Source organism: Phyllobates terribilis, unplaced genomic scaffold (assembly GCF_046119375.1).
Source record: "Phyllobates terribilis strain yellow unplaced genomic scaffold, ASM4611937v1 Scaffold_482__1_contigs__length_1377538, whole genome shotgun sequence".
Taxonomy (NCBI): domain Eukaryota; kingdom Metazoa; phylum Chordata; class Amphibia; order Anura; family Dendrobatidae; genus Phyllobates; species Phyllobates terribilis.
The window spans coordinates 218,780-362,958 of NW_027363242.1; positions in this window are offsets into that span (position 1 = coordinate 218,780).

The following is a 144,179-nucleotide window of genomic DNA, read 5'->3' on the forward strand; positions in this document are numbered from 1 at the left end:
CCTCCCAGCAGCACTGGCGGGACACCCTTCCTGTCTCCTCGTTCGGCAGAGCTCCGGCGTCCCCACTTTGCTCACATGCGGTCCTGCACTTCCTGGCCGCGCGCAAGCTGCGCCCACTTCCGGTGGAGGCAGGCGCCCGGAAACACGTCATAGGGCCGCCATCACAGGGCCGCGCCTGACACGTTCCCCGCCGGCGCGGCCCAGATCTTTTGGTAGTGTAGCGGGGGGGGTTGCCTGCATGCGGTCCCACACATAGCGGACTATCCAGCTCCACCGAGGGGATGTCACGCTGACCGCAACGCACACGGAGGTGCCCCAATGTGCCCTGCCGTGGCGTCTCCAGAAGAACAGGACCGACTAGGGCAGGAACATCACCGCTCCAGGCACCCTGTCTATCCATCTGGGCAAGAGACCAATCTTCATCCTGCAGGTACCTGATAGGTCTCCCATCAAGGACAGGAAACCTAAACTGAGGCGGGAGAGAGGTGCCGCCCTTTTTAACCTGTAGGTTTCCTGTCCTTGATGGGCGGATCCTCTCTCTCGTGGTGCTGTCATGGGAGTACGAATAAAATTCAAGTTATGGACAGTGGAAAAAATGTACGTGAGGAGAATGAACACTCGTTTCCAGCAGAAACCATCTTGCACCTATCCGTAAACTAAATGCAACTGACAGCAGTACTAATAGGAAATAGAATAGACTTTTTTTTTCCTTTATTTCGGTTGCAGAAACATGGACTATAAGGCAATAATCACTGACTAGATGCCTGCAATATGCTATCCATTGTGCGAGAGCTCACCAAATAGAATAGATTTGAATTGGCCTTAAAAAAAAAAAAAAAAATTTAAAAGAGTGGGTATCCTAGACTGTTAATTTTTGGCAGCCCTTGCACTTACTACATACACATTAAGACCTACTCAAATACACCTTTGAAAAGACGTAGTGAAGGGCCTCAGTAAAAAAAAAATTTTCCCCATTATTAAGGAGTGGGTCTCCTAGACTGGTAAAGCTCATGCACACATGGGCTGAAAAACATTTACCCCTGGGGGTATACATACATATTTTAAAGAATGTTAGAGGTAGGCCTCTAAAAATTCTTCCTATGGGCATCATAAACGCCCTTAAAAATATTATGCGGGGGTTTCATGATGATCACCCTGTCGATATGATGGTGGAGGATGAGGATGAAGAAAAGGAGAAGCATGACATAAAAAAAGACAAAATCCGGAAGCGTATACCCATGTCTGGGTGTGAAGGGGTGCATGGGAATAGACCAGAAAAAAAAAATGGATTTGAGTTTATGTTCCGATGCTGTCATCCGGTGGTGTTGAGAAGTCTGAGCCAATCCAACCCTTGATCATTTTGATAAGTCACCCTGTCAGCATTTTCAGTTGACAGGCAGGTGCACCTATCAGTTAGGCTATGTGCCCACGTTGCAGAAATGAAGCAGAAAATTTCTGCTTCATTTCTGCAATTAAAAACGCATGCGGAATTCCGCACGCGTTTATCGCGCGATTTTCACATGCGGAATTGCCTTGCGTTTTTAATGCATTGCAAAAGGCAGTTCCGCTTGCGGAAACGCAAAATTAATGAACATGCTGCGGATTTTTGAATGCAGCATAAACGCTGCGGAAAAATTGGGGACCATGGGGAGCGGATTACCTAGCGTTTAACAAGCGTTTACGCTGTGGAAATTCCGCAGCATAAACGCTTGAAAAACGCTACGTGGGCACACAGCCTTATAATACTACCAGCTGCACTAAAAACCCGCTCTGACAAAATGCTACTTCAGGGCAGGCCAGGACTAGTTTTGAGTGAATTTGTTTGGCATTTCAAATTCGGGTTCGTAGTTCTGACTTGTTTGTGCCAAAAATCTGCTCCGCCCAAGAACATCCCTGATTTGCCACGCTGTCACGCAGATAACATCAAATTCGCTCAACTCTAGCCAGGACCTCCAAGGCATAGAGAGCCAGTTCATGCCACGTGTCCAGCTTGGAGACCCAGCAGTTTTAAGGCACAGAGGAATCACGGAGGACGCTGGTACAATCAACAAGGTACTCCTTCAGCATCTTCCAAAAATTTTCCTTACTTGACAGAGTAACCCGCGTATCAGGTTCTGGGCGCTGGGCGTTTTTAAGAAAACTGTCCCATACCTTTGAGAGCGTTCCCCTGCCTCTGCTGCATCTGGTATGTGTCTCTCTTGCCTGTACTCCTTGGTTGTCCAAGGAACTGTGACCTCTGCCGCCAGCGTTGTCAGATGGGATTTTTTTTTTAATCTTCAACCAGGTACTGCAACATTTTATTAGACCTCTCCACCACGGGAAGGATAGAAAGTTCTCCTTGTAGTCTTGAAGAGTGACCAACCAGTAATTACTGTTGCCCCAAATTTGTACAACGCAACATACAAAGCGACACCTCCTCGTTTATCAAGTCAGTTTCTTGTATTCCAATCATGTGTATCGTCCCACCAAGTTTCAGTGATTCCAATGACATCATATTTCTTTTCCTGTGTTAGGCTATGTGCCCACGTAGCAGATTTGATACAGAGCTTTTTTGCCTCTCTCTGGCAGAAAAAACGCATGCAGATTTGCATGCGTTTTTTCTGCCAGAGAGAAGCGTTTTTACATGCTTTTTCACATGCATTTTTTCAAGCACTTTTCCAAGCGATTTTGAGCACGACTTGGAAAAGTGCTTGACAAGTTGATCCATGCAACCGGCATGGATTTATAATGTGTGAACAACTTAGATGCTTTAAATGCAGCATCTAGAGTAAAAAAAAAAGAATTAAAACGTCTGCTGTCTGTACTGTCAGGACCTGCGGTGATGTCATTTAGTCACCTGATCGTCACGCGACCGCTGACTTCGCCTGACCATCAGCTGACTAAATGATGTCACCGCAGGTCCTGACAGTACACTGCGGAGAAGACGCGGCCGGGAGCAGACCCGAGGAGACCGGGGGCCGCCGGAGAGGTGAATATACAGGTTTTTTTTTATTTTTAACATTTTATTTCTTTTTTTCACCGCGTGGTTGCCGGGATGAAGAGGAGTTGTAGTCTCCTCTTCATCCCAGGTACTACACGCACCGCGATTACTCTGCAGCATAATCGCGGTAGAAATGGTCATGCTGCGTTTAGCAAACCAATGCGAATTCGGCGCGCAAATTAGCCATCATGTGCACAGCACATCTGAATTTACATTGCTTTGCATGGCAGACTGTTTTACAAGCATTTTCGCAGCCGTAAATACGCCGCAAAAACGCTACGTGGGCACATAGCCTTAGTAGTTCCAATTCTCCTTGTTTGTTGCCCATGCTTTGTGCATTTGTATAAAAACATTTTAATTTGTGATTGGTTTCTCTTCCTCCCATATTTTTATTATTTAGATTTTTTTGTCTTTGTTCTTCTTTTCCACTTCCAGTAGCAGAGATCTCAATAGTATTTGTCAGCTGTATGGCTTTTTCTGGCCTTTTGCTTCCCTTCCCACATTGTTCTAGTTTAAAGCTCTTCTGATGAGTGTAGCAAGGCGACTTCCAAATACACATTTTCCAATCTTCGTAAGGTGCACCCCATCTCTAGCAAGTAGTCCATCGTATAGGTAATTCATTCCGTGATCCAGAAATCTAAATCCTTGTTGACGGCACCATCGACGTAGCCAGTTGTTCACCTGTAGAATCTTATTCCACCTCATTGTTCCATGGCCATCCACTGGGAGGATGGATGAGAAGACCACCTGCGCTCCCAATTCTTCCACTTTCTTGCCTAAGTTAGTCACTGCAGATGGTTTCCAGGTCCTTTCTTGCAGTGTGATTTGTCCCCACATGTATTAGCAGGAATGGGTACTGATCTGTAGGTCTGATTAGTCTTGATATCCTGTCAGACACATCTTTAATTTTTGCTCCTGGAAGACAGCACATTTCTCTTGAGGTTATGTCTGGTCTGCAGATAGCGGCCTCTGTTCCTCCCAACAGGGAATCCCCCATGACCACCACTCTCCGTTTTTTCTTCACAACATTTTTCTTTCTCCAACCAGGAGGATTCTGAGGGCTTACAAGGTTATTCATTGTGGGCAAAGTCTTATCTTGCTGTATTTCTTCATGGTTCTCCTGCGTGAGAGCCTAGTACTGGTTCCTGAGCAGTATGGGTGCTGACTGCCTCTCGATCCTCCTGCTTCTGTGGGTCACATGCTTCCATTCCTCTGTTTCGTCAGGTGCAGTTCGAATTTCTTCTCTTTCTGTATCAAGAAGAGATAAATCTGCTCTGTCTAAGAACTCGTTAATGTGTTCTGAAAACAGTGAAAAACGCTCCAAAATTCGCACGCCGGCAGGCGCGCGGTTTACTGATGTCCTCCTTTCAGCTCCAGCGGCCAAAATCCAGTGTTCTTTGAGCTCGCGGAGACTCTTCACTTATCCCAAAATGCAGTGGTAATATGCAAATTATCTCCTCAGAACTGCTCCCCTTGATGAGATATACCACATAGGTTGAGTCACATGTATAAAATCCTTTAATTGGGGATCGCATGCCAGACCGGGGATGTGTAAATGAATCCCCCTTGGATATTTTGGAGCACTACAGGCACCCCATGCAAAGGAAAGTACCCCTCCGTGGTGTGGCTAGAGTGCGCTGTACAGCTCCCCTGTGTACGGAGCCCACATCAGCCCGAAAAATATGATCTCTGATATTAGGGGGCCGTTTATGCAAAGAAGAGGCTTATAAGAGAATTGTGCTATGTGCGGATATGTGCGTTGTAATGAAGTCCAATGTCGTTGAATACATTGAGTAATAGCGCCACTGAATGGATGATAAGTATTTACAAATGTTATGCGTGCTGGTCTAATACCTGTAGATGTCCGTGGGGTGTCAATTTTCAACAGTTAACACAACTATGATATTGCATTTAACTATGTACTTCTCTGCCACCTCTGTACTTATGCCTCCTCTGCACGCTAGTGACGCGCCCCCAGGACAATGGGGTACTCGGCTGCCGGGCCTATGCATGCTGGTGGGGGATAAGTCACAGTGGCTGGCCCGATCCGTTGCCCAGGGCGGTCAACCAAAAAGGGGGATTGTAACTTGGATGAATATAAATAAATAAGTGCCAACACTAAAATACAAAGCATGTTTGGGCAGTCTCCAGTCGGGCACATGCATAGAGGGGCACAACAGAATGTTACAAGGTTAGAATTAAAAAATTATATTTATGCATGAAAATGGTGGAAATTGTTCCATCCTTTTAGGTATGTGTATGTGATCACATACTAAGATGGTGAGTAAAAAGTTAGGGCATCATACATAGAAGAACAGATACAATCATAAGAGGGAGGACATATAAACCTGGGTATAAGCAGCAGGGATCAGAATAAAATATGGACAAAAGTAATATACTACAAACAATCCATAAATGTAAAAAGAGTGCTGACTCCATACATATAGTTTGCAAGGTGGGTATCCCATGGCAACAAGTCACCCCAAAATGGACACCCATGCTAACATGGTCCCCAGTACGTTAAGAAAATTTTGGTATGGATAATATGAAGAAGAATATAGGTGGAGTATGTAGACAGGGGACGACCATGCCCGCAAGCAAGGTGAGTAATTCATAACTATACGTGTGATATAGTTCTATCAAAACATGCCGATGACAGGACAAAAGTCCTATATCGGCAACTTCATCAAGAGAACCGCCCATGCTAACATGCTGCCCCGTAAGCTATTGAACTTTTCATAAAAATAGACAATGATTAATAGTAGTGTGAATAATAATACATAATATAAATAAGGCAATTAGGTAATGCAAGTCAACCGTGACATGTTGTGTCTGAATCCGAAGTCATTGATGACATGTAAAAAATGTTCAGAAGATAGCAGGATATTGTCATCAGGAGTATGTGGGAATCTCGTATCTTCCCTGATTTGTGCCCACTGGTGACTGTTGTTGGCCAAAAGGAGAAGATAGGGATGAAAAATGCATTGACCTCACAGTATAAACAAATCCTTGAAAAAAGTAGCCTGTTTCCACGCCGATGCAGCACTAAAAAGAGAAGAAAAATCAAACTGGCATGAAAAGGGAAATCCTGTGAAATACTAAGGATGCAGAATAATTGTGCAGAATGAGGTGTTCCGAGAAAAAAGAGGAAACAAGCCCCTCTGAAACAACTGCTGAACTGAACCGCCTCTGAGATCAAGTTTGCTTATAAAACCCAGTGTAGAGGATTTCCTCATTTAAACCCCCTGGGGCCACAGTTTGTAGGTTGTAAATCCACTTAGACTCACGTCTAAGTAGTTCCTGCGACACCGAGACTCCACTGATATTGCTCCTAACCCCCTCAATGACTAGAACACACAGACTACTACTCATCCCACTGTGATGTTCAAGGAAGTGGGATGCCACTGATGTTATGGATTTGCCCATTTTCTTTCCTCGCTGTTCTGATGTCCGAGAGATGCTGTTGTACCCTACGTCGTACCTCTTGTGTGGTCTGACAATGCACAGGTTGAGACAGCCCCACACTAGCGCATAGATGACATTTCTTGATCTACAATTAAAGTATGAATGTGACCTAATCATCTCAGGACCAGTTGGAAGTGAAGTTTTTTCCTCCGCGGCCATAAATGGACATCAACCACCTGGATATGAGCCATAGGCCCTTCTACCTGTGTTGAGCCTCTGGGTAGGTCGTCAGTAGTGGCTAGAGGCGGGTTCGTCTTTTAAATTTCAGACCCTTTTTACCACCATCTTGCTAGCCGGAGAAATAATTGCAGACAGTCTAGGTTTGCTCTGCAAAATTCCAGTTCCTCTCAAGAATATGGTATATATATTCATAAATTGTTGTAGGAAGTGATTGTCTACTTCTTTCGGGCTATAAGTAATTCTTGTCCTTTACTGCCATGGGAATAATACATACGCCCGGGAGATTACTTTGCGTGGGTATCCCCTAGCGCGAAACCTGTTGGTCAGGCAAGTGACTGTGCTCTGAACTCCTCCATCGAGGTACAATTTCTCCTGACCTGCGGGAATTGGGCTTTTGGAATACTGTTGCGTAAATGTGCATGATGAAAACTGGAAAAATGTAAGAGACTATTGGTAGTCTACACTTGCGGTCACAGCATGATCACCATTCTCTGGTGTTGAGGTCTAGCAGTGTGAGATGAGGTGTGTCCACCAGGTGCGGAGGGTGACTTGATGCACACGGTCAATGATTGGAGCAGGAGTCGCAGATGAAACTTAACTTTTGGTCTCCTCTTCAATCACACCACTTGTATTCATGGTGCCGGCTTTCAGGCTTGAGGAGGTACGGAGAGACGCCTCAGGAGACATCACGTTAGTTTTCCAGTCTCCCTGCGACTCACCATACTAAAGTCTGCTACCGGCGCTAACAGTAAAAGCGCTGTGATATAACCATTGAAGACAGCAAGTTTCCGACTTTGTCTCCCTGCGGCACCCCCATTGAAGCATGGCCAATGTCGCCCTGTGTGACCACACCAGTCGCACATAGCTAAAGCTGGCCATGAATACAAATATGATGTATTGCCCTCTGCCTTTATTTGTATGCTGTTTTATATGTTCATCTAGGTATTTGTCCACATTCTCCATGAAACCAAGATAGTTCCCATTGTGAGAAGAACCAATTTTTTTTTTTCCCCTTAAAAAAACCCTATTTAAGCAAGAAAGGTAACTGAAAGGGATATCGAAGACTTTACGCCATTATAATTTTTCACTTTGCATTTCCAACAGTTTCTGACTGTCCACCCCACATGATGTCCGTTGTCTGCTCACTAGTCTGGTGACTAGAGCATCTTGTGGATCTCACTACATTCATGAGTTAATAGTCTGTCCTCCACTTGTTTCCCATCATTAAAACCATGCGGAAATGCACCACGCCTGCTTGAAAGCAGTTTACATGGCAAACATTAACCAAAGGCACTATAGAGAAGGTGGGGTATATTCATAACCCAAACACTGAAAAAAAAACCCTAAAGATTAACTTTTATTAGATACAACTAAAGGTATTCTGATCAATACAACCCACTAAAAATAGGTATATATGTATTGGGGTAGGGTACCAGGGGATAGATAAAGAACAAAAAGCATACAGGCTGGCCATAGAATTCCTTGATGCATTGATGGCCTACCTGACGGCGGAGAACACCCTAGCGGATCGGGTTGGTGCCCCCGCTCCACGTCGGCTTTCCCTCATAGACTCTTATTAACCCCTAAACAAACATATACAATAAAAAATCATCAAACATGATGAGTACAGACAATGATGTGATGAAAGCCACACTGAATGTTTGCATGGAAAACACTACAATTTCCCTTGAGCAGGTGAATAGTGTAGACAATTTCATGTTGAGCTTCTGTTTTGGAGTTTACCTGTGTAAAGTAGTTTTTGTTCCAGTACCGGATAGCTCGCAGTTGTTGGCAGAGTTGTGGAATTCTGACTCAGAGCGTCGAAAAAAAGTCGCTCCTTTTGCAATTCAATATTTATTTATTTATTTTACTCCACAAGTCAATATCTGATGAACACTCTGAGTCTGAGATGGCCTCCACCCTTCCCGAGCCCACGCCATTTCGTCAATTACATTTTTTGGCTCTTCATCAGGTGTTTGGGGCCTTATAATACAAGAATTAGTGACCTCAGAACAGTGAGATGGAGATGTACATTTATCAAAGATTCTTCAGATTTTCTTTTAACCCCTTTACCCCCGAGGGTGGTTTGCACGTTAAGGACCAGGCCAATTTTTACAATTCTGACCACTGTCACTTTGAGGTAATAACTCTGGAACGCTTCAACCGATCCCCCTGATTCTGAGAATGTTTTTTCGTGACATATTGTACTTCATGATAGTGCTAAATTTTGTTCAACATGACTTGCGTTTATTTGTGACAAAATTGGAAATTTGGTGAAAATTTTGCAATTTTCAAACCTTAAATTTTCATGCCCTTAAATCAGAGAGATGTCGTACAAAATAGTTAACATTTCCCACATGTCTACTTTACATCAGCACAATTTTGAAGCCCCAATTTTTTTTTTGTTAAAAAGTTTAAAGGGTTAAAAGTTGACCAGCGATTTTTCATTTTTCCAGCAAAATTTACAAAACCATTTTGTTTAGGGCCCACAACACATTTCAAGTAACTTTGAGTGGTCTATATGATAAAAAATACCCCAAAGTGACACCATTCTAAAAACTGCACGCCTCAAAGTGCTCAAAACCACATTAAAGAAGTTTATTAACCCTTCAGGTGCTTTACAGTAATTAATCGAATGTGAAAGGAAAAAATGAACATTTTAACTTTTTTTTCATAAAAATTTTACCTAAACGTAATTTTTTTTTATTTTCTCAAATATAACGGGAGAAATTTAAGCCCAAAAATTTGATGTGCAATTTCTCCTGAGTATACTCCTTATGTGGGGATCAAACATTGTTTGCACACACGGCAGGGCTCAGAAGGAAAGGAGCACCGTTTGACTTTTTCAATGCAAAACTCGCTAGAATTGAGAGCGGACACCATGTTGCGTTTGGCGAGCCGCTGATGTGCCTAAACAGTGGAAAACCCCCCCCACAAGTGACCCCATTTTGGAAACAAGACCCCTCAAGGAACTTATTTAGATGTGTGGTGAGCACTTTGAACCCCGAAGTGTTTCAGAAAAGTTTATAACGTAGAGCCGTGAATAAAAAAATTACTTTTTCTTCCAAAAAAATGATCTCTTAGCTGCAATTTTCTTTTCACAAGGGAAACAGAAGAAATTGGACCCCAAAGGTTGTTGTGCAATTTCTCCTAAGTATGCTGATACACCATATATGGGGGAAAACCTTTGTTTGGGCGCACGGCAGGGCTCGGAAGGGAAGGAGTGACATTTTGGAATGCAGATTTTATGGAATTGTCTGTGGGCGTCATGTCGCGTTTGCAGAGCCCCTGATGTGCCTAAACAGTGGAAATGCCCAACAAGTGCCCCCTTTTTGGAACTGATCTACTGTTTCTTGGTATGTGAATTTTATAATGTAGTGTCATACGTCAGTTGTGTAGTATTCGGTAGGTTGTTGTGTAAGTCCGAAATGAATTTAGTAGTTCATGGATGTGTGGTAAAGTCTGAAGTATTCTTTTTTTCAGACACAGGCTAGGTTTGTCGGGGCAGGTGTCACATTGATAAATGGTGTCCTTGTGTATTCCCCTTTTATAGCACACTCTGCACTTTTGTGACTTACCTTTTTTTCACCTGTGAGTGACCTCTCCCGGTAAATGCTGGCCTGGTACAATTCGAGGTCCTTCAGTTACGGAAGTACTGGGGCCCGCTTCCTCACTGCTGCCAAATATCAGGGCCTTGATCACTACCTCCTGGTACTGAAGGTACGACGTAGAAGTCTGGCCTGCACATTGTGACAGAAGGAAAGCGTTGTGCATCGCCATCTGTACGATGTGCACGGCCAGATTCTTATACCATACTCTGGCCTTTCTCAAAGCACTGTACGGCTGGAGGACATCATCAGAGAGATCAACCCCCCCCCATGTACTTGTACCCAAGTACAAAGTTTGGTTTGATGACCTGTGTAGTGAACCTCGTACATTGCTGGGGGTGCTACATCACCATGTATGGTGGTCAACAAAAAGACATACCTCTTGTACTTGACCACTCGCTACATTGGGCTCTGCTCTCAACCCTTCTGAGCATCTGCCCAATTACCGTCTTTGTGAGGCCTCTCTGAATTTTGTGGACAGTACCTCTGGCTGCAGTACCTCGCACAGAGAGGGACTTGAAGAGATGGACGCTGGTATAAAAGTTATCCATTTATAGGTGATAACCTTGATCCAGCAGTGGGTGCACCAAATCCCACACAATTTTCCCACTCCCAGTACAGGGGTGAATCCAGGGGGTTCAATCAGAGAGTCCTTCCCTTCTTGAACCCTAAACTTGTGAGTGTACCATAAGGTACTCTCACACAGTTTATACAGCTTGATTCCATACCTGGCCCTCTTACTGGGCAGGTATTGCCAGCATTATTTATTTATTTATTTTCATTTAGGAACGAAACATAAAACATAGCAAGTATATAGATAAAGCCATACACTAAACATATTTTTGGCAGAATAATACAGTAGGAAATCAATGGAAGGAAAAAATCGCGACATAAAGCCCAACACTATAATTCAAAGTATAAAAATACAAAGCTTGCTTACATATATTACAATAAAGATCCATTAAATTACATACGGAGTGTGAAGCACCAATGATCATGTGCAAAATTGAAAAACGGACATATCACCACCAGCACAAATGTCCCAACACTATCAATCATGGTCAATTCCCACATATCCTGGGGTAATTTAGAAGTCATAATTCTACATAGAACAGAGTGTAAAATACACTTAAATACAAGAAGCAAAACATGAGCCAAGCAAAGTATGTAGTTACCTTGGTATAGGATGCAGGGAGTGAGCCAGCGGCTGGAGGGCGTATATCCACCCCAACGCGCGTTTCGGCGAACCTTCTTCAGGGGGTATGTATCCATATGTCTGTGGTCATTTTTATATGTGCCCACGCTAATCGCCGCACGTGTCAAGAATCAGCTGCTTGCAGTATGGCTTGAGGACCTTGAATGACTCTTTCCCCGTCATGGTAGGTGGAGCGGCCCGCAGCGTTGGCATCATGTGACACCCACGGCATCACGTGATGGTCAGCTGACCGCCACGCAGGTCCTCATGATGAGATGCCGAAAGCCGGGGGACGCGCAGACAGCATGACGCACAAGCGTACTCGGTCTCCAAGACAACTATGCAGGAGCCAAGCCAATAAATTGCATTATTCATATTATTCATATTGAGGGACTGCATAAATTGATGTAACGGTTCCTCAGATCCCTGCCAGATCAGCAGTATGTCATCAATGTACCGTATCCAGAGAAGGATGCTGTCCATTGATGACTGCCAATCACGCAGGGCAAGGTCCCTCTCCCACAGCCCCAGGAACAGATTGGCGTAAGAGGGGGCAAAGGATGCCCCCATAGCTGTTCCCTGGAGCGGCAGGTAGAAATACCCCTTAAAAGTAAAAAAATTATGTGTTAAGGAAAACTCAAGGAGTTCCAATACAAATGTCACAATGTTAGCAGGTAAGTTTGAACTTGAAGGAAAAAATCGGTTGGCCCTAATGCCATCAATATGCCTGATGCTGGTGTAGAGGGACTCTATATCACCCACCACCAGCATCATGTCATCGCCTATACTCAGACCATCAACTCTCTTTAAAAGATCCCCAGTATCCAGCAAAAAAGAGGGCAAAGTTTCAACAAGCGGATGTAACTTGGAATCTATCCACTGATTTACGTTTTCCAAAAAGTTACCCGTGCCAGATATGATCGGATGTCCAGGAGGTACCTTCGGATTCCTGTGTATTTTAGGGAGTAGGTAGAGGGTTGCAATCGAGGGCTCCCCGACCTGCAGTGCCGAAGCCAGCTCCCTAGTTATCACTTCGTTATCGACTGCTGTTTTTATAGTCTTAGAGAGTTTCAAAGTGAATGACTGAAGCGGATTGAAAGTAAGGCGTTTATAACAAGACTCATTATTGAGTTGTCGATACACTTCTTTTTCGTATAGCGTAACAGGCCATATGACAATGTTACCGCCTTTATCAGCTGGCTTCAGCACTACATCCGGGAGTCTCCGAAGCAACCGCAACCTCTCCCTTTCGGCTTTGGTCAAGTTGTCATATTCAATATGATGGGGAATTTGATTCAATTCTTGAGTTACCACCTGTACAAACATATCTATACTGGCACATGAGGCAAATGTGGGAAATCTTTTGGACCGAGGTTTGATGGAACTAAGGATCTTACCTCCTTCAGCTATAACACTCTCCTCTGCCAAATCCTCCAAAGATCTTAACGCATTCTGTTCCTCCTCTGTTGGAAAAAGAGCGTATAATTGGTCATCATAGAAATATATTTTAAACATGGGAGTTTTCTTTCAAATATATGCAAATCTTTTGTAACTATAAAACGATCAAATTTGGATTTAGGAGAGAATGTTAGTTAATAGACTTAAATCAGTTGGACTTAATCGGTGATCACTTAGGTTAATTACCTTATTGTCTTTCTTTTCTCCATCTGGGGATTTAAAGTAGCGTCGTTTGTATGGATGGAACTCTAGGTCTCTTGTCTTATTAAGATCACAACCTGATCTGGTTTTCATCGAAGATGAGGATGCAATTGAGGATTCACTGGCAGAGGAAAGTGAAGCATCTGAAGGTAGGCGCGTATTTCTTGGCATCTGGCCAGCATTTTTTCTCTATAAATAAACAGAATTAGTATTAAAGTCTTTCTGATCTCTCAATAATTTTTTTGCCTGCATGTCCTTAATTCTTTGGACGCATATGTCAAGATCTTTTTCAATTTGAATGTTATATACTTCGAGACGTTCAACAGGAAGTTTTTAGCGTAAGTTGTGTTTCATCGATGGATTTATCTAACTCATAATTAATTTAGTATTATGATCGATGAGAAGTTGCATTAAAGTGACCAAGCACCTACTGCAAGCCTCTTCCCATCCTGATATATAATCCCCGTCTTCTACAACAAAAGTGGGGATAGTGCGGACACGTAGTCATCTTGCTATCAATTTACATGTGAGGTATTTTTGTAGGAAAGCCCGATTCCACCAAAGTTTGGTACTTTTAGTCAATGCATGTTGCAATACATTGATTTGTTTATCCCAATTGCGATCACCCTCCTGCAAATCACTCATGCCCTCAACTCCAAATGCTTGATCAATATGGTTGAGCCAACCCTTTTCTTTGGCTCGATAGTCCATTTCTGTAGGGAAAAGAAAACCTGTGTGAACCACAGTAATGCAAATAGTTACAACATACCACAGAAGAGTCCACATCATACAGCTAATATGTTGCCACACTGGGAAGACTTATGGACAATCAGAGAATGGACATCGCAAAGAAAGGCATGGAATCAATGGAAGGAAAAAAATTGCGACATAAAGCCCAACACTATAATACAAAGTATAAAAATACAAAGCTTTATTACATATATTACAATAAAGATCCATTAAATTACATACGGAGTGTGAAGCACCAATGATCATGTGCAAAATTGAAAAACGGACATGTCACCACCAGCACAAATCATGGTCAATTCCCATATATCCTGGGGTAATTTAGAAGTCATAATTTTACATAGAACACAGTGTAATATACACTTAAATACAAGAAGCAAGCTATGAGCATGAGCCAAGCAAAGTATGTAGCTACCTTGGTATAGGATGCAGGGAGTGAGCCAGCAGCTGGAGGGTGTATATCCACCCCAACGCGCGTTTCGGCGAACCTTCTTCTGTGGGTATGTATCCATATGTCTGTGGTCATTTTTATATGTGCCCAAAAGCATAAGTGGTAGAGAGGGGACCCAGCACCACCATATAAATAAACCTATACCTGTGCTAAAAAACAAACAAACAGACAAATTGAGAGCAAGAAAAAAGAGGGCAAACATGGCACCAAGCATACAAAATCATGAGATGTAGAAACAGAGTGTTGAAAAATATTTGAAAATTTTATTATGACTGGGACAAACAACACCGCTAATTAAAAACATGATAAAAAAAACATACGACAAAAGACAAGTGAGAATATGACCCCTTAAAGAGTTTTAAGTATAAATAGCCAATAAATATTAAATAAATAATGAATAAATATTAATTCATATATCCAAAATATTGCACAGGTATCGTATGTAGAAGTTAGATTTTGTTCCTAATAGTATAAATGTACATAAGTGGAGTATACTTTCCAAATGTGTCGCAGGAAAGCCAAAAATATACTGATATTCTCCCTAACATGGACAATGCCCAATAAAGGATAGTAAGAAAGAAAGGGAAGCATATAGATCAATTACAAAAAGGACAAAATATATCAACCATGTGAGAGTCATAAATGGAGCAATGGGGATATCCAAGAAATGCCTGACCCTACGCGTTACGCCATTAGATTCTGGCTTCCTCAGGGGTATAAAGTCAGTGTCCCAAGTGTCCAATATATATATCCCAAAACACACCAACTTCCATTGGTCAAACGAGAGAGCCTGAATATACAACCCGGACCAGGAGGAGGCATTCCTACTGTATAATGGATCTATTCTATGTTAAGTGGAAAGATCAGTGGTATTCCAGATACCAGGTTTTGCACAGTTTCCTCCCAGCCTAAATTTAGCACAAGGTGAAGCATGTGTGTGGTCAGCGTGCGTGTTACCTTGGAGCGTACCGTTAGTGATCCAATTAACACAGTATAATTCACATGTGGAGATGCTTTGTGCGTATCACGCTGGAACGCACCACCGGAAGTGCAGAAAACCGGAAATGGATGTCTAAGGGAGAGAGTTCCCTCCCCAAGTTGCGTGCATGTCAGTGTGGAGCGCACAGCCAGGGAAAACCCCGGAAATGACGTCTCACGTCAACTATTTGAAGGTAACAGCGCACAACTACGCAGACCTGTCAAGGAGTGCAAAGATCCACAGACACATGCCCCACAAAAGCATACAGAGGTCCACTCGGCTAGGGACCCAGAACCGAGGCGGGCAAAGCACCACAGGGAGCAAATCCCATACTGCAAAAAGAGCCACACAGGGAAATTGAGGAGCTCCATAAGGGAATATAAAGAAATTATATTTATACCCCATCTAAGTAAACTCCATTCAGCAAAATTAGTGCACATCGCCCAAGGATAATGACCTATATAATGACCTCAAAAAGAGTATATATACAGTACAGACCAAAAGTTTGGACACACCTCATTTAAAGATTTTTCTGTATTTTCATGACTTTGAAAATTGTACATTCACACTGAAGGCATCAAAACTATGAATTAACACATGTTGAATTATATTTAACAAAGTGTGAAACAACTGAAAATATGTCTTATATTCTAGGTTCTTCAAAGTAGCCACCTTTTGCTTTGATGACTGCTTTGCACACTCTTGGCATTTCCTTGATGAGCTTCAAGAGGTCGTCACCGGAAATGGTCTTCCAACAATCTTGAAGGAGTTCCCAGAGATGCTTAGTACTTGTTGGCCCTTTTGCCTTCACTCTGCGGTCCAGCTCACCCCAAACCATCTCGATTGGGTTCAGGTCTGGTGACTGTGGAGGCCAGGTCATCTGGCGTAGCACCCCATCACTCTCCTTCTTGGTCAAATAGCCCTTACACAGCCTGGAGGTGTGTTTGGGGTCATTGTCCTGTTGAAAAATAAATGATGGTCCAACTAAACGCAAACCGGATGGAATAGCATGCCGCTGCAAGATGCTGTGGTAGCCATGCTGGTTCAATATGCCTTCAATTTTGAATAAATCCCCAACAGTGGCACCAGCAAAGCCCCCCCACACCATCACACCTCCTCCTCCATGCTTCACGGTGTGAACCAGGCATGTAGAGTCCCATCTTTTCTGCGTCACACAAAGACACGGTGGTTGGAACCAAAGATCTCAAATTTGGACTCATCAGACCAAAGCACAGATTTCCACTGGTCTAATGTCCATTCCTTGTGTTCTTTAGCCCAAACAAGTCTCTTCTGCTTGTTGCCTGTCCTACGCAGTGGTTTCCTAGCAGCTATTTTACCATGAAGGCCTGCTGCACAAAGTCTCCTCTTAACAGTTGTTGAAGAGATATGTCTGCTGTTAGAACTCTGTGTGGCATTGACCTGGTCTCTAATCAGAGATAGACTATATAGCACAAATAAATATGCCACTCCAAAAAAGACATGAGTATATATCAAGAGTTTCGAATATATTACAACATAATAAGTTCCCATTTGCTTCAGACATCAACCAGATGCCCAAACAAAATTTAATCAGTACTGATTTATTAGTAAGACTCTAACGTTTATAGAAACCAGTAAACAATAAGTCCTCGCTATTCCCTCTTGGCGACACACAGTCCATCATATAGATCCATCTGGACTCCAGACGTAATAATACTGGTGTGGCATCACACCCACGAATATTTGGCGAGAGTCGATCAAGGTCATAAATCTTGGTTCCAGTAATCTTGCAATTATGAAATTGTAAAAAATGCATGGCCACAGTCGAGATTTGCTTTTGTGCTTTCAAATGCATTTCCACCTGGGCAATATAGATGTTGTTGTATTCGCTTGCACAATTCCTGTGACATCTGACCTATGTATACAAGAGGACATGGGCAAACTAGAGCGTAGATAACATTTTTGGTCCGACAATTGATAAAGTTTTTCAATTTGAACTAATGTTTATCCATTGGATTAATAAATGTATAAGTGGATGGCACATAAGCACATATATTACAGCCTCCGCCTGCATGAGATCCTTTGGAGACAATGCCCCTATTTAATTTGACCGTATGCCGAACAAAGTGGCTCTTAACCAGCTTATCCTTAAGACTTTTGGCTCTCCTTGCGGTGAGTGCTGATTTTCTGGATATCAAATGCTGGAGCTTTGGTTCTGACAAACGGATAAACCAATTCTTATGCAGTACATATTGAAGATCCCTCCACTGATTATTGTAATCGGTTGTTAGACGAGTAGTAGAGTCCTCATTTTTTAATCTGGGTTGTAGTAGATTGGATCTTTCCAGATTATTAACCCTATTCCAGGCAGTTTTTAGTTTTTTTTTAGGATAGCCTCTTGCTCTCAACCGACATGTTAAATCGTTGGCCTGAAACATAAAGTCGTCAATATTACTGCAATTACGTTTGGTCCTTATGAATTGACTAAAGGGAATACCACGTTTCAAATGTGGCGGGTGAAAGCTGCTATAATGTAAGATATTATTTGTTGATGTGTCCTTACGATACAAACAGGTCTGAATGTGACCATCCTCCAATGTAAGTTTCACATCAAGAAAATCAATGCTTTCCGACGAGATCCTATAGGTAAGTTGTATATTAAATACATTATTGTTGAGATGTGTTATAAATTCAACACATTGTTCCCTAGTGCCTGTTCAAAGTAATAGAACATCATCGATGTACCTAAACCACCCATGGGCATGTGCCCGGAAAGCCGACAAAGGGTACACGTGCCCCCCCCTCCCACCAACCCAAAAAGAGGTTGGCATAGGAGGGGGCGCCACGGGCACCCATCGCGATACCAGACACCTGCCTGTGGTAGGCACAATCGAAGATGAAATAGTTGTGTTTCAAAATGAAAGATAATAGATCTAGCAAAAACGAATCATGCATAGGCTCACTGGATTCGGAACCACGTAGAAATGACGCAACAGACTCAAGTCCTAGATTATGTGGAATGATAGTATAGAGGGACTCCACATCCAAGGAAACCAAAAGGGTATCCTGTGGGACATGGAGTCCCTCCAACTGGTTCAACAGGTGCATTGCGTCACGAACATAAGATTGCAATTTGAAAACATGTGGCTGAAGGTAAAAATCTAGATACTCACAAGGTCTTTAGTTGAGGCCACCAATACGAGCCACTATCGGTCGACCCGGATGTGCAGAAAGAGATTTAACTGTTTTCCGAGTTGTCAAAAAATCTCTCTCACTTTTGTCTATGACCCCCCCCCCCCACTGAAAGCTCGTTCAAGGATAGAGTCCAGTTTTTTCTTAAATACTGGCGTGGGATCTGAAGGAAGAATTGTATACAGTACAGACCAAAAGTTTGGACACACCTCATTTAAAGATTTTTCTGTATTTTCATGACTATGAAAATTATACATTCACAATGAAGGCATCAAAACTATGAATTAACACATGTGGAATTATATACTTAACAAAAAAGTGTGAAACAACTGAAAATATGTCTTATATTCTAGGTTCTTCAAAGTACCCACCTTTTGCTTTGATGACTGCTTTGCACACTCTTGGCATTCTCTTGATGAGCTTCAAGAGGTAGTCACCGGAAATGGTCTTCCAACAATCTTGAAGGAGTTCCCAGAGATGCTTAGCACTTGTTGGCCCTTTTGCCTTCACTCTGCGGTCCAGCTCACCCCAAACCATCTCGATTGGGTTCAGGTCTGGTGACTGTGGAGGCCAGGTCATCTGGTGTAGCACCACATCACTCTTCTTCTTGGTCAAATAGCCCTTACACAGCCTGGAGGTGTGTTTGGGGTCATTGTCCTGTTGAAAAATAAATGATGGTCCAACTAAACGCAAACCGGATGAAATAGCATGCCGCTGCAAGATGCTGTGGTAGCCATGCTGGTTCAGGATGCCTTCAAATTTGAATAAATCACCAACAGTGTCACCAGCAAAGCACCCCCACACCATCACACCTTCTCCTCCATGCTTCACGGTGGGAACCAGGCATGTAGAGTCCATCCGTTCACCTTTTCTGCGTCGCACAAAGACACGGTGGTTGGAACCAAAGATCTCAAATTTGGACTCATCAGACCAAAGCACAGATTTCCTCTTTTCTAATGTCCATTTCTTGTGTTCTTTAGCCCAAACAAGTCTCTTCTGCTTGTTGCCTGTCCTACGCAGTGGTTTCCTAGCAGCTATTTTACCATGAAGGCCTGCTGCACAAAGTCTTCTCTTAACAGTTGTTGATCAGACGTGTCTGCTGCTAGAACTCTGTGTTGCATTGACCTGGTCTCTAATCTGAGCTGCTGTTAACCTGCGATTTCTGAGGCTGGTGACTCAGATAAACTTATCCTCAGAAGCAGAGGTGACTCTTGGTCTTCCTTTCCTGGGGCGGTCCTCATGTGAGCCAGTTTCTTTGTAGCGCTTGATGGTTTTTGCAACTGCACTTGGGGACGCTTTCAAAGTTTTCCCAATTTTTCGCACTGACTGACCTTCATTTCTTAAAGCAATGATGGCCACTCTTTTTTCTTTACTTAGAATTTGTATTATGGCAAGAAAAAAAGCAGCTAACAGTCTATTCAGTAGGACTATCAGCTGTGTGTCCACCAGACTTCTGCACAACACATCTGATGGTCCCAACCCCATTTATAAGGCAGGAAATCCCACTTATTAAACCTGACAGGACACACCTGTGAAGTGAAAACCATTTCCGGTGACTACCTCTTGAAGCTCATCAAGAGAATGCCAAGAGTGTGCAAAGCAGTCATCAAAGCAAAAGGTGGCTACTTTGAAGAACCTAGAATATAAGACATATTTTCAGTTGTTTCACACTTTTTTGTTAAGTATATAATTCCACATGTGTTAATTCATAGTTTTGATGCCTTCAGTGTGAATGTACAATTTTCATAGTCATGAAAATACAGAAAAATCTTTAAATGAGAAGGTGTGTCCAAACTCTTGGTCTGTACTGTATATTTCTCTATTGCCCAATTGCCTCTTGGCTTCAAGAAGATAGGATTCTATAGGCCACAGGACTATATTTCCGCCCTTGTCTGCCTCCTTTATAATAAACAAGGGATTAATTTTAAGAGAGTGTATAGCCTGTTTTTGTGATGTCGTAAGATTACTATTAATCTGTTTATTTAGACTAAGATATTACACATCATGTACCACTGCTCTAAAAAATGTTTGTATAGAAGGTAGAGTGCCCAATAAGGGGGTCATTTTAGAGGGGAGACGTGTATTAAATTTTCTCCTACCTAAAGTACCATAGGTGGCGTCACGAACATTATATAAAAACTATAATCCCCTTTCCCAAATTCCCCTTTTATTGACCGCCCTGGGTCACGGACCGGGTCACCGCCACTGTGACTTCTCCCCTAGCAATGACCGGCCCGGCTACCGAGTACTCCACGGCCCTGGGGGCGCGTCACATAAATCTTCCATAAGTTCTCGGCTTCAAACTTCTTTCAAGGTGGTACAGGGTCCCGGTTAAGTTAAACAAAATGTTCCCTTCTATTGACCCTAAGTGTTGAAGATGTGGATCAGGCGAGGGAGATTTCCTTCATATCTTCTGGTCCTGTCCGGTTTTACAACCATTCTGGATTAAAGTGAAAAGCACTATTAGGTGGATTACAGGCATTTCATCTGTAATGGGTCCTGAATTATTCCTTCTTAAGCTCTGTGAGACTTCTACAAACGGTCCCTATTAAGATTTTTGGCAATGGCTGCCAGTGCTTGTATTCCTTTCTTATGGAAGAAAGTTAATCTACCTAACCTGTCCCTCTGGATTTCTAAGGTCAATGTTTTAATGTACATGGAGGATTTGACGGATTCTCTCTACAGTAGATATGAGGTCTTCTATAAAATGTGCTTCTATTGGATGGAATTTAAGCAATCTAATGAATCTGGAAGCCTTGTGCAGCTCGTGCCTCAGACTTGATTGCCGTTGGGGGATTTTTGTTCTAACGGTTGTCTGGAATGGGGTTGGATTTTTTCCTCCTTTTTTTTTTGTTTTTCTCCCCACTCCACTTCCCAATCACTGCCTGCTCCCCCTACTTTTCTCTTTTAATCCCTTCCTTTTTTGCCTGAAGTTCTTCTCTTTTCTCTCTGCTCTTCTTCTCCTTCCTGTCTTAATATGAAACATTTGGATGAAACTAAAGTCACAATGTGGATTCTTGATTACATTATAGATGTTTATTATATTTATATATGTACTGTTCTATGATACTTTCATATTCTACAGTATTACTCTTAGTTACAACATACCACAGAAGAGTCCACATCATACAGCTAATATGTTGCCACATGGGAAGACTTATGGACAATCAGAGAATGGGTATCGCAAGAAAGGCATGTAATCAATGGAAGGAAAAAATCGCGACATAAAGCCCAACACTATAATTCAAAGTATAAAAATGCAAAGCTTTATTACATATATTACAATAAAGATCCATTAAATTACATACGGAGTGTGAAGCACCAATAATTATGTGCAAAATTGAAAAACGGACATATCACCACCAGCACAAATGTCCCAACACTATCAATCATGGTCAATTCCCATATATCCTGGGGTAATTTAGAAGTCATAGTTCTCTTTTTTCTTTTCAACATTCTTTTTATTAACTTATACAAAGTCGAACAAGATGAATATAATATCAAGACATGCTGTTTAAATACAGTAAATCTGTTCATCTTTAAAATGAATGCAAAAACCTTTTTTTTTTTTTTTATAAAACAGTATGGAAAGGAGGGAGTAAAGAAAATCAGAAGTAGAGAAGAAAAAAGGGGGGAATAGAGATCTTAGAGTAGAGACTAGAAGGGGAAAAGTAGAGGGAAGGGACGGAAGGGGAAGGGGGGATGGGAGGCACCTTTAGTCTGGAGAATCCTCAGGGTTAAATTAATGCTTCTTATGGATACTCTGTCAGCCTAGTGGACTGGTAATCCAGCCAGGGTCGCCAAGTATTTATGAGGGTAGTCTTGGAATGATTCACTAAAGCTGCTAGTTCGGCTACATGATATAGTGAGTGAATTTTCTCTTTCAGTTGTGTTTGTGTAGGAAGATTGGAGGACTTCCAATACAACGGAACAAGCAACTTTGCTGTGCTTAAGATATGTTGAGCTAGTAGCGACTCCTTCTTGTGGCCAGGCCAGGTCGGAAAGTGCAATAGCACCATTTCTGGGCTTAGAGTAAGATCTCTACGTAAAACTTTCTGGATGAGGGTTCCTACCTGTTTCCAGTACGGAACTAAAAGTGGGCATAGCCACCATAGATGGAAGTAATCGGCTGAGGTTGCTCCACACCTCCAGCAAACTGACGAGTGACTAGTATCCCAAGTCTGAGTCTGGGTAGGCGTGATGTACCATCTCGTTCCGATCTTAAATTTGAGTTTTCTTGTGCTCTCACGCACTGGGTCGGGCCGTGCGAGTAATTATAGATATGTTGGATTTGTGCAGGTGTGAAGTGATATCCCAAGTCTTTTTCCCATCGCATGATGTATGCTCTCTTGAGGCAAGTGCCTGTGGTTAATATGGACCGCTAAATTGTAGCGACAATTTTTTTAGGTCTCGTAGATGCTGCACAGAGAGACTTAAATGTAGTCAAATCTCTGGAGAGGTCTGAAGTTTTTAGGAGTAGACGGAGAATATCCCTGATGGAATTGTATTGTACAAAATGTAATGCAGAGAGGTCGGGTAATTTCCGGAGTTCCGCTAGAGGGAGCAGTGCTGTCTTCCAGGAGCAAAAATTAAAGATGTGTCTGACAGGATATCAAGACTCTTCAGACCTACAGATCACTACCCATTCCTGCTAATACATGTGGGGACAAATGACACCGCAAGAAAGGACCTGGTAACCATCTGCAGTGACTTTGAAGACTTAGGCAAGAAAGTGAAAGAATTGGGAGCGCAGGTGGTCTTCTCATCCATCCTCCCAGTGGATGGCCATGGAACAATGAGGTGGAATAAGATTCTACAGGTGAACAACTGGCTACGTCGATGGTGCCGTCAACAAGGATTTGGATTTCTGGATCACGGAATGAATTACCTATACGATGGACTACTTGCTAGAGATGGGGTGCACCTTACGAAGACTGGAAAACATGTATTTGGAAGTCGCCTTGCTACACTCATCAGGAGAGCTTTAAACTAGAACAATGTGGGAAGGGAAGCAAAAGGCCAGAAAAAGCCATACAGCTGACAAATACTATTGAGATCTCTGCTACTGGAAGTGGAAAGGAAGAACAAAGACAAAACAATTTAAATAATAAAAATATGGGAGGAAGAGAAACCAATCACAAACTAAAATGTTTTTATACAAATGCACAAAGCATGGGCAACAATCAAGGAGAATTGGAACTACTAACGCAGGAAAAGGAATATGATATCATTGGAATCACTGAGACTTGGTGGGACGATACACATGATTGGAATAAAAGGCTAAAAGGATACAACTTATTTGCAAGAAACAGACTTGATAAACGAGGAGGAGGTGTCGCATTGTATGTTAGAAAAGCGTATATCTGCACAGAGATTGAAGCTTCAGAGACTGGGAGTTCTGTGGAAACTGTTTGGGTAAGAATACAAGGAGAGAACAACGGAAAGGACACGATTGTAGGCATTTACTACAGGCCACCTGGGCAAGCTGAAGATATGGATGAACTCTTTATGTATCAAATGACCAAGTTCTCCAAAAAAATATGACGTAGTGGTCATGGGAGATTTCAACTATCCAGACATTTGTTGGGAATCTCTCTCAAGTAAAACTAACAGGTCAAGCAAATTCTTATCCTCTCTTGCTGACAACTTTATCTTCCAAAAGGTAGGGGAGAAAACAAGGGGATCTGCTACTTTGGATCTAATCCTTATAAACAGGGAGGAAATGGTTGAGGAGGTAAAGGTGGCTGGGACCCTAGGAGGCAGCGATCATGCTATTATAGAATTTTGGATAACTAGAGGAGGAAGACATGTGAAGACTCAAACTTCAAGGTTAGATTTTAGAAAGGCAGATTTTAAGAGACTCAGAAAGAGAATAGGAGGGATCCAATGGCTGGATGTCCTTAAGGATAAAAATGTCCAGGAAGGATGGGAAATTTTTAAAAATGAGATTCTCAAAGCACAATCGTTAACAATCCCGAAAAGTAGGAAGAATGGGAAGCATTTAAGGAAACCAGGATGGATTAACACAGAACTTAAACACATGCTAAAAAGAAAGAAAGAAATGTTCATTAAATGGAAAGAGGGAGGCATATCTAAAGAAGATTATAATGCAGTCTGCAGATCCTGCAGGGCACGTATCAGGTTAGCTAAAGCTGACAATGATTTAAGGCTTGCAAGAGATGTCAAAATCAATAAAAAAGGATTTTGGGGGTATGTCAAAAGTAAAAGAAAAGTCAAAGATGCTATAGGATTTTTACAGGATGAAAATGGAGAAATGGTAAGAGAGGATGTTGAGAAGGCCGAACTTTTTAACTCCTATTTTGCATCTGTTTTCTCTCAGAAAGAAAATGTAACATCAACTGATCTTCACTGTCCTTTTAAAGGAATAGAGGAATCCAAGTTATCTGTAAACAGAAAGATTGTGAGGGAATATTTAGCTAACATAAATGAGTTCAAGTCTCCAGGTCCAGATGAATTACACCCCAGAGTACTGAAGGAGATCGTAGAAGAAATTTTAGAACCACTCTCCATAATCTTTGAAAATTCTTGGAGAACAGTAGAAGTCCCAGAAGACTGGAGAAGAGCAAATGTTGTTCCTATCTTCAAAAAGGGGAAGAATGTGGACCCAGGGAACTATAGGCCGGTGAGTCTGACTTCTATACCAGGAAAGATCTTTGAACAAATTATTAAACAACATGTATGTAAGTACATGGATAAGAATGAAGTGATTAACCAGAGTCAGCATGGGTTTGTAACTAACAAGTCATGTCAGACTAACTTAATTTCCTTCTATGACAGAATCACTGACTGGGTGGATCAGGGAAATGCTGTAGATATAGTATATCTTGACTTCAGCAAAGCATTTGACAAAGTATCTCACACCATCCTTATTGAAAAAATGACCAAGTATGCAATGGACCAGGCAACTGTTAGGTGGATTCATAACTGGCTTAGTGATCGGACTCAAAGGGTGGTTGTAAATGGCTTCACATCCAGCTGGATGAATGTCTCAAGTGGGGTACCACAGGGCTCCGTCCTGGGACCTGTATTGTTCAACATCTTTATCAATGATTTAGATGAAGGAATTGAGGGTAAACTGATTAAATTTGCTGATGACACAAAGCTAGGAGGGATAGCTAATAATACTAGAGAAGAGAGAGAGAGGATTCAAAAAGACCTAAATAAACTGGAGCAGTGGGCAGCAACCAACAGAATGGTTTTTAACAGGGAAAAATGCAAAGTCCTACATCTGGGCAATAAAAATGAAAAAAGCATATACAGAATGGGAGGAATAGAGCTAAGCAACAGTACATGTGAAAAAGACTTAGGTATACTAATAGATCATAGACTGAACATGAGTCAACAGTGTGATGCAGCAGCAAAAAAGGCAAATACAATTCTGGGATGTATTAACAGAAGCATACAGTCTAGATCACGTGAAGTCATTATCGGTCTCTACTCCTCTTTGGTCAGACCGCATCTGGAATACTGTGTACAGTTTTGGGCACCACATTTTAAAAAAGACATAGACAAACTGGAGCAAGTTCAGAGAAGAGCGACCAGAATGGTGACTGGTCTGCAAACCATGTCCTATGAGGAACGGTTGCAGGATTTGGGAATGTTTAGCTTGCAAAAAAGAAGACTGAGAGGAGACTTAATAACTGTCTACAAATATGTCAAGGGCTGTCACATTGTAGAAGGATCATCTTTATTCTCATTTGCACAAGGAAAGACTAGAAGCAATGGGATGAAACTAAATGGGAGGAGACACAGATTAGATATTAGAAAAAACTTTTTGACAGTTAGGGTGATTAATGAGTGGAACAGGCTGCCACGAGAGGTGGTGAGTTCCCCTTCAATGGACGTCTTCAAACAGAGGCTGGACAGACATCTGTCTGAGATGATTTAGTGAATCCTGCTTTGAGCAGGGGGTTGGACCAGATGACCCAGGAGGTCCCTTCCAACTCTACCATTCTATGATTCTATGATCTCGTAAAAGTTGGTCTGTAGAGTAGGAAGAGAATTTATTAGTCGCCTGTAGGCTTGTGCCAGGTATATTTACTAGATGCGCCAGGAGGTCAGAGAGGGTAACCAGCGGGGAAAGACTTGGTGCCAGTGATTGTAACGATCCCTGCCAGATTTTCAAAGTGGTTTTAGTGTAGGGATTCGTTAAGGGTAATTTCTGCGTCAATTGAGAATGTATTAGGAAAATTGATCTGAGGCTGTGGGGTGCAAGGGACTCCTCCACCTTTAACCATTGCTTGTCTTCTGACCGCCTAAAAACATCCACTATCCTAGAGAGCTGCGCCGCTCTATAGTATAACTTGATATCTGGTGCTCGCATTCCTCCAAGACACTTAGGAAGAGACAGAGTGCTGTGTGATATACGCGGTTTCTTAGAGTTCCACGTATATTTTGAGAATAAAGAGTTTACTTTGGAAAGAAAAGAAGAAGGAATTGATATAGGCAGCATCTGAAATAAATAGTTGAACTTGGGCAGGATCAGGCTTTTCAGAATATTCTTTCTCCCCATCCACAAAAGATATTTGTCCCTCCAAGTCTTTATAATAGCTGAGGTGGACGCTAGTAAGGGGTGAATGTTTAGTTTAAATAAGTCGGCGTAATTCCTGCCCAATTTCACTCCTAGGTAAGTTATGTAAAGTTTGGGCCAGGCAAGAGGGTATAGATTTTTTAAATTTTTGGAGGGTGAGCGGAGGGATCTGTATCCCCAGGGCTTCTGATTTGGATATATTAATTTTAAAATTGGATAGAGTACCGTATTGATCCATGAGGGCAGGTAGTCCTGTGAAAGGGTTTGTCAAAAGAACCAAGAGGTCATCTGCAAAGGCCGCTGTCTTAAAGTGGCATTCGTTTATTTTGATGCCCTCTATATTTTGATCATGTTGAATTGCCACTAGGAGAGGCTCCATTGCCAACACGAACAGCGATGGGGACAATGGGCAGCCCTGCCTGGTTCCATTTTTAATGGTGAATGCGTCAGTTATAGAATCATTTATTTTAATACGCGCCGTGGGTTCAAGGTACATTGCCAAGATAGATGAAATTATTGCAGGGGGTATCTGAAATCTAAAGAGCTTTTCTTCTAAGTAGGTCCAGTCCACCCTGTCGAATGCTTTTTCGGCGTCCGTACCCAAGAGTACCAGAGGTAGTTTATACTTTATATGCATTGTCTCTACCCTCTCTGCCACTCACAAAGCCCGTTTGGTTCGTTGAAATCAAGCTTGACAAAAACTCTGCTAGTCTGCGAGCAATCATACCGGCTAGTAATTTCAAGTCTGCATTCAATAAGGAGATAGGTCGGTAGTTGCTACATAGACATGAGTCCTTACCTTCCTTGTGAATCATCGAGATTCTAGCTTCAAGCATTTGACGTGGCAATGGTTGACCAGCAAGTGTAGCATTGCATAGAGTCAGGAGGTGTGGTAGTAGCAGAGGGGAGAAAGTCTTATAGTAGAGGGCTGAAAAACCATCGGGACCGGGGTCCTTCCCCTTAGGGCATTGCGACAAGGTGGACTGGAGCTCCTGAAGTGTGAAGGGTTTATGTAACTTCTGCTGGTTATCTTCCGATAGGGTTGGGAGCTGAAGTTTTTGTAGAAAGCCTTTTGCTTCCAGACGTCGTTGAAGCATATCTCTCTGTGTCATCTGGGCGTAAATTGTAGAGTTGGGAGTAATATTCAAGGATGGCCATTTCAATATGTGCCTGATTTTGTGAAGCCACCCCACTTTTGTTTTTAATCGAGTGAATTTGGGTGCGGGTTTGCCGTTTGCTTAAATATGAAAGTAAAAATTTTGACGCCTTATCTCCGTGCGCATACATTTTAGTTTTCCATATTGCATAATGCTTCGCAGAATTAGAGTTAAGTAGATCCTTAAGTTGGAGTCTTTTAGTTGTAAGGTCGGCAAGTGTTATAGGGTCTAGATTTTTTTTGTGTTGAAGCTCCAAGCCCGCTATCTCATCATATAGTTGCTGGGTTTCTGTGTGTCTCTTCTTATTGAAAAAAGACGCAACAGAAATTAATTCCCCTCTGATTACAGACTTATGAGCTTCCCACAAAGATTGTATGGGCATTCCATCTGTTTGGTTATGATGGAAATAGTGCTGTAACTTCTCAGAGAGACGCTTTTTAATGTCAGGGAAATCTAGAAGTGAATCATGTATTTGCCAGGATCTATGAAGTGGGCGCTGTTTAGAAGTGGAAAGCGTCATTAGGACTGTTGAGTGATCTGAATAGATACTAGGGCCAATGGTAGATGTTTTTAGATCAGGGAGCACTCTCCTCGACACCAGTATGTAGTCTAATCTATGATATGACTTATGTGGATTGGAGTAATAGGTATAGTCTCTTACTGAAGGGTTCATGTATCTCCAGGAATCCACCAGTTGCATGGACCGCAAACACGTGTGAACCCTAGCCAGGTCTCTATATGAAACAGCACTTTTTTGTTTGGTGGTGTCGAGTAGAGGCTCCAATGCCAGATTCAGATCGCCGCCTATTATGATCACTCCTTCGCTGAACCTCTCTAGCTTTTTCATAGTAGCGGTTATCCACTTCAATAGTTTTTTGTTTGGGGCATAAAGACTGCCCAGTGTCGTCAAGGTGCCATTCAGCATACCTTTGACCAATATATATCTACCAAGTGGGTCTATAAGGGTCTCTCGGTGCTGAAACTGGACGCTTTTCTTGAAAGCTATGGATACACCTCTTGATCCTGATTGAGTGGTAGTGGAATGGAACCATTTATCATAAATAGATCTATCGAAGTTAGGGATTTTGTTTAGTTTAAAGTGGGTTTCTTGTATTAGGAGAATATCTGTCCCTCGTTTTTTAAAGGCATGTAGAGTCAGATGCCTAGTGCGTGGTGAATTAAGACCGTGTGCATTTAATGATGCTATATTAAGTACCTTGTTGTTATCCATAGTTGGTTAAAGTGCAGGGAGGCTGGAAGCTGCGGACGTAGAGCATTCGGTAGTGCCTGTTGAGGAGGGGGGTGGATGGGGAGAGGATAGGTGGAGGAGAAGGGGGGGTAGACAGGAGGGTAGCGAAAGAGGAAATATAAAAAGTTAGTAAAACTATCAAAGTAATATATAAAACATTTCCAGTATTAGAAAATTGCATCAACAAAAGCAATTTAACAGTAATTGTCAGCTCAGGGAGCAATAGTTTTATAACACATGTGTAGAAGATCGCCATGGCACCTGTGCTCAAGAAAAAAAAAAAACCCAAGTGGAAGTTTAAGGGGTTGTGAAAAAGAGGGAGATTACTGGGAGAACCCGGAACAAGGGTTGGAAGTTAGGTAATGAGAGGAGGAACGAGGGGGGGGGGGGCGGGGTAGGTAGGCAAAGGGTTAGGAATAGAGGGGGGGAAGGGGGCGGTGGAAAGGGTTCAGGGTTTCTCACCTAATCACACCCTCGTAGCAATAATGTGATTAGAGTGCTCGATTCTACAGGAGCCATGTATAGGTGGTCAAGAATCTGCCAAGAGGTTTGAACAATATAGGGAATGAAGCATAAACATATTTAATGCATTGGTTTCGGATTCATCCCCTTCTCCTGTTTGTGGGGTTAATGAGTAGATAATAATAACAATTCAAAATAGGCTGAGTCAGGTGGCGTCCTCAGGGCCCTTGGGAGAAGTAGATTTCGTTATTTTCCGCCTGGAACGTTGTGATTTGGGGGTCAGTGCCTGTTGTCACGGTGGTGGATTCGGGATTGAGTGGATCAGGGTTGCTGAGTGAAAAGATTCCAAATCCGGGTATGAGTCCAAAACGATATCCATTGAGGAGAATGCTGCTTCGATATCTGCGGAGTTCCTGGCTATAATCGATCTGTCACCGGCAGTAATATGTATTCCAAATGGGAAAAGCCAGCGAAATTTGTGTCCATTTATGAGGATTAACTCTGTGAGAGGCTTTAGTAGTCGCCTTTTCCTCAGGGTTACAGCCAAGAGATCTTGAAAGAGGAGTATTTTCGTGCCCTCATATACGATTTCCCATTGCTCTCTGGCTCTGCGTAAAATTAAGTCTTTTGTCCGGTAGTCGAGGAAACGACATAGAACATCACGGGGAGTTTCTCCCTGCGCCGGTCTGGGACGAAGTGTCCTGTGTACCCGGATTAGTTCAATATTATGTGGATCGTCATCTCCCAGTAAATCAGTAAAGACCTCTAACACCACCCTGGCCAGGGCTTCAAATGCAACCGTCTCAGGGAGGCCTTTGATTCGAATGTTATTGCGGCGTTCCCTGTTCTCGTGATCTTCGAGTGTGGTATGAATCCGGTGAAGCTGTTGCTCATGAGAATTTAGGCAATCTAATAGAGAGTTGGATTGTTGTATTATTGACATTTTGAGTATTTTCTAAAGATTCTATCCTATGCCCCTGTGAGGAAAGATCCTGCTTAATTTCAGCCAAGTCTCTCCCTATGGGTTCCAATGCTTTGGCCAGGATACGTTTTAGAAAGGACCTGGTAACGGTAGAGTCTTTTGTCGTGGTGCCAGTGGTGGTAGCGTCAGAATCACTTTCCTTGTCTGAATCCGAATCTTCTATGAATGGAAGATTAGATTGCTTAGTAGGTTTCGGGGTCATTAGTGTGTCACTTTGTTTCCTTAGAAATTGATCTACATCAGCTTGAGTGACTAATTTAGAAGTTTTGGGGACATTTTTGGGGTTTTTGTAGTTTTACCCATGATATATTCAGGGTCTTGACCAGTGGATCTTGAAGAAATGCCTTAATTGCTCCCTCTGCTGGCAACAAGGCAAGCTAGTATGCCATAATAAGAGAAAGAGATGAGAAGGGTTAAACTGGGAATTATGCTATGGAGATTCTACTGGAGCTGTAGATGTCCTGCTCCAGAGTAGAAGGAGTTAACTGTAACCAGTCTAAGTTTCAGGGGCTTTAGTGAAGAATGTTATAGCAGTCTGATGACCCTGCAGGAGCAGGGGAGAAAGTTCCCTGTAGGTTACAGCACACTCAAAATCTGCTGCCTCTCACTTGAAGATGGTGCTTTATCCAGCGCTCTATGGGTCATCGCACTGAACTCCTGTGTGACCCGCTTTTGTAACCGGTGCCGCTCTACTAACCCCTGGCGTCTCTCAGGCCAGACCTGCTGCCGCGAAATGCAGCCCTCAGCAAAGGGGTCGCCGGCCGCGGCCACGCTCAATGGCGGCGGGGGTCAGAGGTAAGTGCTTCCTCTCAATTATCTCGTGCTCCCGCGGTATCTTCCCACCGCCGACTGCAATCCAAGCGGCCCCCACTCAGCCGAGCAGAGCACACGGGCACAGCGAGGTAACGGTTATGTTGGGGGAAGGGGTGCACGGAACTAGTGCGACGGGTCTCACGTGGCAGCGAGTTCGCCTCCACTTCGTCACAGCCCCAGTACAGTCTCGGCCCAGATCTCCCAGGTCAATGCAGAGTCTTAGCATGCGGCGAACGCACGGCAGCCACGGCTCAGATGCGGGCGGTGATCTTGTCTAGGGGGCGACTACAACAGCGGAGGGAGCTGGAGATGGAGCTATGCTGGGCCCAGGGTGGCAGAGGCAGGGGGCACGTGCGGATCCCACCTGTATGGAGTTTGTAGATGCTTGATGTGCAGTCTTATTCCAGACCTCTGGGTCCTTGAAGATGTGTGCAAGTGATGATGGTGCTTTGGGAGCAGTTTGATGAGTCTCCTTCAGTGGATGGCTCGGATGCTGCTGGATTTAGCAGGAGCTGTGGAGCATGCATCCTCCTTGATCGGCGGCCATCTTGGAATCCTAGAAGTCATAATTCTCATCTTTACTTGCGGTGGTTAGGCAGACCGGGGCACTGGTATTAGCTGGTAGTAGAGGTCTTGGCGGCCTGGAAGCAAATTGGGAATCCACCTCACCAGGTGAAGTTGTAGGCCTTCCCTTTGCGCTAATCTCTTTGGCCCTGCTGCTTGTAGCTATGCTGTGGCCCTCGTCCCTGAGTAAAACGTCTTTGTGCTCATCCGTATAATAGGCAGCTCAGGCCTTCCTGGAGTGTTGCTCCCACGTGGCGGTGCTGGGCCCTATCATGCTGCTGAGCTGATGGGGCCAGGAGACCTGCAGTCTCCTCCCCTCTGGTTTCTTCTGCTGGGCCTTCAGTGCCCCACAACCTCGGACTCTGGTGTCCGGTTCTTCTGCGCTTCTCTCCTCTGGGGTGAACTGCCGTGCAGGTCCACTCCCTAGGTCTTTCCTCGTCGACGTCCTGACTTCAACTCCTCACACTAACTAACCCCGCCTCCCGATCCAGTTGCTAAGGGGAGGAGCTCCCTTTGCTGGTCTGGAGCCAGGAAAGTGTTGCATGCTAGCAAAACCTGATTAGGGGACCCCTCCTTGTTTCCAGGCATGGCATCACCCCCTTGTGAGAGAGGCAATGCCACTGTGGCAACCAGACTCCTGGGATGCCACATTCCCCCCTAGTTAACTTCAGTACTCCCGGACTGAGGATACCTTTTAAATTAACAATAACAATTCACATTACAAACAGTTTGCAAAATCTCAAAAAGCAAAAACTTCAAAAAACCCAAGCAAAAATGTACAGCAGTCACTGTGGCGCTTAGTCTTTACGCTACAATCCGGGTAACTGAAATTTGTCTGGTGGGAACCGCATCAACCCACTTTGTGTATCGTCCCTGGGCGTGGCTTCAAGGCACTCTTTCGGTGGGCCTGGTCTTCTGCCACACCTGCGGTTTATTTTCTAGGCCAATTAGTAACTATATCCAACATTGTCCTGACCACACTTAGTCCTGTAGTCCAATTGTCCATAATTTAACAAGTGACAAGGGAACTGCAGGTGTGTGCTGATTGTAAGTTTTCTCCTGCTTCTGTCTCGCCTGGAACAACTTCTTTCCACACATTCTTGCACCTTGTTGTATCGTTGCTGTCTCTCTGTATCCCAATCTGAATCTGGTGATGTCGTCTCTGGTGTTAAAACTCCCATGTCTAAGTCAATGGGTAGCTTACCAGGTCTTGCTCTCATCAAGTAAGCAGGTGTACAGTTGGTGGAGTTCACCGGGATGTTGTTATATAGGTCCACCAAATCTGGTAACATCTCTGGCCACAGGCTATGTTCTTCAAGGGGCAGCGTCTTCAACAGGTCTATTACTACCTGGTTCATCTTCTCACACAACCCGTTGGTCTGGGGATGATACAGCGTCGTCCTTATTTTCTTGCAGCCGTACTAGTTACAGAATTCTTGGAACATCTCTGCTTCAAAGGCTGGACCTTGGTCGGTAAGCACTCGTTCAGGGTAACCGTGCGGACAGCAAAAGTGTTGTTGAAGCGCTTTGGCTGCCGTCTGATCTTTCACTGGCACTACTACCAAGAACCTGGAGTAGTGGTCTACTATGGTGAGAGCGTAGACATAGCCTGAACGGCTTGGGGCTAGCTTCACGTGGTCCAAGACTACCAGTTCAAGTGGTTGTTTGGTGATTATGGGCTGCATGGAATCCCTCTGGCTATCACAGTCTTTCCGTCTCAGGTTGCATGGACCACATTCTCGACACCATCTCTCGATTGCTTTACTCATGCCAGCCCAGTAGAATCGCTCACGTAGCAGGGCTTCCAACTTCTTCCACCCGAAGTGTCCTGCTCCATCGTGGTACGCCTCTAAGACCATTGGCGCGTCCCGCGTCGGGACTACCACCTGCCAGACCAGTTCGTGTGTCCGAGAGTTGATACTTCTTTGACACAGCTTTCCCTCGTAGATGAACAGTTTGCCCTTCTCCTTCCACAACTGTTGGGTCTCCTGAGGAGCATCTGGATCAGGGTGCAAGTCAGTTTGTGTCAGCAACTCCTTTACCAGGCGGACAGCTGGGTCGCTATCCTGCGTCTTTGCCCATCCATGATGGGGCAATGGGTAGAACGTGGCCTCTCTGCTGGCGGAGCGCTTGTCCCTCACACAGTGGGAGCACTGGGTCACCCCATGACGATGGAAAGCATATATCTCTTATCTCCTCCAGATCTTCTGGGTCTTCTCCCCCATCTGGCAAGTTGGGCATCCTGGACAGCGCATCAGCATTAGTGTTTTTATGCCCTGCCCGATACTTTATGGTAAACTCGTATATATAATCCCAGATACAGCATTATTCATACAAATAATCGGGAGCAAAGTAGATGAGTATCGACTATGCTACCCTATAGGACTCCATACATAGCATGTATTGAATTTAGGAGAAACCATATGGAGTTGAGTAGACTAAAAATCCAAATTTTATTCAAAGCCATTAAAAATGTACAAAAAAATAAGACATAGATGGAACAAACACTAATACATAAAAAATGGGTGTGCAGTACTGCACAACACCATACACTTGGACCAATACATCAGTCAGAATGTCAGTATATAAACTACATACATTTTCACAAAAGATCCTCAGTAAAGCAGGGCAATGCTGGTACATATAAAATCACTCTGTCAAAAAAGTGTGTATCAAGCATAAAGAGGTGCAGCCATAGAGGAGCACACACATTAAACACATATATCATTAATTCTTAGGTACATGCAAAGCCCTAGCTTACCCAATTAAATAAGTGATGGAGAGTGCAGGGAACTGCCACACACAGGGACCCCCAACCAAGACCCCTACGTGCGTTTCGCTGTTAGTATTGCTGCTTCATCATGGGGGATAACATACATAGCCCAACCAGGACCTTTTATCTCCATAGTATCCTGTCACATGGTCTGGAGACAGCCAATAGTGAATCATGAATCACACCTGTATGTTGGTCATCGTATCAGACGAGGACCTGAATAATTGATCACATGATGGCCACACTCCCACCCACATATTGCGCATAGCGGCACATGCGCATCCGGGAACAAGGGGTCAAACGATCAACCAGCCGCGTCAACGCTAATGCGCGTGCGCGGGAACCAGGACGCAAGGACATAGAAACCGTGCACAGCAGCACTGGACGCCCTGGGGATCCCAGACCACAGGAACCGAACAGCGCATGCGCACCGCGCTCCCAGACACTGATTCAGCGTCCCAAACAGCAAGTACATGATAATACAATATGAAAAAATACATATAATCCCAATTTGAGAGAGAAACTTTACAGTTATATTAATAGCCATGCTAAACAATTGCATCTTGAGTCGTAGCTTCACATAGATGTTTTTCTCTTAAAAAGAAGGGGGAGATTCATATGTGCTGTTGAGAGGAAGAGATCAAGTATCAAAGCGTGGCATCAAATTCTAAATAGTCCAATTCTAATAATTATGGAGAAAGGTGACTGGTGGGTATAAGAAAAGACAAATAAGTAGGGAAATAAAAACAATTATAGGAATAAAAAAAATCATAACATATTCAAAAAAAGAGAAAAAGAAAGGGGAATACATGTAAGGAGCCTAGTGTCAAGGAAAGGTCTACAGGAATGAAACAAAATTTACAGTCTCATTGAGGCCATGCGGAGTAATGGACCCCAGTACCGAAATCCACCTCGCCTCTTTTTGTGCCAACATTGATGGTAAACTCGTAGTTAGACAGTCGGGCCATCCATCGTTGCTCTAGGGCACCAAGCTTCTCAGTCTTCAGGCGCGTCAGCTGGTTGTTGTCTGTGAAGACTGTAAATATGGAGGAGGCGAGGTAGTGTTTGAAGCGCTCTGTTACAGCCCAAACTATGACTAAAAACTCCAACTGGAAGGAACTATAGTTGTCGGGGTTCCTTTCCGTAGGACGGATCTTCCTGCTGGCATAGGCAATCACTCTCTCTCTGCCTTGCTGTACCTGGGACAGCACCGCTCCCAATCCCATGTTGCTGGCATCCGTATGGAATACAAATGGTTGGCCATAGTCGGGGTAGGCCAGGACTTTGTCTCCAGTAAGAGCCATTTTCAGTCGAAAGATTCGTCTTCCGGTTTATCCCATTTGAACGGAGGTTTCGTGTTCTTGGCCTTCTTGGATGGCCCACTAAGATGTCCTGCATGGGTGCGGCTATCTTGGTGAAACCCTTGATGAATCTCCTATAGTAGCCTACCAGCCCGAGGAACTGCCGCACTTCCTTAATAGTGGAGGGTCTTGGCCAGTCCTTGATCACGGTGACTTTTTCAGGGTCTGGTGCTACACCTTCAGCGCTTACCACATGACCTAGGTACTGCACCTTGGGCTTCAACAGGTGGCACTTTGACTGCTTTACTTTCAGGCCAAAACTAGAAAGGGCTTCGAACACCTCGGCCAGGTGCTCCAGGTGGTCTTCATATGTCTTTGAGTAGACGATTACGTCGTATAGGTACAGCAGGACCGTTTCAAGTTTTTGTGTCCTAGGCAAAACTCCATTAACCGCTGGAAGGTTCCTGGGTTGTTGCAGAGCCTGAATGGCATGCAGCTAAACTCGCTGAGGCCCATTGGTGTTGGAAACGCGGTCTTTTCTCTGTCTGCCTCTGCCACAGGAACCTGCCAATACCCACTGGTGAGATCCAAAGTGGAGAAATAGTTAGCTGATCTCAATGCTGCTAATGATTCCTCAATTCTGGGTAATGGGTAGGCGTCCTTATGTGTAATGCGGTTAATCTGCCTGTAATCAACACACATCCTCATTGTACCATCCTTCTTTCTAACGAGAACTAATGGAGCTGCCCAGGGGCTACAACTATCTCTGATCACCCTAGCCTCCTTCATCTCCCGTAACATTCCTTTGGCACATTGATAGTGAGCTGGGGGTACAGGCCGGTACCTCTCTTTAATGGGCGGATGATCTCCTGTGGGGATATGATGTTGGACCCCTTTTACCTGCCCAAAGTCTAGTGGGTGTTTGCTGAAGACTAGCGCATATTCTTGGACCACCCGGTATACTCCATGCTTTTGATGCAATGGGGTGGAGTCAGTGCCTACTTGTAGCTTCTGACACCAATCCTCCATCTGTCCCTTGGAGCCATTATCCTCTGCTGGTTTGGATGGAGGCAAGGGTTCCACTGCCTTTATTGCATTGTTACTGACAGTGAACAGCTTAGCACGGGTGGCATACCGGGGTAAATGGACCTCTTTCTCCCCACAATTCAGGATGCGTATCGGTACTCTCCCCTTGCGGACATCGACTACCCCCCTGGCTGTCAAGATGGTGGGCCTATTGTCAGAGTACATGGGTTCTACCAGGGCCTGATAATCTTGACCCCTGAGACCTATTGCTGCCCGACACCATATTATCATTTCACTCTTTGGGGGCATTGCAATGGGGAAAGGATCACTCATCCTGACACTGCTGACTTCTCCACCAGACAGTTCTACCTGTTGTCTTTTCATCAGGGCTCTGATTTCCTTCTGCAGAACTCTCTGCTGACTGGAACTGGCAGTCTCTGCGACCTACTGCAACAAAAGAATAATTTCCCCAAGACAATTCTCTATCACATTCGTGCCTATAGTTATCATAGGATGACTTTCTCGGCGATCAATATCAACAATAATTATTCCTTGTGATGGCAGTTCTACTCGGCCAACTTTTATGGTCACCTCTTTATACCTCACCTGAGGCTAGGGCTGACCATTACTGGCATAGATACTAAGATGTTCATCTGGACTGCGGGTAATGTCTGAATCAGTCCAGTATTGTTTATAAAGGATATATGGCATCATTGTCATCTGGGACCCAGTGTCCAGCAGTGCGTTCATCGGGATGCCATCAAGCACGACAGGTAGGACCGGCCATCCTCCCATGTACTTGTCTCGCCAGCTTTGTGGGCCTGGTCGTCTTACTCCTGGGGGTTGGCCCTCTGCCCCAGGGGTTGCTCGTTTAAATTACAGAATCGTGCGAAGTGCCCTGCCTTTTGACAGCGGCGGCAGATGGGTTGTCCTGGTCGTTGCGATCGCTTTTCCTCCCTCTGGTCGGTGGAATTCTTCTCTGCCGTCGCCACGGGACGTCATCTGGACAGGAAGCCAGCTGGATTTTGCCCCACAACCTCGGACTCCGTTGTCCGGTTCTTCTGTGCTTCTCTCCTCTGGGGTGAACTGCCGTGCAGTTCCACTCCCTAGGTCTTTCCTCGTCGAAGTCCTGACTTCAACTCCTGTCTGTTCTTCTCACACTAACTAACCCCGCCTCCAGATCCAGTTGCTAAGGGGAGGAGCTCCCCTTACTGATCTGGAGCCAGTAAAGTGTTGCATGCTAGCAAAACCTGATTAGGGAACCCCTTCTTGCTTCCAGGCATGGCATCACCCCCTTGTGAGGGGGAGGCAATGCCACTGTGGCAACTGGACTCTGGGGTGCCACATTTGCGCTAAGGACAGCACATTTTCCCTTTGTTCCATGGACAGAGTGATACCCAAGTCCTCTTCCCATTGTGTTGACAATCTGGGAGGAGGCTGATCCATTGGGTTAGTTAGCATTGAATGTACGGAGGAAAGTGCATGACAAATCACCCCCTTTCCCATGCAAAGATTTTCATATGCGGAAGGGGTTTGTGTATATTGAGCCTAACTTGGAAGGGAGCGAACAAAGTGACGCAGTTGGAGAGAACGCCATGTGCCCAGTGTTAAGGGATCAGTAATAGCTTGAAGTGCCTCTAAAGAAAGCCAGTCATTATCTACACCAATCTGGAAAGCCCTTAACCTTCCCTGAGAAATCCAAAGTCTAAAAACCGGATCTGACAAACCATGGGAGAAGTCTGGAGAGCCGATAATAGGTGATAAAGAGATGGAATGGGAAGAAGAAGTTTGCGTATCTCTGGTCTAGAGCAGCAGTAGAGTGTAGCACTAATTATCGGATGAGATTTCAGTGAAGATTGGGAAAAGAAGGGTACCAAGGGGAGAGCAGCTAAAGTGGCCTCAAAGCTTTGTTCTATTTGTACCCATGGGTTCGCCGAAGCATGCCTAAACCAATCAATAACTAAACATATGAGCAGATAAATAGTATGTTTTTACATCAGGAAGCCCCAAGCCTCCCCGACTTTTTGATCTACATAGAAGGGATTGCTGGATTCTAGCTGGTTTGTTAGCCCAATTTGAGCCGATTTTCCATTCAATTTGTTAGCGGACACCATGTTGCGTTTGGAGAGCCCCTGTGTGCCTAAACATTGGAGCTCCCCCACAAGTGACCCCATTTTGGAAACTAGACCCCCCAAGGCACCTATCTAGATGCATAGTGAGCACTTGGAACCCTCAGGTGCTTCACAAATTGATTCGTAAAAATGAAAAAGTGGAAAAAAAAATACTTTTTCATTTTTACAAATCAATTTGTGAAGCACCTAGGGGTTCCAAGTGCTCACTATGCATCTAGATAGGTGCCTTGGGGGGTCTAGTTTCCAAAATGGGGTCACTTGTGGGGGATTTCCACTGTTTAGGCACATCAGGGGCTCTCCAAGCGCAACATGGCGTCCGCTAATTATTTAAGCAAATTTTACAATCAAAAAGTCAAATGGCGCTCCTTCCCTTCCGAGCCCTGCCGTGTGCCCGAACAGTGGGCCCAGGGGAAATTGCACAACAAATTTTGAGGTCCATTTTTTCTTGTTACCCCTGCAAAAATAAAAAAATTGGGTCTAAAGTAACATTTTTGTGAAAAAAGATAAATGTTCATTTTTTTCTTCCACATTCCAAAATATCCTGTGAAGCACCTGAAGGTTTAATAAAGTTCTTGAATGTGGTTTTGAGCACCTTGAGGGGTGCAGTTTTTAGAATGGTGTCACTTTTGGGTATTTTCTGTCATAAAGACCTCTCAAAGTGACTTCAAATGTGATGTGGTCCCTAAAAAAATGGTTTTGTAAATTTTGTTGAAAAAATGAGAAATCGCTGGTCAACTTTTAACCCTTATAGCTCCCTAACAAAAAAAAATTCTGGTTCCAAAATTGTGCTGATGTAAAGTAGACATGTGGGAAATGTTATTTATTAACTCTTTTGTGTGACATATCTCTCTGATTTAAGGGCATAAAATTCAAATTTTGAAAATTGCAAAATTTTCAAAATTTTCGCCAAATTTCCATTTTTTTCACAAATAAACGCAAGTGATATAGATGAAATTTTACCACAATCATGAAGTACAATATGTCACGAATTAACAATCTCAGAATCAGGGGGATCCGTTGAAGCGTTCCAGAGTAATTACCTCATAAAGTGACAGTGGTCAGAATTGTAAAAATTGGCCTAGTCATTAACGTGCAAACCACCCTCGGGGGTAAAGGGGTTAATGTTCTGGAGTAATGGTAAAAAATTAAGTTTGAAGATGGAATTAATATCAACGGAGAGGAGAATGCCTAAATACTTCAGGTAAATACTTCAGGGACTGAGATGACCAACGAAATTTGAATGAATTCTGTAATGAGGAAACTCATTTCAAATTGAGATTTATATTCAAAGCCTCCAACTTAGTTAAGTTGATTTTAAAATTAGACAAAAATGCATATTTTTTAAATTCCAACATCAAGCTAGGGAGAGATACGGGTTAGTTATGAAGAATAACAGTTCATCCGCATAGGCTGCAATTTTTTAAGAGATATTTTGAATCTTTAGACCCATAATATCTGGGTTGGACTGGATACACCTAAGGAAGGGCTCAAAATTGAGGATGACGATTAGGGGGCTGAGGGGGGCAGCCCTGCCGAGTGCCATTTGCAATTGAAATCTCTCGGAGAAAACACCATTCACCCGCACGCAGGCGGAGGGAGTGCTGTAAAGTGAACCAATCTACTTTAGCATGGAGCTCTGCAACCCGATAAATTTCAAAACCTCCTCCATGAACACCCAGTTGACCCAATCAAAGGCCTTTTTGGCATCTGTAGATAAGAGCATCAAAGGGGTGCCATCCAATTTGGCCCTATAAATAAGATTCAAGGCCTTGGTGGTGTTGTCCCTCGCTTCTCTACCGGGCATAAAGCTCGCCTGGTCAGGGTGAATAATGTCTCCGAGTAAGGGCGCTACTCTAGTTGCTAGAATCTTGGTAAGGAGTTTCAAGTTTACATTAAGTAAAGATATTGGGTGATAGCTGGAGCACTGGGCTGGGTCTTTACCTACTTTATGTATAACAGTAATGTTGGCAGATGATTGCATCTTTGGGGAGCGGAGATACCGAGCAAGCAGATATATTATGGATGGCAGATAGGAGGGGAGAGAATAAGTAGAAGCCAAGTTTTTTGTAATATGTAATAAATCAGAGGAAGCCCATCCAGTCCTGTGGCTTTACCTGTAGGAGAATTCTTGACAGCAATTTTAAGCTCCAGCTCAGAGATAGGACTCTCTAGAGCAGTGATATCCTCACTCTTCAATGAAGGGAGACCAGAGTTTTTGATATAATCATGAATACGGTTCCGGAAATCTGCCCTGGCCGAATCAGAGGAAGATTTATCGATAGAGTAAAGAGAGGTGTAGATAACTTTAAAGGAAGAAGCAATGTCTTTTGGCAGAGATGCTTTACCGCCTGAAGGGGTCTGAATCAGTGGGATATAACCCTTCGTTCGCTGGGTCCTCAAGGCTCTGCTTCAGTAGTTCTACATTTATTACCAAATTCATAATAATGTCTTCTACATTTAGCTAGGGCACACTTAGCCTTATGAGACAGAAGGGATCTTAACTAGTGATGGACAAGCACTAAAATACCTGGGTGCTCGATGCACGGGTCAAGCACATTGGAATACTCGGGTGCTCGACCCGAGCAACAAGCCCAATGTAAGTCTATGGGAAACTCGAGCATTTTTCAGGCGGCTCCCCCCGGCGGTCTGCAGAGGGCTTAAAAATTGCCCAAATCGATGGAAACAGTGCTCAAATGACATGGGAACAGCATGGGGAAGACCCCTGGAAGCAATTCTGACTCCCAGATCACTGCAGTCAACTACGTTGTCAGAGGTATTACGCCACTTTTACGGACTCACAATAAAACATACAAAAACAAATCCAAAATGGATTTTCCTGGGAAATATGTTAAGGAACATCCTTTCCAGGGTAATGACTTGTATATATAAAGCAAAATAAATAACCCAAAACAAAAATACTCCTCCACTTTTGATGCGTTTTTGCACTTTTGCATTTCTTTCATGACAAATGCATTCACCGGGAAATGTCATTTTAACATTTTACAACCTTACCTGGCCATGTGCTGTGTAAGATATCATAAGACACATCCTGTTTCATTTATGAAGAAGGGACTCTAAAAAGTCACAAAGCCTATTTTTATACTGACATCAGGCGGCCTTTACTATTCTTAAAGGTAAAGCAGTCGGCCCTTACTATTCTTAGAGAGCCATCAGCCGGCTATGCTTTGTTGTTCTTTTTACTAAAGAGTGGGTCTCCTATACTGTTATTGCATATGCAGTGAGTGGCAGGGCTGCCCAAAATTTGGACACACCACAATACCACTTTGAACATTTGGACGAACCCGAAGAGACTTAGGGCCTCCTGAAAACAATGTTCCCATTATTAGGAAGTGGGTCTCCCATTGAGTTTGCCTACGCAGGGCATGCAAGGGTTGCCAAAAATTTGGAGGCACTCCAATGCCCCTTGCAGAGACGTGGAGGTCAGAGGGCCTCCTGAAAACAATGTTCCCATTATTAGGAAGTGGGTCTCCCATAGCGTTGGCCTATGCAGTGAATGCAAGGGCTGCCAAAAATTGGGAGGTACTCCAATGCCCCTTGGAAGAGACATAGAGGGCCTCCTGAAAACAATGTTCCCATTATTAGGACGTGGGTCTCCCATAGTGTTGGCCTGTGCAGTGAATGCAAGGGCTGCCAAAAATTGGGAGGCACTACAATGCCCCTTGTAAAAGACGTAAAGGAGGTCCTCATACAAAATGTTCCCATTAGAAAGGAGCGGGTCTACTATACTTGTAATGCCCATGCACTAAGTGTATAGGCTGACTAACATTAACCCCTAGGGGATATACATGAACATACTTTATAAAAAATGTTTTTTACGGGCATCATAAACACCCTTTAAAAAAATTATGTGGGTGTTGCATCACGGACCACGTTCACCCTGGTGATATGGTGGTAGAGGATGAGGAGGACAAGAGCAAATAGCCAAAATCAGGAAGCGTATACCCATGTGTGGGTGTGAAGAGGTGCATAAGAATACACCTCCCAAAAAAAGACTCTGGATTTGAGTTTGTTACGCTGCTATCATTCGGTGGTGTTGAGAAGTGTGGCCCAATCCAGCCCTTGTTCGTTTTTATAAGAGTCAGCCTGTCAGCATTTTCAGTTGACAGGCGGATGCGCTTATCAGTTATAATTCCACCAGCGGCACTAAAAACCTACTCTGATAAAATGCTAGCGGCAGGGCAGGCCAGGATCTCCAAGGCGTAGAGAGCCAATTCATTCCACGTGTAATTATAAGGCACAGAGGAATCACGGAGGACGTTGGTGCGGTCGGCAAGGTACTCCCTCAGCATCTTCCCAAACTTTGCACTCCTTGTGAGAGTACACCGCGCCTCAGGGTCTGTGCAGAACTTTGACAGTGTTCCCTGCCTCTGCTGGATTGCATTTGTGTCTCTCTCGCCTGTACTCCTTCGTTGTCCAACGAACTGTGACCTCTGCCGCCAGCGTTTTCAGATGGGCATTTTTTTAATAGTTCCGCAACAAGGGCTTTCTGGTACTGCCCCATTTTTGTAGATATATCCACCTCAGGAATAAGAGATAGAAAGTTCTCCTTGTAGCGTGGGTCTAGAAGTGTCACCAACCAGTAATGACTGTCACCCAAAATTTTGAGAATGTGAGGGTCATGGGAAAGGCAGCGTAACATAAACTCAGCCATCCATGCCAGACTGCTAACAGGCAAGACTTCCGTGTCCTCACCAAGAGGACGACTGACCATGCTCTCCTCTTCTGTGTCCTCAGGCCATCCACGCTGAACAGATGGTATGACAGTCATGCAGGTAGTACCGTCTATAGCGCAGGAAACTAGCTCCTGATCTTCCTCATCTTCCTCATTGTCACCCAATCCACGTTGGGATGAGATGAGGCTGGGCTGTGTGTAATCACCCTGTATGTTTACTTGCTCCATCTCATCGTTCTCCGCCTGCAATCCATCTTCTTTGATTGTGAGCAGAGAGCGTTTCAGAAGACAGAGAATCGGGATGGAGACGCTAATCATGGAATTATCGCCGCTCACCATCTTGTAGGAGTCCTCAAAGTTTTGGAGGATGGTACATGTGTCTGACATCCATGTCCACTCCTGAAGTCTTATGTGTAACGTCTGAACTGAATACCGATGGCCTTGTTGCTGCTGGTAGTCAACAACTGCCCTCTTCTCACAAATCCTTCCCAACATCTGCAGTGTAGAGTTCCAACGCGTGGGGACATCACACACCAGTCTGTGAGCCGGAAGCTTCAAACGCTGCTGAAACACGGCGAGGGCGGCTGAAGCTGTAGGTGACTTTCTAAAATGGGCACACAGGCGGCGTACTTTACCAAGCAGTTCCGGCAGCTCCGGGTAGGATTTGAGAAACCGCTGAACCACGAAGTTAAGCACATGGGCCAGGCATGGTACGTGTGAGCTCGCCTCAGAGCCGCCACCAGGTTCCGGCCATTGTCACACAAAACCATGCCTGGCTGTAGGTTCAGCGGTGTGAGCCACACATCTGCCTGCTCTTTCAGAGCTGTCCACAACTCTTCAGCATTGTGCGGTTTGACACCTAAGCATATTAGCTTCAGCACAGCCTGTTTACGCTTGGCCGAGGCAGTGTTGCAGTGCTTCCAGCTTGTGACTGATGTGGTAATTTCAGAGATGGAGGCTGAAGAGGAGGAGGAGGATGCGGTGCAGGAGCTGTAGACTGTGGGGGCAACCCTGATTGACCTAGGGCCTGCAAACCTTGGCGTCGGGAGGACGTGTTCCATCCCAAGGTCCGACTGGTTCCCTGCTTCCACTATGTTAAACCAGTGTGTCATCAGCGAGATGTTCCGTCCCTGCCCATAAGCACTTGTTCACGTGTCCGTGGTTAGGTGGACTTTCCCAGTAAGTGCATTGTTGAGGCCACGGCTAATGTTTTGGGACACGTGCTTGTGTAATGTGGGGACGTCACACCAGGAGAAATAGTGGCGGCTGGGGACCGAGTACCAAGGACGGCCGCCGCCATCTGGTCGCGGAATGCTTCCGTCTCCATGAGCCTAAAAGGCAACATTTTGAGCGCAACCAATCGTGCAATGTGGGAATTTAGTAGTGTGACCTGTAGGGCGTTGGCTGCATATTTGCGCTTTCGTTCCAAGGATTGGGGTATGGACAACTGAACGCTGCGCTGGGACAAGGACATGGACGTGCTTCCTGATGCTGCTACTTGATAGTGTGAAATGACAGGTGCAGGGCAGGAGGCATCTTCGCATGCACCATGGACAGAGGATTGGCTTGCATACGCAACAGCGGAAGAAGCAGTGGTGCCACCCGCAGACACTGTTCCTGGACCCTGGCTTTCGGCCCACAAAGTCGGGTGCTTTGCTGCCATGTGCCTGATCATGCTGGTGGTGGTCAGGTTGGTCTTTTTGCCACCCCTGCTGATGCTGGCCTGGCAAGTTGTGCAAATGGTCTTTTTGGAGTTACCGTCAGAGTCTTTAAAAAACAACCAGACTCGGGAAGACCTAACAGCTGTACTGACAACTTCCTTCGTGTTGGTGTTACGTGGAACGGTTGCCTGCCTTCTGTCTGCGGCCACCACACTGCTTCTTCCTGCCTGTTATGGTGCTCTGCCTCCCCCTGTGTGCTGCTCTCCTCGCTCTGCATGTCCTACTGCCAGGTTGGGTCAGTTACTATATCATCCACCACGTCGTCTTCCACTTCCGCACCCTGGTCCTCCTCCTGACTTTCTAGCAATTGTGTCTCATCATCGTCCACCTCTTGTGACACTTTCCCACCGTCGCCTTCGTGCGACCGTGGCTGCTCAAATATTTGGGCATCGCTACATGCGATCTCCTCTTGCCCCGCTTCAAGTGGTCCAGACGAGAGGCCCGAATCTATAAATGGAAAAGTGAAACGCTCTTCGGAGTATCCAAGTGTGGGATCATTTGTCTCTGTGCACTCGGCATGGTGGGAGGAAGGAGGTTCAGGGTGAGGAATATGCTGTCCAGACTCACAGCTACTGAGAATTGACCTTGTGGAAGACAGGGTGGTGTTAGCGGAAGCTAAGTGACTGGAAACATCTGTTGTCCAACCAATAACCTTTTCACACTGCTTTGTGTTCAATAGTGGTGTTCTGCGGTCCCCTCTTAGTTGGGATAGGAAGGTCGAGCGAGAAGATGTGGGTGTTTGTTGTGTCTCAATTTCAGCTTGCCCACGGCCTTGGCCTCTGCATGCACCATCATCACCATCACGTCCAGTTCCCCGTCCCTTGGCGTGTGCCTTGCCCATTTTAAATGGTGAACAATATCTTCCACACTCACCACAAATGGCTGAATTTGGAGCGAAATTATATGTGATCCGTGTGACAGACAAAGCACAGTTTTAAATACCTGGCCTGTAGGTAACTATTTTGAACAGCAATCTGGTGTCAATTGATTCACTGACACACTGAAACAAATATTTGATGGAGGCCAGAAATGGCAGTATTTTCTGAAAACGTATATGTGATCCGTGTGACGGAGAAAACACAGTTTTCAATACCTGGTCTGTAGGTAACTATTTTGAACAGCAAACTGGTGTCAATAGCTTCGCTGACACATTGAAACAAATGTCCAATGGAGGCCAGAAATGGCAGTGTTTTCAGCACAATTATATGTGATCCGTATGACGGACAAACCACAAAATAACTGAATTTTAAATAGCTGAATTTTTAGCTCTGTAATATGGAAAGGATCTGGCTGTATTCTGCAGTGCCAACAAGCAAATGGCGCAGAAAAAGGGTGTTCTCTGGATTGCTTTTTAAGCAAATAATGAGGATTAAGATCCCCAAAAAATTATTCCTGGCCCCTGAGACCTTGGCCTATTTCTAGAAATATCTAACAACAGCAGCAGACAAAACTGGAATGGAGCCTCTTGTGCTATGTGCACTGCAGTCTGCTATATACCCTGCCTGCCTATATACACTGCCTGCCTGTGTAACATCCCTGGCGGCGTGCTTGCATAGTGCACCACCTCCCACTATGCACGACCGCAATCTTACCCATCAGTCCAGCCTGCAAAGCTTGCTCCAGTTCAAGCTGTATGCATGTCTCTTGTCTGATTGCTTAGGGCGGTAGCCCGATTACTTCCTGATTCTTATAGCTGCTGTGGACGCCCTCCTAATGCGTCCCCAGCCTATTGCTGTGAGTCACTGGATATTTAAACCCCCTCCACCCAGAAGGATGTACCTGATCAGCACTATCTATCAGTGTGCTCCTTGCAACTGAATTGCCAGGTCCTGTCCTATATCTTGTCTTTTTCTGCCACCCTGGGGGCTGCATACCCAGGCCTTTTATCTCTGACTTCTAGTCTGTTTCCGCCACTCTGGGGGCTGCATACCCAGACCTGTTATCTCTGACTTCTTGTCTGTTTCTGCCAGCCTGGGTGCTGTATACCCAGGCCTGTTACCTGTGACTTCTAGTCTGTTTCCGCCACCCTGGGGCTGAGTAGCCAGGCTCGTTCTTGTATCTCGTTGCAGTATCAGTTCCTGTCTGAACTGTCTCCTAGCATGTTACCTTACCCACTGCTCCGGCGGCTTCTCTCTACTCTGATTTGCCCACCGCTCCGGCGGTTCCGCTCTGCTCTGCCTTGTCTACCGCACCTGCGGTTTCGCTCTGCTCTGCCTTGTCCACCGCACCTGCGGTTTCGCTCTGCTCTGCCTTGTCCACCGCACCTGCGGTTTCGCTCTGCCTTGTCCACCGCACCTGCGGTTTCGCTCTGCCTTGTCCACCGCACCTGCGGTTTCGCTCTGCCTTGTCCACCGCACCTGCGGTTTCGCTCTGCCTTGTCCACCGCACCTGCGGTTTCGCTCTGCTCTGCCTTGTCCACCGCGCCTGCGGTTTTGCTCTGCTCTGCCTTGTCCACCGCGCCTGCGGTTTCGCTCTGCTCTGCCTTGTCCACCGCACCTGCGGTTTCGCTCTGCTCTGCCTTGTCCACCGCACCTGCGGTTTCGCTCTGCTCTGCCTTGTCCACCGCACTTGCGGTTCCTCTCTGCTCTGCCTTGTCCACCGCTCCGGCGGTTCCTCTCTGCTCTGCCTTGACCACCGCTCCGGCGGTTCCTCTCTGCTCTGCCTTGTCCACCACTCCGGCGGTTCCGCTCTGCTCTGCCTTGCCCACCGCACCTGCAGTTTTCGCTCCGCTCTGCTTGCTCTCCGCACTGGCGGTTCCTCTCTGCTCTGCCTTGTCCTCCGCTCCGGCGGTTTCGCTTTACTCTGCTTGTCTACCGCATCTGCGGCTCTGTTCCTGTCTCCCAGTCTGTACTGGACCCTATCCAGCCTGCGCTCCAACCTGCTAGTACCTCCCTGTCTGCACTCCAGCCGTGCTTGCCAGTATCTCCCTGTCTGCATACCAGCCGTGCTTGCCAGTGCCCACCTGTCTGCATACCAGCGGTGCTTGCCAGTGCCCACCTGTCTGCATACCAGCAGTGCTTGCCAGTACCCACCTGTCTGCATAGCAGCCGTGCTTACCAGTATCCACCTGTCTGCATACCAGCCGTGCCTGCCATTACCCACCTGCCTGTTTGCCAGTCTAACCTGCCTGTTTCTGCATTCCCCGGTGTGGGTCAACAGCTGTGACCGGGGTCTGACCTGGAGTAGCACCTGGTCCCTCTGCTCGGTTCCTCCTTGGTTCACGGAGTCGACTGAGCCACCGTGCGACCTTGGTCAGATCGGGTTGATACTTAGTTACGCCCCTCCAGGCACTCCTCGGTTCATGGTACAGTGGGATCACTAATCACGCTCACGCCAGTCAGTCCGGGCGCGAGCGTAACAGCCTGCCTATATACACAGCCTGCCTCTTATCTCTGCAGATGAATTAGTCCTCAGAAGGACTGTTTGTTGAGATGGATATGCGTCTCTAATATAGTTTGGTACACCTACACTAACTAGAAACAAGCAAATCTCTCCCTAGCTCAACAGCACCTCTCCCTTCACTGTCTGATTCCGGAGTGACTGTGACTAGCATGGCAGCGCCAGATCTGATATAGACCTGATGACGCTGTGCGGCCAGCCAGTCACTGTAATGCCACAACCTACATGGCTGCGTCATTACAATGAGTGGTAGACAATCCCTGCATGTTCATTGGCTCTGTAAAGAGCGCCAAATATGCAGGGAGAGGACCCGAGCTCCCGCCTATCAACCCCGGAAATAGTGAGTGCCGAGAATCTCGAGCAGTGAGATGCTCGGGCGAGCACTGAGCAGTAGCGAGCATGCTCGCTCATCACTAATCTTAACTCCTCTCTTTTCTGAAAGAGAAGAATTTTTGTGTTGCAATCAAGGAAGCCCTTATGTCGAGTTTCGAGTGCACAAATTTCGGCCAGCATATCATTGATTGATTGATTGCTGAAGCTCGCTCTCTTTTTATACACGACCCGTGTCAATAAAAAGGACAGTTTATTTAGGGGAAAAGTTTTGTGACGCCACCAGTGGTATGCGGCTATAGGTGGCCGCCGCTGCTGAAAGGAACCGCTGGGGCCGTTGGTGATGCAGCTGGGATGGATTTGCTCCCCATGGGTAGAACGGGGCCCCAGGGCTACCGGTACGGTTTATGTAGGGGATTGTGGATGTCAGGGTGCAGGACTGAGGGTGCAGATAATGACCAGACGACACAGGAATGGTGGTTTCCTCTACCTTTACTTGATGTTTGATGGTGCAGACCGGGGCACTGGTAACAGAAGGTAATGGAGATCCGGGCAGCCTAGAAGCAATTTGAGATCCACCTCACCAGGTGGAGTTGTAGGCCTTCCTACTGCCCTGTCCTCTTTGGCCCTGCTGCCTAAAGCTATGCTGCGGCCCTCTTTCCTGAATGATTGTTAAATCCTAGCCCTTATGGCAGGCAGCTCGAGCCTTTTACAGGTGTCGCTACTTCGTGGCGGCTCCGGTCTCTAGTATGCTGCTGAGCCGCCGGGTGTTTGGTGGGGCCAGGAGATCTGCAAATTGAGAAGCAATTTGGCCTTTAAGCAATAAAAGTCTACCTTCCTCATCTGTGCGAGACTCCATTAGCTCCCATGAAAGAGAGCTAGATAGCAAAATACTGGTCCCTCTGGATTTCGAGTCCGGAGAGGGGGAGTGATAAACCACTGGAAACTGCCAATCAGAAAGCTTATAGGGTTTACTTGTACAATAATGAGTTTCTTGTAGGAAAACTACGTTTTTCAGGACTATGAAGCTCCTTAACATTGATCGAGCCCACACGAATCTCAGACTTTGTCTGCCTGGACATGGTCGTATCGGTCACCTGAAAGAAAAAAAGAAGAGAAAAAAAAATGAGAGAGGGGAGGGAGTGATGGGAAAGAGTGAGACTATAGAAGGTATAAAAATCCGATATAAGAGTTAGAAAAGGAGGCCGACAGGCAGGATAGAGGAGAACAAGCTTGCAAAAAGCAAACAGGCCCCAGAACCAGTAAGGAGCCTTCTAGGAAAAGGTGGAAGTAAAGCAAGCCATGTGGAGGGAGCTCGACGGCCCGCAAGAGAACCTTGAGCAAATCTCTCCCACATCAAGAGGGGGAGGGCACAAACTTAAACAGTCCCTGCTGGAGAGGAAAAACAACAAACAAAACACTTCAATCTATTGTAAGGCTGCGCTTGTCATCACCCTGGGGGATACTCGCTTCGCTGCGTCAAATAATGCACACCAGCAATGTCCTTCTGGTATTTCTCAATTTATGGGTTTATTATCTCATCATAAACCGCATATGACCGGGTCCAACTCAGTGGCACGCCGACACACATATATACAATGTTCACGAGCCAAGTGGCAGACCGGCCCACCTGGCTCTAGTTACAGCCTTCCACAAGGTAATAATAAAGCAATGTCCATGTAAATGTCCATAACACAAAGAGTATTACCTTTGTCAGCTTTAGCTGTCTCCGTCCATTAGGTTTTCCACCACTGTGGCTTTAAGGCTTACCACACGTGGTCTCCTGACCTTATCCCGTCCAAGACCACTGGCATCTCTCACACACAGATCCAGGCTCTGTCCTCCAGGACGTTTACATTCCAGCCTCTGGCACTCCAAGGCTTACTGGCATCACGTTCACACTCTCAGCGATCCAGGCTTCACCCTCCAGGAGTCCACCAGGCCTCACACGAGCGGTGTTCCCTCCACACACAGGGAACAGCCTCATGCCTCTCACCCGGTGTCCACACGGGAACACCTCACACAGGAACTCCCAACACCCAGGAACTCCCAACACCCACGAACTCCCAACACAGGAACACACCTGTCCCAAATCACCCAGGGTTTATATATCCTGTAGCACACACACACACAGACAGGACCTTGCTGATGTCACAGTCATGTGATCAGTCACCTGAGGGGGAAGAAAATAGCATAAACAGACATACTAGATCACTATAGCAATGCCGCTGCACCACACTGTTATGAATGTGGACGTGTTGCCGAATTTTAAGCCACCCCTTAAAATGGATTAGGGACTCATCCACGCAGATATCCCTTTGGGGCACGTACAATTCAGCAAACTTGTTAAAGTGCTCGATGACCAGCCAAAGTTTGAAAAGACGATCAAAGTTGGGGTCATCTTGGCGAGGACACCGTGCATTATCATTATAATGCAAAAATTTGTGGATGGCCTCAAAACGTGTCCGGGTCATTGCCATTTGGAACACTGGAGTGTTACAGAAAATGATAACTCTCCGATATTGCCAAACTTCTGGCTTCTTCAGTATCCCCATGTGAGGGACCAGGCCCCAAAACTTTATCATTTCTACTGCGTCTACAGGAGTCCAGTTAGAAAATGATGAGTGGTTTTGAGCTAAAAATAGCTGAGTGTAAAAATTAGTTTGGCCCACCGTGATGTTTACAAAATCCCCAGCGAAATAGACTTTGAAAAAGTCTGTATCTATGAGGCTGGTGGTGTCAAACTTGATTCCTGATTGAGCCACAAAATCAGGAATCAGTGGCTGAAATTTTTCGGGGAGCGAAGTCCATATGGGGTCAGTAATGGGGGGCGCTGGTTCAGCTTCCGTCCTGGTGTGTCTTCGTGGCGGTTCAGTGACGCGCCCCCTGAGGCCATGGAGTACTCGGCAGCCGGGCCTATGGATGCCGATATACGGTATATCACGGTGGCTGGCCCGGTCTGTGACCCAGGGCGGTCAGTAAAAAGGGTAATATTTATAGGGGATTTGGAAAGTTCGTGACGCCACCTGTGGAATGCCGCAAAAGGGTGCCGCCGCTGCGGAGCAGTCCTCTGGAGCTGGTGTTATGGCAGCAGGGATGGTGTGGCTCTCCACAGGTAGAGCTAGCTCCAGGGCAGTGTAGGGGTAGATGGTGGATGCGGGGGAGAGACGGCAGGACGGTCCCGGAGGAAAGACGGACACTCACATGGGGGTAAGCCTCAGTACCTTTACTGGTGATGATGCAGGCACGGTCCAGGGTACTCCGGACGAAGCGCACTTTTGGACTCTCCCCAGGGCCTCCTGATCCGTGGTTTTACTCGTTAAGCTTCTGGCCTGCCTGGAACTAGGCCTAGCTTGGTTACTGTCTGTCTCTCCCTTGCACCTGGTGGTAATGCCTTCTCTTGGAGATCACTCTCCCTGGTTGCTGGGGCCTCCGTGACTCCTAGCCCTGGTACTGTAGTCAGCGTTTGGTGATCCTGGGACCTGTAGTCCTCCAGGGGTTCCGGTGGTCCCTACTGGGTGAAAAGGGTCCCTGTAGGCGCGGACCCGGTGCCCGGTATATAACTCGGGGTGAGCCTGGTATGCTCCTCTGCCCCCTCGCTACTTCTTCCTTCTCCTCTCGCCTTCGGCCACACTCAGGGCCCTCACTAGGCTTTCACTCGTGCTGTAGGCCTTGGCTCGCCTAAGCACGGCAGCCAGCGTGCTGCCTCTTCGTTGCTCTCTGAGCGTCAGTACGCTCTCTGCTCAACTCTGAGCTCTGTCCCTCTCTGAGCAACTAACTGAGCTGCCTGGCTCCACCCTCCCTATATATATCCCTAACGGGCTCCCTCTGGTGGTCTGAATCTGGAATTCAAACAGCGTAAGGTTCCCTTTTCCACTGGTCATCAAGCTTGTGGCTTCTTCTCTTTCGTTTCAGCATAACTTCTCCAGGTGTCAAGGGTTCGGCTGGTGCACTCTTGTTGTACTGCGCTTCCTGCTTATCTCTCACCTTACTTAGACTGTCTTCGAAACAGGTCTGTACTCTCCTGTACTGCTCCTGTCGAGTCGTATCCCAGTCTTCAGTGGACATATCTGCTTCTGTCTCTACCACTCCAAGCTCCAGGTCCATGGGCAACTTTCCGGGTCTTGCTCTCATGAGGTACGCTGGAGTACCATTGGTGGAACTCACAGGTATGTGATTGTACAGATCTATGAGGTCAGGTAGTTTGTCTGGCCACTGATTCCTTTATTCTAGAGGTAAGGTCTTCAACAGGTCTATGACTATGTTATTCATCTTTTCACATAACTCATTGGTTTGGGGGTGGTACGGTGTAGTCCGGATCTTCTTACACTCGTACAGATGGCAAAACTCTTTGAACAGCTCAGCTTCAAAGGCAGGGCCTTGATCCGTCAGCACCTTATCCAGGTATCCATGGGGCCTGCAGAAGTATGCTTGAAACGTCCTTGCTGCAGTTTCTGCCGTCAGATCCTTGACGGGGCCTACCAGCAGGAACCGGGAGTAGTGATCCACCATGGTCAGGGCATACGAGTAGCCTGACCTACTGGGTGACAGCTTGACGTAGTCCAGTGCGACGATCTCCAGGGGCTGGGTTGTCTTGATGGACTGCAGGGGTGCCTTCTGGCTGCTGTAGTCTTTTCTTCTGAGGCTACAAGGTCCACAATCCCGGCACAACCTCTCTATGGAACTCTGCATTCCCAACCAATAAAACCAACTCTTCAGGAGGGTTTCCAGCTTCTTCCAGCCAAAGTGCCCTGCTTGATCGTGGTAGGCCTCCAATACCATCTGGATGTCTGTCCTGGCCACTACAATCTGCCATACCATCTCATGGGTCCTAGGGTTGACATACCTTCGGCACAGCTTCTCTCTATAGATGAACAGCCGGCTTCTCTCATTCCACAGTTGCTTGGCTTGTGGAGAAGCGCCCTTCTCCAGGGAGGAGCCTTCCTGGGTTATCAGTTCTTTGATACGGCTGACAACCGGGTCGCTGTCCTGGGTCTCCTTCCAACTGTGATGAGGTAACGGGTTTAATGTTTTACCACGATACCTCCTGGAGGTGCGCTGCTCGTGGACCATCCCATTTCTGTGAAAGGCAGGTAGCTCAATCTCCTCCAGGTCATCCACTTCTGCTTCAGTGTCCAACTGGTGAGGCATTCTGGATAGGGCATCGGCTTTGGCGTTCTTGTGGCCTGCCCGGTACTTGATGGTGAACTGATAGTTTGACAGCCGGGCCATCCACCGTTGTTCCATGGCTCCCAACTTGGCTGTCTCTAGATGTGTCAAGGGGTTGTTGTCAGTGTAAGCCGTGAACTTACTGGAGGCCAAGTAGTGCTTGAATCGTTCAGTGATGGCTCAGACCAAGGCCAGGAACTCCAACTTGAAGGAGCTATAGTTTTTCGGATTCCTCTCGGTCGGACGAAGCTTCCTGCTAGCATAGGCAATCACCTTCTCTTTGCCATACTGCTTCTGACTCAACATAGCTCCTAGTCCCTCTTTGCTGGCATCAGTGTACAGCAGGAAAGGTTGGCTGTAGTCAGGGTAGGCCAGGATTTCTTCGCCGGTCAGGTTCTCTTTCATCACTGGAAAGGACTCATCCTGCTCTTTACCCCACTGGAAGGGGGAGTTCTTGCCTCTGTTGGACTCTCCTACCAGGAGATCTTGCAAAGGCGCTGCCTTCTTAGTGTAGTCCTTCACAAATCTCCGGTAATACCCGACCAGTCCCAGGAACTGACTTACCTCCTTGAGATTCTTCTGTTCCGGCCATTTCTGGATGGCAGTGACCTTATCCGGGTCTGGTGCTACTCCTTCTGGACTGACGATGTGCCCCAGGTACTGAACCCTCTGTTTGAGCAGGTGGCACTTTGAAGGCTTTAATTTCATCCCATACCAGGACAACGACTCAAATACCTCCGCCAGGTGCTTCAAATGGTCCTCATACGTCTTGGAGTACACTATCACGTCATCCGGGTATAGCAGCACGGTCTCGAAGTTACGGTGTCCCAAAACACTCCATCAATCTCTGGAACGTTCCAGGGGCATTGCAAAGCCCAAACGGCATACTGTTGAACTCGCAGAGTCCCATCGGGGTAGTGAAGGCCATCTTCTCCCGGTCCTCCTCAGCAACTGCTACTTGCCAGTACCCACTAGTGAGGTCAAGGGTAGAGAAGTAATTTGCAGACTTTAATGCAGCCAGGGATTCCTCTATACGGGGCAAAGGGTATGCATCTTTATGTGTTATGCGATTTACCTGTCTGTAATCTACACACATCCTCATGCTTCCATCCTTTTTCCTGACCAGGACCAGGGGCTACAGCTGTCTCTTATTACCCCTGCCTTCTTCATGTCATGCAACATTTCCATCGCTTTCTGGTAGTGTGCTGATGGTATGGGTCTGTAACATTCTTTGATGGGTGGATTGTCACCTGTGGGTATATGGTGTTGTACCCCTTTAATCCTCCCAAAATCAAGTGGGTGTTTGCTGATTACCTGTTCGTATTCCTGGACCACCCTGTGTACACCTTGTTTTTGACGGACAGGAGTGGCGTCAGTCCCAACATGGAGCTGTCGACACCAATCCTCCAACTGAGCTTCGGAGTCATTGTCCTCCACTGTATCTGGTGGGGTCAAGGATTCCACTGTGTGTATGGCGTTGTTATCCACAGTATACAACCTCGCAACTGTGGCGTATCTCGGTAATTTAACTTCATCCTCCCCACAATTTAGGAGGCGTACGGGTACCCTCCCATTGCATACATCAGCCACCCCTCTGGCAGTGTAGGTCTGTGCTCTGAACTAATGGGCTCTACTACCACCTGGTAGTTCTGTCCTCTTAGACCTATTGCTGCTCTACACCAAATCAGCATTTCACTCATCGGGGGAATCACAATGGGTATCGGGTCTGTCACCCGTACATTACCAATTTCACCACCTGATAGCTTTACCTGTTGCTGGTACATAAGGGCTCGGATCTCTTTCTGGAGCGCCCTTCTCTGCCCTGGCTTGGCAGTGTCAGCCATCTGTTGAAGCAAGAATAACACTTCTCCCAAACAGTTACCAACAACATTAGTACCAAGTATCATGTACAAGTCTGTATCATCAGGATTAGTCTCTACTACAATTAGTCCCTGGTCCTTCAGTTCCACTCTACTCACCTTTACTGCCACATCCTTAACCCCGACTAGGTTAAGGGGAAGGCCATTAGAGGCATACACGGAAAGGTTTGGATCTGGCGGGTGAAGTTCGTCTATGGACCAGAACCTTTTGTAGAGGACATCAGGCATGATGGTTACCTGAGATCCAGTGTCCAGCAGGGCAGGTGTCGCGATGTCATCCAGCACAATGGACAGGAAAGGTCTTCCTCCCACTAACCGATGGTACCAGTTTGATGGGCCTGGTTGATCTACTCCTGGGTGTTGGCCCTCAGCCCCAGAGTTTTCTCGTTTAAAGGACAGTTCCGCGCTGTGTGGCCCGCCTTGTGGCAGCGGTAGTAGATGAATTCTCCAGGAGGGTGACGTTCGTCGTTGGTCCTCCCACGGGGTGGTGTTGTCCTCCTCCGGGGCGGCGTTGTCCTCCTACGGGGTGGCGTTGTCCTCCTCATCCAGGGGACGTCCTCAGGGCTGTCGGCCAGTAGGATCCTTCCTTCCGGCTCAGGCTCCGTCTGTAGCTGCAGGGTGCTCAGTACAGTGGCCAGGGTTTTACTTAACTGGCGCACTTCAGAGCGTAGGCTGTCCAGCTCGCTAGGAGGCACTGTTTGCATCTTTGTTTCAGCCGTTAATGAAGGAGCAGTGGGTGCTGCGGGCACTGGGGTGGCCCCACCCTGGATAGCAGTATCTGTTGTTTCCAGGGACTGCAGACTCTTTATAGCCATGTCCTTAAGGGTGTCAAAGGTGGCGTCTGGATGTTCTATGACCCACCACCATACAGTCCTGCTCTCCTGCTGGGACCTCAACCCCCGGATGAACTGTTCCATCAGCATCTTATTTTCATTTTGTATGCTGGCTGGACTAACCTGTTTCAGGGCCCGCAGGGCTTCCTGTACGTGCCAGGCATAGTCCCGGACACTGTCCTCAGGTTTCTGGACACAGTCGTAAAACCTCATCCGGAGATCTGTCTCAGTGCGGTTTTCAAACACAGTTTGCAGTCTCTTAGAGATGATGGATACTGATTCCTGGTCTGCGGCTGGCCAGGTTTCAACTTCCCGCTCTGCGGCACCAGTCAATTGTCCCAGGACAACAGCAGCTCTCTGCTTACCAGTCATAGAATACATGTCTAGCACACCGCATATTTTTCTCTTGAATCCGGACAGGGTGTCTGGTTTGCTATTATACTGGGAAAGCCATTTCGCTCCAGGGATATATGGCAGGGCCATGGGTATCAACGGAGTCACGACACCTGCTGGTGGAGCGGCCGCTGCGGCCTGTGCAGCGCCGGGCGCAGGTTGGGCATCACGAGCGTTAACCGGTGCTCCGGCGGCTTGCTGGTCGTCGGCCATGGTTGCGCCCCCCTAGTGAACCGGAGCCTACGTTCACTTTCTTTAACAGGTAGGCCGCAACTCCGCGGGCGACGGTCTTCCAGGACCTTGCGTCGCTCCCGTCTGACCTCAGAGCATCCTCTGGGCTCCTTCCAGGACCTGACGCTTCCTGGTTCGACGTCAGGGGCGGGGCGTGTCCTGCACTTCGCGCGTTTCCAGCGGTTACGCCTCTCCGATTCCCGCGGTTATGCCCCTCTTCTTCCCGCGCGGCGACAGGAAGATGTACTACAGTCTTTCAAGGCGCACAGTACCCGGTGGCAACGGGCACGGAATCCTGTTCGTGTTGCCAGAAGCTGACGCGCCCCCGGGGCCGTGGGGTACTCGGCAGCCGGGCCTATGGATGCCGGTATATGGGATATCATGGTGGCTGGCCCGGTCCATGACCTAGGGCTTTCAGTAAAAAGGGAAATATTTATAGGGGATTTGGAAAGTTTGTGACGCCACCTGTGGAATGCGGCAAAAGGGTGCCACCGCTGCGGAGCAGTCCTCTGGAGCTGGTGTTACGGCAGCAGGGATGGTGTGGCTCTCCACAGGTAGAGCTAGCTCCAGGGCAGTGTAGGGGTAGATGCTGGATGCGGGGGAGAGACGGCAGGACGGTCCCGGAGGAAAGACGGACACTTACACAGGGGTAAGCTTCAGTACCTTTACTGGTGATGATGCAGGCACGGTCCAGGGTACTCTGGACGAAGGGCGCACTTTTGGACTCTCCCAAGTGAGCGGGTATAGGGCCTCCTGATTCGTGGTTTTACTCGTTAAGCTTCTGGCCTGCCTGGAACTAGGCCTAGCTTGGTTACTGTCTGTCTCTCGCTTGCACCTGCTGACCTAGTGGTAGGGCCTTCTCTTGGAGATCACTCTCCCTGGTTGCTGGGGCCTCCGTGACTCCTAGCCCTGGTACTGTAGTCAGTGTTTGGTGATCCTGGGACCTGTAGTCCTCCAGGGGTTCCGGTGGTCCCTACTGGGTGAAAAGGGTCCCTGTAGGCGCGGACCCGGTGTCCGGTATATAACTCGGGGTGAGCCTGGTATGCTCCTCTGCCCCCTCGCTACTTCTTCCTTCTCCTCTCGCCTTCGGCCACACTCAAGGCCCTCACTAGGCTTTCACTCGTGCTGTAGGCCTTGGCTCGCCTAAGCATGGCAGCCAGCGTGCTGCCTCTTTGCTGCTCTCTTAGCGTCAGCACGCTCTCTGCTCAACTCTGAGCTCTGTCCCTCTCTGAGCAACTAATTGAGCTGCATGGCTCCACCCTCCCTATATATATCCCTAACGGGCTCCCTCTGGTGGTCTGAGGTGGTAGGCTGGAGGTGTGTGAATGTGTGAGGGCCTCTGGTGGAGAAGTTCATCCATGCACCCTTCTGGGTTCTGTGGCACCAGTGCGCAGCAGGGCGCCACATCAGCTTCACCGGAGGAGGATGAGAAGTCAGTCGGAAAAATAAAGAAAGGTGGGATCCTCTCCAGCATATGCCTCCTCCACTGAATGGTAGGTTTGAGACGAGCAGGACATTTTTTTAATGTATGTGGTGTTTGTGTCAGTACTTCATTCAGTTGTGTGTGTGTGTCAGTGTGCTTTGTGTAAACTTTTTTTTTCTGAAAGAAAAACATTAAAAAAAGCAAAAACCGGAGGTGGTGTGAGCACGAGTGCGCACGGAGGTGGTGCAAAGGGGAAGGGGGGAGGATTGGGGTGGATGAGGAGAAATCGCGCAGGGATCGAAAAATCTACTTTCAGTTGTCTTCTGTCTTCTTCAGTAGCAGAAGCAGCGATTGTGGTGCCACAGGCTTCTGTGGTATCACAAGGCCCAACACTTAGCATGATCGAACAGGGTGACCGGCCTGTACAACAAAAAAAGTGTAAAACAGAGAGCACGAGTACTGATCAGTGTTTTGTGTCACTGATTAACATTCGGCGGTGGCTGGGTGTGCGTACGGAGGTGGTTCACAGGGGGGGTGGGGGAAGTCATTAGGAAAACAGAAAGCACGAGTGTGGATAATTGATTTGACTCACTGATCAGCGCTTGGTGGCTACTAGGTATGTGCACGGAGGTGGTGCAAAGGTGTGGAGAAAATGGGCTGACAAAAAAAAAAAGTCCTGGAAAACAGCGAGCACGGACGATGATCAGTGAGTGATTTGCGTCACTGATCAGCACTCGGCTGTCGCAGGACACACAAAAAAACGACCTGCCAAAAATTGAGTGATCAAGTACTGATCAGCGTTCGGCAGAAAGTGAGAATGGGGACGGGGTAAAAAGTGGGGGAGAGGGGCATTAGGGTGGATGAGGACAGATCAGGCAGGGATCTTCTTACAGATGTCTTTTTCTGTTTTCTATTTTCACCAGGAGCAGGGATTGTAATGTCGCTTCTGTGGCACCACAAGGCCTAGCACAGCATACGATCGGACAGCGTGGCCGCCCTGTACAAATCCTCAGCTACTATGAGGAAGTGCAGGGCGGTCACCGCCAGGCCACAGTGCGTCTGTGCGCTGTGATTGGTGCGATCAATGTCATCGTATGGCTTAATAGTATGGATTAACAGTATTGTGTCTAACTATCCATTCACTTTCTTTTTTCAGCAATATCGAGTTTAGATCGCCACCTCTAATATCCAGCTTACACATACACACTTCCCATTCCTTCACTTCCTTCCATCACAATCCATGTTTGCTCTCGAAGTATCTCGCAATAGGGGTAGTGGTAAATGGCTGGAAAATATAAAAAGTGATGATAAAAAACATTTAAACATATACTGATAGATTAAGACAAGGCACCCTAAACCCCAAAGTTATTTTTACAAAAAGGGGCAAAGCTGATGACCTCATTCAGATTTTTGGGCCGGACAGAATCGATCTTTATGATCCATCTGGCTTCCAACTGTAACAGATTCTTTTTCCAGTTTCCACCTCTTTGTCGATACAGACCAGATCAATTCCAACAACTTTTAGGAGGCTGACATTGCTCCCATGGACAGGCTTAAAGTGTCGCAGTACCGGCTTAAATGGTAAAACATCAGTGAGGTCACGAGCATTCCTGATGTCTCTAACATGTTCCCTCATACGAACCTTAAGTCTGGCAGTAAGACCCACGTAGATCATTTTGCTCGGGCAAGTCGCATAATAAATGTCGCCCTCAGTGCTACATGTAATATGCTGTGAAAAAGAAAGACAAGCAAAATACCCAAATAACTGGAAGTAAATGGATAAATCGCACAGCGCAAAAATAATGATAAGTAATATAGGGTATTTAGTTAACATAATTTTGATCAAAATAATGTAAAAGCCATCCCACCACGTCACGGTAACCCTTATGGGACAGTCCTAACTCTAATATTAAAACCTTACCATTTGTCAAGTGACATACATATGGATAAGGGCAGAGAGACTGAACCCCTATTAGAAGCATAGACCTGAGGGGCAGAATGAACCTTTCAGCTCAGACAAAGGGCGGCCACACCCTTATATGTACTAAAGCACACTAAACTACAAAGAAAAAACCTGGGAGTCTGAACTGAAACGTAAATTTATGTGCATGCAAAATATAAATGCATGTTCACATAAGGCCACTAGACAGAGAAAAAAACAAAGACAAGCAAAATACCCAAATGACTGGAAGTAAATGGATAAATCGCACAGTGCAAAAATAATGATAAATAATAAAGGGTATTTAGTTAACATAATTTTGATCAAAATAATGTAAAACTCATCCCACCACGTCACGGTAACCCTTATGGGACAGTCCTAGCTCTAATATTAAAACCTTAACATTTGTCAAGTGACATACATATGGATAAGGGCAGAGAGACTGAACCTCTAGTAGAAGCATAGACCTGAGGGGCATGTAATATGCTGAGTGGTAAATTCCTTAGTTCCAACACTTGAAATGAAATTAGAGGCACTTAACATTTTGAGGCGTGCAATACAGTTCATACAAGGAAAGAAGCCCAACTTGGGTCCCTTAGAGACAAAAGCTTTTTCAAAATTTGGCCCTTCATAGGAGCTATGAACAGGAAGGACTTGAAGATTGTGATCTCCTATACATAACAGAGGGATGTTCAAACTTATATCTCGACAGGACTTGGAAACTTTTCAAGATCGGCCAGTATTTTGTGAGAGCATCTCTTAAATAACATCTATGCAAGGAGATGTAGAAAAATCTCTAGGCACCAGTGTGTGGATTTTACAAAATTCCAAACCTGCAGCTGTGTAGGATATTTTAGGTGGTGCAACGCTTAACAACGTCTGGGCTAATTTAGAAGATAAGTAGAATAGCAGCACTCGCCATATCCATAGGCTAAAAGTCCTTTATTTCATGTAGAATTGGACATCACGTACAACGGTGTTTCATAAAAGCAGGGGAGACATGCGGGGAGAGACAGGTGGACGACGGCCGTTTCACGTCTCTATGACGCTTCTATGGGTTCTATCTAGAATGGACGTGTGGCTGCTTCCTTTGTAGGTCGGGTTCTATGTGCAAAATTAAAAAATGATTCGCATATTTAAAACAACATTATAAAAAGACTGACACATCCAGTTTCTCGTTTAGCCATAGGGGGCCTTAGGCTTCTGCTTCTAGGATCCATTTACCTTCTCTTACTAATAATAAACTATTATAATTTCTTCCCTGAGTAGGATATTTTAACCCCTTTACCCCCGAGGGTGGTTTGCACGTTAATGACCAGGCCAATTTTTACAATTCTGACCACTGTCACTTTATGAGGTAATTACTCTGGAACGCTTCAACGGATTCCCCTGATTCTGAGACTGTTTTTTCGTGACATATTGTACTTCATGATAGTGGTAAAATTTCTTCGATTTCACCTGCGTTTATTTTTGAAAAAATGAAAATTTGGCGAAAATTTCATAATTTTCAAACTTTGAATTTTCCTGCCCTTAAATCAGAGAGATATGTCACACAAAATAGTTAATAAACAACATTTCCCACATATCTACTTTACATCAGCACAATTTTAAAACCAAAATTTTTTTTGTTAAGGAGCTATAAGGGTTAAAAGTTGACCAGCGATTTCTAATTTTTACAACAAAATTGACAAAACCATTTTTTTTAGGGGCCATGTCACATTTGAGGTGCCTTTGAGGGGTCTATATGACAGAAAATACCCAAAAATTACATTATTATAAAAACTGCACCCCTCAAGGTGCTCAAAACCACATTCAAGACATTTATTAAGCCTTCACGTTCTTCACAGCTATTAATTGAACGTGAAATGAAAAAATTAACATTTAACTTTTTTTCACTAAAATTTTGCTTTAGACCCCAATTTTTTTATTTTCACAATGGTATCTGGAGAAATTGGACCCCAAAAGTTGTTGTGCAATTTCTCCTGAGCATGCTGATACCTCATATGTGTGGTGAGCACTTTGAACCCCTAAGTGTTTTTCAAAAGTTTATGACGTAGAGCCGCGAAAAAAAAAAAAAAAAATCCACAAAAACGATCTTTTAGCCACAATATTTTTATTCTCACAAGGGTACCAGGAGAAATTAAACCTCAAAAGTTGTTGTGCAATTTCTCCTGAGTACGCTGATACCTCATGTGGGGGAAAGTCATTGTTTGGGCGCACGGCAGGGCTCGGAAGGGAAACAATGGAAATGCCCAACAAGTGCCCCCCTTTTGGAAACTAGACCCCCCAATGAATTTATCAAGATGTGTGGTGAACACTTTGAACCCCCAGGTGCTTCACAGAAAATTATAACGTTGACTTGAAAAAAAAAAAAAAAAAAACTTTTTCGCCAAAAATATAAAAAAATATATATATTTTCACAAGGGTAACAGGAGAAAGTGGACCTCAAAATCTGTTGTCCAATTTCTCCTGAGTACGCTGATACCCCATGTGTTGGAGAAAACTACTGTTTGGGCGCATGTCAGGGCTCGGAAGGGAAGGAGTGACGCTTTGGAATGCAGACTTTGATGTAATTGTCTGTGGGCGTCATGTCACGTTCTCAGAGCCCCTGATGGGCCTAAACAGTGGAAATGCCCAACAAGTGCCCCCTGTTTTGAACTGATTTTTGAATTCTATAATGTAGTGTCATACGTCAGTTGTGTAGTGTTAGTCAGGTTGTCATACGTCAGAATTTAATTTAGTAATCTATGGAAGTATGGTACCTTTTGAAGCATTCTTTCATGCACAGGCCAGGTTTGTCTTGGCAGGTGTCACATTGATAAATGGTGTCCTTGGTATTCCCCTTTTATAACACACTCGGCACTTCTTTTGACTTACGTTTTTTTCCACAGTGAGGGACCTCCCCCGGGAAATGCTGGCCTGTTACAATTCGATGTCCTTCAGTACCGGAAGTACTGGGGCCCGCTCCGTCACCACTGCCAAATATCAGGGCCTTGATCACTACCTCCTGGAACTGAAGGTACGACATAGAAGTCTGGCCTGCACATTGTTTCTGAAGGAAAGCGTTGTGCATTGCTATCTGTATGATGTGCACGGCCAGCTTCTAATACCATACCTTGGCCTTTCTCAAAGCACTGTACGGCTGGAGGACTTGATCAGAGAGATCAGCTCCCCCATGTACCCCACTACACAGTATGGTTTGACGACCTGTGTAGTGGAACCTTGTACAGTGCTGAGGGTGCTGCCATTACCATGTATTGTGGTCAAGAGAAGGACATCCCTCTTGTACTTGACCACCAAGATATTCTTCTATGCTCTCACCCCTTCTGAGCATCTGCCCAATTAGCGTCTTTGTGAGGCCTCTCTGATTTTTGCGGACAGTACTGCAAGCTGTGGTACCTCGTGCAGAGAGGAACTTGAAGAGAAGGACACTGGTGTAAAAGTTATCCACATACAGGTGATAACCTGTATCCTGCAGTGGGTGCACCAAATCCCACACAATTTTCCCACTCACTCCCATAACACAGGGGGGCATTCAGAGGGTTCAATCCGGGAGTCCCTTTCTTCTTAAACTCTAAACTTGTCAGTGTACCCTGAGGTACTCCCTTAAAGTTTATACAGCTTGATCCCGTACCTGGCCCTCTTACTTGTCAGGTACTGCCGGAATCCAAGCCGCCCCTTTAAAGCGATTAAGGACTCATCTACACAGATGTCACTTTGGGGCACACACACTTCAGCAAACTTGTTGAAGTGCTCGATGACTGGCAGAACTTTGAAAAGACAATCAAAGTTCGGGCAGGACACCTTGCATTATCGTTGTAATGCAAGAACTTGTGGATGGCCTCAAAACATCTCCGGGTCATGACCATTCGGAACACTGGTGTGTTATACAAAACATCAACACTCCAGTATTGCCGAACTTCTGGCTTCTTCAGGATCCCCATATGAATGACCAGGCCCAAAATCTTCATCATTTCTTCTGCGTCTACAGATGACCAGTTAGAAAATGATGTGAGGGGTTTTGTTCCAAAAATTGATGAGTGTATAAATTAGTTTGGCCCACCATGAGGTTTACAAAATCCTCAGAGAAAAAGACTCTGAAAAAGTCTATTTCTGTGAGGCCAGTGGTGTCAAACTTGATTTCGCCATGAAATCAGGAATCAGTGGCTCATAATTTTCGGCAGCTGGTCCATATGGGGTCAGTAGTGGGGGGCGCTGGTTCATCTTCTCTTCTGGGGCGACTGCGTAGCGGTCCAGCAGCAACTGAGGAGGATGATGACGAGGAATCAGAAAAATAAAGAAATGTGGAATCGTCGCTGTCAGTGGAGGAGGCAAGAAAAGTGTATGCCTCCTCTGCTGAATAGAAAGTTTGGGATGAGCGGGACATTTTTTTTTGTTATGTATGTGGTGCGTGTGTCAGTACTTTATTTAGTGTGTGTGTGTCAGTGTGCTTGGTGTGAACTTTTTTTTTCTGAGAAAAAAAGGAACTAACGTAGGTGGTGCAAACAGCGAGCACAAGTGCGGATCGCTGAACTATGTCACCAATTAACTCTCGGCAGCTGCTGGGTGTGCGCGCGGATATGGTGCAAAGGAGGGGGGAGTGTAAAACAGCGAGCACAAGAATGGATCAGTGATCTGTGGTCACTAATCAGCGCTCAGCCGCTGCAGAAAGCATGGGGAAAAAAAAACAGACAAAAATCGAGCTATCATGTACTGATCAAGGAGAAAGGAGATGGAAATGAATGCAGCGGAGGTCCTGGATGTCCAGCAGTCGGTTGTCAAGCAAACTGCTGTAGCTCTCTTAACCCTCTCTTGCAGTAAGGCACCTTCTCTGTCATATATTCTTGTAACAACTGTCTGGGAGATGGTTTTCCTGCTTGGAATCATTGATACATGGGACTGAGAGAATAAGTTTATTTTCTACATTCCACAATTAAAAGTGGTTGATAATCTCTGGCAATCATTGCAGCCAATTCCTCATCCACTATACTTTGCTTTAATGGTGTCATGGATTTATTTATCATAAACTTGAGTAATAGAGCTTTGAGTTGTTGCAACAGATTGGGGGTTAATTTGCTCTAAGGGGCGATTGATGGTGTAGATACCGCGGCTGATGGTGTAGACACCGCGGCTGATGGTGTAGACACCGCGGCTGATGGTGTAGACACCGCGGCTGATGCTGTAGACACCGCGGCTGATGGTGTAGACACCGCGGCTGATGCTGTAGACACTGCGGCTGATGGTGTAGACACCGCGGCTGATGGTGTAGACACCGCGGCTGATGCTGTAAACTCCGCGACTGATGGTGTAGTGTAAAAAAATACTTCTTTCTGTACAATTTTCTATCAAGGACTACTATATCACGATATTCTTATAAAAAAAGTATCAATTTATTCTTGGATTGTCCAGGTACATACAAAAGTTAAACAGAGTAATTGTCCATTTGTCCATAATTAGCTTAATAGTTGAGATTCACGCATCTTTCCCTAAGTTCCTGGATGGTAGATTGCGTCTGTCTGTGTCCAGCACGTGTGTCAGGATGACACCATGTGTCCGTTGGGCCTACATCAGCAGCTGGTTTACAGACAGACCCTTGTCCTGTGGAATGGCAAGACCCCCCCCGTCTCTAACATGGACATTTATAGGCCGGTCATATGGCACCTGTTCTTCTAATTATGGTGCTGAACTAAAAATACACAAACAGCGCGATGGCTGATGCAATCTTATGAATGAGAAACACAGTAGCCCACATATAGAGATCCAAAATAGGGTGGTGTGGATAGATAGCCACTCACACCCCATATCTGTGTAGCCAACTTGAACAAAATATATAGAAACAGGAGAAAAAACAAGTATATTGGCATACAAAAGTTTATTATAAATACATATAAAAATCCATAGGTAAATAGCAAAAAGGTTTATATTATAACGTGCAGACAAACAGATCCAAGGGAGCCCCGCTAAGGTAATATAGATAAATACAGGACACATCAAGGATATCATGAATAATACAAAACAAAAATTGGAAAAATAGTACAGATATCCGCCTAAGAGGAGGACAAACAGTAAAAATTGAATAATGATAACAAAACAATAAAAAATAATAAAAATCAAAAGGAAAAAGATAAGGCAGGGCAAAAAAGGTGGTATACATGGACAAAAAACATGGCACTTAGTGTGTGGGGATCACGTATACCATGGTCCTGTACAGTAAATCCATAGCCATAATGCGTATCATGTACAGGGCATTGGTAACTCACCCCAAGATGTCACACGTAACGGAGGGACCAATGAGGGCCGGTGTATGTATGGTACAGAATTCAGAATTAAGAATAAAATGAATATCCATAATTAATATTTAACATGTAGACACTGATGGTGTAGACTCCGCAGCTGATGCTGTAGACACCGCGGCTGATGGTGTAGACACCGCGGCTGATGGTGTAGACACCGCGGCTGATGGTTTACACACCGTGGCTGATGGTGTAGACTCCGCGGCTGATGCTGTGGACACCGCGGCTGATGCTGTGGACACCGCGGCTGATGCTGTGGACACCGCGGCTGATGCTGTTGACACCGCGGCTGATAGTGTGGATACCGCGACTGATGCTGTAGACTCCGTGGCTGATGCTGTAGACTCCACGGCTGAAACTGTTCCTGAAGCACGGACTTAAGGTACGGCCGCTAGCACAGTAACATGAACATGTTCTTGCCTTCTTTCCTTAATCTTAACTCTTCCGTGCACAGTTCTTATTTTCCTGTGAAGGTTATTAGTAGACCCTGCTCAGTATGAAAATTTTTTTTTTCCTTCAAATTTTACATTCTGCTCTTAAGTTGCAGAGGTTATTGAAATGGATCCAAATATTACTTTTTTCGACTCAGAAACTCTTTCCCACATCAGGGAAATCAATGGGAAGGGACTCCACTCACCACCGACATCTTATAAGGGCCCAGTGCTCTTATAAGATGTCAATGCGTAGGGCGGAGAACTCGTTGTCAGTAATATTAATAACAGTTTCCAATGATCGAGCTCCCTTGGGAGGCTGGAATCTACTCTTAGATCTAAGGCCCAAGTCACAAAGTGTGATGCCTGGGGGATTTAGAAGAGGGCCAGGGAGGGGTGATGGAGCATTCTAGAAATGCTTTTTAAATTGCAGTTAAACCACTGTCAAACGTGTTATACTTCGACTGGACAGTAAGATATGGAATAATGAGGAAATCCTCCAGCGATGACAATAACTAAAAGTTCGTCTTTATTGTAAAAAAAAATAAAAAATTGTTGCACTGGTCACCATGGGACGTCCAACAAACACAAAAACCAACGCGTTTCGGCTAGAAGCCGTAATCATGGTTTGTGAATGAGACCATGTAGTTTTCTTCTATACATACCAGCCCAGTAAAACCCACAGAGATCTGGGTAAATCAGTTAATCACACCTGAAAATTATCTCTGTAGGTGATGGTCACTGTGGGAAATCACAAACCCACATAAGTAGAATGAGTAACAAATAAAAACATAATATAATGAAACATTTAATAAATATATACAAAATATATGCAAGAAATAAGGAAAAAACGGGAACAGCAAAAGTAGAGACAAAATCCCATTGATTAATTATATTGTAATATAAGGTCTTGGCGAGTATTCAGACCATGGGGAACTCTGGTATCTAGAATGAAAATCCAGCAGATTTCTTGTGTTTAAAATCTATCTTTTTAATTCACCCCCCTTATCGGTCTATAAACATTTCTATACCAGAAAACCTCATAAAACTACCATCTCCTCTGTGAATCTGTGAAAAATGTTTGGACACCGCTGATATATTACATGCAGTAGGATTAATAGCATCTGATAGGTGTCTCCGGATACATATTTTAAGGGGTCCCATTGTGCAGCCAACATATTGTAATGCACATTTTGAACATTCCCCCAGGTATATGACACCTGTGATTTTGCAGTTAATAAAACTGTTGATGCCCATTTCTTTATTTGTTACCGTAGACTTAAATGTTATTTTCTGCATGCATATATGCTTTAAAGGGGTGATGGCCACATTTATAAAACCCCTTTAACGAAAGCCACATTGGATGAATTGTTTATTAGAGTGGAATAAGCTGGGGGGGAAGGATATTGCCAAGAGTTGGAGCCCTTTCGATACGTAGCCTCGCTTCTTTAGTCTATTGAAAACGTTTTCAGACTCGGTGCTATACGTAGCATCGGAGGAACAATTTCGTTTTGTCTTAATCAGTTCTCATACTGGAATATTATCAACTACATGGGGTGGGTGACAAGAATTGGCTAATAAGATAGAGTTTCTATTCGTTATTTTCCTGTATGGTGATATATCTACTTTCCCTGTATCGACATTTCCCAATAAAGTAACATCTAGATAATCCATATTAACAATAGATGATTTATGGGTAAAAGATAAATTAAATGAATTATTAATAAATGTAATAAATTCATCAATTTCTATATCAGAACCCTTCCAAATAATAATGAAATTGTCGATATAACAACCATAAAATTCAATTAAATGACTAAATGGACAATGACATAAAAAAATAAATTTTTCTTCCCAAACTGCCACTACTAAGTTAGCAAAGGAGGGGGAGAATTGACTTCCCATGCTAACTCCCCGTGTCTGGAGAAAAAATTGACCATCAAAAGTAAAATAAATGTGAAAAAGCAAAAAAGAAGCGGATGAAAGACGAAACTCCCGAATTTCTTTTTTTATATGTACTATGTTTTTTTGAGAAAAAATTCCAAACTAGAAATTGCCACTTCATGTGGAATAGATTGATACAAATGAATGACGTTACCGCTAAGCCATTTCAATGTATGATTCCAGGGATGTTTGTTAAGAGAAGTAATCAACATTTTAGTTTCTCTGATGAACTCCGGCAGTGATCTTACAAGCGGTTGTAGATATAGATCAACCCATTCCCCCAATTTTTCTCCTAGACCCCCGAATGCCTGCAATAATGGGTCTGAAAGGTGGAGGAAAAATTAATTTGTGGATTTTGGGGAGAGCGTGGCAGATTGGGACTATGGGATAATCAGTCTACAAATAATCTGAGCGTTTGGTGTCTATGGCTCCTCCGCAAATTCCTTCATTCAATAATTTGAGCAACTCTGATAAAAAATATTTTGGTTGTATCTTTGCTTAATTTAATATATGAATTATCGTCATTAAGAACGGACAGATTTTCTCTATGATAAAGGGAGCCATTAAGTAAGACTATAGAAAAGAAGAAAGGACAAAGGGTGAAACCTGGATGTGAAGGGGTTAAAAGAAACTGGCGGGGCTCACCTTACTAGGTTGTGCACCCCTGCTCAACCTCGGACAAGACAAGAGGGAGATGCTGACACAGCTCGCAAGCCGCAGGAGGGCTGTAGACCGGCAGTCACGTGTCCCAGCGTCAACACAGGTCCTGGAGCGATCGCATGCCGCTGGCAGCTCACACCGCTGGAGGGTTGGATTCCAGGGTCATGTGACCAAGCATCAGCAAGGTCCTGGAGAGACAAGCGGTAAAGGCAAGGTCCTAGAAAATCTCCAAGCAATAGGCAGCTCCACCGCAACCCTCAAAGAGGGAAGTAGGCAACAAGGAACAAGAAAAGGCGGTTTGGAAGAAGCGCCAAATAGCTAGGATGAGGCAAATAGGTGGTATTAAAAAAAATTATTTATTAATCACAACGCATTTCGGCGGAAAAAAACGCCTTCATCAGTTGATAAGGGATATTACAGAGGCACAGTATTATATAGCTGAAGACAATTACAAGAGAGGGGGAATAAAATTAACCCCAAAGGGTTCAAGGCAAATACAGAGAAAATGAGATAAAATTAACCCACGGGGGTCCAAAAGCCAAACAATTGTAAAACCAAAATTAAAAAATACAATAAAAATCTAATTTACCACATGTTCTAAAGTTAAATTCAATCCCTCCGGGGCAAGAGTGCCCAATTTAAAAATCCAATAACTTTCCCTATTTATTAAGGGACTCATCCTATCCTGTGATGTGTCCTCAATATGATCTATAATGGTTAATTTTAGAATTTTTGGATCCCTCTGGTGCACATTCAAGAAATGTTTCGAAATGCTATTCAATAAAAATCCATTGCGAATGTTCTGCCTGTGTTTGTTTAATCTAGCATGCATAGTCTGAATGGTACGGCCTACATATTGTAGACCGCACGGACCTTCAAGAAGATATATTACATAGGATGATTGACACGTTACATTCTGATGAATGGGAAAACTTTCCCCTGTTGTCTGGGAAATAAAAGTGGAAGCACCATGCTTGATAGAGGTACAGCAGAGACATTTAGGTGTGTTGCAGCAGAAACAACCCCCCTTAAGGGAAGATAATAAACCTTTTGAATAGCTGGATGAGATGGAGGTATTGCTAGGGGCAACCAAATTACGTAGATTTTTACTTCCTCTAAAAGATATAGACGGTCTTTCCGGTAAGCGATCTGCTAAGACTGGGTCATTCTTAAGAATAAACCAGTATGTTTTAAGCAATCTTAGTAGAGTCAAATGAGAATAACCAAAGGTGGTGATAAGGTTAAAATTAGTCAATTCTGATTTATTTGCCTCATCCTAGCTATTTGGCTCTCCTTCCAAACTGCCTTTTCTTTTTCCTTATTAAGTAAGACTATATCCCCCCCCCCCCCTCCCTTATCAGCAGGTCTTATCAAAAAATCATTTTTTTCCAATTCAGCTAGTGCAATTCATTCTGCAGGCAAAAGATTGTCATAAGCAATTTTACTCATCTGATCTAATAAATGTGGTTCATTTTCCACCAGCTCTTAGAATTCATCCAAAACACGCGGCCTAGACTGTCCCGGATAGAAGAAGAAATTATGAATTATAAGTTTATCATTTAAAGATTCCTCTGCTTGATGAGATTCGGATTCCAAATCCCTGAGAATAGTCAAATGTTGAAGTTCAAAAAATGACAAAATATTATTACACTGAAAAGAATCCTCATGAGACATTTCAAAAGCATTTAAATCCAGTCGACTTTCTCCTGCACTTTTTGAAAAGTTACATTTTAGTGTAAGATTTCGAGAAAATGTATTAACATCCAATAATGTCTTAAAAATGTCACATTTACATGTAGAGAAAAATCCTAATCCCTTAGCTCAGTGGTTCTCAACTCCAGTCCTCAAGACCCACCAGCAGATCAGGTTTTCAGGATTATCTTAGTTTTGCACAGGTGATGGAGTTATTACCTGTGCAATACTAAGGAAATCCTGAAAACATGATCTGTTGGTGGGTCTTGAGGACTGGAGTTGAGAATCACTGCCTTAGAAAGTGAATCAACTTGGGTCAAAGAAAGAATATAAGTAGACTGATTCCCGATCGGACAAACTAGTAGTGGTTCCGGCTTCGTTGAAGATACCTTCTTATTTCTATGTTTCCTCCCCACTCGTCTGCGTCGTTTTGTGAAATCCCCTGATCATTATACGGTGTCTTGCGTTTTTTAGATTGATGTCTCATAGAGGCAATTGAGTCATCTGAAAAGTCTTCTGAAGAGTTAAACGTAGAATTAGAGGAGGCTGTAGACAACTTAAGGTTGGAGAAGCTGACTTTGCGTCCCTCTGTTTTTAAAGTGTCAGTTCCCTTGTTTTTTAAAATTGAGGGATGAGATTTTCCAGTTTTCCATGAATAAACCTCATTATTTTCATAGTCTCTGGTGTCTCGTCGTTCAAATTTAGTTTTTTTGATATTAGAAATAGAATCTTCTAACGTCTGTAGATTTTTCAGCATTTTATTATGAGCCTTCCTAAATTCATCTGTTACAAAAAGGTTTCAAAGAAGATTGGATTTGAATAATATTTTGTTTGATTTTATTCATTTCTTTCTCTTCATGTTGGACAATAAGTTCCATTAGTTTACTGGAGAAAGATGTTAGAATTTGATTCCAATCTTTGTGGAATGTATCAGTATATAAAAAAGCATTTTTAATAATACGTAGACCTCTGGGGATCATATTCTTTGAAACAAATAATTTCAGAGATGTATAGTCCAACCATAGTTTAATTTCTTTTATTTTCCTGCTGTTTCATTAATGTAGCAACTTTGCCATCAAAGGGATTCTCCGAGGTGCCGGGTGCATCATTGTGCCTTTTTTTAAAAAATAGAGGTGAACTTATCAAGCCGACTCGTGTCACTAGTCATATCATAGAAACTGGTGTCTTGTGTTAACTCCATTGGTATAAAGTCATATAAAGGATCATAGGGAGCGCGACCAAGACTAACGGGATAACAAACGGGAATAGGTAAAGAGACATCAGCTCACCAAATTGCAGATGACCAGATTCAACTGTGTAAGTCTCACACGGAGCCGTCCTAGTGTTGAATGTAGAAACATATGAAATAATGAAGAAATCCTCCGGTGATGACAATAATTAAAAGTTCGTATTTATTGTAGAAAAATTAAATAATAGATGCACTGGTCACCATGCGACATCCAACAAACACAAAAACCAACGCGTTTCAGTAAAAAAACCTCAATCATGGTATGAGACTGTGTAGTTTTCTTATATACATACCAGCCCAGTAAAACCCACAAAGATCTGGGTACATCAGTAAATCACACCTGAAAATTATCTCTGTAGGTGATGGTCACTGTGGGAAATCATAAACCCACATAAATAGAATGAGTAACAAATGAAAACATAATATAACGAAACGTGACAAAAATACAAGAAATGAAGAAAAAACGAGAACAGCAGCAAAAGTAGAGACAAAATCCCATTGATTTAATTATATTGTAATATAAGGTCTTGGCGAGTATTCAGACCATGGGGAACTGTGGCAGCTAGCTTGAAAATCCAGAAGGTTTCTCTGTTTAAAATCTTCCTTTTTAAATTCACCCCCTTATCTGTCTATAAACTTTTTCTGTACCAGAAAATCTCATAAAACTACCATCTCCTCCGTGAATCTGTGAAAAATGTTTGGACACTGCTGATATATTACATGCAGTAGGATTAATAGCATCTGATTGGTGCCTCTGGATACATATTTTAAGGGGTCCCATTGTGCAGACAACATATTGTAATGCACATTTTGAACATTCCCCCAGGTATATGACATCTGTGATGTTGCAGTTAATAAAACTGTTGATGCCAAATTCTTTATTTGTTACCGTAGACTTAAATGTCATTTTCTTATTTTCTGCATGCATATATGCTTTACAGGGGTGATGGCCACATTTATAAAAAACCCTTTAACGAAAGCCACATAGGATGAATTGTTTATTAGAGTGGAATAAGCTGGGGGGGAAGGATATTGCCAAGTTTTGGATCATCATTTAGCAGTGGTAAGTTTTTTTATGATATCAACAATAGTCAGATATTGGGGACTATATTGAGTGGTAAATGTAATGGGTCCACTGTTACTATTGTTATATCTGTTTTTGTTTTTATTTGGACAGTAAGATAGTCCCTTTTGTAATGGGGATAATTCGGCAATTCCCAGGGATTTGGAGGAGATGTTTACTATCAAGGAGTTGTTACCTGGTGGTGTGTCACTCTCATTGTCTCTGGAGCCTCTCTTCCACTGGCCCCCTCGGGTTATCTTCTTTTGAACCCTGAAAAAGATGCTGTATAACCACGACGTTCGGTATCCGAACTTGAGATAGAGCGTTCGGAGGAGGATCTTTGTCTTCTTCAGTATTTGCAATATGTGGTGGAGTTGTACTGTCATCTATAGACCCTGTTGAGTTTTTAGTCCTGAGTCCCTGGAGAACTTAGACCTCTTCTTGAGTTAGGATTCTCTGTGGTAAATGTTGAGAGTGATAGTATTATTGGATTTGAAGGATGATAATTCTTTGGCCAATGTAGTAGATGCAAGTTGTGCTTCGATACTCAAACTGTTCTTTCGTTGCTGCGATGGATCTTTGTAGATATTGTAAAGTTAAGGTCATGAGGTCAAATGAACATTTGTTCAAAATCTGTTTGTACATGGTGCAGTAGTCGGGATTCTCACGGAAAATGGTGGGTCTAAGGATTCTGAGGCCTCTTGGGATTGGTTGTACCTTAAGATACTCTGTTAGTATGGCACAATGGAGCTCAATTTTAATTAGTTGTCGAGATTCGCGTTCCAGGACCCGATAGCGTGATTCCTTGGGCAGAATGTGCAAAAAATTGTTGGAGTAGGTGGATTGGGCTATGATGTTCGTCCTTTCTTCCATATTATACAAAAAGATAGCTGTTGATGCAGTTAGGCATGGTTCTCATGTAAAGGTAGATACTGTAGAAAATAAAGCAAAGCTTCCCATATTCGGTTCCCCAGTAGGATCTTATCCATTTAAGTATGTAAAGTAAACTTGGCACTCGGATGTCAAAATGATAGATAATTATTTGTGCAGACAATCCAAAAAAGACGTTTTGGTCCTAAAATGGACCTTCTTCAGTAACACTGCATATAATATAAATGTGATATCAGAGATAATACCTGGAAGAAGTGGAACTCACAGATAGTGAGTGGGTGGAAGGACGAATAAATAAAAACAAAAAAATAGAAAAAGGAATAAAATTAAATTGGAAATAAGTACTGACAAAAAGAGAAACCACTAACCCAAATCAGAGTGAGATGGGACTCAAACCCTGCGTGGTTGAACACACACGTAAGTTACATACTAGGTGTTAGAGGTACCAGGAGAAAAGAAGCATGTCACTAAAACAGTACTTACTGGATTGCACAGGTGAAAGGAATTCAGAAACAACAGTCCAAGTGGCAGGCAGCAGTAGTGGTGAATAATTACAGCCTGCCTGGCTGTCTGATCTCATGCTTGAGGTAGGTGAAGGGCCAGACCTTTGTGCAACAAGTGCATGATGCACAATGTTCTGTCTATAAAAGTGGCTACCATCACCAGCTTTAGCATGGGAAGACAATGTGCTGGCTGGTCTACCTGTTGGTGATGGGGAAGTTGACCAGCTTTAATATAAGCAGACACCTTGTTGGCTGGTCTGCTAACATGTTGGTGATGGTGAAGGTCCGATGATGGTTTTCTGGCAATTGGTTTCCAAATATTTTGTTTACCCGTGACAGTGTTACTTTCGGGGGAATCGGTGAGGGCAACTCATATGCATCCAAAAGACTGATTACCACCGCCATAAAAGATGGCTGCTTATCCTGTAAAATGTTCCACATTCTACTGGCCACGGTGTAACCGAATTGATCAAACTGATCCTCGGCAGTAGATCTTCTAATGAGGTTTAATGCCTCCAGTGAGACATTTTGAGTCTGAGTCCATTTGTTTGTTCTTTTTCTGTTTTGATTTTTTGCTTTGGGTTTTCCTTAAATCTTTTCTTGCTATGGATAGGTATCGCTGGAAACTGATGCAGCGCCGGAACATGACGGATCCAATGTCTGTGTCATACACTGTGGCCGGAACATCAACACTGTCCACCAAAATTTCAATTGGGTCTTGCTGCGCTCTTGGCATTGTTATATTCCCTTCAGTGCTATGTAAAAAAAAAAATGGTCTTCATTAGTATTAACTAAATTAATTAACCCCTTTACAACCCAAGGTGGTTTGCACGTTAATGACCAAGCCAATTTTTACAATTCTGACCACTGTCACTTTATGAGGTAATTACTCAACGGATCCCCCTGATTCTGAGATTGTTTTTTCGTGACATATTGTACTTCATGATTGTGGTAAAATTTCTTCGATATCACTTGCGTTTATTTGTGAAAAATACAGAAACTTGGCGAAAATTTAGCAATTTTCAAAATTTTAATTTTTATGCCCTTAAATCAGAGAGATATGTCACACAAAATAGTTAATAAATAACATTTCCCACATGTCTACTTTACATCAGCACAATTTTGGAATCCAATTTTTTTTTTGTTATGAAGCTATAAGGGTTAAAAGTTGACCAGCGATTTCTCATTTTTCCAACAAAATTTACAAAACCATTTTTCTAGGGACCACATCACATTTGAAGTCTCTTTGAGAGGTCTATATGACAGAAAATACCCAAAAGTGACAACATTCTAATAACTGCACCCCTCAAGGTGCTCAAAACCACATTCAAGAACTTTATTAACCCTTCAGGTGCTTCACAGGAATTTTTGGAATGTGGAAGAAAAAAATGAACATTTAACTCACAAAAATGTTACTTTAGACCCAATTTTTTTTATTTTCGCAGAGGTAACAGGAAAAAATGGACCCCAAAATTTGTTGTGCATTTTCCCCTGGGCACTCAGATACCCCATATGTGGGGAAAAAACACTGTTTGGGCGCACGGCAGGGCTCGGAAGGGAAGGAGTGCCATTTGAATTTTCGATTGTAAAATTTGCTTGAATAATTAGCGGACGCCATGTTGCGTTTTGAGAGCCCCTGATGTGCCTAAACAGTGGAAATCCCCCACAAGTGACACCATTTTGGAAACTAGACCCCCCTGGGAACTTATCTAGATGGGTGGTGAGCATTTTGAACCCCCAGGTGCTTCACAAAGTAATCCGTAAAAATGAAAAGTATTTATTTCTCCAGCTTTTCATTTTTACGAATCAATTTTTGATGCACCTGGGGGTTCCAAGTGCTCACTATGCATCTAGATAGGTGCCTTGGGGGTCTAGTTTCCAAAATGGGGTCACTTGTGGGGGAGCTCCAGTGTTTAGGCACACAGGGGCTCTCCAAACGCGACATGGTGTCCGCTAACAAATTGAATGGAAAATTGGCTCAAATTGTTAGCGGACACCATGTTGCGTTTGGAGAGCCCCTGTGTGCCTAAAAATTGGAGCTCCCCCACAAGTGACCCCATTTTGGAAACTAGACCCCCCAAGGCACCTATCTAGATGCATAGTGAGCACTTGGAACCCCCAGGTGCTTCACAAATTAATCCGTAAAAATGTGTTTTTTTTCCCCACTTTTTCATTTTTACGAATCAATTTGTGAAGCACCTGGGAGTTCCAAGTGCTCACTATGCATCTAGATAGGTGCCTTGGTGGGGTTTAGTTTCCAAAATGGGGTCACTTGTGGGGGAGCTTCAATGTTTAGGCACACAGGGGCTCTCCAAACGTGACATGGTGTCCACTAGCAAATTGGAACCATGTCGCGTTTGGAGAGTCCCTGTGTGTCTAAACATTGGAGCTCCCCCATAAGTGACCCCATTTTGGAAACTAGACCCCCCAAGGCACCTATCTAGATGCATAGTGAGCACTTGGAACCCCCAGGTGCTTCACAAATTAATCCGTAAAAATGAAAAAGTGTTTTTTTCCCCACTTATTCATTTTTACGTATCAATTTGTGAAGCACCTTGGGGTTCCAAGTGCTCACTATGCATCTAGATAGGTGCCTTAGGGGGTCTAGTTTCCAAAATGGGGTCACTTGTGGGGGAGCTCCAATGTTTAGGCACACAGGGGCTCTCCAAACGCCACATGGTGTCCGCTAACAATTTGAGCCGATTTTCCATTCAATTTGTTAGCGGACACCATGTCGCGTTTAGGCACTGTGTGCCTAAACAGTGGAAACCCCCCACAAGTGACCCCATTTTGGAAACTAGACCCCTCAAGAATTTTATCAAGGGGTATAGTGAACATTTTGAACCCAGAGGTACGACAGAGAATTTGATAACATTAGGTCATCATATTAAATAAGTTGTCATTAGTCTTGAGCGCAAGTGCTCGCTACTTGAGTTTGCATCGGGTACTCCGGTATGCACCATGTACTGCGTGTGCTCGAGTCCCTGCCCCGCATGTTTCACGGTTATTAGACACCCAAAAAAAAACATGCAGGGATCGCTCGTTCATGGCAGGCAATCCCCGCAAAGTTTTTTTGGCCGCGAAGCATATGGGGCGGAGACTCGAGCATGTCACTCAAATACCCACGATACTCAATGCATACCAGAGCACCTGATGCAAACTCAAGTAGCGAGCACTTGCGCTCAATACTAGTCGCCATATCGTCATCTTTTGTTCTTCCTTTTGAAAAAAATCCTAACCCCAACCCCAAACCTAGCCCTAACCCTAGCCCAAACCTAACCCTAGCACAACCCAAACCCGAGAGTTTATTTTTTACGCCGTTCCTCGTGTGGTATAAGTGATTAGACGACTTTGTTCTTTGGGTCGGTGCGATTACAGTGATACCAGAATCATATTGGGTTTTTATGATTGACAGCTGTCACACACTAAAAGACGCATTTTTTGTAAAATCTAGTTTTTGCATCGCCATATTTTGAGAGCTATAATTTTTCCATATTTTGGCAGACAGAGTCATGTGATGGCTTGATTTTCCTTGATGAGTTGACGTTTTTATTGCTGCCATTTTCAGGCACGTGACATTTTTTGATCGTTTTCTATTCCGATTTTTGGGAGGCAGAATAAACAAAAACCAACAATTCAGGAATTGTTTTTTTTTTTATTCTATTCCACATGTGGTAAAATTGATAGCTTTATTCTTTGGGTCAGTACGTTTACAGCGGTACCACATTTATATTGTTTTTCTATGTTTTGGCCCTTTTACACAATAAAAGCTATTTTATAGAAAAAAATATTTTTTTGCATTGCTTTATTCTGAGAGCTATAACTTTTTTATTTTTCGGCTGATGGAGCTGTATGGCAGCTTGTTTTTTGCGGGACAAGATGACGTTTTCAGCGGTACCATTTTTATTTATATTCGTCTTTTTGATCGCGTGTTATTCCATTTTTTGTTTGGCGGTATGATGATAAAGCATTGTTTTTTGCTTTGTTTTTTATTTTTTACCGTGTTCACTGAAGGGGTTAACTAGTGGGACAGTTTTATAGGTCAGGTCGTTTCGGACGCGGCGATAACAAATATGTGTACTTTTATTGTTTGTTTGCTTTTTTTTCATTATAATATTTATTGATGGGTACATTATATTTTTATTTTTGGTGGATTATTATTATTTTTTTTTTTTTAAATATTTTTACAATTGTTTTTTTTTTTTTCATTTTCTGTGAGTTTTTACACTTTTTTACTTTGTCCCACTATGGGACTTTAACTTTTTTTATTCTGATCGCCTGCACAGCATAGGGATGGAGCACCATCCCTGTGCTATGCAGGCAGTCAGCGCTGCACAGTGAGAACATTGTGTGGTCGTGCACTGCGCATGACCAAACAATGTTCCTGCTGCCTGGTGACCCGGATGTTGTCATGACGACATCGGGTCGTCATGGCAACACCCGGGAAGCCGCGGCAGACAGCGCTGGAGGCCGGAAGAGGAGGTGACTATACCGATCACCTCCCCTTGCCTCCGATCGCAGCATTGCAGGGGTTAATGTGCCGGGAGCGGTGCTGGACCGCTCCCTGCACATAGTACCGGGTGTCAGCTGTGACAATCAGCTGACACACGGCTGCGATCGCGCTCGCACAGCCTGTGTGCGCGCGCGATCGCGATGACGTACTAATACGGGTCAGGCTCTTAAAGCCCAGGGCACTGACGCGTATTAATATGTCATGGGCTGTAAAGGGGTTAAAAAATAAAAACTTAAACAAGTTTAAAAACTTACGGCCGCAATGTTCGGCTGGTTAATGTGAACTGAAGTTCATCATAAAAAGACATTTCATTTTGGATGGTGATGATCCATTCCTGGTGGCACTCAAATGAAATTTGTGAAAACTATCACTTACAGACCGCCAACACTTGCGAACATCACGGTCTACAATGATTAAAAAAAAAAATTGGGCTCTGAACATCATTCTAGACAATACCTGTCAACAGGTCGACAAAAATTACAACATGTATTTCTCTAACGAAAAGAATGAAAGGAAGAAGGTTCTGCTCTGCTGCAGACTAAGTGGACACCACATTAAAACGCGTCGATATTAAAACTCATACTAGTTTAGGCCGCTGATTATGGATTTCTTTATTCTACCAGCAGCGCAGAACCATCCTCCACTCATCCTTTTTTTTAAAATCAAGTTGTTTCTCTCAAACCTATGGAGGAGCAGCAGCAGCCGGTTATCAGACTAAAACCTATTAAGAATTTTGCTTAACAGGTGACCAAATGTCTTATATTAAACGCACGTTATCTGGAAAACACCCTCCGTTCACGCTCTGTCCGTTCTTCTGTAATATATTTTTTAACTGCAGTTTTAATAGTTAGTAATTTCCCACTGTAGGTGACCGAGTGCTTCATCCCACTAGTACAGTGTCCATTTTAGGACATGAATGATGTCACTTTGAGTCTAAATACCCTGTCTGAGAACTGATTCTGACAAAAGTCAATGTCAGAATCACTTGTCAGAATCATTTGTCAGAATCAGTTCTCAGACAGGGTATTTAGACTCAAAGTGACATCATTCTGATGTTTGATTTTGATATCTGATCATGTCCTAAAATGGACACTGTACACTAGGTGCCTGCGAACTGACGTCCAGCAAATATCTCGTTTAATTTTGACACTATAACCATGCGCTGCAGCATCCCATAATAATTTGATGAGTAGGTAATTCTAAAGATCTAGGAGTTGGGATAGAATTAGAGATGGAAGATGTGTATTGTCATTAAAAGCATTATCCAGTTAGCTTCGATAGAGTTGGTTATGGGATTTTAATAATCAACTTCTGCTTTGCATAATTAAATTGGTTAAGTGCTAGTCTTTAAGATTAGGAATAGTGATGAGCGAGCACTAAAATGCTTGGGTACTCGTTCGAGTCGAGCAAATTGGAATGCCCGAGTGCTCGGACCGAGTAACGAGCCCAATGTAAGTCTATGGGAAACTCGAGCATTTTTCCGGCGCCCCCCCCCCCCCACCCCCGGCGGTCTGCAGAGGGCCAAAAATTGCTCAAATCGAAGGAAACAGTGCTAAAATGACATGGGAACAGCATTGGGAAGACCCCTGGAAGCATTTCTGGCCCCCACGTCACTGCTGTCAACAACGTTGTCAGAGGTATTACACCACTTTTACGGACTCACAATAAAACATACAAAAACAAAACCAAAATGGATTTTCCTGGGAATTATGTTAAGGAACATCATTTCCAGGGTAATGACTTGTATTTAAAGCAAAATAAATAACTAAAATCAAAAATTATCCTCCAAACCTTGGACTATGTTCACACGTAGCGTTTTTGATGTGTTTTGCACTTTTACATTGCTTTCAACCGTGACAAATGCATTCACCGGGAAATGTCATTTTAACATTTTACAACCTTATCTGGCCATGTGTTGTGTGACATATCACCAGACACATCTTGTTTCATTTATGATGGAGGGACTCTGAAAGTCAGAAAAACTTTTTATAGGGCCATCAGGCGGCCCTTACTATTCTCAAAGGGCCAGCAGTCGGCTATGCTTTGTTGTTCCCATTATTAACGAGTGGGTCTCCTATACTGTTATTGCATATGCAGTGACTGCAACGCCTGCCAGAAATTTAGAGGATCTCCAGTGCACCTTGCAAGAGACATAGAGGTTGGAGGGCCTCCTGAAAACAATGTTCCCATGATTAGGAAGTGTGTCTCCTATACTGTTTGCCTATGCAGTGAAGCAACGGCTGCCAAAAATTTGGAGGAACCTCCAATGCCCCTTGCAAGAGACCTGGATATGTTGATATGGTACATATGGTGGTGATATGGTGGTTGATGATGCGAAGGAGGAGGAGGACAAGAGCAAATAAACAAAATCAGGAAGCGTATACCCATGTCTGGGTGTGAAGACAGGTGCATGGGAATAGAGTTAGACCTCCCCAAAAAAATACACTGTATTTGTTAGGCGTTTGCTGGATTTGAAATTGGTTCAGAACCATCAGAGGATTCTGAGGTCTCCCATTCCGGTACAGCTGGGGCTGATACTGCTCAGCATCGTCGTCAATCCCAACGCCTAGCTGGTGCACGAGATGTACAAGTTGTCTCTTGGGTCTTTGTTCCTAGCAACATGAAGCATAGGTTGCGGAGGGAAACAAGGCTGCTACAGCCTAAGTCCAGGATTCACTGCACTGAGCATGCCCGTGACATGGCGGACTGTGATTGGTGGTTCGGGAGTCAGCTGATCCGGTGACCTGGCACCGCCTGATTGGTCGCGGGTGACGTCGCCAATATTGCGATGGTGGGCAGGGCTTAATCTTTAAATAGCCCGCCCACAAACATGGCAGCGCGCTCTGATCATTGAGCTGTGATGGTGTTGTTGTGTGGTCGTTTGGGCTCCACGTGTGCTTTAGCTTCTGTCAGGCAGGTTTAGCGGGGGATAGGCAGCCTTAGATGGAGGGAGGCAGGTAGCTTCGTCTGACAGTCTGGCTCCCGACAAAGGGGTCGCCATACACCCCGAGCAGTCTGCAGATGCCATATTCCCGGCACCGCCTGTAAGCCACGTGGAGAGATACTCCTCAGTCCGGTAGCACGCTGACTGGGAGCATGTATACGCCGGCGTGTATCACACACGAATCCTAGTGCCTGCTGTGTAGTCCCTGTGCTGTAAACAGGGCTACAGATACATTATTTATCGCTCATTTATCGCTCTCGTGCAGTTAACGGAGATAGTGCGAATCCCTATTCCCGTTCTGGTGTGCAGTAACACGGAAGGGATTGTTATTTCAGTTGCTTGTTTTACCTTCTCACCCGATGTTCGGCCGCAGTCCTCCAGGCTGCATCGCGGACCCCAGATTCGGTTGTTTTCCATTATTTAATAAAGTTGTTTGCAACCATCCCCTTAACAGTATCAGAGCACCAGGGTCTTGCCGAACATGTGTGACCACCAGCAACTGCAGTGCTATATACAGCCACTTGAGGCCAGACTTAGGACTCTGGAACAAGCTGACCCGGTAGCTGATATCACTGCAGTAGCTACCCAGGCAGCTTCTCAGGCAGCCAATCTGGTTAACTCGGCCGCGGTGAATGCTGCGGCAGCTGCAATCGCCCCATTACCCCGTTTTGCTCTCCCGGAAAAATTTTCTGGGGACAGCAAATCCTGCAGAGGTTTTATTAATCTGTGCTCCATTCAGTTGCAGATGATGGAGGCACGGTTCCCCTCTAAAAGGGCCAAAGTGGGTTTTGTAATCTCGTTACTTTCTCACAGGGCCTTGGAGTGGGCTACACCCCTGTGGGAGCGGAGTGACCCGGTAGTGGCTAATGCGGGTCTGTTTCTTACAGGCCTAAAAAATTTCTTCCTAGGTCCTCAGGTCACGCATGATACGGCTCTTAAGCTTCTTGCTTTGGCCCAGGGTTCGGTCACCGCCAGCCACTATGCCATCCAGTTCAGAACCTTAGCGGCTGAATTGGATTGGTCTGAGCGGTCTTTAATCCCAGTGTTCTTGAAGGGTCTGGCTGGGCATATTAAAAATGCTCTATCTACCAGAGAGATTCCAACCTCCCTGGAGGAGTTAATCTCTCTCGCTAACCGAATAGATTTGCGTCATGCAGAACACAAGTTAGAGCTGGAGGTCCCCAGACCTCAGTGTTGGTTGGCACCTTCATTCTCTAGACCCATTTCCAAACCCGCGACTCCCGACCCGGAGCCTGAGGCTATGGATGTATCCCGGACGGAGTCTAGCCCCTCTCGTTCCCGACCTGCACATCTCTTGGAGTACCCCATTAATAAGGGTTCCAAGCAGTCGGGAAAACGAGTGTGTCTAACCGCCGTTGGAGGAAGTGTGTTAGATTCCGGGGCTCCTTCCTCCAAATTATTGTATAAGGTGACATTGTTCTTCGGAACAACCACGGTTACTGCCAAGGCGTGGGTGGATTCTGGTGCCGATGGCAATTTTTTGTCAACTAAGTTTGCCCAGAAGTACGCCATTCCTATGGAGTTACTTCCAAAACTAATGAACATTAGGGTAGTCAACGGTTCACTACTGGACACACAAATCACCCACCAGTCGATTCCCCTCACCATGTCATTTCCTCAGGGTCATCGGGAGGTTATCTCCTTTCTTATTATTCCCGGTGGATTAGATGAGGTGCTATTGGGTCTCCCGTGGTTACGTTGTCACACTCCACACATTGACTGGAATTCGGGGAGAATTTCTTCCTGGAGTGAGAATTGTGTGTCTCAGTGTATGGTTACAGTCACCCGGAGGGTAGTCTCTGAGCCTTCTTCTGACTTGGCCGCTCTCCCTGTGCAAAATCAGAATTTTGCGGATGTCTTTCCCAAAAAGGCTGCAGACACTTTACCTCGCCACCGACCGTATGGCTGTCCTATTGATTTGGTCCCCGGCACAGATCCTCTGTCTGTCTCCGAGACCTAGGTCTTGTCAGATTATATCAAAAAGAACCCTCGGGTAGACCTTTTGTCCTGGTCCATTGATACGGCTGAGGACGATGACGAGCCCAGGCTCACTCTTCCTTCTGGGAGGACGTTCGTTCCCCCTAATCTACAAAATGAGGTGCTCTCCTGGGCACATGCCCCTAAGATTGGAGGGCATTTTGGGGTCAAACGTACCACAAAGTTCCTTCAACGGTCGTATTGGTGGCCCGGTGGCACCAGGACGTTAAGGAATATATTCTAGCTTGTGTCTCCTGTGCGACAGATAAATCATCCCGTCAAAGTCAGGCTGGTCTTCTCCACCTGTTACCCGTGGCGGATTCCACAGATCTGACTCCGCTTCTTCTGAATAATGGCCAACATCCGCGCGTTCCGGTTCCTATGACAGTTCCCTCTATGTAACTTGGGGTCAGAGATTTGGCTCTGGAAGCGTGGGAGGGTTGGGACCTTACCCGGGAAGCTATATTGGCCTCCAAGAATCGAATGAGAGAGTCGGCTGACACTCTTCGTCGTTCTGCTCCCGTATTCTATCCGGGCGACAGAGTGTGGCTCACGGCTCGCAATATTAAAGTACGCGGGGAATCTGCTAAGTTTGCCCCCTGCTTTATTGGTCCTTTCAAAATTTTGGCCCAAGTAAACCCAGTAATGTACCGTTTACAGTCACCACGACACCTGAGGAGTCACGACACTTTTCATGTGTCGCTCCTTAAACCCGTTCGCCTGACAAAACTCGCTGAACCCCAACCTGCTACAGACACCAGGGGTGATAATCTCGAGGTGCAGGCTATTATGGGGTCTAAGATGGTTCGTGGAAAAAAAGGTTACCCAGTACACTGGAGGGGCCATGGATCTGAGGATCATCCCTGGGAACTGGTGGACCACATTCATGCTCCCCTGCTCGTTGAGGAAAATGAGCGTCAAGTGGAGCAGGATGTTAGAAGGGGGATAATGTTAGGTGTCGGGTGTTTGCTGGATTTGAAATGGGTTCAGAACCATCAGAGGATTCTGTGGTCTCCCATTCCGGTCCAGCCAGGGCGGATGCTGCTCAACATCGTCGTCGGTCCCAATGCCTAGCTGGTGCACGAGATGTACAAGTTGTCTCTTGGGTCTTTGTTCCTAGCAACATGAAGCGTAGGTTGCGGAGGGAAACAAGGCTGCTACAGCCTAAGTCCAGGATTCACTGCACTGAGCATGCCCTTGACATGTGGACCGTGATTGGTGGTTTGGGAGTCAGCTGATCCGGTGACCTTGCATCGCCTGATTGGTCGTGGGTGACGTCACCAATAGTGCAACGGTGGGCAGGCTTAATCTTTTAATAGCTCGCCCACAAACATGGCGGCAGGCTCTGATCATTGAGCTGTGATGGTGTTGTGTGGACGCTTGCGCTCCACGTGTGCTTTAGCTTCTGTCAGGCAGGTTTAGCGGGGGATAGGCAGCCTTAGATGGAGGGAGGCAGGTAGCTTCGTCTGGCTCCGACAAAGGGGTCGCCATACACCCCGAGCAGTCTGCAGACACCGTATTCCCAGCACCGCCTGTAAGCCACGTGGAGAGATACTCCTCAGTCCGGTAGCACGCCGGCTGGGAGCACGAATACGCCGGCGTGAATCACACACGCATCCTAGCGCCTGCTGTGTAGTCCCTGTGCTGTAAACAGGGCTACAGATACATTATTTATCGCTCATCTCTCGTGCATTTATCTTAGATAGTGTGAATTCCTGTTCCGGTGTGCAGTAACATGGAGGGATTGTTATTTCAGTTGGTTGTTTTACCTTCTCACCTGGCAGGTGTTCGGCCGCAGTCCTCCAGGCTGCATCGCGGATCCCGGGTTCGGTTACTTTCCATTATAAATAAAGTTGTTTGCAACTGTCCCCTTAACAGTATTTGAGGGTGCGGCTAATGTTGTGGGACACGTGCTCGTGTAATGCGGGTACGGCACACCGGGAGAAATAGTGGTGGCTGGGGACCGAGTACCAAGGGACTGCCGCCGCCATCAGGTTGCGTTAAGCTTCCATCTCCGCGAGCCTAAAAGGCAAAATTTCGAGCACAAGCAGTCGCGAAATGTGTGAACTTAGTAGTGTGGCCTGTGGGGCATTAGCTGAGTATTTGCTCTTGTGTTCCAAGGACTGGGGTAGGGACACCTGAACGGTGCGCTGGGACATGGACATGGACGTGCTTGATGGTGGTGCTAGTTAAGAATGTGCAACGACAGGTGCAGGGCAGGAGGCATCTTCTAATGCGCCATGCACAGAGAATTGGCTTGCACGCACAACAGCGGAAGAAGCAGTGGTGCCACCCGCAGACATTGTTCCTGGACCCTGGGGTTTGGCCCACTTAGTCGGGTGCTTTGCTGCCATGTGCCTGATCATGCTGGTGGTGGTCAGGCTGGTAGTTTTGCTACCCCTGCTGATGCTGGCCTGGCAGATGGTGCAAACAGCCTATTTGGGGTTTTCGGCAGAGTCTTTAAAAAGCAATCATACTCGGGAAGACCTAACAGTTGTACTGGCAACTTGCGTCGTGTTGATGTTACGGGGAACGGTTGCCCGCCTTCTGTCTGCGGCCACCACACTGCTTCTTCCTGCCTGTTGGGGTGCTCTGCCTCCCTCCCCTTTTAGTGCTGCTGTCCTTGCTCTGTATGTCCCCCTGCCAGGTTGGGTCAGTTACTATATCATCCACCACCTCGTCTTCCACTTCTGCACCCTGGTCCTCCTCCTGACTTTCTAGCAATTGTGCCTCATCATTGTCCACCTCTTGTGACAGTTTCCCACCATCGCCTTCGTGTGACCATGGCTACTCAAATATTTGGGCAGCGCTACATGTGATCTCCTCTTGCCCCGCTTCAAGTGGACCGAGAAAGACTCGAATCTATAAATTGAACAGCTCTTTGGATTGTCCAAGTGTGGGCTCAGTTGTCTCCGGGCACTCGGCATGGTGGGAGGATGGAGGATCAGGGTGAGGAATATTCAGTCCAGACTCACGGCTACTGGGACTTGACCGTGTGGAAGACAGGGTGGTGGTGGTGGCTAAGTGACTGGAAGCATTATCTCCTGTCCAATAACCTTTTCACACTGCTCTGTGTTCAATAGTGGTGTTCTGCGGTCCCCTAATAATTGGAACAGGAAGGTCGAGTGAGAGGATGTGGGTGTTTGTTGTGGCACAAATTCAGCTAGCCCACGGCCTCGTCCTCATCTTCTGCATGCACCATCATCACCATCACGTCCACTTCCCCATCCCTTGCCACGAACCTTGCCAATTTTAAATGGAGGACAATATTTTCCACGTTCACTATAAATGGCTGGATTTGAACCGCAGTGATACAGGCAACGAAAACCACAGTTTTAAATACCTGGCCTGTAGGTAACTATTTTTTTTTTTAATCAGATATTTTTTATTAAAATATTTTTCAACGTTACAAATAAACAACAGTGAGACATCACCAAACTGGTAGTGCCTCTCAAAACCCACCCATTCCCCTTCCCCCCACCCATTACAACCCCAAGAACCATATGACAAGAGCAAATTTTGTTATTACAGACCGTGTACTATCATATAGCTTATTTGACCTTTAAAGCATTGATAAATTGATCCAAGGATATATAGCATAGCATCTGACAATCAGCAATTAGTTATACAGAATATGGGAGACCACAACATTTCAATCTCAAGTGATATTTAAATTAGACATGACACAATGACCATGAAACATGCTCCATTTCCCCAGATTTTGTCAAATTTACGTATAGCCTTCCGTTTTTTGTACACTCCCTCTTCTAATCTTAATAAAAGACGCATTCTATCCAGGAATTCTTGGAACCTGAGAGGGGAGGGATCCAACCAATGTGCGGCTATAAGCTTTCTGACCTGGTATAGGGTCCTCTTAACGGCTATTATTTCATCGTCTTCACATCCTATTATTTCCACATGGCCTAATACACATACTTTAGGATGTAGGGGTAAATTACACTCAAACACAATATTAATATATTGCACACACTCATTCCAGAATACAGCGACCCTCCTACACATCCACATCATATGCATAAGATCTGCTCCTTCCTCTCCACATTTCGGACACATACTGTCATTCCTTACCCCAATGCTCTGTAGAAATTTGGGGGTTCTATATACTCTATGTAATAAATACAACTGTGAAAGTCTATGTGCTTCACATGTAGATAATGTCGGAACACTCTCCACCACATCTTCCCACTCCTCTGAGGATATAGTACCAATGTCACATTCCCACCTCTCCTTGACATTTAAGGGTCTGTCCCACTGAAATTGCTGCATAAGTATCCCGTAAATTCTGGATATCATTCCCTTCCCACCTCTATGGCATAGTAGCGTATTAAACAGTATATGATGTTGGATTTTACTCTGCATATGTCGTGGCTGTACAAACCATGCGTGCCTCAATTGGAGATAAAAGTAGAAACTGGTTTGTGGGACACAATATTCATCTTTTATCTGTTGGAACGAGTTAAGTATTTCCCCCTCTAATATTTGCGCCACATTAGTTATTCCCAATTTTTCCCATATTCCGAATCCTTTCAATTTATGGATCTCTGGAAGGCCCGTATTATGCCACAACGGAGTAAACGGGGTAAAGCCTTTCATTCCCAAAACAGTTTGATTTTCTGCCATGTTTTCCCCATAAGTGTTAGGGTCGGGAGGTGTCGCCTAGCATCCCACCCCGAGATTCCTGTTTCTAAAAAGGAGATAATCGGCAGATTGTGTGAAAGTAGGCGTATCAGTTTATCCAGGTTCCCCTGAACCAACCCGAGCTGTTGAGTCTGAGAGGCCAGAAAGTATATCCATGGATTAGGTGCGGCTAGTCCCCCCTGATCTTTGTGCCTTTGAAGTGTATTCAAACTAATTCTGGCCACCCCTTATTTCCAGATCAGCTCCCGAAACAATGCCTGAAACTTATAAAATATTCTCATGGGGATCCAAACAGGTGAATTATGAAGGATATATAATAATTGGGGCATTAACACCATTTTAATTAGATTAGTTCGACCTACCACTGATAAGGGAAGTTTACTCCAAGTATTGGCCTTTTGTTGAAACTTGACAAGCAGTTCAAGTAAATTTAAAGGAATATAATATCCAATAGATGCGGTCACTCTAACTCCGAGATATTTGAATTCCCGCACAACCTTCAAGCTGGTACTCCCTACCTTCGTATTCTGAGACAAACCATCAACCGGCATAAGGACTGATTTGTCCCAATTCATCCGCAAGCCAGAATAATCTCCAAACTCCGTTATTAGATTCATAGCCGCCATCAGAGATTGCTCCGTGTCACCCAGAAACAACAGAAGGTCGTCGGCATATAAGGCCACCCGCTCCTCCAGTGTTTTGTAGCAGAACCCCTGTATTTCGCTGCTGGAACGAAGCTTAACAGCCAACTGCTCCACAGCCAGGGCGAATAGTAGGGGGGACAACGGGCAGCCTTGACGCGTGCCTCTGCCCATTTCAATGTTACCAGAAAGATTGCCATTAATTCTAATCCGAGCTACCGGATTGCTATATAGAAGTTGCACTCAGGCTCGAAATTCAGCACCAAATCCCATCTTTCTCAAAACAGCCCATAAGTACTCCCACTCGACTCTATCAAAAGCCTTAGCGGCATCAAGCGATAGCACTGCCCTACCACCCACATTGTGCGGCTGCATTTGTAGGTTAAGGAAAAGCCGACGCAAATTAATTGCCGTTGACTTGGCTGGTATAAATCCCGTCTGATCTTCTGCAATCAGGTGCGTAATAACCGCCCCCAATCTGGTAGCCAGGATCTTAGCTAGAATTTTTACATCTACCGAGAGTAAGGATATTGGCCTATATGATTCAGGGTTTAGGGCATCCTTTATAGGTTTAAGCAAAAGAACTATGTTAGCCTCCCTCATTGAAGTCGGCAAGGTCCCCCTCTCCTTTGCTTCCCTAAAGACTTCAAGTAACCTGGGAAGTAAAACCCCCCCAGCCTCCTTATAAATTTCCTCGGGAATCCCATCCGCACCAGGGGCCTTGTTATTTTGAAAATCTTTTAAAGCTTCCTGCATCTCCTCCAGTGTAATTGGTGCATCTTATTGTTCTCTTTGGCTATCTGTTAGGCATGGTATTTGCATATTATGAAGGTATAGATCTATGTCCCTTTGCTCGTTAGTCTGTTTGGAGGCATAGAATTGTCTGTAAAACTGAAAAAATTCTTCCATTATAGCTTTTGAGTCAGTAATTACCGCACCCCTAGTATCCCTGATGGCTGCAATCATAGGAGCCCCAGTCTGGGCCTTGGCTATAGTGGCCAGCAAGTGTCCTGCACTTTCTCCCTCCACATAAAACTGTTGTTTAAGAAAGAATCGTTTATATTCTGCTTGATTTAATATATGATCGTTCAGTGTATCCTGTGCCCGTATCCAGTGTTCCCTATTCTCTATAATTGGGGACCCAACATACCTCTGTTCCAGTATGTCTACTTCTCTCCGCAACTCCTGGGTACGAGCCCTGTGTCTGGATTTAACCACGGAAATCTCCTTAATCAGGATCCCCTGTAAGAACGCCTTCATGGCTTCCCATACCATATTTAAAGGAGCAGAGCCTATGTTGTCTTTAAAGAAATAATCTAATTTCCCTGCTAAATCCAACTGTTCCCCAAACACGTCCAGCCAGTAGGGGTTAAATCTCCACAATATTCTTTTATTTGTAATGCCGGAATCTACCCCCAAAACTACCAATAATGGGGAATGATCGGATAACATTCTTGTGCAGTATTCCACTTTAGTAACTAAAGGGACTAGATGACTATTTCCCAGAGCCAGGTCAATTCTGGACAGAGAAGAATAGGATGCTGAATAACATGAATACTGCTTAACATTTGGGAATCGAGCCCGCCACACATCTACCAAGCTAATTTCCTGTAGGACCCTTGCCAATGATGTCTCTTGAGAAGCCTCTCCCTTCACGTTACCCCTATACTTATCAAGCTCAGCGTGTAGGTACATATTAAAATCCCCGATGACTAACAGGGGTATGGTAGCAAATTCCGTTATCCATGGGAATATTTGGTGCAAAGTCTGTATAGAGAAAGGTGGAGGAACATATAGAGCGATTAGGCAAATTCTAAGTCCAGCCACTCTGCACACTAGACATACATACCTACCCTCCCTGTCACAGATACTTTTTTCACATTCAAAGGGTAAATTCGGATGAATCAATATACTAACCCCCCTAGAGTAAGTACTATGTATAGAATGATAGGCCGGCCCCCTCCAAAGCTTGCTCAGTGCCGTAGCGGCCTCCATATTGCAATGCGTCTCTTGCAGACAGATTATCGACTCCCGATATTCCTTAAGATATTTAAGTGCCGCAAATCTTTTGCTGTGATCTCCCATACCTCTGACATTCCAGGATACTACGTTAATCTGCCTGACCATGTTTCAACAATTGAAAATGGACTGTCACATGCACCCCCCCGCACCCACTCGTGCGTCTGACCATCAGGATTATAGTATTGTATTAATACACAGTTTGTACCAAGCAAATTAAATTCTGTTCTTTTACCCCCCCTCACTACCTCATTTAACATCCCCCCCTTTAATCAAATGAATACCAACAGCCGTACTATGTAGAGTCTGGTGTTTAGCCTCATGCAGCCTAATAAACCTTAAGCACACGAGGCGCCGCAGCATGAGTTGCATCAGAGACTCCCTCATTTCCCCCCCACACAACGCTCCCAGAACATTCAAATGGCAGAGTGTCTTATCCCTGCCTATACATTGTAGGTGAAACCAGCACCTCAACAACCATATAAGTATATTGGCTTGCCCGAGGTATATATGATAGCCAGGATATAAGCAGTATACAATAACTGTAGGATAACAATCATAACATTTATGGACATAAATTCAGTAGGTAACAGAGGAGTATTATCCACTAGAATTCAAAATCCCTGGATTATTATATTATATTTTGTCAAGGATCTTCTCAAAATTGACGTCAGCCCGTCCGGATCTGTCTTTCTTTTAAGTCCAGCCACTTTACAGCCTCCTTTGATGAATCAAAAAAATGAGTTTCACCCATTGCTATGACTCGCAGCCGTGCAGGATATAACATTGCATAGGGTACTTGAAGTGCTCTCAATCTGCGCTTGACATCTTGAAAGTGGGCGCTTCTCCTTTGAACCTCCACAGAGAAGTCAGGATAGAAGGACACTCTCGTCCCCTCTATACATAAATCGTTAGTCGACCGCGCCAATTGCAGGATTTTATCTCTATCACGAAAATGCAGCATTTTTATTAAGACTGTACGTGGCATTGCCCCAGGAGGTGGAGGTCTGGTGGGGACCCTGTGTGCCCTCTCAATAGCGAACATTTTAGAGAATTTATCTTTTCCAAAGGATTGCAGCAGCCATGTCTCAAAAAAATCCACCACCTCTCTACCCTCTGCTTTCTCAGGCACACCCACAATACGCACATTATTTCTTCTTAGGCGATTTTCAAAATCATCCGCTTTGTTGAGTAAGTAGTTGATAGAGTCAGTAGCTGTTTTAAGTGTTTTAGTCATAGGAGTCACAGTATCTTCCAAATCCCCCACTCTGTCTTCTGTTGCAGTGAGGCGCTCCCTTATTTTCTGCAAGTCATGGCGTATATGAGATATGTCCATTTTCACAGACCCTATATGTTCAGTGAGATCTGCTTTACTGTGTGAGATGGCCAGCAGCACATCCTTTAAAGTAGGCTCATCATCCTCTGTCACTCTGTCAGCATCACTGGTAACCTGAGCCTTTCTGCTGGGGGTAGTAGTTAAATTAGGAGTCTGTATTTTCCTTTGATGTGGCTTCTCTTGTGCCTCCCCCGCTGCCCTCTCCACATCCCCCTCCGTTACCGTGCTTTTTAATGACTGCACATTCTGATCGGGTGCAGGCTCCTCAGCTCCTCCGCCGTGTGCATATTTGGAAAGCCGGATCGCCGTCTCCATGCGCTTCTCCCGCTGCCTTGGAGTCTCGGTCCCCGCTTCAGAGGCCGCGGCGCCATTTTGGCCCTCGTGCTGCGATGTGCTGGCCGCCTGTCTCTGCTTGCTGTCTCGCCGGGTCATCCCGCACTGCACCGCCGATTGCTCCTCCGCACTCCTGAGACCCCAGGCCACCTGATATGTCCTCTCAAAAGCAGTAATTCCCTCGGGCAGGAAGGATTACAGGACAGGGTTACAGGAGCTCCTCTGCCTCACGTCTGCTCACATACTCGGCCAGGCCACGCCCCATAACAGACTTTTTTAAATAGATATAATTGCGGCTGAACAGTGAGCGACACACTCAAACTGTTTTTTTTTTTAGATACAAATGGCCCAAAAGTGGATAATGCAGAGATTTGACCCGTGGAACTGCAAAACCACACTGGGATTTGGCGAGCCTACGCCAGACTATTTTCAACAGATATATTTTTGTGTCACAACAGTCAGGAGACACTACTGTTTTTCTTTACGTAAAAAATACCAAAACCTGAATAATAGAGATTTTTTACCGTGGGATGGCAAAACCACAGTTATTGTTTACTGGTGTATACCAGACTTTTTAAATAGATATAATTGCGGCTGAACAGTGAGCGACACACTCAAACTGTGTTCTTTTTTTTAGATACAAATGGCCCAAAAGTGGATAATACAGAGGTTTGAACCGTGGAACTGCAAAACCACACTTCTGTTTCTCTAGCCTACACCTGACTATTTTCAACAGATATATTTGTGTCTGAAAAATCAGAGACACCCTTTTTTTTTGGGGGGGGGGGACACCAAAAGGTTAATAAGACGGGTATTTGTACAGTGTGAAGGAAGAAAAAAAAAAGAGGATTTAGATGAAAAAAAAAGGATTTTTCCTGGCCCCCGAGACCTGGAGCTAAGTCTAGCAATTTCAGCAACAGGAGCAGCACACAGGACTGTAATGCAGCGTTTGCTGGTATAACCACTGCGTCTCCTATACAGCCTGCCTGCCTGATATCTGGGATGGATATTAGTCCTGAGAAGGACTGTTTGATCTGGCAGCCTTTACAGACCCTACACTAACTATTTCGCAGTTTATATCTCTCCCTAAATCAGCAGCGCTGTCCCTACACTGTCTGATCCGGAGCGACTGTGTCCAAGATGGCGGCGCCCGGTTTTAAATACTCGAGGTGACGCTGTGCGGCCAGCCAATCACTGTAATACCCACAACCAACATGGCTGCGGCATTACAGTGACTGGCTGGCAATCCCTGCATGTTCATGCAGGGCGGAGACCCGAGCTCCCGTCCGAGTAACCCGGAAATGCTCGGTGGTCGCCGAACATCCCGAGTAGCGTGATGCTCGGGCGAGTACCGAGCAGTGTCGAGCATGTTCGCTCAACACTAGTGCATAGGCTTTCCATGTTGAGTTTGGAGGAGAGCGCAGCTCTGGCAGTTTCAGTCCATATTTTGAGTAATTGATCAATTAGCGCGAATGATTTTTGCTCATTTCCATTGAGTGGATTAGGAGAGCCCTCAGAACATGGATAGATAGACCAGTGGCTCCCTGATGTAATTCACGTATATTATTTCTTGTAGACAGAAGGGACAGCAAGGATTTCACATATGATCACTAGTAAATGCTGCTACAGTATCGTTATATTACCAGAGTCCCTTACTACCTAGTGTGGCAAGACGACTCGCTCGGCTCTCCCGGAGGCAGACTCAGGACACACGTTCTCAGGTTACCTTTCTGCTGCTTTATTATCTGGCATAAACTCATGAAGGGTTCCGCAGGAAAAATAAACAAGACCCCCCTGGGTTAAAGAGGAAAACAAAACAAAGTATAGCTCAGTCCATAGGTGAGCGGGTTCCGCCCGCTCTCGGTAGCATAAACTGCACAGGTAAAGTCCAGGTAACAAGCTCTGCAGCTTCCACAATACTGTCTGGAGACTTCCCTCTCCAGACCACACTCCAGAGAAAAAAAAAAGGACTGAGCTTTTACACATTGCTCAGCCACACCCTGAGGAGAGTTAGGGGGAATGGTGTCCCGCCCTCTTTGCCATTCCCATAAAACCGCACACCCTTTAACAGAGTAAACCTACCAGCATATAACGCGCTGGCAGAAAAATAAAGTAGGTCTTAATTCACACAGGAGAGCATCCTGAGTGACACCTACCTCCCCTCACATATAAAACCAGTGACACTGTCACACTAGCTACAACTATCACTAATAGAGTGTCACTATACTGGTCTTAGATGCTGCACTGGCAAATTATTTCTAGAGTAGAGGTCTCAAACTAAATTGGAGTCCATGGAGACTTAGAAATATCCTGTCAAGGTGTGGGACTCCTTGTAAAATTCAGGCTATGGCTACTTTAACCTTGATAAAGACAAAATCCCCAACCCTCTGAATACAGATATGCACCACACCATTAATATATAGATAGCCACTGTATAACCCACCATTCAGGTGATAAGCCAGCATTGTGCTCCACATTAACTATAGCGACTCTTCCCCTGGCCAATAAAAGTATACATTAATTAGCCCCTGTGCCTTTCCCACTCCCTAATTCATTTTAAGTCCCTACCCCCCCCCCCAAGTCATTGCAGTTTCATGGCCAATCTCCCCCACTCACCCCCACTCATTACAGTTCCATGGCCAATCTTCCCCACTCACCCCCACTCATTACAACTGCATGCCCCACCCCCCAAAATCATTACAATTACATGTCCTCTCTCCCATCCCCACACCACCTGCCCCATGCTCTCCCCAACTGTGTGACTTGCCTCTGAACGCTAGCCCCCATTGCATTCATTTTATCTATCCTTGGCTACAGTCCATTAGAAATTACTTTGCGGGCAGGGTCTAAAACACGGGGGCCCCATGCAGCCCCTGAGGCTGCTTTATGCGGCCCGCAGGCACAGACCCCTTGATGAACCTGACCATGTCCAGGAGGAGCCGCCGACAGCAGCGCTGAATTGCCACACAGAGACTGTCTCCCAGCACTGCATTTCCAATGCCAGCCGCCGGCCAATCAGAGGCCAGCAGCTGATATCTGGGTCCCAGCGCAGCGGCGTATGACGTCACTGCCATGCGCAGATATCAGCTGTTGGCTTCTGATAGGCCGGCGGCTGGCATTGGAAATGCTGTGCTGGGAGACGGTCTCTGTGTGGCAATGCAGCGCTGCTGTCGGCGGCTCCTCCTGGACAAGGTCGGGATCGTCAAGGGGTCTGACTCTGTGGTGCCTGCGGGCCACATCTGCAGGAAGGATGCCGAGGGAACGGAGGACAGGTGAGAATCATCTTTTTTTTTCTATTTTATATGTGTGAAGAACAGCACAGGGGGCACATAGCCACAAGATGTGGACCTGAATGGGGCACATAGCCACAAGATGGGGACCTGAATGGGGCACATAGCCACAAGATGGGGACCTGGATGGGGCACATAGCCACAAGATGGGGACCTGGATGGGGCACATAGGCACAAGATGGGGACCTGGATGGGGCACATAGCCACAAGATGGGGACCTGGATGGGGCACATAGACACAAGATGGGAACCTGGATGGGGCACATTAGTACAAGATGGGGACCTGGATGGGGTACATAGCCACAAGATGGAGACCTGGTTGGGGCACAGAGCCACAAGATGGGGACCTGAATGGGGCACATGGCCACAAGATGGGGACTTGGATCGGGAACATTGCCACAGGATGGGGACCTGGATGGGACACATAACCACAAAATGGGGATCTGGATGGGGCAAATAGCCGCAGGATGGGGACCTGGATGGGGTACATAGCCACAAGATGGGGACCTGGATGGGGCACATAGCCACAGGATGGGGACCTGGATGGGGCACATAGCCATATGATGGGGACCTGGATGGGGCACATACAGTTAGGGCCATATATATTTGGACAGAGACAACATTTTTCTAATTTTGGTTCTAGACATTACCACAATGAATTTTAAACAAAACAATTCAGATGCAGTTGAAGTTCAGACTTAAAGCTTTCATTTGTGGGTATCCACATTAAAATTGGATGAGGGGTTTAGGAGTTTCAGCTCCTCAACATGTGCCACCCTATTTTTAAAGGGACCAAAAAGTAATTGGACAATTGACTCCAAGGCTATTTCATGGACAGTTGTGGGCAATCCCTTCGTTATGTCATTCTCAATTAAGCAGATAAAAGGCCTGGAGTTGATTTGAGGTGTGGTGCTTGCATTTGGAAGGTTTTACCGTGAAGTAAACATGCGATCAAAGGAGCTCTCCATGCAGGTGAAACAAGCCATCCTTAAGCTGCAAAAACAGAAAAAAAAACATCCAAGAAATTGCTACAATATTAGGAGTGGCAAAATCTACAGTTTGGTACATCCTGAGAAAGAAAGAAAGAAAGCACTGGTGAACTCATCAATGCAAAAAGACCTGGGCGCCCACGGAAGACAACTGTGGTGGATGATCGCAGAATAATCTCCATGGTGAAGAGAAACCCCTTCACAACAGCCAACCAAGTGAACAACACTCTCCAGGAGGTAGGCGTATCAATATCCAAATCTACCATAAAGAGAAGACTGCATGAAAGTAACTACAGAGGGTTCACTGCACGGTGCAAGCCACTCATAAGCATCAAGAATAAAAAGGCGAGACTGGACTTTGCTAAAAAACATCTAAAAAAGCCAGCACAGTTCTGGAAGAACATTCTTTGGACAGATGAAACCAAGATCAACCTCTACCAGAATGATGGAAAGAGAAAAGTATGGCGAAGGCGTGGAACAGCTCATGATCCAAAGCATACCACATCATCTGTAAAACACGGCGGAGGCAGTGTGACGGCGCGGGCATGCATGGCTGCCAGTGGCACTGAGTCACTGGTGTTTATTGATGATATGACACAGGACAGAAGCAGCCGAATGAATTCTGATGTATTCAGAGCCATACTGTGTGCTCAGATCCAGCCAAATGCAGCCAAACTGATTGGTCCTCGTTTCATACTACAGATGGACAGTGATCCAAAACATAAAGCCAAAGCAACCCAGGAGTTTATTAAAGCAAAGAAGTGGAATATTCTTGAATGGCCAAGTCAGTCACCTGATCTCAACCCAATTGAGCATGCATTTCACTTGTTAAAGACTAAACTTCAGACAGAAAGGCCCACAAACAAACAGCAACTGAAAACCACCGCAGTGAAGGCCTGGCAGAGCATCAAAAAGGAGGAAACACAGCGTCTGGTGATGTCCATGAGTTCAAGACTTCAGGCAGTCATTGCCAACAAAGGGTTTTCAACCAAGTACTAGAAATGAACATTTTATTTACAATTATTTAATCTGTCCAATTACTTTTGGTCCCTTTACAAACAGGGTGGCACATGTTAAGGAGCTGAAACTCCTAAACCCTTCATCCAATGTTAATGTGGATACCCTCAAATGAAAGCTGAAAGTCTGAACTTCAACTGCATCTGAATTGTTTTGTTTAAAATTCATTGTGGTAATGTCTAGAAGCAAAACTAGAAAAATGCTGTCTCTGTCCAAATATATATGGGCCTAACTGTAGCCACAGGATGGGGACCTGGATGGGGCACATTTGTACAAGATGGGGACTTGGATGGGGAACATTACTACAAGATGTTTGCCATTATTACTATATGATGCTAATTGTAAGACAATATTACTGTATATGTGGCCAATTGGGGGAAACAAAATTGTAAAAATCAAAAAAATTAAAATAAAGCATGAAAAAATATTGGGCACTAAAAATGCTGTTTTATATGTAAACTAAACACAAAAAAGTGCACGTTTATTATCGCCACATCCATAACGACCCAAGCTATAAAAAAATAAACACGTAAAAAATGTTCAAAAGGTGTATACAAAAAAAATGGTATCACTAAAAATGTCACATTGAACAAAGAATGTGGCCCCCCCAAATTAAAATTTTTTCCATGTGCGGCCCATATACCCAGCCGAGTTTGAGACCCCTGATCTATAATCTATTTATCTATTATCCATCATCTATGTATAATCTATCATCTATATAAATACCAGTATGTGTAATAATTTTTGTTGTATTATTGTTCATATTTTATATATAATTTGTGAAATACTCACTTTAAAGAGCGTTTCCCTGCATGTAATAGAATTATGACAGAATAGACTGAATCCATTGCATTTCCCTTATATTCAGACAAATCCCATTTCTCGCCTTTGGTTCCTCCGGTGTTTAGTGCAGCAGCAGACGGTGGTGGCATCCCGCGCATGGCGGTAATAAATGATAGACATATCAGAGACTGTGTGACAACCAACAAACACCGGCCGAAAGCCAGGCCGAGATATGAGAGTAAATCTAATGCCCAACATTAGTGTTGAGCGAACATGCTCGACACTGCTCGGTACTCGCCTGAGCATCACGCTACTCGGGATGTTTGGCGAGCACCGAGCATTTCCGGGTTACTCGGGTGGGAGCTCGGGTCTCCGCCCTGCATGTTTGGCACTCTTTACAGAGCCAATAAACATGCAGGGATTGCCAGCCAGTCACTGTAATGCCGCAGCCATGTTGTTTGTGGGCATTACAGTGATTGGCTGGCCGCACAGCGTCACCTCGAGTATTTAAAACCGGGCGCCGCCATCTTGGACACAGTTGCTCCGGATCAGACAGTGTAGGGACAGCGCTGCTGATTTAGGGAGAGATATATCCTGCAAAATAGTTAGTGTAGGGGTCTGTAAAGGCTGCCAGATCAAACAAACAGTCCTTCTCAGGACTAATATCCATCCCAGGTATATCAGGCAGGCAGGCTGTATAGGAGACGCAGTGGTTATACCAGCAAACGCTGCATTACAGTCCTGTGTGCTGCTCCTGTTGCTGAAATTGCTGGACTTAGCTCCAGGTCCCGGGGGCCAGGAAAAATCCTTTTTTTTATCTAAATCCTCTTTTTTTTTTCCTCCTTCACAATGTACAAATACCCATCTTATTAACCTTTTGGTGCCCCCCCCCCCCAAAAAAAAAAGTGTGCCTCTGATTTTTCAGACACAAATATATCTGTTGAAAATAGTCTGGTGTAGGCCAGAGAAATAGAAGTGTGGTTTTGCAGTTCTATGGGCCATTTGTATCTAAAAAAAACAGTTTGAGTGTGTCGCTCATTGTTCAGCCACAAATATATATATATTTTAAAAAGCCTGGTATACACCAGTAAATTATTACTGTGGTTTTGATGTTCCACGGAAAAACATCTCTATTATCCTGTTTTTGGCATTTTTTGCTGTATAAAAATAATAAGTGTCTCCCTGATTTTTCAGACACAAATATATCTGTTGAAAATAGTCTGGTGTAGGCCAGAGAGACAGAAGTGTGCTTTTGCTGTTCCACGGTAAAAAATCTCTATTATCCTGCTTTTTGCATGCATTTTTTGCTGTAAAAAAAAAAAATAGCGTCTCCCTGATTTTTCAGACACAAATATATCTGTTGAAAATAGTCTGGTGTAGGCCCGAGAAATACAAGTGTGGTTTTGCAGTTCCACGGTACAAACCTCTGTATTATCCACTTTTGGGCCATTTGTATCTAAAAAAACAGTTTGAGTGTGTCGTTCACTGTTCAGCCGCAAATATATATATATTTTAAAAAGCCTGGTATACACCAGTAAATTATTACTGTGGTTTTGATGTTCCACGGTAAAACATCTCTATTATCCTGTTTTTGGCATTTTTTGCTGTATAAAAATACTAATAGTGTCTCCCTGATTTTTCAGACACAAATATATCTGTTGAAAATAGTCTGGTGTAGGCCCGAGAAATACTAGTGTGGTTTTGCAGTTCCACGGTACAAACCTCTGTATTATCCACTTTTGGGCCATTTGTATCTAAAAAAAACAGTTTGAGTGTGTCGCTCACTGTTCAGCCGCAAATATATATATATTTTAAAAAGCCTGGTATACACCAGTAAATTATTACTGTGGTTTTGATGTTCCACGGTAAAACATCTCTATTATCCTGTTTTTGGCATTTTTTGCTGTATAAAAATAATAATAGTGTCTCCCTGATTTTTCAGACACAAATATATCTGTTGAAAATAGTCTGGTGTAGGCCAGAGAGACAGAAGTGTGCTTTTGCTGTTCCACGGTAAAAAATCTCTATTATCCTGCGTTTTGCATTTTTTGCTGTAAAAAAAAAAAAAATAGTGTCTCCCTGATTTTTCAGACACAAATATATCTGTTGAAAATTGTCTGATGTAGGCCCGAGAAATACAAGTGTGGTTTTGCAGTTCCACGGTACAAACCTCTGTATTATCCACTTTTGGGCCATTTGTATCTAAAAAAAACAGTTTGAGTGTGTCGCTCACTGTTCAGCCGCAAATATATATATATTTTAAAAAGCCTGGTATACACCAGTAAATTATTACTGTGGTTTTGATGTTCCACGGTAAAACATCTCAATTATCCTATTTTTGCCATTTTTTGCTGTATACAAATAATAATAGTGTCTCCCTGATTTTTCAGACACAAATATATCTGTTGAAAATAGTCTGGTGTAGGCCAGAGAGACAGAAGTGTGTTTTTGCTGTTCCACGGTAAAAAATCTCTATTATCCTGCTTTTTGCATTTTTTGCTGTAAAAAAAAAAAAAAATAGTGTCTCCCTGATTTTTCAGACACAAATATATCTGTTGAAAATAGTCTGGTGTAGGCCAGAGAGACAGAAGTGTGCTTTTGCTGTTTCACGGTAAAAAATCTCTATTATCCTGCTTTTTGCATTTTTTGCTGTAAAAAAAAAAAAAAAAATAGTGTCTCCCTGATTTTTCAGACACAAATATATCTGTTGAAAATAGTCTGGTGTAGGCCCTAGAAATACAAGTGTGGTTTTGCAGTTCCACGGTACAAACCTCTGTATTATCCACTTTTGGGCCATTTGTATCTAAAAAAAACAGTTTGAGTGTGTCGCTCACTGTTCAGCCGCAAATATATATATATTTTAAAAAGCCTGGTATACACCAGTAAATTATAACTGTGGTTTTGCTGTTCCACGGTAAAATATCTCTATTATTCAGGTTTTGGTAGTTTTTTCCGTAAAGAAAAACAGTAGTGTCTCCTGACTGTTGTGACACAAAAATATATCTGTTGAAAATAGTCTTGTGTAGGCCCAACATCCCAGTGTGGTTTCGCAGTTCCACGGGTCAAATCGCTGTACTATCCAGTTTTGGGCCTTTGGTATCTAAAAAAAAAGCAGTTTGAGTGTGTCGCTCACTGTTCAGCCGCAAATATCTCTATTTAAAAAAGTGTGGTATACCCCAGTAAACAATAACTGTGGTTTTCCTCTTCCACTGTTCTAATCTACTCTTTATTACCCTTTTTCCATTGATAGTGCAAGTGTAAGCTATTTTACTTCATTTACAATGTGCAATGCGCGTGGCAAGGGACGTGGAAGTGGACGTTCTGGTGATGGTTCGTGCAGAGGACGGGGCCGTGGCCAAGGTGAAAATGTGCCACAACCAACAGCCACATCTTCTCGCTCCCACTTCTTGACCAAATTACTAGGGAAGCACAGAACAACACCAGTATTGAGAACTGATCAGTGTGAACAGGTTATTAATTGGATAGCAGACAATACTTCCAGTTACCTGGGCACCACCACCTCCGGTCTGTCTTCCACACGGTCAACTCTTAGTAGCCGTAAGTCTCGACCGCATACTCCTCCTCACCCTGATGCTCCTTCCTCCCACCATGCCGAGTGTCGTGAGACAGCAAGTGATCCCACACTTGGACACTCTGAAGAGCTGTTCACTGGTCCATTTCCATATTTGGGCCCCTCGCCTGATACGCTTGAAGTGGTGGAAGAGGAGATCCCATGTTGCGATGCCCAAATATTTGAACAGCCACGGCCACAGGAAGTCGACGTTGGCAATCTGTCACAAGAGGTGGACGATGACGAGACACAATTGCCAGGAAGTGAGGAGGAGGATCGTGGTGCGCAAGTGGAAGAGGAGGAGGTGGTGGATGATCTAGTAACTGACCCAATGTGGAAGGAGGACATGCAGAGTGAGGCCAGCAGCACACAGGGGGAGGGAGGCAGAGTACCCCAACAGGCAGGAAGAAGCAGTGTGGTGGCCGCAGACAGAAGGCAGGCAACCGTTCCCCGTAACACCAACACGAGGGACGTTGCCAGTACAAGCGGTAGGTCTTCCAGAGTCTGGAATTTTTTTAAAGACTCTGCTGATAACCCCAAAAAGGCCATATGTTCCACCTGCCATGCCAGCATCAGCAGGGGTGACAAAACTACCAGCCTGACCACCACCAGCATGATCAGGCACATGGCAGCAAAGCACCCGACTTTGTGGGGCGAAACCCAGGGTCCACGACCAGTGTCAGCGGGTGTCACCACTGCTTCTTCCACTGTTGTGCGTGCAATAGAACCCCCTGTTGTGTGTGCAAGGCAATCCCCTGTCCATACTGCATGTAAAGATGCCCCCTCCTCTCAGTCTTCACTTGTTATGGCAGTTTCTCAAGAAACAGCATCAACGTCCACGTCCCACCGCAGCGTTCAATTGTCCATATCCCAGACCTTTGAACGAAAGCGGAAATTCGCAGCTAACGCCCCACAGGCCACAGTCCTAAATTCGCACATTTCACGACTGCTTGCATTGGAAATGCTGCCTTTTAGGCTGGTGGAGACGGAATCCTTCCGCAATCTTATGGCGGTGGCCGTCCCTCGGTACTCGGTCCCCAGCCGACACTATTTTGCCCGGTGTGCCATCCCCGCACTACACAAGCACATGTCCCAAAGCATCTGCCGTGCCCTCAACAACGCAGTTACTGGGAGAGTCCACCTGACAACGGACACGTGGACAAGTGCTTGTGGCCAGGGACGGTACATCTCTCTGACGGCACACTGGGTAAATATAGTGGAAGCCGGGACCCAGTCGGACCTTGGGACGGAACACATCCTTCCCACACCGAGGATTGCGGGCCCTATGTCAGTCAGAGTTGCCCCCACAGTGTACAGCTCCTGCGCATCCTCCTCCTCCTCCTCCTCATGTTCAGCCTCCATCTCAGATATCACCACATCAGTTACAAGCTGGAAGCATTGCAGTACTGCCTCCGCCAAGCGGCAACAGGCTGTGCTGAAACTCATAAGCTTAGGTGATAAACCTCACACTGCTTGTGAGTTGTGGACAGCTGTGAAAGAGCAGGCAGATCTGTGGCTGAGACCGCTGAACCTACATCCTGGCATGGTCGTGTGTGACAATGGCCGTAACCTGGTGGCGGCTCTGAGGCGAGGTGAGATCACACACGTACCATGCCTGGCTCATGTGCTTAACCTCGTGGTTCAGCGGTTTCTTAAATCGTACCCCGAGTTGCCAGATCTGCTCGTGAAAGTACGCCGCCTGTCAGCTCATTTTCGCAAGTCGGCTACAGCTTCCGCCACCCTTGCTGTGTTGCAGCAGCGTTTTCAGCTTCCGGCACACCGACTGGTGTGTGATGTCCCCACACGTTGGAACTCTACCCTCCACATGTTGCAAAGGATTTGTGAGCAGAAGAGAGCAGTTGTGGAGTACCAGCTGCAACAAGGCCGTCGATATTCAGGTCAGACTCCACACATAAGACCTCAGGAGTGGACCTGGATGTCTGACATATGTACCATCCTGACAAACTTTGAGGAGGCCACCAAGATGGTGAGTGGCGATGACGCCATCATTAGTGTCAGCATCCCACTTGTCTGTCTTTTGCAACGCTCTCTGCAGAGAATTAAAGAGGAGGCATTGCAGCCAGAGTATGATGAGATGGATCAAGAAGCCGTAGCGAGCGATTACACACAGCCCAGCCTCATCTCATCCCAACGTGCATTGGGGGACAATGAGGGAGAGGAGGAGGAAGAACAGGAGCTGCTATCATGCGTTGTAGACGGTAGTACCTGTACATGTGTCATACCGTCGGTTCAGCGTGGGTGGCCTGAGGACAGGGGGGAGGAGGAAGAAGAGGAGGAGAGCATGGTCAGTCGTCATCTTGGTGAGGACACGGAAATCTTGCCCGTTACCAGTCTGGCACGCATGGCTGACTTTATGTAACGCTGCCTTAACCGTGACCCTCGGGTTGTCAAAATGTTGGGTGACAGTCATTACTGGTTGGTGACACTTGTAGACCCCCGCTACAAGGAGAACTTTCACTCTCTTATTCCTGAGGTGGAGAGGTCTACAAAAATGGGGCAATACCAGAAGGCCCTTGCTGCAGAACTCTTAAAAAAATTCCCATCTGAACACGCTAGCGGCAGAGGTCACAGTTCGTTGCCCAACCAAGGCGTACAGGCGAGAGAGATGCAACTCCAATCCAGCAGAGGCAGGGGAACACTGTCAACGTTCTGGGACAGTTTTCTGACACCCGCCCAGCTTACAGGCCCTGAGGCGCGGGGTACTCTCACAAGGAGTGGAAAGTTTCAAAAGATGGTGAGTGAGTACCTTGCCGATCGTACCAGCGTCCTCCATGATTCCTCTGTGCCTTTTAATTATTGGGTATCCAAGCTGGACACTTGGAATGAACTCGCTCTGTACGCCTTGGAGTTCCTGGCCTGCCCTGCCGCTAGCGTGTTATCGGAGCGTGTTTTTAGTGCCGCTGGGGGAATTATAACTGATAAGCGCACTCGCCTGTCAACTGACAAGCTGACCCTTATCAAAATGAACAAGGGCTGGATTGGGCCAGACTTCTCATCACCACCAAATGACAGCAGAGTAACATAAAGTCAAATCCACTGTGTTATTTCGGGAGGTGTATTCACATGCACCGCTTCACACCCACACATGGGCATACGCTTCCTCGTTTCGGCTGTTTAATCTTCTTCTCCTTGTCCTCAGCCTCCACCACCACTATACCACCAGGGTGCCAGCATTGCAAGTTCCTCCGTCCTAATTTTTGGCAGCTTTTGCTGGGAAAGCATAAGCAAATACCATGGGACACCCACTCCCCAATAATGGGACTTATGTTTGTAATATGCTGTACTGCATGGCTCTTGTAAGGGGCATTGCAAGTTGCTCCGTCCTAATTTTTGGCAGCTTTTGCTTGCAAGGCATAAGCAAATACTATGGGACACCCACTCCCCAATAATGGGACTTATGTTTGTAATATGCTGTACTGCATGTGACGCGCCCCCTGGGCCGTGTGTACACGTGTGTGGGATACCCGGTGCCGGGTCTCTGGGGTCTGTAGTCTCCGTGGCGGTGACCCGGTCCCGTGGCTCAGGCTGGTCAAACCAGTGGCAGTCTTTCTTAGGTTTTGAGGTTAATTGTCCGACTGCGCCACCCGTGGTTTGCGGTCAGGGAGTACCACCGCTGCGAGGCAGACCGCTGAAGCTGGTGTTGTGTGCGCAGCATAGAATGGGATAACCCCTCGGGAGGAGTATAGCCTCAGGGCAGTGAGTGTGGATGATGGGGGTGATGGTGCACGAGCGCAGCAGGAACGACTCAGAGTCTTTGCAGTGCAGTTCAGGGTCTTTACTGATGATTATAAGGTAGACCCTCCCGGGAGTACTGGCTAGCATAAGAGGCCTGGTCAGTCTGTGAGCAAGCAGGAGTTCCCCTGGCCAGGTGAAGTTGTAGGCCTCCCCGTCTGTCTGCACTCTTCCTGGCTACCTTGCTGTAAGCGGGTAGAAGTAGCCCACGTCCCTGAGTGTACCGTGTAGTGCTCACCCGTATGGCTGGTGACTTGGGGCCTTCTGTTAGCCTCCGCTCCACGACGGCGGTGCTGCTCCCTTGCTTGTGACTGAGCCTCCGGGCTTCTATGGCCAGTGGACCTGAAATCCCCTGCCGGCTGGTTTCTGCTGCTGGAAATATAAGTCCTCACAGCTTCGGACCCTCGCATTGTCAAAATGTTGGGTGACAGTCATTACTGGTTGATGACACTTTTAGACCCCCTCTACAAGGAGAACTTTCACTCTCTTATTCCTGAGTTGGAGAGGTCTACAAAAATGGGGCAGTACCAGAAGGCCCTTGCTGCAGAACTATTAAAGAAATTCCCATCTGAACACGGTAGTGGCAGAGGTCACAGTTCGCTGCCCAACTAAGGCATACAGGCGAGAGAGACGCAGCTCCAATCCAGCAGAGGCAGGGGAACACTGTCAATGTTCTAGGACAGTTTTCTGAGACCTGCCCAGCTTACAGGCCCTGAGGCGCAGGGTACTCTCACAAGGAGTGGAAAGTTTCAAAAGATGGTGAGGGAGTACCAGCGTCCTCCGTGATTCCTCTGTGCCTTTTAATTATTGGGTATCCAAGCTGGACACTTGGAATGAACTCACTCTGTATGCCTTGGAGGTCCTGGCCTGCCCTGCCGCTAGCGTGTTATCGGAGCGTGTTTTTAGTGCCGCTGGGGGAATTATAACTGATAAGCGCACTCGCCTGTCAACTGACAATGCTGACAAGCTGACCCTTATCAAAATGAAAAAGGGCTGGATTGGGCCAGACTTCTCATCACCACCAAATGACAGCAGACTAACATAAAGTTAAATCCACTGTGTTATTTCGGGAGGTGTATTCCCATGCATCGCTTCACACCCACACATGGGTATACGCTTCCTCATTTCGGCTGTTTTTTGCTCTTCTCCTTATCCTCAGCCTCCACGACCACTATACAACCAGGGTGACCGTGGTCCATGTTGCCAGCATTGCAAGTTCCTCTGTCCTAATTTTTGGCAGCTTTTGCTTGGAAGGCATAGGCAAAGACTATGGGAGACCCACTCCCCAATAATGGGAATAATGTTTTTAATATGCTGTACTGCATGGCTCTTGTAATGGACATTGCAAGTTCCCCCTTCCTAATTTTTGGCAGCTTTTGCTTGGAAGGCATTGGCAAAGACTATGGGAGACCCACTCCCCAATAATGGGAATAATGTTTTTAATATGCTGTACTGCATGGCTCTTGTAAGGGGCATTAAAATCGTCTTGTTAAGCTACTGTGACCTCCACGTCTCTTCCAAGGGTCGTTAATATTGTCTTTTTTTTCCACTGCGACCTCCACCACTTTTCCAAGGGGCATTAAAAGAGTCTTGTTAAGCTACTGTGACCTCCACGTCTCTTCCACAGGGCGTTGATATTGTCTTTTTATTCCACTGTAACCTCCACCACTCTTCCAAGGGGCATTGATATTGTCTTTTTATTCCACTGCGACCTCCACCACTCTTCCAAGGGGCATTAAAACCGTCTTGTTAAGCTACTGTGACCTCCACGTCTCTTCCACGTGGCATTGATATTGTCTTTTTATTCCACTGTAACCTCCACCACTCTTCCAAGGGGCATTAAAACTGTCTTGTTAAACCACTCTGAACTCCACGTCTCTTCCAAGGGGCATTAAAACCATCTTGTTAAGCTACTGTGACCTCCACATCTCTTCCAAGGGGCATTAAAACTGTCTTGTTAAACCACTCTGAACTCCACGTCTCTTCTAAGGGGCATTAAAACAGTCTTGTTAAACCACTCTGAACTCCACAGCTTTTCCAAGGGGCATTGACATGTTGCTTTTAATTACCTCTAACCTCCACGACTCTTGCAACGGGCATTGCATTTCCTCCTAATTTTTTTCAGCTTTTGCTTTTCAATGCATAGGCGAACACTAAGGGAGACCCACTCCCCAATAATGGGTAGAAGGTTTTTAATATGCTGTAATCCACATCTGTTTCAAGGGGCATTGCAGTGCCTAATCATTTTTGGAAAGCCTTCCATTCCCTGCTTAGGCCAACAGTATACAGGAGACCCAGTTGCTATAAATGGAAAAAACGGTTTAGTTAAGGCCCTCTGACCTCCATGTCACTTCCAAGGGGCATTGGAGTGCCTCGAAATTTTTGGTTGGCATTGCATTCACTGTATGCCTTATAACTGTGTAGCTGAACCGCTCCTTTTGGTACTGAAACATATCCTACAAGACATGTGTGGTTGGCTGGCCTGATATTGATGTGAATGGTCCCTGTTCCTCCTGCTCTTTCTCCTTTGCAACCACCTCATCCATCATTCATCACCTGAAGCTTTGTTTTAACGGGAGTCATAGAACTGGGATAGTAGCAGGAAAACATCCAGCAATCCTCGAAGGAGGTAGAATATGCGCCAAAACGCTGACCACCTCAGGCCTAGCTGCTACTACATACATGCGCTTGCATTCCAAGGAACAGAAAGCTAAGGAGGTGGATGGCCTCATGATCATGAATAATTCACTTGTTGTGTAGGAGGCCGACCACTGCTGTCTACCTTCTGAACTTTGTGTTGAAGCCTGATTGACCCAGGACCCACAATCCTCTATGTCTGGAGGACGTGTTGCATCCCAGTGCCCAACTGTGTCCCGGCTTCCACAATATTAACCCAGTGTGAATGCGTCAGTGAGATGGACCATTCCTGGCCACATTCACTTGTCCACGTGTTTGTGGTTAGGCTGTCCTTCCCACTAAATGCACTGGGGAGGGCACAGGTAATGTTTTGGTATGCGTGCTTGTGTATAAGGCGCACCGGGACAAATAGGGGCGGCTGGGGACCGTTTATGGACACCCGGCCACCCCCGCGCGGCTGGGGACTGTGTGTGGGCACCCGGCCGCGGGGCGGCTGGGGTCCGAGTATGGACACCCGGCCGCCCCCTGGCGGCTGGGGACCAAGCGTGGACACCCGGCCGCCGGGCGGCTGGGGACTGAGTATGAATACCAGGCTACCGACGCAGCCATGACGTGGTGGCCAAATTCCACCTCCACATGCCTAAAAGGCCCAATTTCAAGTGCAAGCAAGCTAGCAGATGGTATTGCAGCCTGGGGGTGGGTGGGTGGCAGGCTGCATACTTGCGCTTGTATTGCAAGTTATGGGGGAGGTACAATTGAACACTGCCCTGGGACAAGGACTTGCACGGGGATAGTTGCAAGTCTGCATCTTCTGATGCGGCAAGGATCACTTCTGATGGGCACACTTTTAGGCAGTGACCTGGGTGTCAGAGATGCTTCCAGGGGTCTTCCCCATGCTGTTCCCATGTCTTTTTAGCACTGTATGCATGTGTCACACAGCACATGGCCAGATAAGGTTGTAAAATGTTAAAATGACATTTCCCGGTGAATGCATTTGTCACGGTTGAAAGCAATACAAACGTGCAAAAACGCATAAAAAATGCTACTTGTGAACATAGCCCAAGGTGTGGAGGAGTATTTTTGTTTTTGGTTATTTATTTTACCTTATACACAAGTCTTTACCCTGGAAAGGGTGTTCCTTAACCCCTTTCCGACCTGGTCAGTAATAGTACGCACCAGGTCGGGAAGGCCGGTTCAGTGGGGGCTCCGGCGGTGAGCCCGCACTGAAGCGAGCACATGTCAGCTGATTATTGGAATCGCAATCCACCCGCGGCTGTTAACATGTTAAATCTCTGACAGTGGCATTTAACTCGCGCTTCCGGGAGTCCTAAGCCCCGCCCATCAGTGACCCCGTCACGTGATCGCGGGTCACCAATGGGTGGGCATGACAACTCAGGGTCTGCAGCAGATGCCTGTGGTTGTCATGTCTCAATTGCTATGAGCGCCACCTAGTGGTCAGCGCTCATAGCAAGTGAGCATTTCTCCTGCATACAAGCGATCTGCTCATCGCTTGTATGCAGTAGAAGCAATCAGACAACTGCTGCTTCTAGTCTCCTCTGGAGACTATAGAAGCAAGCAGAAAGTGTAAAAAAAAATTTTTTTAAAAAAATAAAAAATATATAAAAGTTTAAGTCACCCCCCTTTCGCCCCATTCAAAATAAAATATATATATATAAAAAAAAAACCACATACACATATTTGGTATCGCCGCGTTCAGAATCGCCCGATCTATCAATATAAAAGAAGAATTAATACAATCAGTAAACGGCGTAACGAGAAAAAAATGTTAAACGCCAGAATTAAGTTTTTTTGGTCGCTACAACTTTGCAATAAAATGCAATGACGGGCGATCAAAACATCGGATCTACCCCAAAATGGTATCAATAAAAATGTCAGCCCGGCACGCAAAAAATAAGCCCTCACCTGGCCCCAGATCCCGAAAAATGGAGAAGCTAAGGGTCTTGGAAAATGGCATCATTTTTTTTGTTATTTTTAGCAAGCTTTGGATTTTTTTTCACCACTTAAATAAAAAAGAACCTATACATGTTTGGTGTCTATGAACTCGTAACGACCTGGAAAATAATGATGGCAGGTCAGTTTTAGCAATCTGTGAACGTGGTAAAAAAAGGACCCAAAAAACAACTGTGGAATTGCATTTTTTTTTGCAGTTTCACTGCACTTGGAATTTTTTTCCCATTTTCCAGCACACAATATGGTAAAACCAGTGATGGTGTTTAAAAGTACAACTCGTCCCGCAAAAAATAAGCCCTCACATGGCCATATTGAACAAAAATTAAAAAAGTTCTGGCTCTGGGAAGAAGGGGAGCAAAAAAGGAAAACACAAAAACAGAAAGACCCATGGTCGTTAAGGGGTTAACATATTTCACAGGAAAGCACTTTCGTTTTTGAACGTTTTATTGTGAGCCTGTAAAAGTGGCTTAATACCTCTGACCACGTTGTTGACAGCAGTGACCTGGGGGTCAGAAATGCTTCCAGGGGCGATCCCCATGCTGTCCCCATGTCTTTTCAGCACTATATGCATGTGTCACACAGCACATGGCCAGATAAGGTTGTAAAATGTTAAAATGACATTTCCCTGTGAGTTCATTTGTCACGGTTGAAAGCAATACAAAAGTGCAAAAACGCATAAAAAATGCTACTTGTGAACATAGCCCAAGGTGTGGAGGAGTATTCTTGTTTTTGGTTATTTATTTTACCTTATACACAAGTCTTTACCCTGGAAAGGATGTTCCTTAACATATTTCACAGGAAAACAGTTTCCGTTTCATTTTTGAACTTTTTATTGTGAGCCCGTAAAAGTGGCTTAATACATCTGACCACGTTGTTGACAGCAGTGACCTGGGGGTCAGAAATGCTTCCTGGGGCGATCCCCATGCTGTCCCCATGTCATTTGAGCACTGTCACTATCGTTTTGGGCACTTTTTAGGCTTTCTACAGACTGCCGGGGGAGCCGCCGCAAAAATGTTCGGGTCTCCGATAGACTAACACTGGGCTCGTTGCTCGGCCCGAGCTTCGAGCACCCGAGCATTTTAGTGCTCGCCCATCACTACCCAACATGTCTGCCTGGCTGATAATCGACTTCTCCCTGCTGAATGAATGGAGCGGACGGGTCTGGATAATAAAACTGCCTTATCTGTAACACTTGATCCGTGTCCCCCGTGTCTGCACTGAGTGTGATAAGTCCTTCACTCTATCAATAAATCCGAGACCACCCAGGAGTGAATGCAGGTAATATAGTACTATAGTATTCTGTCTATCGGATGGAGAGAGAAAGACCTTAGAAAGATGGATGATGGATGGAGATGGAATAGATAGAAATATGTCGATAGATAGATAGATGTAATAGAGATAGATGTAATATAGCTAGATAGATATAATATATAGATAGATACGAGCCAAATATATAAATAGACATATAAATATGGATATGTAATAGATTGACATAGGATAGATCTTAGATAGATAGATAGATATGGGATAGATAGATAATAAATAGATAGATGATACATAGATCAATAGATAGATGGATATATAGATGTCCAAATATTTTTTTCTTAGATATATAGATGGATAGATAGATAGATGTAATATAGATAGAGATAGATGTAATAGATAGTTAGATGTAATAGATGTACATAGATATGGAATAGATATATAAATACGGATATGTAATGGATAGATATGGGATAGATAGATAATAAATAGATATATATGGGATAGAGAATAGATAGATATATAAATGAATAGATAGACATAAAATTAAAGGTGAAAAAGTGGACTTTATTAACTCATACGTGCCACACCATATAAGCTAATGAAGTCCACTTTTTCACCTTTAATTTTTGGAGTGCTGCCTGCTTTTCTTATTTTTATTTGTATTACAACTGGACAATTGTTTGGGAGGCTTTGCACCCATAGTTCTTTTTGACGGTGCTGATCCAAGTTTCTGGATAGATAGATAGATAGATAGATAGATAGATAGATAGAGATACAACTACCCTACCTAATCTGGGTTCAGATCTTCAGTTCACTCAAAGCTTCCCTGAGAAATGTGGAGACCAGAAGATGGGCAGCGTGCTCTTTCTATTGAATACATATTGCGTTCTGTGTGCTCCCAGACATGAGCTGTCCGGTGCCGGTCTCCCGAGCTGTCCGGTGCCGGTCTCCCGAGCAGTCCGGTGCCGATCTCTCGAGCTGTCCGGTGCCGATCTCCCGAGCTGTCCGGTGCCGGTCTCCCGAGCTGTCCGGTGCCAGTCTCCCGAGCTGTCCGGTGCCGGTCTCCCGAGCTGTCCCGGTGCCGGTCTTCCAGTCCCTCCGAGCTGAGCACTTCTTGGAGGTTTCAAGAAACGGACATCCCCAATCTGCTTGAAATTAAACATAAAATATAAAATTTTCAGCACAAATGTTTAGTTAATCTATAAGGGCAGAATTCACAACCTCTTCCTGTTGCTGCAATTTAGGCACTTTTGTATGGATATATGTTTGTTTAGATACCATAGTAGCTATTGATATAGTAGTCACCATGTTTTTTTCTCTGTATGATGTTTTAAAAAAAAATTCCAAAACTAATTTCGTCTCTGAGATGAGAAAAATGTAAAATAATTAAGAGACCTCAGAATTTATTTATAATTATAATTTTCATAAACATGAATATATAGATATAAATCTACATGTATATACAGTACAGACCAAAAGTTTGGACACACCTTCTCATTTAAAGATTTTTCTGTATTTTCATGACTTTGAAAACTGTACATTCACACTGAAGGCATCAAAACTATGAATTAACACATGTGGAATTATATACTTAACAAAAAAGTGTGAAACAACTGAAAATATGTCTTATATTCTAGGTTCTTCACAGTAGCCACCTTTTGCTTTGATGACTGCTTTGCACAATCTTGGCATTCTCTTGATGAGCTTCAAGAGGTAGTCACCGGAAATGGTTTTCACTTCACAGGTGTGCCCTGTCAGGTTTAATAAGTGGGATTTCTTGCCTTATAAATGGGGTTGGGACCATCAGTTGTGTTGTGCAGAAGTCAGGTGGATACACAGCTGATAGTCCTACTGAAAGACTGTTAGAATTTGTATCATGGCAGGAAAAAAGCAGCTAAGTAAAGAAAAATGAGTGGCCATCATTACTTTAAGAAATGAAGGTCAGTCAGTCTGAAAAATTGGGCAAACTTTGAATGTGTCCCCAAGTGCAGTTGCAAAAGCCATCAAGCGCTACAAAGAAACTGGCTCACATGAGGACCGCCCCAGGAAAGGAAGACCAAGAGTCACCTCTGCTTCTGAGGATAAGTTTATCGGAGTCACCAGCCTCAGAAATCGCAGGTTAACAGCAGCTCAGATTAGAGACCAGGTCAATGCCACACAGAGTTCTAGCAGCAGACACATCTCTACAACAACTGTTAAGAGAAGACTTTGTGCTGCAGGCCTTCATGGAAAAATAGCTGCTAGGTAACCACTGCTAAGGACAGGCAACAAGCAGAAGAGACTTGTTTTGGCTAAAGAACACAAGGAATGGACATTAGACCAGTAGAAATATGTGCTTTGGTCTGATGAGTCCAAATTTGAGATCTTTGGTTCCAACCACCGTGTCTTTGTGCGACGCAGAAAAGGTGAACGGATGGACTCTACATGCCTGGTTCTGGTTCCACCGTGAAGCATGGAGGAGGAGGTGTGATGGTGTGGGGGTGCTTTGCTGATGACACTGGGGATTTATTCAAAATTGAAGGCATACTGAACCAGCATGGCTACCACAGCATCTTGCAGCGGCATGCTATTCCATCCGGTTTGTGTTTAGTTGGACCATCATTTATTTTTCAACAGGACAATGACCCCAACACACCTCCAGGCTGTGTAAGGGCTATTTGACCAAGAAGGAGAGTGATGGGGTACTACGCCAGATAACCTGGCCTCCACAGTCACCAGACCTGAACCCAATCGAGATGGTTTGGGGTGAGCTGGACCGCAGAATGAAGGCAAAAGGGCCAACAAGTGCTAAGCATCTCTGGGAACTCCTTCAAGATTGTTGGAAGGCGATTTCCGGTGACTACCTCTTGAAGCTCATCAAGAGAATGCCAAGAGTGTGCAAAGCAGTCATCAAAGCAAAAAGGTGGCTACTTTGAAGAACCTAGAATATAAGACATATTTTCAGTTGTTTCACACTTTTTTGTTAAGTATATAATTCCACATGTGTTAATTCATAGTTTTGATGCCTTCAGTGTAAATGTAACAAGAGGGGATTGTAGGGAGAGAAAATAGGAAGCGCAGGCTTCTAAGTGTAGTAGTTAGATTCCAAGGGTATATACTCAGTATAAATCCACTCACCTATTTGGTATCTTGAGGTAAAGCATGTAAATCCAATCAGTGGATCACTCCATTCCTCTTTCCATTCAGTTTGCTGCAGAAATCTGGGAGCTGATGAGAGCACTGGACAGAGCTTTCATAGGCAATACCACTTTGTAAATGTTTTTTCCCAGCAATATGCGCTCCTGAAGGATGATGATGGAACTTGATATTCACATTCAAAGAATTTTTATTTCAAACTAAAATACAACCGGTTTCGACTTCTTTGAGTCTTCCTCAGGTATAACATCATGCATATAAACAGATCTATCTACACACATTTTATAGCAGATATCCTTGCTTGTCATTTTGGGTGGAGACTGAAAGATCTGTTTTTCAGACACACCCAGATACTCAGATATGCAGGATTTTGCACTCTGAGGAATCTAACAAAACCCATATACTAAATGACTTTCATACAGTTTAAAAAAAAAAAAAAAATTTTTACACACAAATTTTTTCTTTTTTTTCTCCTTTCCTTCCTTCCTTCACACAGAAAGTATTTTCTTTTCTAAAAACACTATAAATATAATTATAATTTTACCATATATAAAATGTCTTCTAAAAAAGAAAATACTTTCTGTGTGAAGGAAGGAAGGAAAGGAGAAAAAAAAGAAAAAATTTGTGTGTAAAAATTTTTTTTTTTTTTTTAAACTGTATGAAAGTCATTTAGTATATGGGTTTTGTTAGATTCCTCAGAGTGCAAAATCCTGCATATCTGAGTATCTGGGTGTGTCTGAAAAACAGATCTTTCAGTCTCCACCCAAAATGACAAGCAAGGATATCTGCTATAAAATGTGTGTAGATAGATCTGTTTATATGCATGATGTTATACCTGAGGAAGACTCAAAGAAGTCGAAACCGGTTGTATTTTAGTTTGAAATAAAAATTCTTTGAATCCGAATATCAAGTTCCATCATCATACTTCAGTGTAAATGTACAATTTTCATAGTCATGAAAATACAGAAAAATCTTTAAATGAGAACATGTGTCCAAACTTTTGGTCTGTACTGTATATATATTTTTTTCCACATTTAGATAAAGCAATACATTTTGTTTAACACAATTTATGCCAAATAAATGTTCTTGTTTGTTCCCAGCTTTTAATCTGTCGTTTTCTCCCAATTCACAGAATATAGGATTCATCGGGATTTCCTGATTGATCAGTTCTTTAATAGCCTCAATGATTCTTTCTAATAAATTATAAATCTTTGGTCATTTCCAGACAAAATTGATAAATTCTGCAAAAAGGAGTAATCTGAAAAGCCTCACTGTGTGAATGGAGCTGCAGAGCCAGAAAAGGGTCAGATCACAATGATCTTTAATCCTTGGATATCCCTTTTTTTAACCAGATGAAATAAAAATGAAGTTTTCTCTACGGATGTGCTGATCCAGTTTTCCTTTGGATAAATTCTGACTATTCCTGGCCACATTTAGGACAAACTTTTTTTTAACTATATTAAAGTTTGTGAATTAAGAAACTGGATTAAACAATGAGAACATTGTAATATCCGATTAGATTTTCTTTAAAAAAATTTGTCTAATGACACTTTTACATAAATTTCCCATTTAATTTATTTTACTATAAAATGTATATGTTTCTATCCCTGACACAGGGAAGTTGTAGTAGAAGCTGGAGATATTGGAGTGTAACCGAAGAACAATCCTATCGCTCAGTTTCCCCCAGATATGTTTAATTTGTAAATCGCTGTATAATCCAGAATTATGGATATAAACCCCTTGGTGCCCCATGATATATTACTTCATGATGAGGGTATGTTGAGGGCGCAGGAGCTGGTACTGTCTGCGTTATATAACTGACACCTGCTTCTAACCGCAGCGATCAGAGCCAGGTCCGATCAGAGCCAGGTCCGATCAGAGCCAGGTCCGATCAGAGCCAGGTCCGATCAGAGCCAGGTCCGTTCGCTGCTCTTAACTGTCACTGTCATTTTAAGAGTAAAGCGTCGTAAACAAGATGTGGCCATTCAGACGTCCATTGCTCTTCCTGCGGGGTGAACTATTGCAGTATAGAGACAAATCGACCAAATCATTGCAGCGTCAAGTCAGCAAGAGAGCAAAAAAATAAAAAGTAGACATAATAATAATAATCTTTATTTATATAGCGCCAACATATTCAGCAGCGCTTTACAATTCAGAGGTTCATATTCAACAATCATAAGTAACATAGCTAAAGATAATACAATAATTAAAGCAAAAATAATGACGACCCTGCTCGCAAGAGCTTACAATCTACAGTGAGGTGGGGGTGACACAAAGTACAATGACTTATATACAATGATGGTCCAGCCATCTTGAGGGGATGAGGGATAGATAAAGGCTGCATGAGCTCATCCCCAGCCAGTATCTGTAGTGCTTTTGGGTTCGGTGGAGACTTATGTTTGGAGAAATAAGGGACGGGCTGTAAGAATATAAAAGGACTTCGATTAGGGAACGTGATAGGCCGCCCTAGACATTTATTTTAACCTCTTTCCCCATTTAACCCGTTACCGCTGAAGCTTGCTTTCACCTTCCTGACCAGGCCATATTTTTTCATTTTGATCAGAGTCACTTTATGTGGTAATAACTCCAAAATGCTTCAACATATCTCAGTGATTGAGACCATTGTTTTGTGACACATTGTAGTTCATATTGGTGACAAAATTAGGTCAATTTGTTTTGCGTTTATTTATGAAAAAATTGGAAATTTGATGAATTTTAAAAAACTTATCAATTTTCAAACATTTCTATTTTATGCCCTTAAAAGAGATGGCCTTACCACTAAACAATACTCCTTCCTTCCTTCCTTTCCTTCCTTCCTTTCTTTTTCAGACATTTTTTTTAAGGAATATAGAAGGGTTTAAATTTAGTAGCAATTTTTCATTTTTCCAACAAATGTACAAAACCTATTTTATTAGAGACCATTTCACATTGGACCTTTAAGGGTTCGAATGTAAAAATACTACTTTTTGGCACAATAGGGGCTTTGCCAATATGACATGGTACTTCCGAACCATTCCAGCAAAACTTGAACTCCAATATGGCGCTTCTTCCCTTCTGAGCTTTGCACTGTCTCGGAAAGGTAGTTTTTGATGACATATGGGGTACTGGCGTACTCAGGAGAAGTTGCATAACAAATTCTACTGTTCATTTTCTCCTATTGGCCCTTTTTAAAAATTAAAAACTTGGGCCAAAGCAACATTTTAGTAGAAAAAAAAGTTAGTTTTCCATTTACTAAGCCTAATGTTATATAATTCTGTTAATCGCCTGTAGTAGTTCTCCACCGCATATGGAGTATTGGTCTTCTCAGGAGAAAGTGCACAATAAATTGTACAGTACATTTTCTCCTGTTACATTTCAGAAAATTAACAATTTTGGCAAAACCAACATATTCGCAGGAAAAATTTATTTTTTCATTTTCACGACTCAATGTTATAAAATTCTGTGAAGCACCTGTGGGTTTAAGATGCTCACCACACCTCTAGATAAGTTCCTTGAGGGGTGTAGTTTTCAAAATGGGGTCACTTCTGAGGGGTTTCCATTATTTAGGCACATCAGGGGCTCTGCAAACACGACATGGCATCCGCTATTGATTGCAGTCAAATGAAGCTGCGTCCCTTCCGAGCCCCATCGTGCCACCAATCAGCAGTTTTCCACCACATTTGGGGTATTGTTGCAGTCAGGAGAAATTGAACAACAAATTATACTGTCCATTTTCTCATGTGTCCCTTCTGAAAGTGCAAAATTTGATGCTAAATCAAAATTTTTGTGGGAAAAAGTTAAAGTTCCATTTTTTTTTTCACATTGCTTTAATTCCTGTGAATCACCTGAAGGGTTAATTAACCTATTGAATGTTTTTTTGAGCACTTTAAGGGGTGCAGCTTTAAAAATGGTGTCACTTTTGGGTATTTTCTGTCATATAGGCCCTTCAAGGTGACTTCAAATGTGATGTGGTCCTTAAAAAATAGTTTTTGTAAATTTTGTTGGAAAATTGAGAAATTGCTGATCAAATTTTAATCCTTCTAACTTCGTAACAAAAAAATAAGTTTAAAAAATGATGCAAGTGTGAAGTAGTCATGTGAGAAATGTTAATTATTTACTATTTTGTGTGTTATAACTATCTGGTTTAAGGGCATAAAAACTAAAATTTTGAAAATTGCTAAGTTTTCCCAAAAGTCAGATTTTTTTTCACAAATAAATGTTAAAAATATCGGCCTAAATTTACCACTACCATACAGTACAATGTGTTGTGAAAAAAACATTCTCAGAATCACTGGGATATGTTGAAGTGTTCCAGAGTTATTACTACATAAAGTGGCCAGGAAGGTGAAAGCAGGCTTGGGGGTGAAGGGGTTAAGAGGCTAAATGTTAGGCGTCGGTCTGGTGCTGGATTCGAAATGGGTTCAGGACCTTCTGTGGTCTCCCATTCTGGTCCAGCCAGGGCTGATGCTGCTCAGCATCACCGTCAGCCTCAACGCCTAGCTGGTCCGCGAGCACTGTTTATTTCCCAGGTAGCTGTGCCTAGCAATGTTAAGCCTGGGTTGCAGAGGGAGACAGGGCTTGTGGAAACTAAGGCCAGGATTTGCCGCACTGAGCATGTTTTTTGACCTGGCGGATCATGATTGGTGGGTTGGCACCCACCTGATCCGGTGACCTGGCACCGCCTGATTGGTCCACGGGTAACGTCACCAATAGCGCGTCGGTGGGCAGGGCTTAGTCTTTAAAAGGCCTGCCCACAAACATGGCGATGCGCTCAGATCATTTGAGCAAGTGATGCCGTTGTGTGGACAACTCTGTTCCACGTGCTCCCTAGCTGTTCACTCCGTGACCTGCCGATGCCAGAGTTCGCTCGGCTAATTAGCACAGGTCGCTTAGGCAGGTTAGCTCCATAGAGGCAGGTAGCTTCGTCTAGCAGCCTGGCTCAGCCAAAGGGGTCGCCTATGACCCCGAGCAGCCTGCAGACGTCCTGTGCACGGCTAAGGCCTGTCCGTCATGTGGAGTTGAACCCTTCAGTCCAGTAGCACGCCGGCTGGGGGCACGTGTACCCGTTGGCGTAGTCACACACGCATCCTAGCTCCGCCACTGTAGTCCCTGTGCTGTAACAGAACTACAGATAGTTTTTCTCTGCCTATCTCTCGGGCAGCTAACGGAGATAGAGCGTACCGCTATACCCGTTCCTGTGTGGAGAAACAAGGAAGGGTTTAATATTTAAGTTGTCGCTTTCCTTTCCACCCGGAAAGTGTTCGGCAGCAGTCCTCCAGGCTGCATTGCGGACCCCAGGGTTGGTTGCCTTCCATTAAATTAAAGTTGTTTGCAACCACCCTCCTAACAGTATCTGAGCGCCAGGGTCTTGCCGAACATGGCCAACAGTCAACAACTGCAACGTTATATACAGCAACTGGAGACCAGACTTAGAACTCTGGAACAAACTGCTCCAGTCTCTGATATCACTGCAGTAGCTTCCCAGGCGGCTACTCTAGCAGCCAATATCATTAACTCGGCTGCGGTGAATACTGCAACCACTGCAAGTGCCCCATTATCCCGGTTTGCTCTCCCGGAGAAATTTTCTGAGGATAGTAAACTTTGCAGGGGTTTTATTAATGTATGTTCCATTCATTTGGAGATGATGGAGGCACGGTTCCCCTCCAAAAGAGCCAAAGTGGGATATATCATCTCATTGCTTTCCCACAGGGCTCTGGAGTGGGCTACTCCTCTATGGGAGCGGAACGACCCGGTTGTAGTAAATGCTGGTCTTTTCCTTAAGACCCTAAAAAGTGTTTTCCTGGGTCCTCAGGTCACGCATGATACGGCTCTTAAGCTCCTTGCGTTGTTCCAGGGTCCGGCCACCGCCAGTCACTATGCCGTCCAGTTCAGAACCTTAGCGGCTGAACTGGATTGGTCTGAGCAGTCGCTTATTCCGGTGTTCTGGATTTAGTAAAGCTGTTTCTCAGCTTCTAGGGGAGAAAATGGAAAAAGGAACGGCGCAGATCTAAGTGCAGTATATTTTAGGATTTGTAAATAAGGGTGAGGTAACTGAAAACTGCTCACCTTTAGGTAATCTTGAGGTTAAACGTTTAGTAGTGGTGGACTCTTGTGGCTTGCAGCACGCTTTACCGGAAGGATCAGGTCCTCATGTTGGAAGATCCTGTTTGCTCAGTAGATCGGTTCGATAAATTCCGGTTTGTATATCGCGGCGCTTCCAAATAGGGCCCAGTGGATATTTTCATTCAGGATTTATTGATTAGAATATAAAATAGCAATGTACAACGCGTTTCTACTCATTACAGAGTCTTCATCAGGTACAATTTCGTAGTCATGCTTATGGAAAGTCTCTTCATTATATAAAGCACTGATCAGGTTCATCAGGGTCATGGACCGCCCAGTTAATTAATCATGTTAATTGAGTTGATTTATGCATGTGATTAGTTAATCATGCAATCTAAGGTTGTCTCTACTAGAGTAAAATCAAATAAAAATACAACAACAACTACAATAAAAATGCAACAACAACAAAAAAAAAAGACACCAAATACTTTCTTAAATGATTAAGAAGAAGTAAAAACCTGTTTATGGTTAAAATGTTTAAAAGAATGTTTTTCTCCCCTGCATGTAGATCCAGTAACACTATCGCTCACTATTGACAGATTGTATTTAAGAGGAAAATCTGATTCATAATAATATTATGTTGTTCTTACTGACCTTCAACGTGGTTATTATTTCTCTATTTAATGACTAATAAATATATGTTTATTGTTAATATATTCAAGGTCCTCTAATGTAAAGTGAACTCAGTGTGGTTCTGCCTGTTCAACTTTGTTTTTCTATCAAATATATTCAATTCTGTCATTTAATCCCTCTGGCTGTAGACACCGCATGCGATAAATCCAGAAGGATTCCTTTCTATTCAATGTTTGAATTCTATTCTGGGTGGAAACTGGTATGGATTCTACGGGGGTTATTTGAACTTCAAATTTCCCCCCCGTGGTTCTGCAGTAGATGGCGTGATAGGCTATGTGTTAAAAGCCCTATTTTGGCATTGTGACGGTGTCCACTAAGGCGGTTTTGCACTTTTCTTATGGTACGACCGACGTATTGTAAACCGCATTTGCAAGTAATAACGTATATAACGTAGTCTGTTTGACAGGTGAGATACTGGCGAATTGGAAATTTTTCACCTGTACTATGACAAATAATCTCTTTGCAGCCGTGTGATATACATCTGCAACAGTTGCAAAGTTTCTTTCTGCATTTGTATACTCCCACTGATTTAGTTGTATTGAATCTTTTTCGCTCAGATAAAGTGGGGATGTTTTTAAGTCGACTTGGAGCTATCAAATTCCTGATGGTTTTTCCTCTTCTAAAGGTGATCCCTGGTCTTTCAGGTAGGGATTCTCTTAGAAGAGGACCTTGTTGCAGAATATACCAATATTTACTGAGTATTTTTCTGACATTTAAATTTTCCTTATTATAGGCTGTGATGAAGTTAAATCTCCATTTATTAGGTTGTAAAGGATTTTTTGTGAACCTTGTACTGTCATTAGGGAATTTTAAGGTGGTATCTGTTTCTAATTTGTGTTCCTTGCTCTTTTCCTTAATTTTTTCTGTCTTATTTGACTTATTTTTCATTGCCAAAAGGCAATCCTTCTGTGTCTTTTTTCTGTTGGTTTCATATGCTGCTGAAATTAGTTTTTTGGGGTACTTTTTTGTTTTAAACCGGTCTATAAGGACTTTTGCTTGTATATTATAGTCCTCTAGTTGTGTGTTATTTTTCCTTATACGTAAAAACTGGCTATAAGAGATGTTTTTTTTCCATTTGTGAAAATGTGCACTATTGAACTCTAAATATTCATTTGAATCTACTACTTTAAAGTATGTTTTTGTTATTAATGAGGTTTTTTTAAAACTGATTTCCAAATCTAAAAAATTGATTTTATTTATACTCATATTAAAAGTGAAATTGATACCCCACTCGTTTTGGTTTAGTTCATAAATAAGTTGTTCCGCCATTTTTTGGTCTCCTTTCCACAGGATAACTAGATCATCGATATATCTACGGTACAGGATAATATTTTCTGTATACATGGCTTTTGTCAGAGCTGATAGGGACTCGAAACGTCCCATGAATAAATTAGCGAAACTAGGCGCGACTCGAGTCCCCATTGCTGTACCGAGCTTCTGGACATATAACTGGTCTTGGAATTCAAATATATTTCTCTTTAAGATGAATTCAAGGCCTAAAAGAATGAATTGTATTTGTGCTTGCGGCATATTGGTATATGTTTCTAAGTAATATCGAGTTGCTGATATCCCCAATTGGATTCTAAGTCTGAAAATAAACATGATGAAAATATACATCTTGTAGTTAAAAATAGATCTAATTTTAATCCTATCCATCATAGAGGAAGTTACATTGAGACCTTCCTCTCATTGGTAGGGGACGAATTCCGCAAAATAAATAAAAAACAGTTTTCTAAAAAATCTTCAAAAAAGAATAATAAAAAACACCATGTGAAAGAAAACCTGAAAACAAGAGCTAACATCACAAAAAAAGAAAAATGTGCCATAAAAACCTTAAAAAATAATAATACAATTGTCATTAGAGAAGCAGATAAAGGGGGGGGGATAATAATTCAAGATCGAGAAGTGTACCTCAAAGAAGCACATAGAATACTATCAGATGAAAAATATTATAGTAAACTTAATATAGATCCTTCAAAAACCATTTCTAAAGAATATCATCTAATCATAAATACCGCTTATGAAAAAGGAATTATAGATAAAAGAGAAAAGCAGTTTCTCACAAATAAAGAATACTCCCTAGCTTTTTTTTATCATTTACCCAAAATTCATAAGGATCCAATTAATCCACCAGGTCGCCCCATTATAGCTGGTATAAACTCACTCACCAGCTATCTTTCCCATTATATCGATCTCCATCTACAAAACATAGTGAAAAAACTCCCATCGTATCTACGTGATTCTACCCAACTGATAGAAGAATTACAGGATATATATTGGGAAGAAGGATATTGGTTCATATCCTTAGATGTAACAGCACTATATTCAAACATAGACCACCAATTGGGGATATCAGCAACTCGATATTACTTAGAAACATATACCAATATGCCGCAAGCACAAATACAATTCATTCTTTTAGGCCTTGAATTCATCTTAAAGAGAAATATATTTGAATTCCAAGACCAGTTATATGTCCAGAAGCTCGGTACAGCAATGGGGACTCGAGTCGCGCCTAGTTTCGCTAATTTATTCATGGGACGTTTCGAGTCCCTATCAGCTCTGACAAAAGCCATGTATACAGAAAATATTATCCTGTACCGTAGATATATCGATGATCTAGTTATCCTGTGGAAAGGAGACCAAAAAATGGCGGAACAACTTATTTATGAACTAAACCAAAACGAGTGGGGTATCAATTTCACTTTTAATATGAGTATAAATAAAATCAATTTTTTAGATTTGGAAATCAGTTTTAAAAAAAACTCATTAATAACAAAAACATACTTTAAAGTAGTAGATTCAAATGGATATTTAGAGTTCAATAGTGCACATTTTCACAAATGGGAAAAAAAACATCCCTTATAGCCAGTTTTTACATATAAGGAAAAATAACACACAACTAGAGGACTATAATATACAAGCAAAAGTCCTTATAGACCGGTTTAAAACAAAAAAGTACCCCAAAAAACTAATTTCAGCAGCATATGAAACCAACAGAAAAAAGACACAGAAGGATTGCCTTTTGGCAATGAAAAATAAGTCAAATAAGACAGAAAAAATTAAGGAAAAGAGCAAGGAACACAAATTAGAAACAGATACCACCTTAAAATTCCCTAATGACAGTACAAGGTTCACAAAAAATCCTTTACAACCTAATAAATGGAGATTTAACTTCATCACAGCCTATAATAAGGAAAATTTAAATGTCAGAAAAATACTCAGTAAATATTGGTATATTCTGCAACAAGATCCTCTTCTAAGAGAATCCCTACCTGAAAGACCAGGGATCACCTTTAGAAGAGGAAAAACCATCAGGAATTTGATAGCTCCAAGTCGACTTAAAAACATCCCCACTTTATCTGAGCGAAAAAGATTCAATACAACTAAATCAGTGGGAGTATACAAATGCAGAAAGAAACTTTGCAACTGTTGCAGATGTATATCACACGGCTGCAAAGAGATTATTTGTCATAGTACAGGTGAAAAATTTCCAATTCGCCAGTATCTCACCTGTCAAACAGACTACGTTATATACGTTATTACTTGCAAATGCGGTTTACAATACGTCGGTCGTACCATAAGAAAAGTGCAAAACCGCCTTAGTGGACACCGTCACAATGCCAAAATAGGGCTTTTAACACATAGCCTATCACGCCATCTACTGCAGAACCACGGGGGGGAAATTTGAAGTTCAAATAACCCCCGTAGAATCCATACCAGTTTCCACCCAGAATAGAATTCAAACATTGAATAGAAAGGAATCCTTCTGGATTTATCGCATGCGGTGTCTACAGCCAGAGGGATTAAATGACAGAATTGAATATATTTGATAGAAAAACAAAGTTGAACAGGCAGAACCACACTGAGTTCACTTTACATTAGAGGACCTTGAATATATTAACAATAAACATATATTTATTAGTCATTAAATAGAGAAATAATAACCACACTGAAGGTCAGTAAGAACAACATAATATTATTATGAATCTGATTTTCCTCTTAAATACAATCTGTCAATAGTGAGCGATAGTGTTACTGGATCTACATGCAGGGGAGAAAAACATTCTTTTAAACATTTTAACCATAAACAGGTTTTTACTTCTTCTTAATCATTTAAGAAAGTATTTGGTGTCTTTTTTTTTTTGTTGTTGTTGTTGTTGTTGCATTTTTATTGTAGTTGTTGTTGTATTTTTATTTGATTTTACTCTAGTAGAGACAACCTTAGATTGCATGATTAACTAATCACATGCATAAATCAACTCAATTAACATGATTAATTAACTGGGCGGTCCATGACCCTGATGAACCTGATCAGTGCTTTATATAATGAAGAGACTTTCCATAAGCATGACTACGAAATTGTACCTGATGAAGACTCTGTAATGAGTAGAAACGCGTTGTACATTGCTATTTTATATTCTAATCAATAAATCCTGAATGAAAATATCCACTGGGCCTTATTCCGGTGTTCTGGAAGGGTCTGGCCGGGCATATTAAAGATGCTTTATCTACCAGAGAGATTCCAACCTCTCTGGAGGAGTTAATATCTCTCGCTGACCGTATTGACTTGCGTCATGCAGAACACAGGTTAGAGCTAGAGGTTGGCAGACCTCAGTATCTGTTGGCACCAGGCGTCTTTAGATCCAAACCCAAGACTCTCGACCCGGAGCCTGAGGCTATGGATATATCCTGGACTGAGTCTAGTCCCTCTCGTTCCCGACCTGCACATCTCTTGGAGCACCCCGTAAATAAGGGTTCCAAGCAGTCGGTAAAACGAGTAGGTCTTACCACCGTTGGTGGAGGTATATTAAATTCTGAGTCTTCTTCCTCCAAGTTATCATATGATGTGACATTGTCCTTTGGTAAATCCGCAGTTACTGCCAAGGCTGGGGTGGACTCTGGTGCTGAGGGCAATTTTTATCATCTTCATTTGCCCAGAGGCATGCCATCCCTATTGAGCTACTCTCTACTCCAATGAACATTAGTGTTGCCAATGGTTCACTCCTGGATGTGCAAATCACCCATCAGTCGATCCCTCTCACCATGTCATTTCCTCAGGGTCACCGGGAGGTTATTTCTTTTCTTATTATTCCCGGTGGATTAGACGAGGTGTTATTGAGTCTCCCCTGGTTACATTGTCATACTCCACACATTGACTGGAATACAGGGAGAATTTCTTCCTGGAGTGAGAATTGTGCATCTCAGTGTTTGGTCAAAGTCACCCAGAGGGTAGTCTCTGAGCCTCCTATCATTGCAACATCCAGTACAGATTCCTTGTCTGTTACCAGGACCCGGGTCTTGTCAGATTATGTCGCAAAGAACTCTCAGGAAGAGAGGGTGGCTGCAGTGTCCTCCAACCCGGTTCCGTCGGGGAGGACGTTTGTTTCCCCTAATCTACGGAGTATGGTGCTCTCCTGGGCTCATGACCCTAAAACCGGAGCTCACCTGGGGGTCAAACGTACCACTAAGTGCCTTCAACGGTCCTATTGGTGGCCCCGGTGGCGCCAGGATGTCAAGGACTTTGTTCTCGCGTGTCCCGTCTGTGCGAGAGATAAATCTTTCCGCCAGGGACCGGCGGGTCCTCTCCCTCTGTCGACCGTGAAGGATCCCACACATAGAGAACCGGTTGTCACCTCTTGCCATCCTGCTTCCCTCCCTAAAAAAGGGTATCCTGTACACCGGAGGGGTCACAGTTTCGTGAATCCTCTCTGTGACCCGATGGACCACATCCTTGCTCCCCGGCTCATGGAGGAAAATGAGCGTCAAGTGGAGGGGGATAATGTTAGGCGTCGGTCTGGTGCTGGATTCAAAATGGGTCCAGGACCTTCTATGGTCTCCCATTTTGGTCCAGCCAGGGCTGATGCTGCTCAGCATCGCCATCAGCCTCAACGCCTAGCTCGTCCGCGAGCACTGTTTATTTCCCAGGTAGCTGTGCCTAGCAATGTTAAGCCTGGGTTGCAGAGGGAGACAGGGCTTGTGGAATCAAAGGCCAGGATTTGCCGCACTGAGCATGTCCGTGACCTGGCGGATCATGATTGGTGGGTTGGCACCCACCTGACCCGGTGACCTGGCACCGCCTGATTGGTCCATGGGTAACGTCACCAATGGCGCGTCGGTGGGCAGGGCTTAGTCTTTAAAAGGCCCGCCCACAAACATGGCGACGCGCTCAGATCATTTGAGCAAGTGATGCCGTTGTGTGGACAACTCTGTTCCACGTGCTCCCTAGCTGTTCACTCCGTGACCTGCCGATGCCAGAGTTCGCTCGGCTAATTAGCACAGGTCACTTAGGCAGGTTAGCTCCATAGAGGCAGGTAGCTTCGTCCAGCAGCCTGGCTCAGCCAAAGGGGTCGCCTATCACCCGAGCAGCCTGCAGACGTCCTGTGCATGGCTAAGGCCTGTCCGTCACGTGGAGTTGAACCCTTCAGTCCGGTAGCACGCCGGCTGGGGGCACGTGTACCCGTTGGCGTAGTCACACACGCATCCTAGCGCCGCCACTGTAGTCCCTGTGCTGTAACAGACCTACAGATAGTTTTTCTCTGCCTATCTCTCGTGCAGCTAACGGAGATAGAGCGTACCGCTATACCCGTTCCTGTGTGGAGAAACACGGAAGGGTTTAATATTTAAGTTGTCGCTTTCCTTTCCACCCGGAAAGTGTTCGGCAGCAGTCCTCCAGGCTACATTGCGGACCCCGGGGTCGGTTGCGTTCCATTAAATTAAAGTTGTTTGCAACCGCCCTCCTAACACTAAACATATTTTATCTTTATTTTAGTGTTTTCAACCCCAACTAACTTTTTAAGCCCTGGGAGATTGTTTTTTCTTTTACCAATGTGCTTTTTCCTTCTCTCGAGCCATAATTTTTCTTCATTTATATGCCGTCGTAGCCGAATGAGGCTCGTTTGATACAAGTTGTAGTTTGGGTTTTGTTCTTACGGCGTACATTACATGTTGATGGAGCAGTTTAAGGGAAATTGTTTAAACATCAAAATTATATATCTACTGACACCACTTTGGAGCACATGCAAGATTTTGAACAATTTCTGCAGTGACCAAAAATTGACAGTTCTGTAGTTTAGATCTTGTTTCCCGTTTTGGTGTTCACAATTTGGGGTGAATATTTGAATAATTAGTTCAGGCAATTACACACACTACATGTGGACTAAGGTTTGCTGCCCGCATCCAATAAGCGTATATGGCCGAAAATGATACACAATAGAGCACATTATGACTTCGTCTGCATCATTATAGTCAACATCCTGAATCTAGTTTTGCAGGGGTTCGGACCTAAGTCTTGACGGAGCCACTGACAATAGTTGTAAACTGTAAACCCAGGCTTAGGGGAGGTGCACCAACCGAAAAATTTCAAATCTGGGGATTCAATTTATTTTTTTAACTTATGGGTTATATAGTTTAATATCTTGATTAGTGATGGGCAAGCACTAAAATGCTTGCGTGCTCGATGCTCGGGTCGAGCAAAATGGAATGCTCGGGTGCTCAACTCGAACAACGAGCCCAATGTAAGTCTATGGGAAACACAAGCATTTTCCAGTTGGCTCCCCCCGGTGGTCTGCAGAGGGCCTAAAAATTGCCCAAATCGATGGGAACGGTGCTCAAATGACATGGGAACAGCATGGGGAAGTCCCCTGGAAGCATTTCTGACTCCCAGGTCACTGCTGTCAACAACGTTGTCAGAGTATTACGCCACTTTTACAGACTCACAATAAAACATACAAAACTATCCCAGAACTTTGACAGTGTCCCCCTACCTCTGCTGGATGGGAGTTGTGTCTCTCTCGCCTGTACTCCTTGGTTGTCCAACGAACTGTGACCTCTGCCGCCGGCATTTTCTGATGGGAATTTTTTTAATAATTCCGCAACAAGGGCCTTCTGGTACTGCCCCATTTTAGTAGACCTGTCCGCCTCGGGTATAAGAAATAGAATGTTCTTCTTGTAGCGTGGGTCTAGAAGTGTCATCAACCATTAATGACTGTCAGTAAAATTTGGAGAACGTGAGGGTCACAGAAAAGGCAGCGTAACATAAACTCAGCCATGTCTGCCAGACTGCTAACAGGCAAAACTTCCATGTCCTCACCAAGAGGACAACTGACCATGCTCTCCTCCTCCTCTTCCCTGTCCTCAGGCTATCCACACTGAACAGATGGTATGACCCCTGTGCAGGTTGTACCGTCTATCGCGCATGAAGCTAGCTCCTCCTCCTCTTTCTCATTGTCACCCAATCCACATTGGGATGAAATGAGGCTGGGCTGTGTGTAATCACCCTGTATGGTTCCTTGCTCCATCTCATCGTGCACTGCCTGCAATGCATCCTCTTTTATTGTGAGCAGAGAGCGTTTCAGAAGTCAGAGAAGTGGGATGGTGACGCCGCTCACCATCTTGGTGGAGTCCTCAAAATTTTGAAGCATGGTACATATGTCTGACATCCATGTCCACTCCTGAGGTCTTATGTGTGGAGTCTGAACTGAATACCAACGGCCTTGTTGATGCTGGTACTCAATAACTGCCCTCTTCTGCTCACAAATCCTTCCCAACATCTGCAATGTAGAGTTACAACGCGTGGGGACATCACACATCAGTCGGTGAGCTGGAAGCTGCAAACGCTGCTGCAACACCAAGGGTGACGGAAGCTGTAGCCCACTTCCGAAAATGAGCTGACAGGTGGCGTACTTTGACGAGCAGATCTGGCAACTCGGGGTTCAGTGGTTTTAGCCCTAGATCTGCCTTTTCTTTCAGAGCTGTCCACAACTCTTCAGCGTTTTGTTGGGTTTGTCACCTAAGCATATTAGCTTCAGCACAGCCTATTGCCGCTTGGCCGAGGCCGTCCTTCCAGCTTGCGACTGATGTGGTCATTTCAGAGATGGATGCTGAAGAGGAGGAGGAGGTTCAGGAGCTGTACAATGTGGGGGTAATCCTGTTTGACCTAGGGCCCGCAATCCTCAGCGTCGGGAGGAAAGGTTCGGTCCCAAGGCTCGACTGGGTCCCGGCTTCCACTATGTTAACCCAGTGTGCCATCAGTGAGATTTACCGTCCCTGCCCACAAGCACATGTCCATGGTTAGGTGAACTTTCCCAGTAACTGCGTTCTTGAGGGCACGGCTAATGTTGTGGGACACGTGCTCGTGTAATGCTGGGACAGCATACCGGGAGAAATAGTGGTGACTGGGGACCTGAGTACTGAGGTAGGGCCACTGCCATCAGGTTGCGGAAAGCTTCCGTCTCCGCGAGCCTAAAAGGCAAAAATTTCGAGCACAAGCAGTCGCAAAATGTATAAATTTAGTAGTGTGGCCTGTGGGGCATTAGCTGAGTATTTGCGCTTGTGTTCCAAGGACTGGGGTAGGGACAACTGACCGCTGGGGCAAAAACGTGGACGTGCTTGATGATGGTGCTAGTTGATAGTGTGCAACAACAGGTGCAGGACAGGAAGCATCTTCGCATGCACCATGGACAGAGGATTGGCTTGCACGCACAACAGCGGAAGAAGCAGTGGTGCCACCTGCAGACACTGTTCTTGGACTCTGAGGTTTGGCCCACTTAGGTGCTTTGCTGCCATGTGCCTGATCATGCTGGTGGTGGTCAGTCTGGTAGTTTTTCTACCCCTGCTGATCCTGGCCTGGCAGGTGGTGCAAATGGCCTTTTTAAAGAAACAACCATACCGGGGAAGACCTATCAGTTGTACTGGCAACTTCCGTCGTGTTGATGTTACGGGGAGCGGTTGCCCGCCTTCTGTCTGCGGCCACCACACTGCTTCTTCCTACCTGTTGTGATGCTATGCCTCCCTCCCCGTTTTGTTCTGCTGTCCTTACTCTGTATGTCCCCCTGCCAGGTTGGGTCAGTTACTATATCATCCACCACCTCGTCTTCCACTTCTGCACCCTGGTCCTCCTCCTGACTTTCTTTCAATTGTGCCTCATCATCGTCTACCTCTTGTGACAGTTTCCCACCGTCGCCTTCGTGTGACTGTGGCTGCTCAAATATTTGGGCATCGCTACATGCGATCTCCTTTTGCCCCACTTCAAGTTGACCGAGAGAGACCCGAATCTATAAATTGAAAATTGAACAGCTCTTTGGATTGTCCAAGTGTGGGCTCAGTTGTCTCCGGGCACTCGGCATGGTGGGAGGAAGGAGGATCAGGGTGAGGAATATGCAGTCCAGACTCACAGCTACTGAGACTTGACCGTGTAGAAGACAGGGTGGTGGTGGTGGTGGTGGCTAAGTGACTGGGAGCATTATGTGCTATCCAAGCAATAACCTTTTCACACTGCTCTGTGTTCAATAGTGGTGTTCTGCGGTCCCCTATTAATTGGGACAGGAAGGTTGAGTGAGAAGATGTGGGTGTTTGTTGTGGCACAATTTCAGCTAGCCCACGGCCTCGTCCTCGTCTTCTGCATGCACCATCATCACCATCACGTCCAATTCCTGGTCTCTTGCCACGCGCCTTGCCCATTTTAAATGGAGGACAATATTTTCCACATTCACTGCCAATGGCTGGATTTGAACCGCAGTGATATGTGATACGTGTATCGGAAAACCACAGTTTTAAATACCTGGCCTGTAGGTAACTATTTTTAGCAGCCAACTGGTGTCAATAACTTCGCTAATACACTGCACCGAAATTTCAATGGAGGCCAGAAATGGCAGAATTTACAGCGCACTTATATGTGATCCGTGTGACGGACAAACACAGTTTTAGATAGCTGGCCTGTAGGTACTATTTTTAACAGTAACCTTGTGTCAATAACTTTGCTAACACACTGCAACAAAATTTCAATGGAGGCCAGAAATGGCAGAATTTTCAGCACACATATGTGATCTGTATGACAGACAAACCATAGTTTTAAATAGAAGGATTTTTAGCGCTGTTATATTGAAATGATCTGGCTGTATTCTGCAGTGCCATCAAGCAAATGGAGCAAAAAAACGGTGTTCTCTGGATTGCTTTTTAAGCATATAATCAGGATTAAGATCCAAAAAAAAATTATTCCTGACCCCTGATACCTGGGGCTATTTCTAGAAATATCTGTAAAAGCACCAGCAGCAGACAGAACTGGAACTCTATTTTATTATAAAAGTATAAAACAAACCATAAATAAATACTATACAAAGAACAAAAACACAAAACCCCAACAAAACATAACCCAAAGGAAACCCCAACAATTATAATGTCCAGTAAACATAAAGCAAAAATTTCCCGCATAAAACATAAAATGTCCAGCATAAAACATAAAATGTCCATACTTCCACAAAAATCCTTATTCCCCCCAGCAAGGGAAGACCTTAACCTCATTTTTTTTTTTTTTTTTTTTACCCAGAAAAACCCCTTCCAACATTCACTCTCATTCATACCTATACATTTATAATTAACACCCCAAAGAAAATAACAAACTGGCCCACTGCCAAAAACTTAAATAAAAAGGCCACCTGGCCGAAAACTTAAGACACAGCAAACTTTTTTTTTTGTTTTTTTGTTTTTTTTTCCCCACCACCATTTTTTAAAACACCCAAGGTCCCACGAAAGTCTGTGGCCTTATCACAGCAAGAACACATAACAGGTCCTTTTCCCCGCATCCCGTAGGACGTCCATTTTCCCTAAACCCCTCCCCCCACCCCCCCTGACACCCCCACCCAACCTACACTAAACCCCCCCGCGTGCAAAACCACATACATAAAATACACAAAACTATACATGTATATACACTACACAACATAACCAAAGCAAGAAACACAACATAACAATAATAACAACTGACCATAGCCATGAACCAAAAGTCAGACCCAAGTTCAGTGCTTGCAAGCCCTATATTCGGGTTTCCAATACCGTAAAACAAAAAACTATAATGTGAGGGGAGCAGCCCACCACCAGGAAACTGGAGACTACCGAGGCTCTCACCCTAATCTAACACACAGCACCCTATCCCTCTCTAATAAAGGAAAAAACTGTCCCTACCACCCTACCAATCTTTCCCTACCTGTCCCTCACTGACCCTCACTACCAACCTAATGCTAACTACCTATCCCTGAAGACTGTCCCTGTCTGTTCCTCCCTGTCCCTACACATCTATCTGACCCTACAAATAAATATAAAATATAGAAAGGGACTAAACTAACCCTATCACAGACACACATACCCTAACTCTCCCTAGGGCACACTAAATGAGAACCCCCTCCATAGAAGGGAAGCCCTCCCTGCACCCAGCCTCTCATACTCCAGCGAGCGCACTTTTGCCAGGTCACCCAGGATGTTCCTAATCACATCTTCCCGGGGGAGGGCTTTCTGCTGGGTGGACACTAAACACCGTGCGTTCCACGTGTAAAACCTAGTCACTAAGCTAACTAAGAAAACTGTGCCCCGATCTCAGCCACCAAGGGACCTGAATGCCCCATAGGCCCACTCCGCATAGGAAAGGCCTGCCAGCCTATGGAAGCACCCACCCTACTGTAGACTTCTGTATTAAAGGGACACTGAAGCAGGAAGTGCTCCATGCTTTCAAGCATGCCGCCACACTCCTCGCGGGGACAATCCCGGTCATCAGAGTTCCTGTACTTCAGGTTGCCCCTCACATACAGTCTCCCATGGAAGCAGCGCCAAGTCAAGTTCCAAAACTTCAAGGGGATCCGCTTAGAGTTTAATAACCCGAGCCCCACCTCCAGATCCCGGCTTGGGCAATCCTTGAGCGCCAGGGGCTTCTGGAAGTGGGTCAACAGAACTCTATTGTCAAGTAACCTCCTTGACAAGGTCCTGATCTCCCACACTCCCAGACCCCACCGGCGGATCACCTTCACAACCAGGGTAGCATAAGCAGGAAGATGCCCATGAGGCGTTCGAAGGTCCTTCACCCGCCCTCCTGTCTCCCATTCCTGGAAGAAAGGCCGAAACCACCCCCTACAGGAGAATACCCACGGAGGAGCCCTCTCTAACCAGAGGTTGGCGATGTTTGCCTTAAGAAAGGTGTTTACTAGAAACACCACTGGGTTGACCATACCCAACCCTCCTAGTCTCCTCGTGCTGTACGTGACCTCCCTCTTGATTAGGTTCAGCCTATTCCCCCATAATAGTTGGAAGAACAGGCTGTAGACCCGTGTCCAAAGAGGCTCTGGCAAGATGCAGACGCTGCCCAGGTATATTAATAAAGGGAGCAAATACCCCTTGGCCAGGTTAACCCTTTCCCTCAGGGTCAAGGACCAACCCTTCCACTGATCCACCTTCTGGGCGGCGATCTTAAGTCTGTCCTCCCAGTTTAGCTGGGGATAGTCCCCCGGGCCGAAACTGATGCCTAAAATTTTTGCTGTGGCCTGAGGCCCTGGAAGGGTGTCCGGGAGATCAAAACTTGGATCTCCCCCTCCCAGCCAGAGACTCTCACACTTGTCCCGGTTGATCATGGACCCAGATGCCACCGAGTAGCGCTCAACCTCAGACATGACCCAGTCTGCCTCCTCTCTCGAGGATACAAAGAGGGAAACGTCGTCGGCGTACGCCACTACCCTCAAGGTGGCCTCTGGCTCCGCCCGGTCCATCCCGACTCCCACCAACGGTCCACGCTCCACTCTCCTTAAAAAGGGGTTGATCACGAACACGTATAACAGTGGGCTCAGAGGACAGCCCTGGCGGACACCAGACTTCACCTCAAAAGGGTGTCCGACCCAACCGTTCACGAGCGGAAAAGTCTCTGCCCCATTGTATAACACTCTCAACCAATCAACAAACCTCCCGGGCAGACCGTACCTCAGAAGGACGGACCAGAGTTACTCATGGTTAACCCGGTCAAAGGCCTTCGTCTGATCTAAGGACAGCAAGTACCGCTTCCAGTGACCTGCCCTGCTCTGCTCCACTGCCTCCCGGACACCGAGCACAGCACTAAAAGTACTGCGGCCTGGAACAGAGTAGTGCTGGGCCCCCGAAAGGAGCCGGGGTGCAAACTTCACCAACCGATTAAAAAGCACCTTTGCCAGAACCTTTCGGTCCGTATTGAGAAGCGCTATGGGACGCCAATTCTCAATACGGGACGAGTCTTTACCCTTCGACAGAATAATCAGGGCGGACTTCCTCATTGAACAGGGCAGAATGTCCGAGGAGAGACATTCATTAAAAACCTCAGTCATGAGGGGGACCAAAGAGTCCCTAAAAGTCCTGTAAAACTCGGATGTTAAGCCATCCGGACCGGGCGATTTTTTGGGCCGGAGCCCATCAATGGCCCGTCTCACTTCTTCTTCCCTGATTGCTTCTGCCAAAACATGAAGAGAGGGGTCATCCCATGGCTCAGGGATGGTTTCAGCCAGGAAAGCCGACATCTCATCCCGATCTGGATCCCTCCTTCCCAAGAGGTGCGAGTAGAAGGATCTGAACACCTCCAGGATCCCTGATTTGGATCTGTTCAGGGAACCCGTACTGTTGATCAGTCCTGTTACCATCTTGCAACTCACTGATATCCTGCAGTTCCTGTAGGGGTCGGGCGAGCAGTACCTCCCGAAATCCCTCTCAAAAACTAAGGATATGTGCCTATCATATTGGCACCCCTTGAGCAAGGCCTTCACCCTGGAGATTTCCTCACGGTCCCCTCCAGTCAAGACGAGCTGCTCGAGTTTCCTCCCCAGCTCCCGATACAGGCGGTACCTGTTCAGGCCTCTGAGGCTCGAGAGCTGACAGAAGAAGCCCGCAACCCTTCTTTTGAAGATCTCCCATCACTCAGACTTACTGCTACAGAGACCCAAGAGAGGTACCTGGCTCTGAAGAAATTCCTCAAAGGATTGTCTTACATCTGCTTCTTCCAACAGGGACGAATTCAGCTTCCATAGGCCTCTCCCTATCCGGGGAGTCTCTGTAACATTCAAGGAAAAGAAAATGAAACAGTGATCGGAGAATTCCACCTCAACAGCGGACACTGCAGAAGAGACGGCTTCCTCCTTTAAAAAAAACCTATCTATCCTAGACCTACAACTACCCCTATGAAAGGTGAAACCCCCGTGACCTGGGGTGTGCCGGATGTGGACATCCACCAGGCGAGCTTCTCTTGCTATACTATTAAGGGTATTACTATCAAAAGCCAGTCTTCGGTCTCCGGGGCCTCCCCTATCACGGGATCTAGTTATAGTATTAAAGTCCCCACCGAAGACCACCTGCCGGCTGGTAAAAAGATAGGGCTTGATCTTCAGAAAGAGACATTTACGGTCCCACTTTGACTGTGGACCATAGATGTTAATGAGCCGGAGCTCCTGTCCCCTCATGAAGACGTCAGGGACCAAGCACCTCCCCATTTCTACCTCGATCACCCGTCTGCATTCCACCGAAGCGGCCTTAAAAAGGACCGCTACCCCGCTATACGGCTCGGCCGCAAGAGACCAGTATGAGGGCCCGCACCTCCACTCCCTCCTTGCTTTGTAAATGGCCCCCATGTCCGTTAGTCTGGTCTCCTGCAAAAATAAAATGTCAGCCTCAACTCGGTTGAAAAAATCAAAGGCCATAAATCTGTCCGTATCTGACTTTATACTGGCGACATTAATCGACGCCAGAGTCAACGGGGTAGGTTCCGCCATCATGGGTGATTGAGTTAGACGGCCTTCTTTTTGACCGTACCCCCCCCGATTTTTTCCGCTCACCTTCAGAGGAGGAGCCAGACTCTCCCCTCCTCTTCAGTGACACCGAGGTGTCCATGGTACCCGCCACCTCCTTCCCAGTACTGGGTTCCTCACCCCTGGACCCCAGGGCAGTCCCCCCCCTAGAGGAAAGTGAGCCCCCCGGAGGATGGACCCCGCCGCTCCCTGAAGGCACCTCAGATGTTACCGCCGGTCCCCCGCCCCCGACCTCCGACTCAGTAGAGTCATCGAGGGCATGGAACCGGTTGGAGAGGGGGATCAGAGGGGAGCCGGTGAGCCCTTCCGTAGGCACCTTAGCGGCCAGGGGGGGGGCTTTAGATGTTTTTGCCCCTTTTCGGTTCTTCCTCCTCCGACTCTTACCGGCCTTACTGTCACCTGATTTTTTAGGCTGTTCCACCACCTCCTCATCCAGACTTTCATACTGGGAGGAATCATCAGAAGCAGCCACCTCCTCCCTCTCCATCCTCCTGATCTCCTCGTTCACCGCCTCCTCCCTCAGGGGCTCCAGCTGCCGCTTCTGGGGTGGGGACAGACATCACCCCAGTCGCCTGAGGCTTATCCTGCCCCTTACCCCCACGGCGCCTCACCTGTTGCCACTGGTGGGCAGATGAACTGCCCTCGCCTTCCTTCACTGGCCCCTCAGCTCCTCTCCCGCCCCCACCTCCAGCTCCAGCAGAGGATGCACCGCCGGGGACCCCCCCTCGGTTCTCCCTCGCCTGACCAGAGATGGTGTTAGAAACGGAGCGGGGGCAGCAGCTATACGGGTGACCTAGGTCACCACATAGGTGACACCTAATGTCACCACAGGCCGCGGCAAGATGACCTACCCCGCCACACAAGGCACATTTCTGCACCTTGCAGCCCGCGCTGAAGTGGCGGGGATCACCGCACCTGTGGCAGACCTTTGGTTGCCCCTGGTAGAAGATCAGGATCCTGTCCCTCCCCAGAAATGCTGAGGAGGGGATGTGGGTGACAGTACCGCCTGAGACCTTCAACCTCATCATGAAGGTCCAGCCCCCTGACCAAATGCCAAACTCGTCCCTGTTCTTCTTTGGGACGTCCGTGACCTCCCCATAGCGAGAAAGCCACGTCAAGATATCGACCCCAGAGAGTGACTCGTTATTGGTTAGAACGGTCACCCTCTTTACGCCATTTTGGCGAGACACCGCCTGCACGGCAAAGTCTCGCCAGCCGGGCTCCCCCTTCACCAGTTCAAAATTCGACCAGAAAAGCTCTAGGCCCTCTGGCCGAACAAAACTGATGTCGAAGATGGGGGTACCAAAAGGATGGATCAGGGCAAAGATGTCAGTCGCCCTGAAGTTCATCTTCAGGAGGAGCTCCACGACCCTCGCTCTTGGAGGGCACGCTTCACTGCCCCTCCACCGAAGACGGACTACATTCCTCCTGGCCACCCCCTGCCCGGCTGTCGGGAGGGACCACACTGTCTCCCCCTCCCTTTTATCTTGGAAGGTGGCCAGGCCGTGTCTATCCAGCCTAAAGGCCAGGTCCACCTCTCTTCCCTCTACCTGGATCGTCCGTTCTCCCTTCTTGAGGGCCTCCAGAAAACGGCGCTGCAAGTCACCATCCCTGAGGTCCACAGGTGAGGAAGCCCCCCTAGAAGACCCCGAGGCCCCGGCTACTACGCCCGCAAAACTCCGGGGACCAGCAGCCGGGAGGGCAGATGGACCAGCCCTGTCCCCACTCCCCCCACTACCAACAGACATACCATTCTTACCCCCTGCCACAGACACACCAGCACCCGTATCTTCAACCACAGCCACATTCATACCCACGCCATCTCCATTAATGTCAACAGTCACCCCACTTGCCCCACTCCCACTCAAATGCACACTGGGGTCACAATTTTTTAATTTCTGTAAACATTTTTTACCAGCAGTTTTCTCACTGCTGCCACCTGCTGGCAGCACCTTCCTTGCCGGGGGTCTTGAGAGCCAGGTGCTGCTGCCAGTTTTGCCGGCGCCCCTGCCCCAGATAAGCCCACGAGCACAGGGGACACCGACAGGCAGGCACCACCTCTGCTGTCTGTTGCAGCCGTGGCACCACTGCTCCCAGCAGCTGCCAGCGCTAAGCTCCGCCCCTTTTCGGGCGGGTTTTGCCTGCGAGGCCACGCCCCCCGCACCAGGCAGCACGGTGGGGGGCCCAGAGGCCACTCCCACCGGTGCCGTGGGTGACAGGGAGGCCACGCCCCCCGCACCGGGCAGCACAGTGGGGGCCCCAGAGGCCACTCCCACCGGTGCCATGGATGGCAGGGAGGCCACGCCCCCTACACCAGGCAGCACGGTAGGGGCCCCAGAGGCCACTCCCACTGGCACCGTGGACGGCTGGAAGGCCATGCCCCCCGAAGCCGGCCACGCCGGGACCCCCGAAGCCGACCCGGAACCGGGTCTACTCACAGGGGCCCCTGGACCAGCGGCACCAGCTCTCAGGGGCATAACACCCCCTACCGTCACACCTTTCACCACAAAAAGCCTGGCCACCCCAGCTCCGGCGGCCGGCACCAGGCTGGGCCACTCCCCCTCGGCACCCAGCGGCGGTGGAACCCCCCGCGCTGACCTATTATTGGGCCCCTGCGCAGAGGGCCCCAACCTCGCCGCGGATTTTGCCAGAGTCAACGGGGTAGGTTCCGCCATCATGGGTGATTGAGTTAGACGGCCTTCTTTTTGACCGTACCCCCCGATTTTTTCCGCTCACCTTCAGAGGAGGAGCCAGACTCTCCCCTCCTCTTCAGTGACACCGAGGTGTCCATGGTACCCGCCACCTCCTTCCCAGTACTGGGTTCCTCACCCCTGAACCCCAGGGCAGTCCCCCCCCTAGAGGAAAGTGAGCCCCCCGGAGGATGGACCCCGCCGCTCCCTGAAGGCACCTCAGATGTTACCGCCGGTCCCCCGCCCCCGACCTCCGACTCAGCAGAGTCATCGAGGGCATGGAACCGGTTGGAGAGGGGGATCAGAGAGGAGCCGGTGAGCCCTTCCGTAGGCACCTTAGCGGCCAGGGGGGGGGGCTTTAGATGTTTTTGCCCCTTTTCGGTTCTTCCTCCTCCGACTCTTACCGGCCTTAATGTCACCTGATTTTTTAGGCTGTTCCACCACCTCCTCGTCCAGACTTTTCATACTGGGAGGAATCATCAGAAGCAGCCACCTCCTCCCTCTCCATCCTCCTGATCTCCTCGTTCACCGCCTCCTCCCCCACTGCCTCAGGGGCTCCGGCTGCCGCTTCTGGGGTGGGGACAGACATCACCCCAGTCGCCTGAGGCTTATCCTGCCCCTTACCCCCACGGCGCCTCACCTGTTGCCACTGGTGGGCAGATGAACTGCCCTCGCCTTCCTTCACTGGCCCCTCAGCTCCTCTCCCGCCCCCACCTCCAGCTCCAGCAGAGGATGCACCGCCGGGGACCCCCCCTCGGTTCTCCCTCGCCTGACCAGAGATGGTGTTAGAAACGGAGCGGGGGCAGCGGCTATACGGGTGACCTAGGTCACCACATAGGTGACACCTAATGTCACCACAGGCCGCGGCAAGATGACCTACCCCGCCACACAAGGCACATTTCTGCACCTTGCAGCCCGCGCTGAAGTGGCGGGGATCACCGCACCTGTGGCAGACCTTCGGTTGCCCCTGGTAGAAGATCAGGATCCTGTCCCTCCCCAGAAATGCTGAGGAGGGGATGTGGGTGACAGTACCGCCTGAGACCTTCAACCTCATCATGAAGGTCCAGCCCCCTGACCAAATGCCAAACTCGTCCCTGTTCTTCTTTGGGACGTCCGTGACCTCCCCATAGCGAGAAAGCCACGTCAAGATATCGACCCCAGAGAGTGACTCGTTATTGGTTAGAACGGTCACCCTCTTTACGCCATTTTGGCGAGACACCGCCTGCACGGCAAAGTCTCGCCAGCCGGGCTCCCCCTTCACCAGTTCAAAATTCGACCAGAAAAGCTCTAGGCCCTCTGGCCGAACAAAACTGATGTCGAAGATGGGGGTACCAAAAGGATGGATCAGGGCAAAGATGTCAGTCGCCCTGAAGTTCATCTTCAGGAGGAGCTCCACGACCCTCGCTCTTGGAGGGCACGCTTCACTGCCCCTCCCCCGAAGACGGACTACATTCCTCCTGGCCACCCCCTGCCCGGCTGTCGGGAGGGACCACACTGTCTCCCCCTCCCTTTTATCTTGGAAGGTGGCCAGGCCGTGTCTATCCAGCCTAAAGGCCAGGTCCACCTCTCTTCCCTCTACCTGGATCGTCCGTTCTCCCTTCTTGAGGGCCTCCAGAAAACGGCGCTGCAAGTCACCATCCCTGAGGTCCACAGGTGAGGAAGCCCCCCTAGAAGACCCCGAGGCCCCGGCTACTACGCCCGCAAAACTCCGGGGACCAGCAGCCGGGAGGGCAGATGGACCAGCCCTGTCCCCACTCCCCCCACTACCAACAGACATACCATTCTTACCCCCTGCCACAGACACACCAGCACCCGTATCTTCAACCACAGCCACATTCATACCCACGCCATCTCCATCCATGTCAACAGTCACCCCACTTGCCCCACTCCCACTCAAATGCACACTGGGGTCACAATTTTTTAATTTCTGTAAACATTTTTTACCAGCAGTTTTCTCACTGCTGCCACCTGCTGGCAGCACCTTCCTTGCCGGGGGTCTTGAGAGCCAGGTGCTGCTGCCAGTTTTGCCGGCGCCCCTGCCCCAGATAAGCCCACGAGCACAGGGGACACCGACAGGCAGGCACCACCTCTGCTGTCTGTTGCAGCCGTGGCACCACTGCTCCCAGCAGCTGCCAGC